Raw genomic sequence first — 144179 nt, 5'->3', positions numbered from 1 at the left:
CATTTTTTAGGGAAACAGGCATGTATTGTTTTATGAATATTTTTTGAACATTTTGTGATTTGTCCTATTATTATTTGTTCCTTATTTTTTATTTTTGTTTTGTATTTTTATTTTTTAATAGGATTCTCATGGTACTGATGATAGTCGTCTCAATGAGATAAGAACCAAGAAACGACATGAAGAAAATATTGTTGAGTTGAACACTGTTGAAGAAAATGATATTGAGGAGGAGGGCAATACCAACATTGTTGATGATGAAATAGTTGAAAATAATTTGAAAGAAGAAGATGAAAAAGAGGAGGATGAGTTTGAAGAATAAGAGGAAGAAGAGGTCAATCTGATGAAGATAAGGATGAAAGTGAGGGTGATGATGATGATGAAGACAATGAAAAGTGTGTTGGAGAAGACAATGATGGCAAAGAAGAAGTGAAAGATAATAATGGTGAAAAATATAGTGGAGGAAAGAAGGATAAAGATGCTAAGGTTGAGTTTATTTTATTTTGCAAAAACTAAAATACTTATAAATATATCTATATCATTTATATGTTTTTTCTTGCTTATTTATATGTTTATTTTGTAGGTTGATGATTGTCATGATATTTGTAAAGTTCTATCTCAAGTTTCCCAGATTGGTGAAGTTGATGGAGTTGCAACTCAGGTTGTTGATGTTGCGTTAAAGGTTGTTAAAGTTGCAGCCGCAGTTGCTGAGGTTTCTGAAGTTGCTTTTCAAGTTGCTGGAGTTGCAACTCAGGTTGCTGGTGAGGTTGCTGGTAAGGTTGCTGAGGTTGCATCGGCAATAGCTGAAGATCCAAAAGTGTCTATTTTGGTTTTTTTATCAGACATCGAATTGGAGGAGACTATGAAAAATGCCTATAAAGTTGTAGAACCGATAAAGGCAACTGGGGTATAGTTTTAGTCATTGTTTTCTTATTTATTTGTTTTTATTTAAAGTTATTTTGTATTACACAATTTATGGTCTTTTGGGTTATGTAAATAGATTTTGTTGTTATGGCTTATGGTTGTTGTAGTTATTTATATGGTTGTTTTGGTTGCTGTAATGATGCATTTTTATGGAATTTTGTTCAATCTACACTTTTTTTTATTCAATTTTATTTTTTGTTTCTTATGTTTACTTTATCTACAATTATATCTTTTTATAGGTATCTCCTATTCCTTGAACAACTATTGTCCCTTATGTTGGTAGTAGCGAGAGTAACTAGGGATATGTTACTCCTGCTCTACCAAAAAGGACAATTAAGCTTCTACCATGCTTGTAATCACCTTTTTTGCAAACCTTTTGTTCTTCTTTTGGGCAAAGTAGTGTGATTCAATCTACTGGAGGGTCAAGGTTGTCAAAGGACTTTGCCCATTAGATGACAAAATTGGTGAATTGCTTGACTTTGTCGCCGTTCAAGAATTCTACGTATGACTTCATAAAGGAATGAAAAGTAATAACAAGCAAGTGATGTTTTTTATTTAGTTTCTTCTTATCTTTGTTTTGGTTATTTCTTTAAGTTTTCTAATCGTATCTTATTTATTTGATTTTTAGTAGATTGAGATTCTACTCTAAAGATGACAACCTTATCATTCCTGAGTTGCAACTTGGAGTTGATGTTATTACTAAAATGATGTGGTTTCATGCACTCCAATATAGTGGACAACCTATTTTAAAATCAGTATGTGTTCTTATTTGTTTTTATATTGTGCTATTTAATTTAAATTTTTTTAGTTTACTTTCTTTATTTAGTTGCTAAAATGTATTATAAATTTGATTTTCTTTGTAGCATGTTGATGTAGTCTTTTATTATTTGAGGATGAAAGGCATGTATTATGACTTGACTATTTTGAAGTTAACTACAACTGATACTACCTTTCAAAAAAGGATTGAAGCCATTTATGATTTTTTTTAAAGAAGAATCGCGATCATGGGGTAATGAATCGCAACCACGAAGGTTATGATGGGCTTTGCATTGAGTTGCAACAATTCTTGGCTACAAGTAGATCATGTTATTTTTCCTATTCTAGTTAAGGATGAAAAGCATTGGCTCCTTGCTATATTGTCTTTTAAAGATAGGTTGATTCATGTTTATAATACTTTGAGCTGTGATCGTAAGGATCATGTTGCCTCGCTAGCTATAGAACCATTTCGTGTGTTGCTGCCTAATCATTTGTCTATAACCTCAAGTTGCTTCTTTTAAAGTAGTTATGGATGATGACATTCCTTGTGGCTCGTCAATGTGAGTTTTTCTTTCTTTCTAATTTTTAGAAATATTAAATATTATATTATATTATATTTTAATATGTTGTTTTTAGGATATAACTTATGTTAATTTTTTTGTGCATGTGCATAGATAGTGCGATATATATGTTCTCTTTTGCTGAGTATTTCATTGGCGGAAAAGAGATTCCAAGATCTGATTTTGATGTTGAATGTCATAGACCTAGGCTTGCTTATTTACTATACTCATATGCAATGAGAAATCAAGAATGTGGATGAGAGTGCACGAGAATATGCTTGTCGTGATTAGGCAGCTAGCAAGGCACAACCAATAAGACAATGTGAAAGCTTTATTAAAGTAGTTGTTGTTGTTGCTGCCAAGACAAAATGATTATTGGTTGTACATAAGAGTTACTTTTCATAACCAATTTATTAAGCTTGTTGTTGACCATGTTAGTTTTCATATAGTTATTCATTTTGCTCATTTTTTTTATTTATTATCATAAATTTTTTGTTATCATTTAATGCCTTTCTTTGATAATTTCCAAATGAAAATTTAAAAGCAACTCTTAATCAAGTTGATAATTGTTATGATATTTGTAAAGTTCCATCTCAAGTTACCCATGCTGCTGAAGTTGATCGAGTTGCAACTCAGGTTGCTGGTGAGGTTGTTGATGTTGCCTAGCCCGTAGAGAGTGAAGCCTATCTCAGCGGGCTCCAACAGGTCTATCGAGATTGCCTCTATCTCGGTGGGCTAGGCCCATCGAGATTGCTCCACAAATGGTCAAAATATGACTAATCTCGATGGGCTAAAACCGTCGAGATAAACCCCCATTTTTAATCTTGGCATTCAAATTTACAATGGGTCCGACCTGTTGAGAAATTGATTTTTTTAGTAGTGGCTGTTGATGATAAGTTTAAAGAATTTGGTTAATTTATGATAGTAATTTATATGATTTATATATTCTTTAGGAAGAAAATAAAGCCTATATATATAAAACTTGTTTTTGTAGATACAAAAAATTTATAATCATAATAATTATAGATATTATATACAACGCATGTATTTACTTATTTATTTATAAGTACATTTGTGAATTGTATGTGTTTGTTTTGCTAACTCTTTATAGATATTACTAGAGAACTTTACAAAAATATAGTAAAATTAAACGTAGTTTTTATAAATATGGAGAAAAAATTGCCACATAAATATGGATAATTGACCAAAAATAAAATTTAAATATGAAATATCTATTAATTATATGTATAAAAAATACTATAAAAAAAATACATTCTTTCATTCTCACTCTCATTTTTCTCCCTCATGTCTTATCTAGATCTTCTATCTCTATTTTCTCTCACAACAATGATAGTCATCTCACGCCGACATCGTACCTCTAGTCACCCCTGATATTTTGCTCTTCTTCTTCCTCTTTTTAGATCTATATGAATTTTTTTAGATCTGGCTAGGTAACCAGTTACCATCACAGTCATTTTTTTTTCCAAATCTGGCTAAGTAATCACTTACCACCATGACCATTTTTATCTACATAGATTTGACTAAGTAACTAGTTACCATCACGATCAATTTTAAGTAACCTGTTTTTTATTTAAGTTTTAGATTTGATTGTTACTACCATAACCAATTATTTTGATAGTGATAACTAGTTACCACCACATCACTAAAAAAGTAAAAATTATTTTGACAATGGTAACCGGCTATCGTAACATCACTAAAAGTATAAAAACTAATTTCATAGTGGTAAGCGGTTATAACTACATCACTAAAAAAAAGTGGCCGTTGTTGACTGGATATTTCGTTATCTACACAGAGTAATAAATGAGCGAGTTGTTTGTGCATAGATTTCTAAATCAAATATTTTGGATGAATAAATAATCAAAGGTGGAGAATTTAATATGATAATAAATAAAAAGACACGAAATTTACAGTGGTACAACCCGAAAAAGATGACCTACGTCCACTTTATGCAATTATATTGATGAGGAGTTATGAACACTCAAGAACAATTACATAATAATTAATGTTTGTTCTTGAGGTAGCTGGAATTACAAATATGAGTAAATTCTCTATAGGATTGCTTAAATTTAGAACTATTTACATTATAGCTTTTATAGTGATGGAGATGGCTGGAGCTGACGGTGGCACTTCGTTTCCCGATCAGGTTAATTCCTGTGAGATACGGGGTTATTTTAGGCTTTAGTGTTCCTTCGAAATGGTCATCCAGTTGGCTGCTTCAATAAGTCGTTCGCACTTGATTTTTGGCCAAGTGTACTAAAAGTTGCGACACCCTTGAGACCTCGGGGTGTCGACGACCCTCATCCGATGAATTTTTTGAGAGCTTCGTGGACGAGGATTGCCATGGAGTGAAGTTGTTATTGTCGAAGTGGTCGAGGTGCCTTGTCATCTTGAAATCGGTGAGGTACCTCGCTGACTTGAAGCATGACAGGTACCTTGTTGAGGCGGAGAGCCTCGCTGAGGTTGAGCGAATGAGGTACCTTGATGAGGTGGTGAGCCTCACTAAGTGAAGCAGCTAGGTGCTCCGTTTTCTTGAAGTGGGCGAGGTTCCTTGCTGAGGCGAGTTTCCTCGTTGAGTTGAAGTTGGTCAGGACTCCTTGCTAAGGTAAGGTGCCTTGATGAGGTTGGTGGGCGGGGTGCCTCACTGGCTTGAAATGGGCGAGGCTCCCGCTGAGTGAGGTGCCTCGTTGAGTTAAGATATCTTCACCGAGGCAACGACTTGCCGAGATAAAGTAGGTGAGGGCGTCAACTTCGTCCAACTAGTGAGGATCTCTTCAAAAATGGCGAGGCCCTCTTCCATTGGAATTTGGCGACGTGAGTATGGTTAGCGAGGTGAGCCTACTTTATACTTCTGTCACTTGCCATATCATTGTATAAACAATGGGTATAATAGTTGCAACTGGTTACTACCATATAAAAAAACTACTTTTATAGTGGTAATTGGTTCACATCAATTTTTAAAATATTAAATTCGACACTAGTAACTGATTACTAAAAAATATGGTAAAACAAAATTAATATTACAAAAATATGGGGAAAAAACCCATAAATATGTAAAAAAAAAATTAAGAGTAAAAAATAAAAACCCATAAAAATGCACAAAGTTGAACACCCCATATTTATCAAACTTCAAAAAAAAAAATCATATTTCATGTAATTTTCACTTACTAGATCGTCTATCCATATTTATATACGAATTTTCCATTTCTCATTGTCTTTATATCTAAAAAGCTGACTTTTATATAATTTAATTATTCTTTACATATTAGACTACATTCTAAATATATATCATCCTGTTCTTGGATTACATAGAAATTTTTTAGACATAACCCGTTGCCAGGCTAGTTTTTGGCCTAAATTGTTCATGCAGTTTTCTGTTAATAATTTTATTGTAGACTAGTAACTCATTACCACTCTAAAAAAAATTGAAATAAATTAGCAATCAATTACTGTGTCATACTTTTGTCTTCATATTTTGGCGCACTAGTAACAATTTACCAATATAAAAACTGAAAAAAAAATGATAACTAGTTCTTGTGTCATATTTTTTTCATCTTCAGATTTTAGATTAGTAGTAGCTAATTAAAATTCTACAAACTGAAAAAAAAAAAAGTAACCAGTTATTGTGCTTTGTTTTCAAAGATTTCAACAAGTTAATAATGGTTAGCACTTAGAAAACTTTAAAGCTAGCAATCAGTTACAATGTATTGCCTTTTAGGTTATGTCGTGTTTTCATATTTTTGTGAACTAGTAATTGATTACCATTATGGAACTGGAAAAATTATTAACTAGTTACTGTGTAGTATCTTTTAGATTTTTAGTGAACTAGTACCTAGTTGCCCTCTGAAAACTAAGGAAAAAAACTAGTAACTACTTACTAAATAGTATTTTATAAATTTTGGCAAACTAATAACCTACTACCACTAAGAAATCAAAATCAATAATTTGAACAAAATATATTTTTATTGAGTTGAACAATAACGAGTAATTGATTAAATGTTGTTGAAGTACCCAAGATTTCACGAGCCCCCAAATATATTACATCTAATCTCACTAATCAATTTAATATAATAGCATCTTCAATAAGTGCTAAAAATGTAATGCATTGCTATATTTAGCACATTTTAGCAAAAATATCACTCTCATAGTATTTTAAAAAATATGTCAAATTTGACATATGCTTTGGCACAACAATAAATACCACTCTTTTGGTTCTAAAAATTTTACATTTTCTTTTCTCCCTCATTCTCACCACTCTACAAACTCACTCTCACATTCTCACGACTCTACAAACTCACTCTCACACTCTCTTCAAAAGTCCACTTTTCACACACACAAATAATGCATATTTATAGAGTCAAAACTTAGGCAACAAGACAACTTGTTCAACAAGACATTCATTTTACACAAATTAGTAACTGCCAATTATTAAAAAAACTATAAATAAAAACCATAATTAATTTGAGTCAATACTCAACAATCTCCACCTTAACCCAAATTCTCTAAACTCACAACTCATGCCATCAGTAAGAGTAAACATGCATCGGGTTCATACTCTCATTGAACTTCGCATGAGCACTTGTCTTCACATTCTTCAACGACTCACTCCCCTTATGAGTGTTGATGTCTTCTTTATTTAAACAACCTTTGACAGTAGTTGGATTCTTCACCAATTTGTTGCATTCTTTTACTCTTACAACACTAGATGATGACATTTTATGACTTGGCTCCACCATCATAGCTCCACCTAAAGTAGTCTTCCAATCTAGTTTGTACAAATTCTGCTCATTTTGACCCTTCATAACTATCAAGTCACCTTTCTTGATAGTCATTACACCATCTTTTACAGAATAGTCACAACCTAGAGTGTCCAAGGCTCCCAGAGAGATTAAGCTCCTCCTCAATTTAGGAACATGTCTAACATCAGTCAATGTTCTCACAACACCATCAAACATCTTCACCTTAACAGTTTCTATTCCAACAACTTTAGAGCTAGAATCATTATCCATCAAAACAGTACAACCATCATATGCCTTATAAGTATCAAAACACTCCTTATTTGGGCACATGTGGAACGAACAACCAAAATCTAAAATCCAAGAGTCGGAAAAAATTTCATCAGTAATAACAGAAAGAACATCAGTATTACTTTCAAAACCTGCACCAACAACATTAGTGGAATTTGAAGTCTCTTTGCATTCTTGATTTCTCATTGCCTTAAGATGCTTAGTCAGTTCTTCACAATTCCGCTTCGCATGTCCCTTTTTGTGACAATAATAACATTCCATTTCTCTCCAAATGCGTGATTGGCTATGATTATCTCTTCTGTCATCATACCTTCCTCTTGACTTACTCCTACCATGATTTGATTCTGACCTTGACATAAGAGCTTGATTAGTATAAGACGAGCTACTTGGTTTCTTTATACTCTCTCTCTCTCTAAAAGAGAGTTGATACCTTATCTATAGTTAAAGTGCTATATCCAACTAAAAGTGTAGTCACCAACGTCTCATATGATTTTGGTAGTGAGTCCAACAAAATAATAGCTTTATCTTCTTCATCAATTTTGACCTCTACGCTTAACAATTGAGCTATGCACTTATTAAATATATTTATATGATCCCTGACATCATCCCCTTCAATCATCTTTAACTCATATAATTGATTATTCAAATATAACCTATTTGTTAGGGATTTCGACATATAAAGTTTCTCTAACTTTTTCCATGACTCATAAAGACAAGTTTCATTCAAGACTATACTTTAATTCATGAGCCAAACTTAAGCGAATAGTGCATACCGCTTTTGCCTATAGCTCTTCCTAATCTTCATCATCCATACTCTCATGCTTCTTTCCCTGCAGAGCCTTCATAAGCCCTTGTTGTACCCAAACATCCTTCACTATGCTCTGCCATATACTAAAATTATGCTTTCCATCAAAAAGCTCAGTCTCAAATTTTGTGGAAGACATCCTCTTTGACATATTCGGCGAAGATCTGAACATTGACTCTGGTACCACTTGTTGGGAAAGAAGACAAACTTTTCAAGTGTAGCATAAACAATAAAAAGCAAAGAAATTTATTTGATTTAGTAAATTCACCAAACCCACAAAAAGAGATCTATTTCACTCCAAAAAAATATATTATATAAACTCAATCTATCCACCCAAAACTCAATACACCCTTTGCTTCTCACTATTCAAAATCACTCTCACAACTCTACAAACTCACTCTCACCATCTTCATAAGCCCACTTTTCATACACAAATAATGCATATTTATAGAGTTACAAAATTTGGGCAGCAAGAAAACTTGTCCAATAAGACACTTCTTTTATACAAATTAGTAATTACCCAAAATTAAAATCCATAATTAAATTGAGTCAATACTCAACAATACCAAACCTTTTACATTACGTGATCCACGTTATGGATCTGATTGACTATGTCCATGAATCTATGTAAAGATTATTAAGGTCTATGTAACTATTGTTAAAGAGACTCATATTATTTGGCTGATCTATTCGATATAGATCATTTCTATAGTTTTTGCATCTACCATGTGTTAGGATTAATGCCCTAAAAGAAAGTAAAGACATTTTATTAATTTAAATAAAAGTACACTTCTATTATATTTGAATGTTATAATTATTGTTTGAATTAATTATATAATAATATCAAGAAAATTCCTTATTTATTCATGAGAATATGATCTTATAGTAGTACATGAGAATTAAGATCATATATAATGAATAAAATAGTCAGTAACCTATTAAAGTATGTAATCTTTAATGAATGGTTACTAGTGCAGTTTACTAAGCATACAAGATGCAAGTGATCTAGATTCAGATTACTGAAGTGGATAGACATCTTAGTAAAGATGTTATATATAATAGAGATTATATAGGACAAGACCGATGAGAATTAATTATCTTTATAAACTTTCCGTTTGATATGAATATTTAATTCTTATCATAATAGATGTTCATTTGTAGATCTGTCTAAATCCTGAGTATTCATGAACTCCTGTTTGTGTTTATTAGATCTTTTGTTTCACTCGTTAATGAATCTTAGTATAATGAGGCTAATGAATTTTGTTTTGGAGATTCAATATCATGCGTGACTGGGAACATGATTTACAATAATGGAATCCATACTTTCCTAACGGATCGAATATTGGTCCTCTTAAGGGTTAATTCTGGAACTGAATAGTTATTGAGCTCAAATCTATAATATAATTGTAGAATAATTATTCGCTAGTGAATTAATTGTACTTAAGGATCAAGAGATAAATAGAAGGGTAAAACGGTAATCTTGACCAGATCTAATTAACTAACCAATAAATGGAGGACAAAACTACATTTATTGATTATATCAATGGACTACAAGAGAAAACTCTGTAAATATAATTCTATAAATACTTAGACTGCAATTCCATATTTATAGTGGAGTAATCATGGAATTAACAAATAAGATTATTAGATTAAAGAGTTTAATTAATAATCTGGTTTATTGGAGCTTCGAATTTTAGGTCCATGGTCCCCAGATCATACCTGTCCTACACTATCAAGGGTAAGGATGTCAAAATAAATATTTGTAGCAAGAAAGACTTAATTGTAAGGGAATTAATTTTCCAGGGCAAGAAAATAATTATGTGATAGTTATGGATAATTGATTAAGTATAAATTAATTAATTATTTAACTATATAGTTTTTATTTTGAAAAACTATATGTTAAAATAAATAAATTTTAATAAATATTAATCATGTTTGGATTAATATAGAGAGATTAATAATTATCTTATTTATACATTAAAACTGACATTTTAAGATAAAATATTTATTTTTGGATAAGTATATTGTCTTAATATTAATTAAACAAACAAATGAGAAAATTAAGAAAAACCCTAATGTGGCTCATGCCACTCATTGTATTGCATAGTGAGTGGCACCACACAGAGATGTTTCCTATCCATGTGATTTGAATTTCGGATTTCAAATAATTTATTTATTTGATTATATATATATTTAATTATTCTTTTTAAATATGATTTAAATTAAATAATAAAATAGGTTATAACTGATCAGTTTTATTTTAAATAGAATATAGATTAATTAAATTAGCTAATTATCTTTATAAGCTTGAAAAGAAGCGATACTTTTCAATAAGTTGTTTTTCCAGAAGTTTTGAGTGTCAGAATCTCTCTCAGAAAAAGAAAGCGATAACTTTTTTAAACTTGAAAATCTATTCACAACAATCTCTCTCTATCAAACCTCACTAGTTCTCATGTGTTGAGTACATCTAGTGAGTTCTAAATCAACCTTTTTAATCCTACGTGCCCACACACATCCTTGTGTGTTTGATGATTGGTCTGGAAGATCAATGTGTGAGCTTTCAGAATAAGGATATGAAGATCATTGATTTATACAAAAAGATTCGTGGACTTGATAGGCTACAAGAGGTAATCTCTAATCCATTTGTATTTGATTTAATATATCTATATATGTATGATCCTGGCTAGTATTAATAATTTTTTTAAAAGAACACATTTTGCTGCATAATTTGATTTTCATATTTAATATCAACACCATACTACTGTATTTTCATATGAATGTTTCTAAAAAATCTTCAATCTTGTTGATTAATTTTTTTTAAAAATTTCCTAAACCACAATACAATAGGTTCGAATAAGGTGGTTAAAAAGACTTCATAATGGCCTCATTCTTAGTTTTAAAGCCATACATTGTTGGACGGTAGATATGATTAATTGAATCTGTACTTCTTTCGTATGGAATCAATATTGATGTAGTAAATTTTTTTTGGTTTAGTTATTATACTATCCAATCGCTAAAGGGTGATTGACTTATGTATTTGATCCCCATTCACCATAAAAAGTGTAGTTTTTCACCGGCAAAGGTCGTTTGTCTTTTGTCGACGCATTTTTGTGTCGGTAAAGGGTGACAATGAAGCTCCGTCGGTACTAGGAATTTTTCCAGCGCAAAATGAACTACGCTGGCAAAAGAAGGGCATGTTGAGAAAAAATATTTTCCACAGAATAGTGGAAAAAGTTTTTGCCAGCACAACATCACGCCCGCAAAAGTATACCTTTTGTTGGCGTAAAAAAGCGCCAGCAATGGACATCATTTTTGCTCGCGTAAAATTGTGCCGAAAAAAGTCTACCTTTTGCCGGAATTACAATGCGTTGGAAAAAGTTTTATGATTGCGTCGGCAAATGTTGGTTATTTTTACCGACTCAGTATTTTGATTGTGCAATTTTGTGCCGGGAAAAAGGATATATAGTTTTATAATTTATTAAAATTAACATAAATTATAAATATTAAATTATTTTGTATTTAATAATTTTAATGTTATTATATAATTTATATTAAATTAATTAATTATTTAATTTTAATTAAAATAAATTTGTTGTCCGTGATTTCATCATTGGACACGTAGCAATCATTAGATAGGTAATTAAGCTCATCAGGAGATGATAAAGCTCTGGAGCTCGCCAGAGCTCCTCAGAGTGTAGGCTTCCCCTAGTAAATCGTGATCCGTTTTTAGGCATGGATGTCTCCAAGTGAGCCCACGTCCCGAGGTCTATCCTAGTAGTCTTTCCGTCTTTTTGACTTGATAGTCCTCCAGGTTTAGGAATTTGTCCTCGAGGCTTGGAGAGAGTGCCAGGTGACAGTCACTGTAGCCTTGGGACACCACAAGATTTTCAGAAAACTTTTTGGGTGTCTCGAGTAGTGGTGTCGAGTTCATACATTCGAAAATTGGTATTTATCACTACGTCGCTTGACACAGGAAAACATGCAACTGTATTATGACAGTGTCAAGGACATGCCTACCCTGAAAGAGTGGGCTGCAACCTGCGAATTGGGCCCCGTGCGATTTGTATGGGTTCGCTGCCACCTTTGTCATAGAAATGTGTTTTAATTAGGCATTTAATCCCACATATGTGGGAATATTCTTGTAATAACTCCTCATTAAGAGAGTTAATGGCCCTCAGCCTTTATAAATAAGGCTAGGGAACCATTGTAAAAAGGTTCACAATTTCTTGTACTCAGAGCACTCTGTACGCTGCCTGAGAAAACCTCCATTGAAGATTGCCCTCTCAAGTTTCAAGAACACGAATACTAAAGACTCGTGTTCTAGGGTTATTTTATAACCTGAACCAAGTAAAATCTTGGTATTAATGTTCTTTATTTTCTTTTAGTTCTGTTATTAGGTTGATAGCCAAAAAGGTAGTTAAAATTTGGGTGCTTTCATTGAGAGCTTGAAGAAAGCTTGAAGAAAAAGTCATGGTGACCATGGGTAGAAACGCCCCAGATGACGTTGTTCCTCCTGCCGGAGCTGAAGGGGGAGAATCCAGCCGACCACCTCCACACCACCTCCTGAAGAGGCCCCAAGAGGATTACGCCAAGAACTATGAATATGACGGCAAAGGTGACGAGTTCTACGAGGAGGAAAATCCTTAGCCCATGGACGTGGAGGATCCACCAGAAGTGGTGGCGCTCTGCGACCAAGTGGCCTCCCAGCAGTGAAAAATTGATGCCCAGGAGGGGAATATCGCCACCTTACAGGAGATAGTTAAACACCATAAGGGCTACTCTGGCGGCCCAAGGGTTGTGAGTGGACCCCCATGGAGAAGTATCACCAAGGAAGCCAGTCGGAGTGCCACCTGTCAATGCAGGGGGCATGCCTCTCAAGCACCCCGCTGGTGTGGCGCAAGATCTGCCAGCTGGCGTGCCACCTGCGCACCCAGCTGGAGGTGGAGCCCCACATGCGCCACAAGACCATGGAAAAGGAAAAGTAGACAAAGACCCTACTCAGGGGCGGAGGAGAATTCTTCGAGCTTCCGAGCCCATTCAGGCCAATGATGATCAGGGGCGTGGTGCTCGAGGACAATGCCAGGTTGCTAGCGTCCGCGGAGCCTAGGGCGTCCGCCCAGGTGCACTGCGACAGATCATGCCAAGCCTGGAGGTGGTGTCCTGCTGGCACCTCACTAGCCTCACAGAAACCTTGTCCAAGGGGCCAACAGGAGAAGTGTCTTCACCCACTGAGGAAAAAGAATCAGTGTCTCGATCAATAACGAATACGATGATTTCAAAGGCGAAACATATGTAGGATACCCTAATGATGGCGGTCGCAACCAAGCACAACCTGACCTGGGAGATGACTTACACACTCGCAAGAGCAGGGCAGCTCCCGACGAAAAATCGTGGGAGACAACAGCAACAACCAATTCTCAGAGATGACCATAATGCTCGGAGGAGAGAACACCCAACATAGAGTTACAATTAAAATCGCGACGCTCTCTGTGTAGAATTGGAGAGTTTTAAAATGATAATGCAGAAGATGGCCCGTAGATAATGTCATGACTCAGACTCGAAAGATGAGGATGGGGAGCCTTGTGCTCCCCACATTGTCGAAGCCCCACTACCTCGAGGCTTCAAAATGCAAAAAATTGGTTCGTAAAGTGGAGGCAGGAATCCCACCGAACATCTCTCAAAGTTTAATAGATTGATGTCGGTCCACCGCGTCTCCGAGGATATCTTCCCGTTGACTTTGATGATTGAGTAGATGAATGGTTCAAGAAGCACAAACCAGGATTAAACCAGGATTTATTCACTCCTGGCACCAACTCTCCTCCTCCTTCCGAAGACAATTCATAGCTTAGCAAAAGGTGAATTTTGAGGTCAATGCTTTGGCCAACATAAAGCAGGGATCGCTTGAAACCCTTAAAGCCTACATCGAACGCTTTAAGGAAGAAGTAGCCAGGACCAAGAGGGTCGATGATGGCCCTACAAGCTGGCATCTGAGAAGGTTCCCCACTATGGGATGACCTCCAGCGGAGAGGATGCCACAAGATCGATGACTTTGTACGTCAAGCCCAATAGTACATCAACTAGGAAGACACCTAGATTGGAGCATTCGGAGGACCAGTTCCTTTCCCCACTCTGTTGTTCCCAAATGTCGTGGCTCCAGGAACCCAGTACTCACCATACACTTCAGCCTAAACGAGTGTCATGAGCACTCCACAACTCTGCTAATCAATCACCTGGTTTCAGCACCATACCAAATGCTGGTTTTAGTGCCGACTCGAAAGGCTATGGAGCAGCTCCCACTAGATACAGTGCTTTTCAGTCTGCATTAAGTGCTGTAACCTCAGCTCTGGCCCAGTTCGCAGCCCCCAGTGAGACCCCCAGTGGAAGAAAACATGGGAGAGAAGGCAAGAGAAAGAAGCCCAAAAGAACTGGAGCAGCTCCCAACGAGAAGTACGTTCAACAATACTCTGAGTACACGAACCTAGTGGATACTTGAGAGAATATTTTCCTGGCCATCGAGTAGCATGTCCACTATCAGAAATCGCCACCGATGTGGAGGGATTGGGAGAAAAGAGATTCCACTAAGTTTTTTCAGTTCCACAATGATGTGGGACACCACACCAATGAGTGTAGGTAACTTAGACAAGAGATTGAAAGTCTCATCAAACTAAGGCATCTCCACCAATATGCTAGGGTTGGCGTGCACCCAGCCCAGGCTCCTGCCTCAGAATTGACTCCTCAGTAGGTGGTTCCTCAAACCTTGGTCCAGGTGCCTGCGAACCCACCGCAACAGATAGCCCTTGGACCCCCTAGGTGAACGAGATGGTATAGACTATCTCTGGAGGACCCCACTTGGGGGGCACGTCGAGGGGCTTGCATAATTGATATGCATGAGCCCTAAACCATGACGATGAAGTGCTGGCCTTAACCCAGTTACTAGCACAGATGCCCCAAATAACTGACCAAGTCATCACTTTCTCCGAGGATGATGCTCGAAGGGTGCATTTTCCCCACCACGATCCTTTGGTGGTCAAAAGCCAGATTTCCAACAAGATGATGGCTGGGATCCTGGTGGACAATGGAAGTTCAGTGAACATCCTGTTCAAGACAACCTACAAGAAGATTGGGCTGACCACTGGTGACCTATCCCCGTGCACCTCCATTCTTTACGAGTTCTTGGGGGAAGGTCTCATTTCGATGGGGCAAATCAAAGTGCTAGTGACACTTGGAGAAGTGCCTCACTAGGCCTTCAAGTATTGCACTTTTGTGGTCATGGACCACTCCTCCACACCATCCAGGGGTGTTCGAGCCTAGTAGAATTTGGAGCTAATACCTCTATACGCCACCTGTGCATGAAGTTCCTTATTGAGGCAGGAATAGGCACAGTTCGTGGAGACCAAAAGGAGTTCAGACAGTGTTACAATGTGTCCCTCAAGCATCCAGTAATGGTAATTAAGGCAGCAACCCTCGAATAGCCTCCTCCCGAGGAGATGGAAGTCTAAGCTTTTTAAGAAGAAAGGGAGTCCAATGAGCTGGACCCCAGAGTTCAGGAAGAGAGGGCTATCGAGCTCATGGAAGAGACAAATGATAACTCTACAAAATAGAGTTATTTTACCACTATTTATAAGCTAATTAGTGTTAAGTTCTTAAGTTTTTGATTAATTTATTAAGTTTTAAAGTAATTTTGAATTTATTTGCCTTATCACGTTTTTATAGATTTTTGTGTGTTTTTATAGTTATTGTGCTGTAATATGTTGTAGTTTAATCATTTGAATTATTGTTGTGTGTTTAGTGGTAAAAATAAATGCATATTTATTTAACTTAAGTGTCAAAACAAATTAAGTTTAAATTAATATTTTCTTTCAATTGACGAGATATATTTTTATATTGAAAATATTTTATTTGAAGTTAATTTATATTATTTTATAGAAATTAATTTGCATTTTTTGTTTAAAGGAAATCAAAAGAATGAAGTTGGCATTTTTGAAGAAAGAAAAGAGAAAATTGAAGCTCCAAAGCCCACATTCCAGAGGCCCAAGCCTCTCCTTCCTCCTGCAGCCCAGCCCAAGCTACAGAGCGCGCTACAGTACCACGAGTACTATTCCCGCTACAGTACGCAGGTACTATTCCCGCTACAGTATCAAGCCCAGCCGTCTGCCAAAAGCCCAATTCGGCCCAGAAGCCACCAGCCACCTGTTTTGGCTCTGTTGAGCCCAACAAATGTTTCATTGTCCCCTTGTCCCCTTATGTCCAAAAATTCCACATTTTTACCCAACTTTTCTACACATTTTAATACAAAATTCATCATTACACCCTAAAATTTACCCCTACATGCCATATTATTCTTCATTTAAAATTTAATTTAATCAATCTAATTAATTTAAATTGATTATTTTAAACACTTTTTTGGCTATAAATAAGGGATTTGAAGACCATTTTTTAGAGGGAGGTTACACTACACAATTGCTACACTTTCAAGACCACTCCATTCTCTTCATCTTTTCCTTCTTTTTGGTCATATTTCTATGAGTTTTTAGAGGAAAAATTTGGGGGTTCCTCGAAATTTTCTTATTTATGTTTGTAATTTTTGATTTGTAATTTATATTCTAGTTATGAGTTTCTAACAATTTTTAGATTATTAAGGTGATGATGAAACAATATGTAACTAGATAGTATTTATTTTGTATGTTGATTTCCCATTTGTGCAACAAAGTTTACAGATTTTTCTTCTTCAAATATCTTCTTTCATCTTAAATATCATGTATTTTTTATTGTTAGCATATATTTACACTTTTTCTTTCATTTGTGCAAAATCATAATATTCATTGATTAAGGTGTTGTGCCATTAAATTGTGCACATCAAATGCTTATAACAAAAATATTATGTTTTGCCTTATAAATAATATTCATTGATTTATTTGTTGTTTCTTTAAATTGGTTCACACTAAATACTTTGAAATTATATCTTAAAAAGTGAAGATAAATCCTATATTTGTTAATAACTTGTGCGGAATTAGAATATCTAATTTGCATAAGTGATGGTTTGATTAATTTCTACTATTACTAAAACTTGGGAATCAATGTACTTATAAATATTATTGAACTTATATTTTGTGGATTCAATTGCCTTAATAATCTTTCTTCTACCATCTTGTTTATAATTATTAATTTAGTTATATATATATTGTCTTTAATTTCTTTATTATTGCCTTTATTTGATTTTCTTGTCACAATATCCCATCATCAATTTTGGAGCTAGGTTATAGTTTATTAATGTTGGTTTAAAGTAGTTTTATTTTTGATTTAAGTCAACTCCTTTGGGTTCGACCTCATGCTTACACGAACACTGTACTCCATATTCGATTCGTGTGCTTGCGAGTTATAAATATTTTACAACATACCTATTTTGGGTCCATCAATAGATGAGGTGATCCTTGACACCTCCTTCCCAGATAGAAAAACAAAGGTCGGGAAAGATCTCAAGGTGGATGTCCGAGAAGCCTTAATGAGCTTTCTCAAAGATAATCAAGACGTCTTTACCTGGTCTTACTCCCACATGGAAGAAATTGAACATCATATGCCACATCTTGAGCATTGATCCTACAATAGCTTCAATACAACAAAAATAAAGAACGATTGGCCTAACTTGAGCACTGGCTTTAAAGGTGGAGGTGGATAGGCTCCCTGCGAATGGGTTCATCCGAGAGGCTCAATACTCAAGGTGGTTGTCTAACCCAATCCTAGTGCCAGAGCCAAACGACACGTGGATGACCTTTATATATTTTTCTCATCTCAACAAAGCTTGCCCAAAGGACTGTTTTCCTTGGCCCAAGATTGATCAGATGGTCGATGCTACCTCCAGATACGAGCTCTTGTCTTTTATGGACGCGTACTTAGGATATAACCAGATTTCCATGCATGTTGCAAATCTAGAACACACCAACTTCTGAACCGACAAAGGGGTATATTACTACAAAGTGATGCCCTTCAGGCTCAAGAATGCTAGTGCCACATATCAAAGATTGGTAAACCAGATGTTCAAGAACCACCTGGGCTGGAACATGGAGGTTTACGTATATGACATGCTGTTAAAATCTAGAACAGCCCCCGACCACGTGAGAGATCTGGTAGAAATGTTCTCTATCCTCCACATATTCAGGATGAAATTGAATCCCCAGAAGTGCACTTTTGAGGTTGCCACCAGGTAGTTCCCCGGCTTCATAGTTAGCGCTAGTAAAAGAAAGGAAAATCCTAAAAAGATCAGAGCTTTGACCAAATTGCCATCCCCCTGAAAGCATAAAGACGTACAAAGCCTCACCGGGATGATAGCAACGCTGAGTCACTTTGTCTCCAAGGCAACTAATAAGTGCATCCGGTTCTTCAACATCCTCCAAGGAGGTCAAAGATTCGAGTGGATGGAGGAATGCAAGCAGGCATTCCAGCAATTGAAGGTGCATATGGCTAATCTGAAGATCATGTCAAAGCCCGTAGATGGAGAACCCCTGCTCCTCTACATGGCTATCTCGGAGAATGCCATCAGTGCCACCTTAGTACGTGAGGAACGCCGTGTTCAACACCCGGTGTACTACGTAAGTAAGAGACTCATTGGGGACGGAATCCAGATGTCCAATTATAGAAAAGCTAACCTTTTTCTTAATGGTTGATTCTTGGAAGCTAAGGCCCTACTTCCAAGCACATCCCATCAAGGTCCTCACTAGCCAGCCCTTGCGACAAGTCCTCCAGAAGCCAGAGTCCTCAGGGAGACTCCTCAAGTGGGCCATCGAACTAAGTCAGTTTGACATCACTTATTACTTGAGGACTGCCATCAAGGGACTAGCACTAGTGGATTTCATTGCCGAGTGCACGAGAGCGCATGAGCAACCTGGGAATGCCTCAGTGGTTGGGCCCGCATGGAGGCTGTATGTAGATGGGTCCTCTAATGAGAATGGAGCAAGAACGGGCCTAATCTTGGTATCCCTTGGAGGGAACAGGGTTCACAGTGCCCTAAGGTTTGGGTTTGACACCTCAAACAATGAGGCTGAGTACGAGGCTCTCATTGGTGGACTCTGAGAGGCCCTAGAGCTCAAGGCCGATGGCCTTGAATCTTCAGTGATTCTTAGCTCATAGTGAATCAGGTCATCGAGGAGTACCATGCCCGGGGAACAAAGATGGGCACTTACTTAGCCAAGGCCCAGGATATGCTACACAACTACAAAAAGTTTTCCATCCGACAAGTGCCAAGGGAACAAAATTCTAACGCTGATGCCCTGGCCAAGCTTGCTACCACCAAGGACGCCGAGTTGATCAATGTGGTCCCAATTGACTACTTGGATTTTTCAAGCATCTCAGCCCCCAAGGAGGTAGAAGCAGTCCAGCCTCAGGACGGTTGGATGAAGCCTATTGTGAAGTACCTAGTCTCCGGAGAATTTTCGTTGGACATGAAAGTAGCTCGGAAGATGCTTTACCAAGTCCCCCGGTACGTTATAATGGACACCAAGCTGTACAGGTGGGGATATTTGTTGCCCCTTCACCATTGTGTGTCTAAGCAAGAAGCTAGCCTTATACTCCGAGAAGTACATGAAGGCTTTTGCGGGGACCAAGCTAGGGGGCAGAGCCTCGCCAAGAAAATCTTAAGACAATGTTACTTCTGGCCCAATGTGAATAGTCATCTGATGGGCTATGTCAAGAAGTGCGACAAGTGCCTACGCTTTCCCAACATACTCCGAGGTCCTCCAAATGAGCTCACTGAGATGACAAGTCCTTGGTCCTTCGTAGTCTAAGGGATTGACCTTATCAGGTCCTTGCGCACTAGAATGAGGGGGGGGGGGGTGGGGAGGGGGATGAAGTATGCTATTGTGGCGGTCGACTACTTCACAAAGTGGGTCAAAACTGAACCTCTCGCTACAATCACTTCCAAGAAGGTGGTAGACTTTGCCATTAAGAACATTGTTTGCCACTACGGGCTCCCGAGAAAGATAGTCTCCGAAAACAACCTGAAATTTGATAGTGAGTTGTTCACAAACTTCTATCAGAGGCATAAAGTTATGCAGAGCGTTTCCTCCGTAGCCCACTCGCAAGCAAACAGACAGGTGGAAGCTGTCAACATGACGCTTAAAGCCACCCTAAAGAAGAGGCTGGAACAAACGAAAGACACTTGGCCCGAGGAGTTGCCTAAGGAATTGTGGATTTATCGCACCGCTGCTAGGACCTCTACTGGCCACTCACCATTCTCCTTTGCCTATGGATATGAAGCCATGCTCCTAGTTGAGGCGACAATCTCCATGCACTCACGAGATACGTTTGATCCGACCAAAAACCACGCTTTACTCCAAGAGTCTCTAGACCTTGTGGAGGAGCTCTGTGAAGCTTCACAGCTTTGAGTAACGTCTTACTAGCAAAAGGTGGCCAGATATTTCAACTTTAAAGTGAAGGAAAGGAAGTTCAGGGTCAGAGACTTGGTGTTGCAAAGAATCTTCTTAGCCATCTGAGATCCTGGTGCTGGAGTATTGGGCCCTAACTGGGAAGGTCCATATCAAGTCGAGAGCATCGTGTGTCTAGGGACATGCAAACTGGCCCAAATAGGTTGGGAGTTAGTGCCCCATGCCTGGAATTCAGAGCACCTTCGCTGGTATTACCAGTAATATAAGAAATGTATTTTCTAAGTTTTGTAGTCATTTCATAGCCTCCAGGCACAATTAATTGAAATCGTGTATACAAAACACGATAGATGAAATTAAGAGTAATTGCTTGTATTTTAAATTTTAATTTAGTAGTTTCGCTTCCCGAGGTGTACTCGATCACTAGCTAGGACAAGTGAACGTAGACTAGTCTTCGATCACTTGGGGGCATAGCTGGGTCTCCTCGCAAGATAGCCGCTTGCGGAGCGTGACCTAGGAAGCTAAGCTTATCATGAGCGGATCAAGCCTAGTGTCAAAGCTGGTGTAAGCAGACTCACGAAGCGTGACCTAGGAAGCTAAGCTTATCGTGAATGGACCAAGCCTAGTGTTGAAGCTGACGTAAATAGGCTCACAGAGTGTGACCTAGGAAGCTACGTTTATCATGAGCAGAGCAAGACTAGTGTCAAAGTTGGCGTAAGAAGGCTACAAAAACAAATAACCCATGGACAAGGAACTTGAGTTGTGTACCGAGGACCAACTTCAAGTTCCCGACATCCAGTAGGCGAACAGACCCCTGAGTCATATATACTCGGGCGCAACCTCCGAGTCATCCGTACTCGGGGGGAAACTTTGTTCAGTGTAACCTCTCGATGACCATGTGCCCCAAGAGTAGCACTGAAAGTAACCTAGGAAGCTAAGCTTGTCATGAGTGGAGTATGCCTAGTGTCACAACCTAGGGAACTGACCCTAGTATTGGAAGATCCATGACCTAGGAAACTGTGCTTGTTATGACTGGAGTAGGCCATGTGTCACATTATCCCTGGCGTGATATTTTTCGATCAATTATGTGCAAGTGTACACAGTCACAAAACAAGTAATAAAGTGATAAGTTGAGTATTGTCTCCACATGGATTGCAAATTAAAACTAAATGCATAAATTAATTACCAAACAATTGCAAAAGTAACCAAATTAAATTGTTTTGATTTTGTAAACTAACATTACTTGGAATAAATTAAAAATGCTCAAAAATAAACTGCGATGCTAATATAAAAGTGAGATAAAATCAATTGGTTGAAATAGGCTTGAATTATTAAATCCCTCTATGTCAAATGACCTGTACGCTTTGCTGCAGTGAAAATCTCAACAAAATTACCTAGAGTTAACAAGAATTGAAAATAAGTTCATGAAACTTTTCCAAGACTCATCGTATTAATTCCTTCACCTAATTTAACATATTCCTATGTCAATCAAGTTTAAGAACCAAGAATTAAGTATCAATTCATAATGGTTACACAAGAAAAATAACACATTCCTATGCTATTCACAAACATAACCTAACAAGATTATTCACTTGTGTCATTCAAATTTATCCATTATAATCAAACTTTCCAGCACAAATATAACTCAATATCTTGCCATTGGTGGCCAAACAATAACAAGAATTTATCAATAAGCACATTTGAATGAACAATTGGTAAATTGCTAAAATAAAGTGCTAGAAATTTAGAATTAATACATAGAGTTCATTAATAATCCAAGCCTCAAAACATCTAGTTCATAGCTAAAACAAGAAACACAAATACAAAATTAAATCTGTCCATGATAGTTTAAACACCAATTACAAAGAGAAAATAGGAAAGAAATGAAAAATAAAGTAAAAGAAAAGCCCAAAAAAGAAGATGAAATCAATGCTCCTCTTTTCCTCTTCTTATTTCTTCTCCTTCATTCTTTGTACTGCTGAAACTTTCTGTACTTGGTGGTTCTCTTTCTCTCTCTCTCCCCCCCAAAGATGGCTTAATTCGGTAAATGGAGGCTGTCCTTTCTTTTTCTCCAGCTAGGGTACAAAACCCTTTTTCCTCATGTGCCAAAAATACCCTCCAAGCCTCCCACGTGAGTTCCTCCACTCTTCCAGAATTTTCCTTCTAAAATGCATCCCATAAAACTCTGATTTTTGCCACCTCACCACCCTTTGACAAGTCAATTAATGACATGCCACATGTTGCTCCCTTATATGCTGAATTCTCCTATTTCAATCCTGCTAAAAATGCTCCAACAAAACTTATTTTGCTCCAGCAAAACCTGATATTTCAGCACAAAATAAATAATTAAGAGCCATTTCACTTTTCATTGTTTTCTTTGGAAAATTTCATGCATACACTCTTATTTGCTACTTTCAGCTCTAAAACACCAAAAGGACACAAGAACACAAAAAGGAAAGAAAATAACAAAAATACACAAACATCACTCAACCTAATTCTACATTAATAAGCTTAAAAGTATGAAAAATAAATCTTTATTCAAGAGCTATCAATCCCAAAGATACAAAACCTGGGGAACAAATCCTAGCGTTGAAAAAATACAAGTAACCTAAGGAGCACTAACCAGTTCCTAAATCTCGAAAAGTAAATGGAGGTTTGAGTCAGCAGTACTCGAGCGCGAGCCTCAAGTAACCAAAAACTTGACCACCCGTACTCGCAGAGCATGACTTAGGAAACAAAGCTTGTCATGAGTGGAGTAGGCCTAGTGTCAAGACTTGCAAGAACAGAGCGACCTAGGAAAACTAATAAAACCTAGCATTGGTAAAACTTAAAATACCTACTTAAGGGGTGTAATTGAGTTACCTCCCGAGGACTGCGCTCCCGAGGAGTAGTAACTAGTTCTCTAGCACTGAGTCTCTCATACTCAAGCGCAAGCGTCAAGTCGTCAAAAACTTGATCACAAGGCTTGGCCTAGAAGGGCGGAGAACTTGGCCCACGTCCTGGGGACTATGAGCCCGAGGACTGGCAACGAGTTTTTGATTTCCAAAAACAGAGTAATCTCTACTTGGGGGCGAAGCCAAAGAAATGACCTAGTGTAACCTTCTGAGGACTACACACCTAAGGAATAACACTCCGCCTTCGAACCCTAAGTAAAATTGACCTCCCAAGACCTGAGTTGTTGGAACTCGTGGGTGTAGGGACACGTCGAGTACTCTCACTTGACACCGCACTAATGTTACTCCCGAGGACTGCGAGCCTGGGAAGCAACACTAAGTTCTTAAAAGCGTCATAATACTAGGTGAATTGACGAGACTCGAGTCGCTAGAACTCGAGCACAAGTTCCTAGTCGAAATGACTAGGGCAATTAAGACCTAAGGCTCAAAGACTAAAGCCCATGAGTAGTGGACATATTAAGGTTTAAAATTCTCATGGCGTTAAGTTACATCGAATTAGATGTTAAAACCTTGTCAAATTTGTAAGACCACCTTGCATAATTACTGAATATTAAACATGTTAGTAATAAAGCAATAAAGGCAAGGAAATGGTGCAAGCCAAATCCATTAAGTAACACCCTGGATAGCCAAGACTGTTACACTGTGTGTACACGCTGAGCAGCCAGCCATTCAAGCAGTCGAGACTGTTACACTATGTAGCCAAGACCGGGCCCCTGGATAGCCAAGACCGTTACACTGTGTAGCCAGCCATTCGAGAAGCCGCATATGTACATGTCGCCACCGAAGCTCTCCTACTCATGGCTGGTCTAGCTTTCCTTTCCCCTTACCTGCACCACATAACACTCGTGAGCCAAGGCTCAGAAAGAAAACTTAAACATGCTCATAAGCAATTAATAATATATCATTGAATCATATTAAGCATGCCTAGCAGTAATAACCCTACTCATGCATGCACTTTAAGCATATAAGTGACTATACTGTCACACAGGGGCTCGCTGCCCTATCTAGATGAATAATAAATCATACCACGCCATGTGCCCTAGGATATGGGACTAATAAGTCACCCTGGGGCCCACCGCCCTTTCCTCTGTATAACCAGCCTTAAAGCTGGCCTAGCGTACTTGGCGCTTTGATTTTCTACGACCATTGGGTCAGACAAGAGTATAATGCGCTACTGATTAGGCCTAACCATATTGACCAGCACTCAACACGCTATTCCTCCCTTGACTTATAAGTCAAGCCTTTGACCAGCGCTCAACGCTATTGTCGTCCTTAACTTATAAGTCAAGCCTTTCTAAATCAGATAATGCACACAAGCATACATTATATAATAGTTATTCAGATAGAGAGCATTCAACATGCTTAATCAAACACTAAACGTCATAACCATAATCATGCTCATTTACAAGGGTCCAAGCTCTAATCAAATCTATATTTAACAACTGAGCCAAGACCTAATCACATACATCACATATTGGGTGCAGTTTTCTTACCTTAGGCCCAAACGTAAGGTAAATATAAACAACCATCGGGCACGATCCTTTACCAAGACCTAGCTGTAATGCCTTACTTCCTTAGAGTCATTACCATGTGATTTACAAATGTGCCATTAGCTCGCTAATCGAGGGTTTATGTTAAAAAGTGTGTTATATCAACTAAAGACTCATTTAATGAACAGTAGATAAAAGAGTTGGCCATTCATTAAAATTTGTACAAATGTTACATTGGGATCCCAAAATACTTTTTTAAAATGCATTAACAATCCAAAGGTTTAGCACAGTCGACCTAAGCGACAAAAGCGAATATTTACCACGTGTTCCTTAAAACAATACCAGTCGTGGTGGCTATGTAGGCCAAACATGTACACACTGCTCCATGCCCTCCGAGCACGACTCCTAATCCCAAGCCTGAGCAGTAAGACCTAGTCACAATGTATCAATAAATATCCATCTTGGTCCAAATCAATTAAAAGCCTTTGGAATAACATACTAGCCTCTGGGACATCAAATTCTACTAAACCGGGTAGTAGATACCTTCCCAAGCCTTAACATTTGGGTTCCCGAACATAAAACCTTCATTTCCCCTCTTTTCCCTTTTCTTTCCATTTTGGGTCACGACATTCCCCTTAGGCCAGTACAACCCATATTTTCATAATTAAGCCCAGAATCCATTTCAAGGAAACTTAATTAGTAAAAGCATCTGAAAACCCATCTCCTAACCTCACTCAAACATCAAAATAAAACTAAACTTGAACCTAAGCAAACTTACCATAAATCACAGCAGAAACTTAGAGAATTAAGTACCCAGATCCTTACCTCTGTGATAATTTCGGCCTGAGCTAGTTTCAATCTCCACAAGATTTAAGTTCCCTAAGCCTGAACCTCAAATTCAGAGCCTCACCACCAGAATTTTTTTTCCGAAATTGCCTAAGTCACCAAGAGAGAGAGAAAGAGCCAAGAGAGAGAGAGAGAGAGTGTGGCAAAGCTGAGGAGAGTTCTATTTTTTTTCTTTTTCTTAGTGTTTCCCTTAAGTTCTACAATATTCAAGTTGGCTGAGTCAAGGGTTGGTTCTATCCCTTAGCCAAAGGACCAAAACACCCCTTAAGCTTACTCTTATCCTTTGATGGCCCCAAGGGCAAAATTGTCATTTGCCACATCTCTCGCTAATCCTAAAATTTTCTTATAAATCCACATTTAATCCCGAATTACCCAAATAATTATTAATAATTACCAGTTACCCGGTAAACCCTAGGCACATGCCAAGTTTTCAAAATACCCCTAGGCTCACCCCGAGCCGAGTATTAAACCCCGTTGTGAATATTCTGTTAAACTGCTCCCTAGGATCGTCTCGGACCACACATCTCAAATATATCATCACAGTATTGTGGTTTCAAACATAACATATATATAATTCACATTTATGCCCTCAACAAGCCAAAATTACAAATATGCCCCCATTAACCAAAATAGGCTCACATGCATATTTAATACACACAAACATGCATGTCTAATCACATTACCACACAATTAATTTATATCACAAAATCACACATATAATCCATTACTCACTCATATAATCCCAATCAGGCCCTCCAAGCACTGTAGTCAAGGCACTCTGCCTTAATATCAAATTCAGGACGTTACAACTATCCCATCCTTATCAAAATTTCATCCTCGAAATTCGGTCAAACATCTCGGGATACTAATTCCGCAAACCTGAACATATCTCCAGAGTCAGGGCCTTTCTCTCGTCACTCCTTACAACACTTTCGCAAGAACGATAGTCTTAATCTGTAGGTATTTATCTCTTTTATCCAGAGTTTCCACTGGCTTTTCCTTACACGATAAGGTTCACTGAATTTCCAGGATCTCCTCACTCGATCAGGGGTTGTACTCGTCACCCCCTTTCTTCAACACTGGCACCAGTAACACCTTGTGGGCCTCTCCCATGCTGGGGTAAGGCCAATCTGTAGGTCCCTGGCCTAATCCCTATTAGGATCTCACAAACACATATCAATTCTAGAGTCAAACTCCTATTTTCTTTCCAAACCATCATATCCTTGTTAGTACATATTACACGGAGAACACAAAGCCATTAGTCTTGGAATTCCACGTTCCCATATCTAGACTTGCAAACTCTTATGTCCTTGTAATAACACAGGCACTCCTGCCCTTGACATTTCTTAATAATTTCACTGGTCCTTTGAGCCATTTCTGAACCAGGACACCTCCTGTCCCTGGGGTTCATTTTCCAGAATAAGCATTTCTTGTTCCCTATCTCACAATATCCTACTCAGAGTCACTCTATGCCCCTCTTTTTTTTTTCTTCCAGAACCTGGGAGTCCATGGGTCCCAATCTGACACTATCACCTCAGTGTCTAATGGAGACGTACGATCTCTTTTCATACCCACTCCTTCTTCTGATATCTCACTCACACTAACCATGGTGTGTCAACCCAATAAGTCAAATCACAACTTTCACACCCACTCACCTCATCTGTCATCCATGGTGGTCCACCCCTGGGGTCCATAAACATATCCCTCTATACTAAATTCAGAATACACTTGAGTCACAATATCCCTTCTGGCCTCTAATTATCATCTCTTGTTTACTAAACGATTAGGTCGTGCGCCTCCCGATATAACAACTTGTAGTCTTAACACATTCAAACTTCCTATATACCATAATTGTAAGGGATGATTTAAGGTTTATCCCGCATCTCCCCCTCAATGCCAACATCCTTCGGATTACTCATCCGACCTACATATATTAACCCACCTATTCAAAAGTGGTAGGATCCGTAACCATTCCTACAAGATCTTCTTTTTGTGTTTCACTGTTTATTCGTAGAAACATACTTGCCGATTATCAATTACAAGTTCCAAATAAATCTCAGTCACTATTTCAGTTTAACTGTGACTAATTGGCATTACTGTCAACTTGACATCCTAGGTAGAACATCCAAATCTTGTCCCTTCATCCACTGTGGGGTGCAAATGGTCACTCTTTCAGTTACAAACAGGCGCACCCTAACTCATAGCATACTACACCGTAATTCCACACTCTAAGAAGGGACGATGTCTTTCGTATCGTTCTCCTGTACCAGTTCATACGTACCAACTATAATACCATAACATGTGAATCAATCTTCATTCCAACTTTTGAAAACCCGGTACGCAACCATCCACTCTAACAAACTTTATGTTTTCATGATACTTCAGCAAAAGTGTGGCTGTCCTTGAAGATGCCTCAAGTAGTAATCGATGTGTTCCACTGGTTTCATTGTGCTTTTCGCCCCTAAGGTGTTCCTTTAGTAATTTCCTTACGGTTTTTATCTTAATTTCCTCATACACGATCCCATTACTTCCCATAGCATAACCTTGAATGTCTTCTGGAGAAATCGGAACTTGTCCCTCTTGGAACCTTACCTGTAACCCTGCTTTCTTAGCCTTGGTACTATCAATGAAGTTACTATTCATGTTCTACTTCTAACTGGGAGCACTCTGAAACATCCTTGATCAATCTAAATGCGACGTGTCTATACCATCCATGTACTCTCTTCTTGTCAAACTTACCTAGGCCACTGCAACATTGGTCAGTTTAAAAGTCTTCACTGATAATCCATCACATCCTACTTAGCGCAAGAAGTAATTCCTGGAATGTCTCTTGCCTTGATCCTCAACTAGTTAATTCTTGAGAGCATTATCCCACCCTCGCAACCGGGTAATAAAACCTATATTATAGGCAATGGGTACCTATCCTTAACAATCACTTCCTTGACTATCCATATGCGATACATATCCTTGTAGACTTGGCCCTTTTCTTGACAAACGGTGTTGACGTGTCCCATGATAAGATGCTCCATCTGATCAACCCTCAAGTCGAACACTTCTTCAATTGAACCTTAATTCTTCCTGCTGAGCTAGTGCCATTCTTTATAATGTCCGAGATATCGATTCTATCTCCGCTTTAATTCAGTAGCACACTCAATTCCCTAGATGAGACAATAATCCTAACGAATCCTCGTGAACTCATATGAAACCTTACCGGTCGATCCAATGTTTATTTGGTCTAGCTGATATAACCTCAGTGGTATCCTCCTCACTAACCAGGAATCCCGTAACTGCAACCAAGTCCTTTCCTTTTAACCTCAGAAATCACCATATTACTTTACAGTCTGTGGTTGTCCCTTATTTGTCAGGAAAATCCACACTCAGGATCACCTCGAATACCTCATAAAGCCAGCTCAATCAATCACTACCAATTTCCCTAGACAGATGCTAAAATCTCAAGCCCATGGCATGAAAACCATATAGCATGTGACACATGTTAACGTCTCTCCCTAGAAGTACGTAGCACCAAATTCAGTCAGCTTAATTTATAAACAGGGACAAGAACTAGAAAGCCAACTGGTCGCCTCCGGGGGCTAGCCTCAGGCTCTAACTATATTGAGGTGGTCACTCGAACTGGGGTAAAGTTATCTGTATTCTTTAGTTCTTCTGTCTTTGTCTTCGGGAAATTCCCCTTGATGTGCCCTACCATTCTTCATCGATAACATGCCTTTTCTTGGCATTCACCCACATGATGTCTCCTATGCCTAGTGCATACTAAGTAACCCCTCCCGACCTCATCGCCGTCCTAGCGGCCACCCTGAATACCATGAACCCTCCTGTCAGGACTAGGAGTTTTTCTCTCCTAGTTACTGGGCCTCCGCCCCTACTTGATCACACATCTCAAATATATCATCACAATCTTGTGGTTTCAAACATAACATACATATAATTCACTTTTATGCCCTCAACGGGCCAAAATTACAATTATACCCCTATCAACCAAAATGGGCACACATGCATATTTAATACACACAAACATGCATGTCTAAGCACATTACCACACAATTCATTTATATCACACAATCACACATATAATCCATTACTCACTCATATAATCCCAATCAGACCCTCCAGGCACTGTAGTTAAGGCACTCAACCTTAATTTCAAATTCGAGACGTTACATTAGCGGTATCCTAGTCATAACCATAATAAATGATATTCATCAATATCGAGTAAATAAAGGCTTCTAGATCGAGTCCTAGCCTCTGGGGCTTTGAATTCTACTAACCTGGGTAGGAGACTCCTTCCCAAGCCCTTTGGTTTGCATTCCTTTCACTCAAAACCCAACTTGGCCATTTCTCCCTATGGGCGCCGCGACACACCTCAAGTTAGAGTCCCCTAGCCCTTACATTCCTAGGGACGTGCGCCGCACGGTAGCCCTTAAGGGTCGCAGCGCGCCTATGCAAAACATGAGACCCCTGGGCCCTAGGTTCACGCGGGTCACGGCGCCCCAAGAACAGGATCGCGATGTGACCCTACAAACCCAGTTTTTCCAGCTTTTTCCTCAAGCCTATTCTTTCCAAAATCCATCCCAAACCAATCCCAAAATCACAATAGAGTCTCAGGACATCATTAACATATTGACACCATCAAAACCCAACCTTAAACTTTATCAAAACCCCACCAAAACTCAAAATCAATACCTTGGGCCCGAAAGCTCAAGAACACTTGAAAACCAATGCAGAATTAAATCAAAATAGAGATTTACTGCTTACCTCAATTGTTAATTATGTCTCTCTAGATGCAGCTAATCAACTTCTAGCCTCAAGAACATCAAACCACCCAAATTCAAGCTTCCAAGCCTAAAATTCCCTTAGATTTTCTCAAAAAAAAAAAAAAACCAACCTATGTGAGAGAGAGGAGATAACGTAGAGGAGAGAGAGAGAGATAGCGAGCTGAGAGTGTTTGTGAATGTTCTGGTTGGGTTCCCATTGCCGAAGGAACTAGTGACTAAGTCACTACTAGGAGGGAAATGACCAATTTGCCCCTATGCCTATGCCTTGTTGTAATGTCCCAATTTTCTTAATAAGGTTGTGTGCCTTGATTAGAGGGCTAGGAGGGCAATAATTGAATATTCTGTGCATATTTGTGATTTTATGCATGATTATATGAATTATGTGAGTTATAATATAATATGACTATATTGACATGTTTTGGTGTATTAAGCATGCGTGTGGGCTCGTTTCTTATTAATGGCATTTTTTCGTAATTTGGAGGGCATATTTGAAGATATGTGTGTTATATGATTGAGACCACATTATTATGTGGACATATTTGGGTTATTTGACACAAGGCGATCCTAGGGAGCAAGTTAGCGGTTTAGTCATAACAGGGTCAAATACCCGACTCAGGGCGAGCCTTCGGGTATTTTAGTAATTTATTACATTACCGAGACTTTTCAGGTAATGGAAAATTGTTTGGTGATTATCTGAGGATATTGGAAGTAACATGAATTATGAGGTGTTAATTATGATTAACAGGATACGTGACAAAAGACTAATTTGCCCTTGGGGGCATAAGAAGGCAATGCTTAGGAAAAGGGGCATTTTGGTCTTTAGTGAGCTAAAGTAGTGACTTAGTCACTAGTACCTTCAACAGTAGGAAACCCAAACAGAACAACAATCAACTCTCTTTCTCTCTCTAGATTGGTTTGGTTTTGTGAGAAAAAACTAAGGGAATTCAAGGCTTGAGAGCTTGAATTTGGAGTGGTTTGAAGGCTTGAATTTGGGGTTGGATTAGTTGCAGCTAGGAGGACATAAATCACAACTGAGGTAAGGCTACAACTTCTGTTTTGATTAAATTCTGCCCTGGTTTTCTAGTGTTCTTGAGCTTTGAGGCTCAAGGTGTTAATTTTGAGTTTTTGTGGGATTGAGTGAGTTTAGGGCTGAGTTTTGTTGGTGTTAATGTGCTGATGATTTTTGGGGGATTGAATTATGGCTTAGAGATTTATTTGCGATGAATTTTGGTAAGAATTGGCTGGGGAAAACGTTTGAAAAACTGGGTTCGCGGGGTTGCGTTGCGGCATTGTTCTTGGGGCATTTAGAGGACATTATAATATAATTTAAAATTCATTTAAATGATTAAATTCGAAATTTAAATCAGTTATAATAAGATCACCATATATTTTATTTAATTTTAAAAGAAATTCCTTAACCATAGGCTTAGAATCGGTCAACAACAACAAAATGGTTAAGCCTTCTTTTCTTTTGTTTAAGCACGATTTAGAGGGCCTCTCAAAAGTTCAAAATCATAGGAAGAGAGGGAGAGTCGCACTAGTGGTAGAAAGAGACGTTCTTGAATTTTCAAGAGAGAGAAAAAGAAAGATTTCAAGTTTAAGAGCTCTAGAAAATTTCTGGATGGTTTTGAATGTTTTGAATGTCTTTCCTATGATCTAAGAAGGGTGTTTGACGTAATCAAATGAGCTATAATGTTACTTTTTGAAAATCACCATTTTCACCATTAAAGTGGGTGTTCTTGAATGATTTTAGATCTAAGGGAACATGAGAGGTTCCAAGTTTGTTTGAAGTGTTTAGAAAGCTTAGAGGGACCCTAAGAAGTGTTTTGGATGTGAAGAAACAAATTAAAAAGCTCTAAATTTTTTTTTTCATTTTGACCACCATTTTGGCGGTACACCGACGACGGGAAAGACAACCACGATCTGACCACCATGGGTCGATTTTATTGTTCTTCAAAAGTTTTTTGAGGTGCTGGGATATTTTGAGAAAAAATTCCAACTAGTTTGGAGTGTAAAATACAAGCAGAAATAGGAGTTAGAATCTCGTTGGCAACAGAGAAGAAGAAGAAGAAGAAGATTTCAGCGAGGCTTCGGCGAAGCCGATTTGGTTATTTCTGAAGGTATTTTCTCAAATATTTTTTGTTGTTGTATATTCTACATGATTTTTAGGGATGATTAGTGAAGTTTCAGAATTTTTTGAACTTTTTTTTGAATTATTGTGAATAATTTGGTGTTTTTCAATGAATAATTATGAAAATTATTTAGACTAGTGTAAAATTCTTGAAATAATTTGTGATGGGTTATTATGTGTTAGGAAACAATTCTAGGCATTTGGTTTGAGTTTTTGATTGATTATGTATTTATTTAAAATTATTTTATTTAATTCCTAGATTAATTATGAAAATTACCTAGAACATGCTTGAGTCATTGTTTTATATTTTTGTGATGCTAAATACTGATTATGAAGTGATTTGAAATTGAGTTTTAAGCATAGTTACTATTGTAAAGATTTTTAGAATTTAATTGTTGATAATTATAACATAAATGAGTTTAAATTAAAAGAAATGATATAAATTGTTATTTACTATTTGGGCACTATGCTTATGATGTTAATATGCTATTATAGTGTCCGGAAGTGATTTAGAAATATGTTAGGATGTTGGGTAATTATTTGATAATTTCTTGGTATTTTTACATAATTTTAAAGGGAAAATTTGTATAATAATTATGGTAATTATTATGTATGTTCACCATAATTTTCCAAGATGACTAATCTGATTATAAATAGTTAGGAAGCATGTTGGGAGCTGACTTTGGTAATTATGTTGAATTTTGATTATTTGTTGAATTATTATGAAAAATGGGTAAATAAGCAAGTACTAGTGAATAATTAATTTGATTGGAAGTTATGACTCAAATATGAGTTATTAGTGATAATTAAACTCAGGGGCTATTTATTTGAATTAAGTTGCTTGTGTGAATTTAATTTGTTATAAAATGCTTGTTTTGACTATAAGGGCATTTTTGTAATTTTCCACAGAAAAAGTGTTTGTATGAATGCATGCATTACATGAATTATGTTTATATGTGGGTATACAAATTAATGGTATGCAGTTTTAATTAAAAATAAATAGGGTTAGTGTGCCATGCAAAGTGGACTTTATTTTGCATTGTATATTTTGGTGTAGAGTTCTCAAAATAGGTTTCTTGTAAATTCTTGATTTGTGTGCTCAAATGTAATTTGAATATGTCGATGTATTATTGAATGTTTAGGGTTTTGTCCTTAACAAGGAAACTTAGCGAGGGGTTCTAGAGAGAACAAGGCGATTCGTATCAACAGAGGTAAGAAGAGTGGACATCTACGCACAGGGTGTATGTTATGCGTACAACTTTGTTTTTTTTATTTGTTTAATTATGTAATTATATTTGTGACCTGAGTTGTTGCATTGGATTGAGTAGCATGAGGATAGTGCTAGGAATTTTAGTTAGTAGACATGATTCGATGATAGAGCAGGCGTGCTACTAGATTATAGCTGCTTGTGTGAGTATAGCACTTCCAGGAATTATCTTGAGTGTGTGTAATGCAGGCAGGGCAACGATGTCTTGAGGGAATGGCCGAGTGTGAGTACATCGCACGCTAGACTAGGTGCCACCGTGGGAATGCCGAGTGAGAGTACAACACAGGTTGGGTAGATTGCATTTCATGTCTAATCAACATGACTTGTTAGTATTTATGTGTGTGAGTATAACACACATTATGTTAGTGTGATATTGTGTTTATATATCGCATGATGATTATTAATTTTATGATGTTTATTTATGTTTAGTTGAAAGTTTATGTTATCTGGTTGGGGGGGGGGGGGTTATGTCCTACACAACTCTTCTTACTGGGTGTTAGCTTACAGGTACTCTGTGTGCAGGTAAAGGCAAGACAAATCAGTGAATGGTGTGGGATCAAGGCATGGATCTTACATGTTAGTGGTGAGCGATGTTTTAGAGTTTGAAAATGTTTTTGGATTGGAACGTTTTAGTTTAGATTTTGGACTTGAAATGGTTTATTAATATCATTATGGTTTTTAGTTAAGTGTTAAAATTTTATTTTAAATAATGAGATCTCATGCCTAGTTTTATTTCAATAAATAAGTTTTTTCGTCATAAATGTTTATCGATTTAAAATGGACTTTTATAAGTAATGTCTTGGGAAATCGGGGCATTGCACTCTATATTATATTCATGAGAAAATAAGGGCGTTACAGTGACAATGTCCATATAAGGCAGGAACTCAGTGTCGACATGATCGCCGACATTGGAAGTAGCAGATGATGCATGGGCATACTCTGCGATGCTCGGTGCTCGATCATCTCAGTCTGCACAATAAAAAGTATATATATTAGATTCCAATATAACATTAAAAGAAAACCTAAATTAGAAAGAAAATAACTAAACAATATGAACATTTCTAAAGCAAAGTTATCGATTATTTCGTTTCAAAGTAGAACTTTATTATCTATCTGCAAACACCCCATCATTAATTATTGTAGACCAGTAATTGGAAAAGCATGTAAGTAATTTTGTTCCCGTATATGGGAGCAAATGAGCTGAGATAATTTGGTTGTAGAAATCCATATCTAAATAAAAAGTATGCAGATATTGCTGACATATATGCTAAGAGAAATTAATTCATAGGAGAATTTACATCTCGTAGCATATATATCAACAATATCTGCATATTTTGATTGAGATATGGATTTTCACGACCAAATTAACTTAGCCCATAAGCTCCCATATACGGAGACAACATTAGTTACATTCTTTTTCTATCTGGGTCCACAATATCATTAATCATAAAGATATGGGCACATAGATCATAAAGTTTTAATTGTTATTAATTTAATTAATAAGTAATTACTAATTGACACCAACCAATTAGTAATTACTATTTATTACTTATTTACTAAACTTTTAGTTTTTTTTAAAATAAACTTTAATTAAATGATAATAAAATTTTAAATTAATACACACTTTAAATTAGTTAAGGTTACACAACTTACATATTTCGCTGCATCTTCGTTGTTAATCCACTTATCATTCTTCCTGTGGAGCTGCTCGAATGTGTCGATCATGCTAGGAAACTGACCAGTTGACAAGTCAATATAAGAAAAACAAATTATTAGAACACTGTAATCCCTATAATGTTTTTCGTTACTATAAAGATGTTAGTTATTATAACTTACGTGATCCCAAACATGTCCAACGATGGATTTGGAATCGTGTCCTCCTGGTATGGGCACTTTTGCCCGAGCCTCTTTATTTCTCTTCGATATACGATTCAAATAGAAAATATTACTCATTAATTAAGATTGTAAAATTATAATGAAACATTAATTTAAAAACTAAACTATACCTACTGAGCATCAGAAGCCCAATAATCACATAGAATTACCCAATCAGGAGGAGTAACACCAGTATAAGGTTTCACCTTCGCTCCTTAGTTGTCCACCTGTCCCCTAACCTTACACCAGTTCTTCTTCATCGTATGGCGCATGTCACTCAGATGCTTTTGCATCAGCCTCACCATGGCATCATTGATTACATGATTGTCTTGTTGATAAATGAATTTTTCTTAAAATCACAAATTTATAATTTGTTAAAATATTATGAAGAAAGAAAAAATAATAAATTAAATTTCTTTAAAATTTATTAAAATACTTATAGATAACCTTCGCTGAATAACTTCTCGATTAGCTGCCATTACTTGTTCCCAAGTTAGTGTTAGTTGGGGGTATGGTCTCACGTAGATAACGAGCCATGGAGTTGTTGAACCACTTGCTGTATGCTTGAACGACTTTACTAGTTTGTTCATCAAACTCTACTTTTAGGTGGCTCAACTGTTTGGAGGCGAGCTCCTTCTCAATATTGCCACCATAATAAGCTCCCCGACCCCTCTTGGAAGCACCACCGATGTCATTACTTGTTTCGGCCATGTTAAATTAAAATATTCACTAATTAATTAAATTTACAAAGATTTTATTTCAATAATTCTTTTTGTGAATATATATAGTAATTAAAATTGTGCAATGAAATGATAATAAATAGAGTAATTTGTTGAATTCGATAAAAAGTTACAAATATTCATTCTGTTGGACCAAAAATTGGTATGTTTTAAAATGTAAATCGCAAGCACATGAATCGTGTATATATAATAGTGTTCATGTAAGAAAAGATATTGAACCCAAAGGAATTGACTAAAATAAAAAAGAAACTTTTTTAAACCAAAATTAATTAAACTCTAACCTAGCTCCAAAGATTGATAAGATTTTGTGTCAATAAAATAAAAGATATAAAATGAAGATATATAAGCAAGAAAAATAAAAAAATTATGATTTGTAAACAAGTTTTAAGAGAAAGATTATTAAGATACTATAATCCACAAAGTGTAAGTTTAATAATATTTATTAGTATATTGATTCCCAAGTTTTATGGATAGTTAAAATAAATCAAACTATCATTTTCAAAATAGAATTATACTCTAAGCACAAATTATTTCCAAAAAAGATAGGAATTTTCTTCACTTTTCAAAAATATAATTTTAAAGTATTTAATGTGAATCAGCTTGATGAAAAAAAAAAATTAATAACATTATTTATAAGGAAAAACATAATATTTTTGTTCTAAGCATTGGAAGTATACAATTTATGACACATCTTAATCAAAGAATATTATGTTTTGCAAGATGAAGAACAAAGTGTAATATTATCTAACAATCCAAAATACAAGATATTAAAGATGGACATATATGAAGAAGAAAAATGACATAAAATTTGGTTTATTACAAGAGAAATCAACATACACACAATAAATACTATCTAGGGGTGTTCATAAAACCGCTCACACCGCACCACAATTTACAGTTAGAATCCTTCGCGGTGCGGTTGCAGTTTGTATTTTTGCCAAACCGCGCGATGCAGTGCGGTTTGTGGTTTTAAATTTTATAAATGCAGTTCAAACCATACTGCACCACATCATTATATATATTAATTTTTTTTTATATATTTTTTTCTTTTTCACCACATTTAAAATTAATGCATAAATATTTATATAGTAAAATATACACAATATCTAGAAAAAATATATAATATTTTACAAGATGTTAACACATATTCTACTTCAATCTAAAAATATTCCTCAATAACTAAAATTTTTACTTCTATATTACATTTTTTATTTGTTATTAGTTTGATATATTTTTATTTTTTTGCTAAAAATTTATTAGTTTGTTGTACATTTAATTATTTTGTTAAACACTCTATGGCTATGTGATTTATTATGAATATTTATTAATTATAATGTTTAATTGTTAAATTATTTGGCGATAGGTATAAACCGCCCACACCGCACCGCACCACACCACAATTTTGCGGTGCAGTTTATGCAGTTTGAGGTCTATGCGGTGCATATTGCGGTTTGGAAAATTACTCAAATCGCATATGCGGTGCAATCTAAAAAATTAGAAAAAACTGCACCACCCTCACCACAAACACCCCTAATACAAGTTGCTTCATTATGATCTTAATAATCTTATGAAGAAGATTAGAAGAACATAACTAGAATCCAAAACATATTACAAAAGAAATACATACTTGACACAAAATGGTCTTCGAAAAGAAAGAGAGATGATGTAGACAGAAAGTGTAGAAAAGATGATAGTAACCAAAATGTCAAATCCCCCCAAAATGCTCTTGAAATTACCTATTTATAGCCAAAATAAAGTGTTTAAATAATCAATTTAATTAATTTAAATTGATTAAATTAAATTTTTAAATGAAGAATAATATGATATAATTAGAGTAAAAAGATGTCTTGAGCCATGTGAAGGTAAATTTTGGGGTATAATGATGGATTTGGTGGTAAAATATATACAAAAGTTGGGTAAAAATGTGACATTTTTGGGCATTTATGGTAGGTGGGACAAGGAGACCATTGTTGGGCTCAAGAAAATTTTCTCCCAAGGAGACTAGAGTGTGGCAGTTGCTCGCAAGCCACTGGGCCGTGGGGCTGGCTGGGAAGAAGGAAGGAGGGACGTGGCGGATTGGTGCTGGTGAGGCAGCTTGGGTTGGGAAGGGCAGGCGGACCCATGTTTGGCGTGATGCTAGTGGAGTCAGCCCAGGCCGAGATGGGAGTAGCTAGGAAGCGTGGGCCATGGGGCTGTGGGCCGAATGGAGCTTAAGGGCCTCACTCCTTAATTTGTAACAAAGTTACTTTTTTATTTCTTCTATATGAAAATGCCATTTTTCTTTTCAAACACTCAAAATACCAAAAATACAACATATTCCCAACAAGCTTTTGTAAGCTTTTCAAACACCGAAAATACAATGTATTCCTTACAAAATAAACATAAATTAAATTATAATAAAATATTTTTAATTATAAAATAAATCATATTACTTCTTTAAAAATACTAATTAAAACTTAATTTAATTTAACATTTAAGATCAATAAAAATGCATATTTTTCTTTTAACTAAACAACAATAATTCAAATAATTAAACAACAATATTTTTCAACAAAATAACTATAAAACACACAAAAATCTATAAAATTAAAATAAACCTAATAAATTAAAAATTACTTAAACACTTAACAAATCAATTAAAAACTCAAGAACTAAGCAACAATTAACATATAAAATATGGTAAAATAACTCTATTTTGTAGACTTATCACATTCAAATTACATATCACCGTCCTCATCATCACTAACTACAACATTATTACGGATACCACTATCACTATCACTATCACTATCGACTAGTACATTGTTGTCATCTTCATCATTATCACTTCAGATGCGTCAACTTCACCAAGAAGTTCAGTGTTGAATACTTTCTACAACCAGGGTATAACTCACTTGACATCTCCTTAAATAAATTGTGATACTTGCTACGATGGTTAAAATCATCTTGGGGAGGATCATTAAAGCTTCCAGCGGGAGTGTTATCTTCTGCGTAAACATCCTCAAGGATATTCGCCATCTCATCTCTATCCTTAACTCGAACTACATATGGTAGTGGGGCCAGCAACTCTCCAAGGTAATGCCATAATTTGTAGGAATGTATTATGCCACTGTTGAATAAATGCATCGAAATTGCATTTAGAGACTGGAACTTAACATTCCCATTTCTTTCACGGACAACGAGTCAAACTCCGATCGTTCGCCACATGTTGAGCAACTTCAATGAACTCCTTAACACCATTTCTATACTCCGGTGACCAACGATTCCTAGCACTCATCCAACTTCTGTCGCTTGACATTTTCAACCAAAATAATTAAGAAAACATTAAACATCGTCTAAGACAATTCAAATTAAGGGAAATTATAGTCATAATTTCATGACTGTCTTTCTCCCTAATTATCACCAAGTGATAGTAATATCCTATCTTTGGAAAAAATAAAAATTTATAATCACCAAAGAAATGTTGTTTGTTGATTTCATTTTTCGCTGCTTAATTTTAGAGATTAAAGGACAAACAAGGAAAGAACACAAGGTTTTACATGGTTCAGTCTATAAAAGAGCCATAGTCCACGAGTCTCTATTATTTAGTGAGCTTGAAGCTTGTAGTAGCATGCTTCAATGGTGATTCTTTGGCAACATGTATATTGCATTGAGTACAGAGTTTCTTTCTCTAAAAAACTGAATCCTTTACAAGGAGATATCCCAGCCCTATTTGTATAGGTTGGGGTCATTAATCTTTATCATCTCTCATTAATATCAGGGTATTAGTGTTAAGTTAATACATAAAGGGCTGTGTTAAAATAAAGACTATGGCCCACGTCGATTCTACTGGGCCCATTGCAGAAAGTTACACACCAACTTTATAGGGAACATATCTGTGACTGTCAGGTTGCGGCGCACGTTTGCCCATGTTAGGTGGCATCGTGGGAAATGCCGATTGTCTAGTGTACGAACTTGACACCACTAATCAAGGATTAGCAAATTTTTTGAGATGATCCTCATGAGGCCCACACCTGTAGTGATTGACGCCTAGCATCAATTTCGAGCCCGAGGATCGGAGTCCTGGACTTGGAGAATGTCCGAGTGAGAAGGGCCCCTCAGTGACCTCACCTAAAGACATCCTCTCCCCGAGGGAAGATCAGGGCATGGTCTCACATGGAGGTATCCATGCTTCAGAAGTTGCCTCGGAATGTGGTTTCACTTGGGGACATCCTTGCCTAAGATAAGACCTCGGGGTGAGGCCTCACCTAGAGAAATCCCCGACTTGACCAGACTGGACTACATCGAGAAACTCGAGCCTCAAGGACCTCATGGTCTGTCACTAATTACTCCTAATTTCCACGTGTCAGACAATCGAAACACAGACAACATTTGCCACCCAAGTCTTCACTCGTTCTCGGACAATGGAGACTTAGATTGAGGAGTAATCCATAAAGGTCTTCGGGGGGTGACTCTTGGGCTTCCTCTGACTTCTCTGAAAAGTCTATGCCACGTGTGCACCCCCTATTGCTGGGCCCATCAATCTGTGTAATTAATGAGAAGTCCATTCCACAACTCAAAACGTCTACTCCGTACCCTAGGTGTCCTTTCGCTTCATACCCAAGACTTCGTTTCCCAAGGCCAATGATCACGATCCTTGCCTTTTAGAATCTGACCATTTGATTACCCTTAAGTGCCTACGTTGTGGGTAATCCGACGATCAGGGTGTAGTTGCTTCCCCTCCAAGTTCTGACTATAAAACTAAAAAATCGCCTTTAAGAAAACACTCTTACCATTCGAAATTCGAAACCCCCAACACACTCTTTTCTTCCTTAAATTTCCTAGTCCCTCAACCATTCCAGAGTTTCTTCTGCAAGTTTTGATGATTGGCGAGAGTTTTCTTACTTCTGGGCGAACAACAAACGATTCTTCAGCGTCCGAACTCATTTTAGCACTTACCAACACTACATCTTGAGTAAGTACTTACTTGTTTTGTGTTTGAGTTGGATTTAATTTGGTAGTTCAGATTCATGCTTAGGAACAAGATTTTCGTGGTATTTTGAGGGGAAGCTTTGATCTTTGACAAGTACTTTTAGGCACATTTTGGTGTTAGGAGTGGCCAAAATGGCCTATTTCCCACCTTGGGTAACTTTTTCCTTTCTGGACACTCGACCGAAATCTGGATAGTTCCCAAATTTTGGTAGTGTTCATGAGTTTCGGTGGTGTTCTTTGGAGCTTATTTTTTAGCCCTGAGGACATCCCAAGCCTTTAGAAATTATTTCCTCTCATCCCCAAGCAGTTGTAACGACCCACTAATCTAGACTACTTGGACCATTAACGAATCTATACATAAATCTTACATTTTTGCAGAAATACCATAATTTTATTGAAAACTTATGGAAACAAAGGTTACTTTCATAAAATAAGTAGGATATGGGTACCCATTGTCTTTAAAACAAAAATAACTTAAAAACTAAAAAGGGTTACATAGAAAATGCGGAAAATACTTCTAAAACCATAAAAACATAAACAAGACTACATCCTCGAATCGAATAACGCTCGGCCCCTTGACTCCATTCACCATCGATACACATCCTCTAAGCGTCACGAATCTTTCCGCCTCTATAGCTTATTTCCTGCACATAAACAGAAAGAAATGAGCCTAATGCCCAGCAAGGAAAATCTAACACATAGTCATAAACATAAACATAATGTCATAATAACGTAAAGACATATCATAACACATAATACACTTATTATAATGGCCATTATTACTTGGGGTCCCATAGACTAAACAAGCATATGCCCATGGGATTAATGGGGTCCTACTAGCTAAGTAGGTCATATGCCCATAACCCATTTGGGGTCTTGTTAGTCATATGGGTCATATGCCCAAGCCTACAAACATACACATATACATATCATAACACTTTTAATAACATAAAACATATAGATAACATAAGCACATAACATATTAATTCTAGCCTATTTTCCTTACCAAAGTTACCGGGATTATGGACTGAGTTGGGACTTTTGGAACACTCCTAAAACCATAAGAAAGAGTGAGTCTAAAGAAAGGAGATGAAATGAAAGAGATGGAAAGACTAAACCATACTTACCAACTTATATGCTTAAGAGCTTGGATTCCCTAACCAAAATAAGAATAAGGTTAGGGGACTGAGTAGAAGGTTTTGAGAAAGGAAATAACATAAAATACAGAAAGGAACTAGAGTTTTGGGTTTACCTCAAATATTGCAAGATCAATCTAACCTTCACCGAAATACTATAGAACTCACTTCCCAAAGTGTTTGATAAGCTTATGATGTTTAAGCTTATAGTTTTTCCCCAAACCAAGTGTTTACACTCTCACACTCACTTAACACTAGCAGCTTCTGAACTTAGAGCAAATGGTGAATAATGGCTGGGTACTAGGTCCTATTTATAGAGTTTGGGAATGAAAATATCTTGATTTTACTTGAATAAAAATAATGGCTTTTTAGGTGAAAATCATTTGAGTAATCGTTCAGCAGAGGCTGAAGACTCGTTCACAAGATGCTGGACTGTTGAAGGAGTTTGAATGGCTGAAAGGAAATGAATTCAAAAGAGTTTGAATCCATGCTGAAGGAGGCGATATATCGCCCCCTGTAGGCGATATATCGCCTGGGCCAGTATGCCCGAGGCGACCGTGCATCGTTTCGTGTTTTCCGTATCTACGTGCTGCGACATATCGCCCCCTATAGCTGCGATATATCGGCATACGCTGAATATTTAAACACGAAATTACACATTTTTAGCTAGGTTTGAATGGAGTAAACAGCCTTGACTAAGCCCTCAACGTACTCAAAGCTACTGACTGACCCTATAACATTCAAACTTTACTCCTTATTATATTTAATCCTCAAAAATCTTAATCCTTAATTACCATTCAAAACATGTGCTTAAAATCCTATTGGTTGATGTCTAAACCTTATAATATAATAATATAATCCTTAATATCAGTCACTTTAATCAAACCTTAGGTTAACTTAATATTCTTAAACTATAGATTAAACTTAGAAAATCTATAAGTACTACTATGAGTGTCCAAATAATTCCCGGTCTGAACCAAAAATTCATAGTAACAAAGATAATGCTGTTGATGCTCATAATCTCATCAAGAGAAAATATAAGGCCGTCTAAGGCGTCCCATGCGCGAGGCCAAGAGGGGCCGCGAGGCCGACTACGGCGCCCCATGCGCGAGGCCAAGAGGGGCCGCGAGGCCGTCTACGGCGCCCCATGCGCGAGGCCAAGAAGGGTCGCGAGGCCGTCTACGGCATCCCATGCGCGAGGCCAAGGAAGGAATCGCGAGGCCGTCTAAGGCGTCCCATGCGCGAGGCCATGAGGGGTCGCGAGGCCGTCTACGGCGCCCCATGCGCGAGGCCAAGAGGGGGTCGCGAGGCCGTCTAAGGCGCCCCATGCGCGAGGCCATGAGGGGATCGCGAGGCCGTCTAAGGCGTCCCATGCGCGAGGCCATAGGGGGGTCGCGAGGCCGTCTAAGGCGTCCCATGCGCGAGGCCATGAGGGGCCGCGAGGCCGTCTACGGCGCCCCATGCGCGAGGCCAAGAGGGGGTCGCGAGGCCGTCTAAGGCGCCCCATGCGCAAGGCCATGAGGGGGTCGCGAGGCTGTCTAAGGTGTCCCATGCGCGAGGCCATGAGGGGCCGCGAGGCCGTCTACGGCGCCCCATGCGCGAGGCCAAGAGGGGGTCACGAGGCCGTCTAAGGCGCCCCATGCGCGAGGCCATGAGGGGGTCGCGAGGCTGTCTAAGGTGTCCCAGGCGCGAGGCCATGAGGGGCCGCGAGGCCGTCTACAGCGCCCCATGCGCGAGGCCAAGAGGGGGTCGCGAGGCCGTCTAAGGCGCCCCATGCGCGAGGCCATGAGGGGGTCGCGAGGCCGTCTAAGGTGTCCCATGTGCGGGGCCATGAGGGGCCGCGAGGCCGTCTATGGCGCCCCATGCGCGAGGCCAAGAGGGGGTCGCGAGGCCGTCTACGGCGTCCCAGGCGCAAGGCCAATAGGGGCCACGGGGCCGTCTACGGCGCCCCATGCGCGAGGCCGTGCAAGGTCCCGCGCGCGCACGCCCCGGGAGGTCCATCAGCCCATAATCTTCTCAGGAGGCCGACGCCCCATGACTTAACGTGTATGGGCCCAAGACCCCTATTCAACGCCACGGCCAATACGGACACCGAAGATCCCCTTTTTCACACTTCAAAGTCCCTATGCTTAGTGTGAGTCAAAGGAGACATGTTTGTACGACCAGGTACCAGGTACGGATGCCAGTACCAGTGAGGATCGTGGTCCGTACGTCTACGGCCATAGGTCAGAGCCGACACCACTACCTCCTGCGCCAACACGCCTGCTACCACGCCTCAGGAAGGGGTACAGACAAGTAGTGGAGACATCCTCCTGACACCTGCTCCTGTACGGGATGTACAGCCACAACCTCTGAAGCCACTTCCCTGGTACAGTACGTTTGTACCTCTTGGTCCCCTGGACCACTATGTACCTAAGGCCGTTAGAGCCTACTATAAATGGAATTCCAAGGCCACCTGAGAGGGGGTTGGAAAATTTTACTGTAACAGAGACATTAGTGTGAATGAGATACTGAATTCTCCATTGTTGTTACTCCATTATTCTTGAGTCATCGTTCAAGTTTTCATAGCTTTCGAATTAGCAATTTCAATTCGATAATTTTTCCAACTTAACTTCGTTGACGAGTTCTCACCGTCAACAGTTTGGCGCCGTCTGTGGGAACGTTAGTTTTAAGCTACTGTTCCACCATTATTTCCGACAAGAAGAAGATGCCGAGACGCTCGAAGCGACTAAGGGAGACGCAGGAGGTCGAAGTTCACTTAAACGGAGTCCAGCTGAAGGCCTCCATGAAGGATGCTCCTCCACCCAGGGACGTGGAGCCCCCGAAAGACCCTGAGGTTCAAGGAGGAGACAGGGTGGCCTCGTCACCGGCTGCTCCACCTGGGGGGAGTCCTCCCAGAGCACCACCGGTGCACGCTGATGAGTTCCCTCCTCCGAAACCACCGCGGGCACCGAACTCCGGCCGGCAAGACCCGGGCCCTTCTACTCATAGGCCAGACAAACACCCCCGGGTCCACTCCGTGAGCTCGAGTTCAAAGTCCCGATTTTACGAAGAGGAGATACGTGAGCTCCACCGTAAAAACCAAAGGTTAGAAACTACCTTGGAGAACATGCAAGAGGTCCTTAACGGCCTACTGCAGGGTAAATCCAGCATAACCTTGCCCAAGAGAAAGGAGAAGGGCAAGGGTGGGGTGGAGACCACTGTGCCAGTAGATGATGGAAGAACCCGACACTCGACTAGCAACACCCCCCGCACGAAGCAACGTGATCACCCCGAACCACCTAAGCAGGCCCAAAAGCCAACGCCGAGAACCACGGCTGCCCCTCGACGCGAGGATGAGGTCACCTCCAAAAGAACGCCCCCAGACTTGCGGGAGGAGATCAATAGGAAAAGGGCAGGCAAAGGGACCACACCCCCTGAGGCGCCTCGAGAAGGCAAGGGAAAGGCGGGTCTTAGCCCGTCCACTCTAAGAGACTCCCTCAGCAAAAGGAGGCAAGACTTAGACACAGAGATGCGGAGTTTGCGGAGCAAGATTGTCACCGCGTCGGGTGGCCAGGCCTTTGAGGAAGAATTCGACCACGAGTCACCCTTCGTGCGAGAAATTCAGGCAATCCGGCTCCCTGCCAATTTTAAGGAGCCCAACATGACCCCTTACGAAGGGAGCACGGATCCAAAGTACCACCTAGATGCGTTTAACGATCTCATGAAATTGAGGGGGATTGGAAGTGGTGCCAGGTGCCATTGCTTCGCTGTTACTCTGAAAGGACCCGCCTACAAATGGTTCAAAAGGCTAAGGCCGGGGTCCATCAGGTCCTGGCAGCAGTTCTCTGATGAGTTCCTCCAGCAGCACCATGCCGTGCGGGACTACACGATGCCAGGCACCAGCTTAGCCAACGTGAAGCAAGGGGAAAAGGAGAGCCTAAAAAGCTACATTCACCGGTTCAATATGGAGGCCGCGAAAGTGGGGAGCCTGACGCGCCGGGAGTTAAAAATGGCCATTACTGCTGGGGTACTCCCAGGGAGCAAGTTGTGGGACAACATGCTGAAGAGGGAAGTCACCGACTTGGACGACTTCTATGAAAGAGCACAGAAGTACATCCGTGTGGAGGATGGCCATGCAAACCTGAAGGCCGGAAAGGAGGAGTCCCATGCAAAGCCCCCAATTAACGACGGGCCGAATATAGCTAAGAAGAAGAGGACGTATGAGGGGTCGAGAGATGACCAGCAGAGAAAAACCAAACGAGGGGGTGATCATAGGCCAGCGACCTATACTTACTATACGAACCTCACTGACACCAGGGAGCATATTTACGTCACCAACGAAGATCGAGTGCCCTTCAAGAAGCCCCCACCAATGAGAAAGGATCGGTCCAAGAGGGACCCCAGTAAATACTGCCAATACCACAAAGACATTGGACACACCACGGCAGAGTGCATCCACTTGAAAGAGGAAATTGAGGAGCTCATCCGCCGGGGGCACTTAGGCCGTTATGTCAAGAAAGAAAGGCAAAGGCCAGAAAACGAGCCCAGAACATCCCAGGCACAGGAGCGAGCCCCAGAAATACAAGGGGAGGTCCGCACCATTTTTGGAGGCCCAGGATTTGGAGGAGATTCTCGGAAGGGACGAGATAAATATGCAAGGGAGGCTCGACGAAGTCCGCCCCCCTGTGTCATGAGTTTAGAACAGCGACCCCCGAAGAGTTTCAAGGGGGAAAACGACTCAATAACGTTCACTGAGGAAGATGCACGGGGGGTACACTTCCCCCACAATGATCCACTGGTGCTGACAGTTCAGTTGGCAAATATGCGTGTGCATCGAGTCCTGGTGGACAACGGGAGCTCAGTGGACATCCTATATCGCCCAGCTTTGGAAAAAATGGGACTGGGCATTCGTCACCTAAAGCCTTGCCAGTCGTCACTATACGGATTCACAGGGGATTCAGTGCAACCCCTTGGAATGATTGAGTTGACACTTACCATGGGGGAGCAGCCCCGCCAAACCACAATTATGTCTAACTTTGTTGTGGTAGATTGCGCATCAGCTTTCAACGCGGTATTAGGGAGGCCATCCCTGAGAGAATTGAAAGCCATAACTTCAATATATCACTTAGTTGTCAAGTTCCCGACCCCAGGAGGGATCGCGAGTATGAAAGGAGAACAGAAGGAAGCAAGGGAGTGTTACAACACCTCACTCCGCACGCCTGCAAAGCCACGCGAGCCGATGGCCATGGTGGTACACGAGGCGATAAGCATGCCCACAGGGGGTCCGCAGGAGCTGGACCCTCGGGTCGTGGATGAGGCAAGAGCAGAACTGGAAGAAGAAGTAGAGGAGGCTACGGTGACGGAGGAGCCTTTAAGGAAATTGAAGATAGGGAGAAGCCTACAAGGTGGCGTGAAGGAAGAATTGATAAGATTTTTGAAGGATAATCTGGACGTGTTCGCATGGAGTCATGAGGACATGGTGGGCATAGACCCCAGCGTAATGTGCCACCACCTGAACATCTCCCCAGGAGCAAGGCCCGTCAGGCAGAAGAGGCGGGCGCTCGATCCAACAAGGTACGCAGCGTTAAAGGAAGAGGTTGACAAATTGAAGGCCAACGGGTTCATCCGTGAGTCTTTCTATCCTGTGTGGGTATCAAACCCAGTACTCGTGCCGAAGCCAAACGGGAAGTGGAGGACTTGCGTCGATTTCACGAATTTGAATAAAGCTTGTCCTAAGGACAGCTTCCCACTCCCCAGGATAGATCAGTTAGTAGACGCAACAGCGGGGCATGAGTTACTAAGTTTTATGGACGCCTACTCGGGATACAACCAAATCCCAATGAACCCTGCAGATGAGGAACACACGTCATTCATTACAGACAAAGGGCTCTACTGTTATAAGGTGATGCCCTTCGGGCTCAAAAACGCGGGAGCCACCTATCAAAGGCTGGTGAATAAAATGTTCGCAAATCAGATAGGGAGGAATATGGAAGTGTATGTGGATGACATGCTGGTGAAGACCAAAGTAGCTGCAGAACTCAACAAAGACCTTGGTGAGATGTTTGACACGCTCAGGAAATATCGGATGAAACTGAACCCAGCCAAATGCACCTTCGGGGTATCCTCGGGAAAATTCTTGGGCTTCATGGTCAACTCCAGAGGAATCGAGGCCAACCCCGACAAGATAAAGGCGCTCATAGAAATGAGCCCGCCGAAGAATAAGAAGGAGGTACAATGCCTAACAGGAAGGGTGGCGGCCCTTAACAGGTTCATCTCAAGGTCCACCGACAAGTGCCTCCCATTCTTTGACATCCTCAAAGGGAGCAAAAAGTTCGCTTGGGATGAAAGATGTGGGGAAGCCTTTGTCAGGTTGAAAGAGCACCTGGGGAAGCCGCCCCTGTTAGCAAAGCCAGAGAAGGGCGAGAAGCTGTACCTATACTTGGCGGTGTCGGAGCATGCCATCAGCGCAGCCTTAGTTAAGGGAGAGAAGAAGCAACAACAGCCCGTATACTATATCAGCAAGCGTCTGGTGGACGCAGAGAGCCGGTATCCAGAGATCGAAAAACTGGCCTATGCGCTAGTAGTGGCGTCGAGGAAGTTGAAGCCTTACTTCCATGCGCATACGATTGATGTCTTAACGGATAGTCCTTTGAGACAAGTCTTACATAAGCCAGAGACCTCAGGGAGGCTAATGAAATGGTCGATTGAGCTAAGTCAGTTTGATATTGTCTACACCCCAAGGGCCTCCATCAATGGGCAGGTGCTGGCAGATTTCATAGTAGAATTCACCCATCAGCCGAATGAAGGACAGAGTGAAGGAGGGGCGCAGCCTGTTGTGGAGGATGAACTGGGAAATGTAGAGAAGTGGAGTTTGCATGTTGATGGGGCGTCAAATGAAGGAGGATCAGGAGCGGGCATCATGATGACTGGGCCCGAGGGACACAGAATGTACTGCGCAATCCGGTTTGGGTTCGAGGCCTCCAATAATGAGGCGGAGTACGAGGCGCTCTTAGCTGGCCTGCGCCTAGCCCAGGAATTGAAAGTAACGCGCCTCCATATTTTCAGTGACTCACAATTGGTGGTATGCCAAATAAAGGGGGAGTACCAGGCAAGGGGGCCCAAGATGGCAGCATATTTAGAGAAGGTGAAGGGCTACTTGGGGCGAATGGTGGCATATACTATAGAACAAATCCCCAGAGAAAAGAACACCCATGCCGATGCACTTGCAAAGCTGGCATCCACCAAGGATGGTGACGTCTTGGAATCAATACCCGTGGAGTACTTGCCAAAGCCCAGCATCGGAGGCGTAGATGTGCACATGATCAGCGTCCCAAAGAAATCATGGACCGAGCCAATCAAGAAGTACCTGGAGGAAGGAGTCTTGCCTGCGGATAAAAACGAATCTCGGAGGTTGGTGTACAAGGCCGCGAGGTACGCCTTGGTATATGGGGTCCTTTACAAAAGAGGATTCTCCATGCCTCTCCTGCGGTGTGTAGAAGGAGAGGAGGCGTTGAAGGTGTTACAAGAGATCCATGAGGGAGAGTGCGGCAACCACGAAAGTGGACCCTCCACGGCTAGGAAGGTCGTAAGACAAGGATACTACTGGCCTTCCATGGAGAAAGACGCGCAGGACTTTGCCACGAAATGTGACAAGTGCCAGAGGCACTCTAATTACTCTCGAAGACCCCCGAGCGAACTGACCAGCATGCCCAGCCCCTGGCCCTTCGCCATCTGGGGGATAGACCTGATCGGCGCTCTGCCTACAGGTAGAGGTGGAGCAAAGTACGCGGTGGTGGCAGTAGATTATTTCACCAAATGGGTAGAAGCGGAACCCCTTGTGAAAATAACCGCTAGGCACATCACCTCTTTTGTCAACAAATTCATTGTGTGCCGGTATGGGGTACCCTACAAAATTATTTCCGACAATGGTACCCAATTTGAAGGAGGAGCCTTCGATGAATATTGTAAGAAAAGAGGTATAAGGAGGAGCTTCTCCGCAGTGGTACACCCCCAGGCCAATGGGCAAGTGGAGGCCATCAACAGGGTCCTAAAGAAGAACCTAAAGACAAAGCTAGAGAAGATGAAAGGAGCCTGGGCAGATGAGCTACCAAATGTGCTGTGGGCTTACAGAACCACCCCACGCACGACGACTGGGGAGTCCCCATTCTCCTTGGCCTATGGATGCGAGGCTGTGCTCCCAGTCGAAATGAGAGTCATATCCCACAGGGTGCAGGCGTATGAAGATGAAGCCAACCACACAGCCCTGACCGAAAGCTTAGACCTCCTGGAGGAAAAGAGAGAAAAAGCCCAGATGAGGGTGGCAGTATACCAGCAACGCGCCGCAAGGTACTACAATTCGAGGGTCCGAGAGAGAACTTTCAGAGTCGGCGACCTAGTGCTGAGGAAGGTGCTCCCAAACACACGAGACCCGAGTGCAGGAGTGCTGGGGGCAAATTGGGAGGGACCCTACCAAGTCGCTCAGTGCATCCCCCCAAACACTTACAAGCTGGCGCGCATGGACGACACCATCGTGCCCCGGGCATGGAACGCGGAACACCTGAGGAAGTACTACCAGTAAGACGCCGGTGCCCACGGATAAAAGCACAAGTGTGGCACGCTGCCTTGATATGGTAGGAAGAAATCAAAGAGGTTACCTAGATAACCTCCTAAGTAGGCGTGAGCCATTTTATTTCGTTTTATGTGAAAATCACCTATGTACCGTTGCAACTACGTGTATGAAACCATTATGTTACGAATATAATGAATGAAACCACGTATTATAAGTAAGACTGTTAGCCTCTTCGTGTGTTATTTTTTCTTCAATACCAGGGCATCAGCCAAAGTGTCCGCCGAAATAAATTTCACCAAACACTTGGGGGGCAGGACAGGGGGCGATAACGCAGCTAGCAAGGGAGACCTGAAAAGGACCCTCTAACGGAGGGTCTTGAAAAGGACCCCTCGCCCTCCTAAAAAAGAGGCTCCTAAAAAAGACCCTCTGATAAGGGATCTTGAAAAGGGCCCTCGATTAGGAGTAGCCCAAAAGCGACCCCCTATGCATCAGGAGGACCCGAGAAGGACCGTAGCCCTAAAAAGGACCGTTCAATGGGAGTTCCTAGAAGGACCCCTTATATCGGGGCCCTAGACGAAGTTCCTAAACATAGAAAGTAGTAAAAAGACCTTGCAAGGCCTCCCCTGAGTTTACAAGGATTAGCTACCCTCGTGAACATCAAGGAGGCCAAAAGGCCTTACGAAAGAAAAATATATATATAGTGACAACACTAATAAGTCTGGAGCGGCCACCAAGCCGCCCAGCCAAAAAGGGTCCCAAAAAAGACCCTTGCCGAAATAGTACTATGCAAAAGGACGAGAGGGACGCCTCTCGCAAAGAAATAATAAGCGCGCGCAAGAAAAACCCAAAAGGATAGCTAAGACCCAAGGGGTCAAAATATCCTTACAAAAACCGCCAAGGGGCACCAAAAGAGGTCCCAGTGAACCCTCTCACATGGGATCCAAAGGACCTCCAGCCTGACAAATAAAAGAGGGGAACCAACCAAACCGCGTCATACAGGCATAAAAGGGCCTCAAGTGCAGTAGAACAAGAAATAAACAACAACATCACATGTATTCATACATAAAAAAGAAAGGAGTTCTCAAGACAATACAAGGGTTACTAACAGAAAAGTAGCACTAGTAATGACGTTACAAAAAAAAAAAAAAAAAAAAGGAGCGAAACTAGTTCAAGGCCTCCTGTAGTGGGCACTCCACCAGGCCGCTCGGGCAACAGCTTGCTCGCCAAAAGAGGAGAAGTCGAAGTTGGGATCCTGCTTCCACACATTGTAAAGAGCCCGGTCTATAGACTTGCGCTCGATTACAGCCTTCTCCGCCTCCAAGGAAGCGACTTTCTCCTGAGCCGACTGTAGTTCAGTCCTAAGGGCCTCAACTTCAGTCCCCTGTCGAACAACCATCTCATGCGACCCGGATGCAGCGATCTTGGCCTCCTTGAGCTCGCGCTCCAAACATTTAGCCTTGCCCTTCAGCACCTTGATCTTAGCTTTCAGCTGCTCATTCTTCAAGTCCGACTTGGTGTACTTAGTCCGGGCTTTTGACAATTGGACCTTGGTTGCGCTAAGCTCATTTTCGAGCTCCTGGACCTGGACTATGAGGCCGTCCCTCTCAGTGGTAGATGCGGAAAGGATGCCAGTTGAGTCAGCATGTCGAAGAGACACGATATAGACCTGCACAAGAAAACCAATGGCATCAGCAATAAGTAACAAAAAGAAGAACACAGGTGCATCTATGCATAATACTAATCAACGCAAAGTGAAAAGCCTCACCCAGGCCGCAGCACGCCTTAGCATCTCCCCGAGGTCTGATTGAGTCACGTTCCCTAGGCCCCTCCAGTCGGAGACAGGGAGACTCTCAGCTATTGGAACGAAACGCTGCCCATAAACTGAGGCCATCCTGGTCACCCAAGCCTCTGCCCCCACGCTAGGAGCATCTGGTTGGACTGGGACAGACGACCCACTCGCCGAGGCAGGAGGAGGCGCAGCAGAAGAGAAAAATTGAGACTCTGGTGCATCGGCAGGGGGCTCCGCGAGCCCGACGAAATCAGCAGCCGGTATGCCGAGATCATGATGAATTGGAGGGAAGGCATCGCCACCACCGCAACCAGGAGAGGCGTAGCATCCTGCCGCGGCCTGCGGACCTAGAGGGTGAAAGGCCGTGTCCTGGTCATGGGAGTCATGAGGAGGATGTCCCCTGGGGGACAGGGGGGCATCCTCCATCTCCACCTCAGCCTCATCTTCGTGCAGTGATGGCCCAGCCGGCATAGCCACAACCTTCTTAGACCCGGTGATTGACCATAGGAACTTGGGGTTAGAGACCGGAGACAATTGGTGGCGATTGAGATTCGTCATGGTAAATAGGACTGCTGCTTTCTTCAAGGCGGGGTCTGCTGCAATGAGTCTGTTTATCGCCTCCGCCTCCGACCCGATGACCGAGGGATCAGCAAATTGCCCTGCAAGAACCGCACCAATATCAGTACAAGCGAGAGTGCAAAATGGTGAGTTCTAATAAGAAAAAGAAAAAGACTGGATACTTACTAGGTTCAGCGCGAAAGCCTTCACGAACTGAAAGAGGCCCCTGTACCCAGAAAAAATCCTGTTTCCAGGACCCTGGGTTAGACACTGAGCCATCTATCAAGGGTAGCTCACTATTGGCCTTCTGCAAGTAATAGAAGCCCTTGGAATTGTGCACCCCAATAAGGTTGTACAAGGAATGCACCTCTTGCGCCGTCGGGGCGCGTTGCTCATTATTCTTGAACCAAAGAAAGAGGCAACTTAAAGTCAACCAACTGTTGGGTGACAGTTGGAGAGGGGCCAAATCAAAATAGTTGAGAACCGCCACAAAGAACGGGTGTAGAGGAACGGTGCCACCCGCCTTCATAATCTGCTCACTCAAAGCCACAAAGCCCTTCTCAGGGCGGTCGGCCCGGCAGGTCTCCTGAGGAACATGCAAGGCGTATTCTGGAGGAGTTCGGTAGCGCTTCACGATGGTCTTCAGTTTGTTCGAAGACATATTGGACACTAGGCTGGACGCCAGTAGGGGGGCGTCGTCTTCTTCCTGGACGGACACCTGTCTGCGTACCTTCGACATATCTGCAAAATCAAAAGAAACATGTGAGGAAGAGGCAGAGCACTTAACCCTCCATTTTCTCTTCCTAGCAAGGGTTTTCCATCGAGGGAGCGATGGCGGAAGCGCTAAGCCAGGATCAACGGAGACTAGGGGCTGAGGAGAGGAGTTGATAGCCCCGTGATCGTCATCAGGCGAAGGGGGAGTGGGAGGTTCTGGCGGAATGTGTCCCTCCATAAACTCTAACTCCCACCGCAATTCAAAAAGAGCCGTCCTAAGACGCGCTATATGGTCGCTAAGGCCCGGGGGTGAAGGTCCTCCGTCTCCCCTCGACACCGAGTCAATTTCGCTCTCTACCACCCAAATTTTATGCCTAAGATCAGCCATGCACTCGAGGTGGCGAATGCGGGCTTGCCTCAAAGACTCATAGTCCTGGTAAGGGCTGCCCTCAGGGGACTCAGGATCTGAAGACAGGTCGATAAACTCAGCCCTCGAGGGTATGTCGGACGGGCCCTCACTGGCCATGAAACCGCGTCCCAACAGCAAAAAGGGGGTCACGTTTAAACAAGGGGAAGACTACAAAACACAAAGGAACAGGCTTAATACCCCTAGGTGCAAACGCCCTAAATGGACTACTACAAGGGACATGTATAAAAAGAAAGAGGAGGGGCGCGCGTGTGGTCAAAACAAGCTCGGGCTAACGTACCCCACCCCAAGTATTGTTGGTCTGAATCCGATAAAATAAGTAAATAAACAGGAGAAGAAAAGAAAATATACCTCAAGCAATTGAAAGAACGAAGTCGGAGTCCAAGGAAAGTTGGGAGGCAAAAAGTACCAAAGCGTTGAAAATGCGCGTCTGCAAGAGTTAATCAGAAAAGTGTGTTAGCCCAAAAATGTACACACCAAGAAATTAGCTAAAAATAAAAAAAAAATAAAAAATAAAAAAATAAAAAAAAATAAAAATGAATGGAAAAGTGATGAAATTGTAGAGAAAGTGTAGTTGTGGGGGGTTGAACCCTTTACCTTTTGGGAGGAGCAAGGGTCTAACTACCACTAAGCCAAGGAGGTAAGATGTGAAATATTAAGCCATGCATGACGGCCTATTTATAGGAACCAAGATGAATAGTCTACAAGAGCACCTAAAGGCCCTCTCCTAGACTAGGGGGGGCAAGTGTTGATGCTCATAATCTCATCAAGAGAAAATATAAGGCCGTCTAAGGCGTCCCATGCGCGAGGCCAAGAGGGGCCGCGAGGCCGACTACGGCGCCCCATGCGCGAGGCCAAGAGGGGCCGCGAGGCCGTCTACGGCGCCCCATGCGCGAGGCCAAGAAGGGTCGCGAGGCCGTCTACGGCATCCCATGCGCGAGGCCAAGGAAGGAATCGCGAGGCCGTCTAAGGCGTCCCATGCGCGAGGCCATGAGGGGTCGCGAGGCCGTCTACGGCGCCCCATGCGCGAGGCCAAGAGGGGGTCGCGAGGCCGTCTAAGGCGCCCCATGCGCGAGGCCATGAGGGGATCGCGAGGCCGTCTAAGGCGTCCCATGCGCGAGGCCATAGGGGGGTCGCGAGGCCGTCTAAGGCGTCCCATGCGCGAGGCCATGAGGGACCGCGAGGCCGTCTACGGCGCCCCATGCGCGAGGCCAAGAGGGGGTCGCGAGGCCGTCTAAGGCGCCCCATGCGCAAGGCCATGAGGGGGTCGCGAGGCTGTCTAAGGTGTCCCATGCGCGAGGCCATGAGGGGCCGCGAGGCCGTCTACGGCGCCCCATGCGCGAGGCCAAGAGGGGGTCGCGAGGCCGTCTAAGGCGCCCCATGCGCGAGGCCATGAGGGGGTCGCGAGGCTGTCTAAGGTGTCCCATGCGCGAGGCCATGAGGGGCCGCGAGGCCGTCTACGGCGCCCCATGCGCGAGGCCAAGAGGGGGTCGCGAGGCCGTCTAAGGCGCCCCATGCGCGAGGCCATGAGGGGGTCGCGAGGCCGTCTAAGGTGTCCCATGTGCGGGGCCATGAGGGGCCGCGAGGCCGTCTATGGCGCCCCATGCGCGAGGCCAAGAGGGGGTCGCGAGGCCGTCTACGGCGTCCCAGGCGCAAGGCCAATAGGGGCCACGGGGCCGTCTACGGCGCCCCATGCGCGAGGCCGTGCAAGGTCCCGCGCGCGCACGCCCCGGGAGGTCCATCAGCCCATAATCTTCTCAGGAGGCCGACGCCCCATGACTTAACGTGTATGGGCCCAAGACCCCTATTCAACGCCACGGCCAATACGGACACCGAAGATCCCCTTTTTCACACTTCAAAGTCCCTATGCTTAGTGTGAGTCAAAGGAGACATGTTTGTACGACCAGGTACCAGGTACGGATGCCAGTACCAGTGAGGATCGTGGTCCGTACGTCTACGGCCATAGGTCAGAGCCGACACCACTACCTCCTGCGCCAACACGCCTGCTACCACGCCTCAGGAAGGGGTACAGACAAGTAGTGGAGACATCCTCCTGACACCTGCTCCTGTACGGGATGTACAGCCACAACCTCTGAAGCCACTTCCCTGGTACAGTACGTTTGTACCTCTTGGTCCCCTGGACCACTATGTACCTAAGGCCGTTAGAGCCTACTATAAATGGAATTCCAAGGCCACCTGAGAGGGGGTTGGAAAATTTTACTGTAACAGAGACATTAGTGTGAATGAGATACTGAATTCTCCATTGTTGTTACTCCATTATTCTTGAGTCATCGTTCAAGTTTTCATAGCTTTCGAATTAGCAATTTCAATTCGATAATTTTTCCAACTTAACTTCGTTGACGAGTTCTCACCGTCAACAAATGCTATAAATACTATCATACTATTATCTATCTTAGCTAAGTAAAGTTCTTGGACTCTACAGCAGTATTCTTAGATTCTCGCTTTGATCCATCTTTCTTCGGGACAAGGCGCTAGCTGCTTGGTTTGTTATTTCAGATGTCTGATGAGCTTCACAAATTACATAAATAAGGATTCTACGCCTTCGATGCCGAGATCCTCCAAAAGGCCCAAGAATTCGAGCAATATCTCGAGAAGGGGAAATAAGTGGCTGGTAGCAGTCAAGCCCTCGTAGTACGAGAGAGCTCCGGCCTGGTGGCGACAAGACCCCTTCGAGCCGGCCTCTCGAAGGAAGAAGGTAATGCAAGCCAGTGCCATCGGACAACACCTACGCTGCTGTGGGGTTCGAGGCAAAGGACATCCTCAGCAAGCCCCGACACCTGGGTGCCTTGGAGAAGATTCTCGACCACTACGGGGTGGACGCCCATGAGATGCTAGTGCGCCTGTCTCGGGAGGACGAGAGAGCGCATGAGAGCATTCATGGGCTCTGGCCTTAGAGTGCCTCTCATTTCCAAGCTGGTGCAACCCTACCACTGCACAAATACTATGTCAACTTCCCCAAGTTCATTGACATAATTCCCTTCCGGTTTTCCCCGAATGGATATTGGGTACTGGCTGGACTTTACATTTTGTACAAGAGGTAGAACTAGCCCACACCGTCCCTCGCTGAAATATGTCTACATCTTTCGGCAGTGCTCAAAGAAGGGGAAAAGGATGGGTACTACACCCTGATGAAGCACATGATTCCAGGGAGAAGCTACAAAACCCCAAGCGACAATGAGAATCACGCTCGGAACTACAAAGATCAATTTTTCTAGGCAAATGGGTTCCCGACGAGGACCAATCCCACCCTACTCCTAGACTTTGCTAGAGTTGGTAAGCATGTTCATCCTCACATAATTTCATCTAATAGTATTCCGCTCGTAACTGATCCTTGATCTTAAAAACATCTCTTTTCAGGTCCCTATTGCTGCACACCTTTCGTTGACTCCTTTGAGAAAAGACTTAGGGCGATGAACACCCTTCATGAAGAGGAGCTGGAACTCCCCTTCCTCGTCACCGATACCCATCTTCGGATGTATGGGCTATTGCAGGTGGAGCAAAGAAAAAGCTCGTCGGGCCTTACCAAATTCCAGGACTCGAAGCAATCTCGGCAGGAGGCGAGGCTCCTCACAGACTATGTGGCAGCCAAGTAATAATTTCAATTGTAATGCCCCGACTAATTCTAAGACCTCAGACCATTAAAACTTGTAAGCACAACTATTATTTTGGAATATAGGCATAAAATAATAAAACTTTATTATAAAAATCTAAAATACGGGATCCCATTGTTATTACATAAAATCATAAGAAAAAAAAAACCTTTAATTAATTGTTCAAATACTAAATGTGGAAAAATAAATTAAAAAATATAAACTTCATCCTCGATCTTTTCCAGCAGTCCATCCATTCAGTCCTCTCCCAATACACATGCCAAAGCTGCAATGAATCCATCCCGTCTTCCAAGCTTATTTTCCTGCACCATCTAAAATAAAAAGGAATGAGCCTAATGCCCAGCAAGGAAAATCTACTAAAACATACTATAAAATATAGGACTAAAAACATATATCATAAAACATATGACGTAAAAATGTAAATCATAAAAACATAGGACTATAATATTAATGGTCATTAACTCATTACAGTAGTATGTGATAAAACCATCTAGGTCCTCTATCTACTAATCGAGGTAGGTTAAATCACAAAATAGTATATGATAAACCATCTAGGTCCTCTTGCTACTATTCGAGGTAGGTTTAATCATAACACTAATCTACAAAAATGATAAAAATATTGGGATTTGCTTATTTACTATCTAAGCAACTATATTTCCCAAGTGACTACAACATAAAACATATACATATATACCCATAAACATAACATATAAAGATAATCATAGCACATAAAATTTAACCTATTTTCCTTACCAAAAATTGGGATATTGGAGACAAGAACGAGATGGAAACTCCTAAAATCAAACAGTAAGATCTTTAAGTTTTCTAAAGAAAAGGAGATGAAAAGAAGATCTAAACCATCAAGATAGTAACTTACTAAAAACCTTAAGTGTCAAGAAACTCAAACACCTAACAAAATGCCATAATAACAAGTTAGGATCTGGAAGAAAATGAAAGAATAAAAAGAACTATAATGAACTAAACTTAAGGATAAGATTACCTTGGATAGACTAGAACCTTGATCTACACCTAAATACTAAATTGTCACTCTATCTTACTTCCCAAATGTTTAGAAAAGCTTAGATTGGAAAGCTTTTAATCCCAAAACCCCAGTGTTTTCTCTCTAGAATAAACTTAGCAACTTCGAGGCTCTGAAGAATGCATGAATGATGAATGAAATGGCTGAGTGAAAGGTCTTATTTATAGTGTTCAAGGGGTGAAACTAACTCCTTTTTAAAATGAATATTAATAGAATAAATTTGAATTATCTGTTCAACAGATGCCCATAACTCGGTGAAAAACGTTCAATAGCAAGTCCAAGTTGTTGAGGCTGTTTTAAGCTTGGATTCCATAGATTTTCAAAACTATGCTGAAGGAGCCGATATATCACCCCTTATAGGCGACATATCGCCTCCCCCTTAGTTCCGAGTCTCTATGGTTTCGTTTGTGCGAAGTCAACCTGTTTTCCGTATCACCCATAGGCGATATATCAGCCCCTATAGCTGCGATATATCGACATACGCTGATATTTTAAACATGTTGTTGCACACATTTAACACACTTGAAGTTTGTTAAATCAACTTTGACTGAATAAAACGTGATCCTAACAGCTTCTGGAAGGTTCTAGACCTTCTAGATCTATCCTTTATGAATTTATTCATCTAAAATGCTTAAATCCTTAATAATCATGCATGTGACAAGTGTCACATTTTTAATTATTCTATCTTAACCTTAGGTTATAATAAATATCATTCTAGGACCAGCTATATTAATCAACCCTTATGTTAAAATTAATATTTATAAACTATAGGTTAAACTTATAAAATCCATAACTATTTCTATGAGTTTCCAACTAAATACCGGCTTGAACCAATAATCACAAAAAATAAAATACTACAATCTACTACTAGTACTACTATCTAGCTAAGTAAAATTCCTAGACGCTACATCAATACACGCAGCGCCTTCGCGAGGAGCGTGCGGAAAGCGTCCTCGCCATCAAGGTAGTCGCAGATGCGAAGAAAGATGAAATGCTTGAGGCAGAGCTTGAGGCGGGGATCGAGTCTTCCTCCACGCCTCAAGGTAACTCCCCAATTTTCCTTCATTATGCTAAGAATGTAGGGGAGGTAACTAGTCCTGACCATTCGTCATTTTCACCCCCGCTTCTTGAGTCTGGCCAAGTTTCGGGGCATCGTTGGTTCGAGTAAGAGTATTAAGATTACTAGGACCTCACTGACGTGTTCCTCCGCAATCTAAGGAGGAAGAGACACCCCAAGGTTCCGTGCCTCTTGGAAAGATGGCGACCATGTATGCCATGCGGTTTTGTCAGTACGAGACCAATCTTACGCAGGAGATGGGTCGGCTCATTCGCGAATACACCCATTCTACCCTTCACTCTGAGGAGCCTAATCACAGTGGGGCTCTCGAGGAGATGTATACTTAGTATCGCACACAATTTTACTTGTTTTTGGTTTTCATTCCCTTTCGAGGGACTAATCAGTTTGTTTCCCTTGTACAGAAAGCAAGGGCTTGTCCGAACTGGTCAGGTCGAAGCGTCAGAGGGTGTTGAGACCCTCTCAGATATATTTTCTGAAGGCATCAACCGCGGTGCCCACACCCCTAGCCACTGTAGCTCCAACCCCAGTTGCCCAAGCATCCCCTCAAGATGGTGGATTTCCTCCCCCAAAGGGTAAGGAAATCCCTTCTAATGTGCCTGACTCCCCTTCAATTAAGGTACCTCGATTGATAGTCTTCCTGGAACACTATGACATGGAAGACTTGGAGATGCACCAACGGATTGTCGAGTACTACAACGCCCGCATCGATGAGGGCAACGAGGACTTTAAACTCCGTGCTGAGTTTCTGTGCGAGGGCTGGCCGATGGATCTCGTTCTTCCTCCTAGAGCGAGGAGTTGGAGCCTCTCTTTGCTGAGAGAATAGAAGATATGGTTGTTCCGCTTGGCGTGGAGCTTCTTCAAGGGTTAGCGGTGTCCCTATGTGAGATACCCTCTAGCAGCTTCGCCCGTTGTGGTAGCGATAACAAGGTTTCGTTGATAGCCACCATCCACCATTCTTTCTTAAAGGTAAGTCTCCTAATTTTTACCTTAATTCAATGTTTATTTCTCCATCCTTTTGCTGATTTGACAAACTACGGCCCTCAACCAACGACTCGGAGACATCATGCTGACGTGGTCCTTTGAGTTGAAGGGAGCTCGGGAGGAGCTGGCCCGGGCTCAGGAAGAGTTGGCTCGGCTCCAGGAAACTACGGTCCCCTTGGAGGAACACTTGTTACTCTAGAAGGAAGTGGATGACACGAGGTCCGGTGTCCGTGAGGTGGAGGATTTACTATCCATTGAGCGGTCGAAGCTATCCACTTTGGAGGAAACTTCCTCTAAGTTGTTGGAGAATGCTGCAGACCACACCTAGCTTGTGTAGGAGGAGCTGAACAAAGCTCGTGAAGAGCTCCGGTTGAGCCAGGCAGAGTCTTTGGCCCATGCCGAGGAGCTGAAGAAAACCAGGGAGGATGCTGCACGGGCCACCAAAGAGGCCGAAGACCTACATCGCCAGGCCGAAGAACTGGAGAAGGAACTCGATGTGATAGCTCATGATACACTCTTTATTTAGTGGCAGAGTAGCAGAGATATGGACGTCTCATTCATCGAGAAGTATAACATGAAGAGAATGCTTGAGGCGCGTCTTGAGGCAGAAGAGGCCAGGGAAGACCAGAAAAGGGAAGCCTTGGCAGCGGGTCGCATTCCTGAAGCTGACCCTGTGATCAAGATGGTGGCAGAGGTGCCCTCAGGCCAAGGGCCCTAGTAAGTTTATCCTATATTATATTTTATCTAAGTAGGTCTGCGTGTCATAGTTTATTTGGGTATAGACAATCAACGCTCGAGCCCCCAAGTACTGTTGTAACTAATTTTCCTTTTAAACTTATGCAGCCTGCACTACCTTACTACCATAATTGCATTATTATCGAATTTGACCTTTAATAAATAGGCAACATGGAGTTGGCTAACTCAATTTACTGTACTCGTGAGAGTCCCAAGTCATCGAATCGGGTCTTGTGCTTGAGTAGACTCGAGTTTTTATCGAATTCTCTTAATACATAGACAATTTTTATGCGCTTAGTGTTACTATGTAGGCTCACAATCTTTGAGAGTAACTTTGACACCAGGTTAAGCGATTAATCAACGTGGCTCTACATCCCCGAGTTCCAATGACTCAGGACGGGGCTTGCCTGTTGTACTTAGAGCTTGAGGATCTTCCTGCCAGTATTTAGATGGTTGTGCATCTAGCGTTTCATCTTAGGCTAAAGGTCATAAGAGTAACTTTGATGCGGTGTCAAGTGAGGGCACTCGACTATCCTACACCTCTGAGTTCCAACGACTCAGGCTTTAAGAGGTCTTATACTGTAGGGTTCTGACTTAGTGCTCGACACTTAAGACATTTAGTGTTGCCTTCCAGGCTTGGTATCCTTGAAAGTAAACTTAATTTCATCCATGCCCCCAAGTCCTGATGACTCAAAGGTTTAGGGGGTTGTTCACACTAAGATATCTTCCCCTGGGAACGTGGTCACCGGTGAGCAACCTTGGGATTCTTAATTTGCCCCCCGAGTACACAGCTCGAGACCCAATCATTTGGAAGTCGTGAACTCATTATCCCAAGCCTAGGAAGTTGATTTCCCTGCCCTTTTACTAGGTATATCGTGACACTCGATTTTAAGCTCTCCAGGTCTAGCCCCGAGTTCCAACAGTTCGGGCCTTTATTCGCATCTTGAGATCATAGGACTGAGTCACTGCTCCTTGCATCTCTTAGGGGAAATATCTTGCAGAGCACTCTTCTTAAGTCTAAGGCAACTTATTCTCATGCCGATGACTCGGGCTTCCGTTTAGATCTCGAGGATTGGTATTTGTTCATTACTCCTCGGGCGTGTGCTGTCCTTGGGAGAATGCACCACATCCAATCTCGCGTTACTTGAATCTTTTTGGCCCTATATTTTTCCAGACCATTTAGCTATGGGATCCCATGACACTAGAGGTGCTTCACTCGTCGACTAGCCAAGCTCCCCATGTCGTGGACTTCCCGTCGCTACTTGCTCGAGGCATATTGAGGACTTGGGTAGAACTCCTCAGGAGCAATGTCTATGGGAGGCCTCCTAAGTCTGCCCTAAGACCAAGTACAGAGTGCTAGGTCTTCTGTTCACATCTCGAGATTAAGGGACTTGATGATATCTCCTTGGGCACACTGTCCATGGGAGGTGATGCAGGTTCGTTCTCGCGCTACTAAGATCCATTGTCTAGTCTCTAGATGCTATGCCCTAATCCTCTTGGAACAAGCTTAGCCTCTTAGGTCGGACTCGACTAATTTCCTAGGATTTTCTATTCTCGGGGTAGTTACACTAGGCTTACTCTGCTTTTTACATGCTTAGTTTCCTAGGTCATTCCCCACCAGGCATGATGCTGCCCCAACTCCATGCCCCCTAAGTGATCGGAGACTAGTCTGCATTCACTTATCCAGGCCAGCGAGGGGGTGCTCTTTTCCATAGCATTAATAGGATAAAGGAAACCAAAAAAAAATATAAGCGGACACACAAATTTCTTCTTTACCATTTTTATATACACAATTTCCATTAAATGTGCCCGGAGGCTACAAAAGTTAATAATACTCATATTACTGGTAATACTGGCGACGATGATCGACATTCCAGGCATGGGGTATCAATTCCCCATTTAGTCGTGCCAATTTGTATGTCCCCGGACATACAACGCTCTAGTCTTGGTATGGGCCCTCCGAGTTAGGTCCCAACATTCTTACACCGGGGTCGTGGGTGGCTAAGAATACTCTTCGCAGCACCAGATCTTCGACCCCAAAATTTATATCCTTCACTTTAGAGTTGAAATACCTGGCCACCTTTTGCTGGTAGGACGCTACTCGAACCTAAGAAGCTTCACGAAGCTCCTCCACTAAGCCCAGGGATTCTCGGAGTAAAGCGTGGTTTGTGGTCATGTAATATGTGTCCCGTCGGTGCGTGGAGATTGATACTTCAGCTGGGAGCATGGCCTCACACCCATAGGCCATTGAGAATGGCAAGTGGCCGGTGGAGGTCTTGGCAGTGGCGCGGTAGCTCCATGTTGTGGTATTATTTAATCAAATATGTGCAAGTGTACACAGTCACAAAACAAGTAATAAAGTGATAAATATACAAGATTGTCTCCACAGGGATTGCAAATTAAAACTAAATACATCAATTAATTACCAAACAATTACACAAGAGTAACCAAATTAAATTGTTTTGATTTTGTAAGCTAACACTACTTGGAATCAATTAAAAATGCTAAAAAATAATCTGGAATGCTAATAAGAAAGTGAGATAAAATCGATTGGTTAAAATAGGCTTGAATTATTAAATCCCTCTCTATCAATTGACCAGTACATTTTGTTGTAGCAAAATCTCAACAAATTATCCTTAGTTAACAAGAATTCAAAACAAGTTCATGAAACTTTTCCAAGACCCATGATATTAATTATTCCACCTAATTTAACATATTCCTATGCCAATCAAGTTAAAGAACCCAGAATTAAGCATCAATTCATCATTGTTACACAAGGCAAATAACACATTCCTATGCTATTCACAAACATAATCTAACAAGATTATCCACTTGTGTCATTCAACTCTATCCATTATATTCAAACTTTCCAGCACAAATATAACTCAATATCTTGTAATTGATGAGCAAGCAATAACAAGAATTCATCATTAAGAACAATTGAATGAACAATGGGTAAATTACTAAAATTAAGTGCTAGAAATTTATAATTAAGACATAGAGTTCATCAACAATTCAAGCCACAAAAGATTAGTTCATGGCTAATTGAAAGAGCATAAATCCACTTTCAATTCTTCCCATGAGTATCAAAATTCACAAATCAAAAGAGGAAATACAAATTTAGAGAGAGAGAGTAAGAACAAAATTTTTTCAATGGTGATGTAAGATTCCTCTTCTTTTCTCTTCTTGGATTTCTTGTACTTTTCCTTCTTCCTTTCTCTATCTGTACTTGCAGCTCTCCCAATCTCCCCCAAAAATGGCTTCCCCCTCCCTTTTCACGTGATGCTCCCTTTTTACCCTAGGGCACAATTCCCTTCTAAAATTAGTAAGCCCAATCCACTACTTTTCCCTTTTTAGGCCCACCTTTCTTTAGTCCACCATAATTCTGACATAAGAGTGCCCATGTGGCTATATTTACACCTCACGCTAGCTGGAAAAGCCACTTAGCAGTGACTTTTTCCAGCCGGGCTATAGTTGATCACGCAACTCCAGAATGCTGCAGCAATCCTCTTAGCAAAACTGTATATTTCAACATGTTTCCACTATTTCTTGCCAACTGTTCCACTCCTTTTGCTTCCCTAAGTAGCTTGATCTCCTTTATCACAGAAAATAAAAGAAAAATAATTATTTAAGTCCAAATAGCTAAAACAAACTCAACTCTAAAATTATACTTCACAAGACACAAAGATCAAATTAACTAAAACATTAACGATTAAAGACTCAATTCAACACTCTTTTCTTATAAAATCAAGTGTAAAAGAAGACTAAATAACTCTATATCATAGAGTTATCACACCCCCAAACTTATGACATTGCTCGTCCTCGAGTGATGAATCTAAAAAAATAACAAAAGATACACAAATTGAACAACAAAAGAACAAGGAAAACAACAAAAACAAGACACAACAAGAGAGGATAACCTTGGCTTTGCCAATGTTAAAAAAGGGAAGGATCTCAGGAATTTTATTTTGAATAAGAGAAGCTAAATTTCAAACTTACACAAGCCTTAAACCAAAATCTTCAAGCATTAATGCTGCTGTTAAAATATGAGTCAAATTTTTCATCATTTAGTGCATGCATAACTTTTCCTAAACATTTTCAATCACCCAAAATCAAACTAGGCCTTGCTCCTAAAGCTTAAATAACCATAAGTTACTTAGTGATTCATTCTCCACTAATGTAGAAAAAAACCACACCAAAGATCAATAGGACTTTATCAAGCTTGTAATGATAGGCTAGGGTAAAGGTAAAATAAGAGAGATTAATTTTTGCTAAAATCCTAGGACCTAAATCAATGCGCACATTAAATTCCCCAAATAACACCCCACAACAAAATATAACTAGATGGCAAGAGAACAAGAAAAATGAGGAACACTCTCCCCCCAAACTTAAAATCAACATTGTCCCCAATGGTGAAAACAAGGAAAAGAAGAAAATGAAAACACTCACCCAATGCCTCTCACACTCTCCACTCCTCTCAACCCCCAAAAATACAACAACAAATAAATCCTATAAAGATCAAGGTGCTAAAGGGTGTAGTGAAAATATGTTATTATATATAGCTAGGCTAATAAGTGGCTAAACAAGAAAATGACACTTAAGCTCAACGGGGTGACTAGGGATAAAAATGCATGAAGGGTAGGCTTCAAAGGCTCAAACGATCCAAGGAGGGCCTAAATCATGTCATCGGTGTGGTGCTGCCTAGGATTTCACCTCAAGGAAAATCATATAGTAATTATAGAAACTTAAGCTCTCACAAGAAACTAGCTCTTTCTAGGCTCGGAAAAATGTTTAATCAAGCTATGCACACACTAAAAAGAGAAACACTCTCATAAATCAATTACTAGAAACATTTATACCCAAAGAATTGAAGTTTAAAAGTTAAGAAGAGAGACATTCAGCTTCAAGTAAAATTTATGATATTTTTGTAGTGTTTTCAAAATCGTCATCGAGCCCCCCTATGTAACACTAACAAAGACATAGAATAACCTCAAAAGAACGACCAAACAATAGGATGAAGACAACTACAAAAAACAAGACAAAGACAGGAACAAGAACTAATCAATAGACTACTAAAAGAAAACAACAGTACAAACCAAACCACAAAGTAATTAAAGAACAAAAGTTGGGTTAAGTATACTCCCCGTGCTTATTCCTTAGAATTGGCATCTGAAGGAATAGGGTCGGCTTGAACAACCGGAGCGGCCCACCTTTTTAAAATAGAGCTAGGGAATACAGGGAAGGCAGTAGTAGGCTTGATGGAGTTTTGCTGAAGGGACTTGATCAACGCAACATCCCGCTGCTTGGCATATTTCCAGTATTCTTGCTGCTGAATTTCAATAGATACCATCCCCCCAAGAATTTGTTACTGCTAATCAAGGATGTCTGTGAGTGTGGGAGCAAGTTGGGGTGCTGGCGGAGGTGCGGTGGATGGGCCACCTTTAGACACAGGCTCACAGCGCTAAACAAGAGTGAGGAAATCAATGTCACAGCGCTCAAAAAGTACATCCTCACCTGTATCATAAGGTTTTCCAGCTCTAAGGCACAACTGAGTGATGAGCGATGGAAAGAATAATTTTCCTTTCTTCTTTTTGGCACAACTAACAATCTTTCTAGTGATCATCTTGCCCGCATCGATACTAAGCCCGACCAACATACAATACAACAGAAGCACACACTCTTTGGACATCGTAGTGTCATGTGTGGTAGGCAACAAACGACATTTAAGGAAATGCAACCACATAGTAGCTTTAGGTAACACGAAGGTGTGCAATAATATACGAGCATCGCTAGAAGAAACACACCATTGAGCGCCGGTAAAGGCTACAAGCTGCAGTGCCTTATCAAAATTTTCTGGTGTAGGGGCCACTACCATATCATTATAAAGAGCACACTCAAAATTTTCAAGCCCAAAAGCAGAGTTAATAGCATCACCAGAAAATGAAACAGTCTCGCACCACCACTTCGGAATTCTCATAGGAAACAATGTTGGCGTAAAATTCACGCACTAAAGGAATGATGGTAGATTCCGTATTTTGACAAAAATATTCCCATTTGTGCTTTTCAATGACGTCACTGAGGTAAGGTGGCACCACATCAGTAGTAGGTAAAAAACCTTTTTCAGGGAGTAACTTCTTTTTCTTAATGGATTGATATTTCTCCTTGGCTTGATCAGAGGAAATTTTTTCAAATGGTACTGAAGGAATTGGATTTTTCTTGGTCTTAAGGGTCGGTACAGTAGTAGGTTTCAGATTGGGAAAAACTTTCGTGGTAGTGGTGGTCTTTTGTGGCTTGGGTGGAAGTACGGGTGATGTGGGTTTGGTTGGCTTTTTGGACTTTTGGATGGTATTTTTCTTGGTTGATGGTTTGGTGGTGGGGTCATTGGCAGTGGCTAGTGAGGGTGACGGTGGTGGGGTAGGGTTTGAAATGGTGGATATCTCTTTGGATGGTGGTGGGGTAGAGGGCGGTTTGGATTTTCTCTTTTGAGCTGTTGCTTTGGTGGCCATTGATTTGTGGAGTTATGGAAGTATGTGGGGTAATATTGGTCAGACTCTCACAAAGGAAAAATAAACTAACAACAACACAAAATCAAACAGTACAATTGGAATTATAACCTGCTCAACACATCTAATAGCTGCCCCAATAAAATCAGAAACAGTTCACAAACAACAAGCCCCACCACCCAACAATATCCACTGTAGATGCACAAATGCAAAGTAGCAAGGTAAAATAAAGGAAAGCAGTTACCCAGGGATGATCTCAGAAAATAGAGGCGATGGGTCACGTGACTGTGTTGGTCGGAGCTGAGCACTCACGGTGTAGGCGGATAGTGAAACACACCTGGTGGTGGTGCGCACTAGGGACCCTCAGAGCTGGCTTGGAGGCAGCTGGGCTTAGTTTGGGTTGTGTAAAGGTACGAGTCATTGGGGCTAGGCTCGAGGCAGGGTGATAGGAAGGGTTGCATAGGCAAAATCGCGCCTCGGAGTGGCGCACGAACAGAGTCGCGTCTGGGTTCTGGGGTGTTGGGTCGGGTCTGGTCAAGTTTGGCGCCTGGGCTCTCAGAGTATAGGGGTTGACGAGGTTGAGAAGGCAGGATGTAAGGGGGCGAGGGTGGCTGAAGGTGATGAAGATGATGGTGGTGATGGTGGCTAGGGAAAATGACAAAGGCACGAAGGGAAAAAGGAAATAGAGCATTTGAGTTAGGCTATTGTCTTGAGTAGTTTGGGGTTATTATTATTTATTTATTTTTTATCTTTTTTGAGGGAGACCACGCCCCACTGTGGTGATGCATCACAAGTCTCGCTGACTTGTGCATGCTCCAAATTGCAAAATTTTTGCTTCACCAAATTTTTGACGAAACCCTTCTATTTTTCGAGAATGGGATCTAGTTTTGCTCCCTGTTTGTTGAAGAAAAAAGTTTGCAATACCATCAGACCCAAAAATTACTTCCAAAACACCAATTTCTCACCTTTGAACCCCTGAAACACAAGAGCAAACGTAACTCCACTTCCAAAAACAACACAATCACATAAAATTAAACTAACAAAAATAAAGAACTAAAAGTGCTTAGAAAAACAAATACCTATATGTCTTGTATTTTTTATATACATAGTATTTTACACTTCTGTCTTTGGGTTGTTCTGAAGATAGTGCCTGAATTACTGGACAACCCAAAACAACAACTACTTTAAGGATCCTCCAAAGTGATAGAGGTTTTCTCGTGCTTCAACTACTCCAAAGGGATAAACTCTCACCACGGTGAATGGGCATGACCAACGGGACTTCAATTTGCCAGGAAACAACTTCAAACGTGAGTTAAAGAGCAACACTTGCTGTCCCTTCTCAAAGACTCGAGATTGAATTTTCTGGTCATGCCACCTCTTGGTTTTCTCCTTATAAAGCTTAACATTTTCATAGGAGAACAACCTCATATCTTCTTGCTCATTTAATTGCAATTTACGAGCTTCTCCGGCAGCTTGGAGATCCATATTCAACTTCTTAGTGGCCCAATATACCTTATGCTCCAACTCAATGGGAAAATGGCAAGCTTTCCCAAAAACCAAATAATAAGGTGACATTCCCAAAAGGGTTTTGAAAGCCATTCTTTAGGCCCAAAGAGCATCATCCAATCTTTGAGACCAATCTTCTTCTCTACTAGGATTCACCACTTTCTCTAGAATTCCCTTGATCTCTAAATTGGATATTTCTGCTTGACCATTTATTTGAGGGTGGTAGGCTGTAGCAATCTTGTGTTGCACACTATATTTAACTAAGAGGGAAGCCAATTTTTTTTCGACAAAGTGGGTACCCTCATCACTAATAAGCGCTCTTGGTGTACCAAAGCGAGTAAACACATGCTTATGTAAGAATTTCATCACCTCCTTAGTATCATTGCTGGGATTTGGTATTGCTTCAACCCATTTTGATACATAATCTACAACCACCAAAATGTACAAGTTCCCAAAGGAAGGAGGGAAAGGTCCCATAAAGTCAATGCCCCAAAAATTGAACAACTCCACATCAAGGATGACATTCAATGGTATCTCATTTCGTGCTGAAATATTACCAACCTGTTGGCATCTATCACATCTTTTAGCAAATTTATGAGCCTCCTTGAAAATAGAAGGCCGATAATAACCCGATTGGAAAAATTTTGCGGCGGTCCTTTGCCCACCAAAATGCCCTCCATAGGGAGCTGAATGACAATGTTCAAGAATGCTATCAACCTCCTCTTCCGGAACACAACGCCTCATCACTTGATCGGAATATTATTTATAAAGAACTGGTTCATCCCAATAATAAGACTTGACATCATGAAAGAATTTCTTAAGTTGTTGACCCTTCAATTCCAGTGGATTCCTCCCACTCACCAAATAATTCGCAAAATCAGCATACCATGGAATTGAATCTTGTCTCACCACCAAGAGTTGCTCATCTGGAAATGTCTCTTTAATTGGCTGCTCAGAATCATCCATCTTATCGTCTTCATGTCTAAAAAGATGGTCAGCTACTTGATTCTCCATTCCTTTTCTATCACGAATTCCCAAACCAAATTCTTGAAGAATCAACACCTAATGAATGAGTCTTGGCTTGGCATCCTTCTTTGCAATGAGATACTTGATGGCGGAATGGTCCGTGTACACCACAACCTTAGTCCCAAAAAGGTATGCTCTAAACTTATCAAATGAAAATACCACAGCCAAAAGTTCTTTCTCAGTGGTAGTGTAGTTCAATTGAGCATCGACCAGTGTCTTGCTTGCATACTAGATGGAATGAAACACCTTCTCTTTTCTTTGGCCAAGTACAACTCCTACAGTAAAATCACTAGCATCGCACATAAGCTCAAAAGGAAAAGACTAATCAGGCGCCACAGTAATAGGGGCAGATATAAAAGCTTTCTTCAAAGTTACAAAGGCCTCTTGACACTCATTAGTAAACTCAAAAGCTAGATTTTTCTCAAGTAGAGAATAAATATGCTTAGAGATTTCTGAGAAATCTTTGATAAACCTCCTATAGAATCCTGCATGCCCCAAGAAACTTTGAATTCCCTTGACTGAAGTAGGTGGTGGCAACTTCTCAATGACTTCAATCTTGGCTCTATCTACCTCAATGCCTTTGTTAGAAATCCGATGACCCAATACAATGTCTTCTTGCACCATAAAATGACACTTTTCCCAATTAAGCACCTAGTTTGTTTCTTCACATCATAAGATTCACCAAACACCGAAAAATCATCCATAAACACTTCAAGGGTTTTCTCCACCATATCTGAAAAAATAGCCGTCATGCAACGTTGAAATGTAGCGGGTGCGTTACATAACCCAAAGGTATCCTCATGAAAGAAAATGTACCATATGGGCAAGTAAATGTAGTTTTTCCTTGATCTTCAGGAGCAATAGAAATTTTATTGTAGCTTGAATACCCATCCCAAAAGCAATAATACTCCTTCCCTGCTAGTCTAAAGCATTTGATAAATAAAAGTCAGCGGGAAATGATCTTTTCTTGTTGCTTTATTTAGCTTCCGATAATCCATACAAACACGCCAACCCATCACCGTCCTTGTGGGAATCAACTCATTTTTATCATTAGCTACCACGGTGACTCCCCCTTACTTGGGAACACATTGAACTGGGCTGACCCACGAGCTATCTGAGATTGGGTAAATAATACCAGCAATAAGCCACTTAATCACCTCCTTTTTTACCACTTTCTTCATAATGGGGTTAAGCCTTTGTTGTTGTTCAACAGAATTGCTACAGGAACCTCCAGCAAAATCTTATGCATACAAAGTGACGGACTTATACCCTTTATATCTGCCATAGTCCAACCAATAGCCTTCTTGTATTTCTTCAACACATCAAGCAACATATTCTCTTTTTCAACCCCCAACAACGCAGAAATAATCACCAGTTAAGTCTCTTCACAACCCAAATAAGCATATTTCAAATGATTAGGCAAAGGCTTCAATTCCAACTTTGGTGGTTCTTGAATAGATGACTTGGAAGGCTTGAAATTTCTTTCCGATAACTCTAAGGACTTAAAATTCCTTCCAACTTTAGTAAAAGACTGCTTGGATTCTACCCATGTAACTTGGGTTTCTTCATCTTTACTCATTTCTTCAAGCTCTTCAAGTGAAATCACTCCCAATCCATCTTTACAAGTTTCTTTTAGTAGTTTTTTAGACACAATAGTATCAATCACACTCAAAGAAGAACATTCCTCAATCTCATCCAGAAAGTTCATAGAATTGAACACATTAAAGGTCACTTGTTGGTCATTCATTCTCATAGTAAGCTCTCCATTTTGAACATCAATCAAAGTCCATCCGGGGGCAAGAAATGGTCTTCCCAAAATTATTGGAACATCTCTATCCACTTCATAATCAAGAATAATGAAATCCACCAAAAAAATAAATTTATCAACTTGCTAAAGTACATCTTCAATCTTGCCTTCCGGGTGTGCCATAGATCGACCCGCTAATTGTAAAGTGACAGTGGTTGGCCTTGCTTCTCCAATTCCCAAATTCTTGAAAATCGACATGGGCATCAAATTAATACTATCCCCTAAGTCACCAAGTGCTCTACCGACATCTATACCACCAATAGAACAAGGAATTGCAAAACTGCCTAGATCTTTCAATTTAGGAGGAATTTTATTCTTCAATATAGCACTACAACCTTCAGTAAAAGCCACCATTTAAAATACTCTAAGTCTCATATTCTTGGTTAAAATATCCTTCAAAAACTTCACATAGTTAGGCATTTGTTCCAAAGCTTCCACCAACGGTATATTGATTTGAAGCTATTTCAAAACATCTAAAAATCTTCAGAATTGACCATCTTGTTGCTGCTTTTAAAATTGTTGAGGAAAAGGTGGAGGTGGTTTGCTCATTGGATTCTCTGATGAATTTTGCAGCGGAATTACTGCAACATTTGCTTCAGGATCAACATTTAACATATTCGAACTCCCAACTCTTACTTCCTTTTCCACACTACTTTGGATTGAAGTGGGATCGTTTTTTTCTCTAAGGATTATCCTCATTAAACTCCAGATTTCTACCACTCCTCAAGGTAACTGCCTTGCAATGCTCCTTACCATCTCTCCTTGAATTTTCAGTATCACTAGGCAAGGTGCCTTGTGGTCTATTACTTAACTCCTTAGCTAACTGTCCCATTTGAATCTCTAGGTTCCTCAAAGATGCTGCTTGACTTTGAATCACTGCATCATTCTTTGCCATATATTCTTTCATCAAATTCTCCAAAGAGCTCATTTGAGATACTTGTGGAGGAGGAGGTTGAGCCCTTGGTTGTTGTTAGGAAAAAACCCGATGGATAAGTAGGCTTGTTTGGAATGGCTACACCACTTGAACTAGATCCTTGACCTCCCCAAGAAAAATTTAGATGATTCCTCCAACCCAGATGATAAGAGTTAGAATAAGGATTGTTGCAATTGGTATTTTGATTCCCCACATAACAAACCGAAGCGGGATTAGATGGACAACTATCAAATGTATGCCCATATCCACAATAAACACAAGAGACTTTTGCTACTTGATCCATAGGAGCTGAATGTAAGTTACCCCCATACTCATGGTTTTCAAAAGGTTGTTCATATATGCAACTTGAGCGGTCAAAGCTGTTAAAGCGTCTACTTCATGAATGCCCGCTACTTTCCCTCCCGTTGAAGCTCTATCATTAGACCACTGGTAATTATTATTGGCTATCCGCTCCAAAATATCATATGCTTCATTGTAGGACTTAAAAATAATAACCCCATTCGCCGAAGCATCTAACACCATGCGTGTGGAAGCATTGAGACCATTATAAAAAGTCTCCATTTGAATGCAATGAGGGATGCCATGATGTGGAAACTTCCTCAATAACTCTTTGAACCTTTCCCAAGCATCATATACCGACTCATCCTCCAACTATTGAAAAGAAATAATCTCATTCCAAAACTTAGAATTTTTTGTTGGAGGGAAGTACTTCATCAAAAATTTCTCAGCTAGCTCATGCCACGTAGTCATTGAGTCGGAAGGAAGTGTATTGAGCCAAGCTCTAGCTCTGTCCCTTAGAGAAAAAGGAAACAACTTCAACCTCAAGGCCTCTTCAGTAACGCCTTGCAACTTGAATCAATCACTCACCTCCAAAAATGAACGAAGATGGAAATGAGGATCTTCTGTAGGCAGCCCACTAAATTGACCCACTGTTTGCAACATTTGGAACATCGCGGGCTTCAACTCAAACTGAGTAGCTTGAATTTCGGGCCTAACAATACCAGGATTCAGCTCTTTAAACATTGGGGTAGCGTACTCCCTTATGCCCCTTTCTCTTTCAATGACCATAACAATTGCATTAGCATCATTCAAAGCATTGGCTGCTACATTAACGGCTCCCATAGCCGCATTAAGCATGGGTGGAGCTCTAATTTCCTCATCCCCTTCACCTTCTTGAGCCATAGCAAGGTGAATTTGAACTCATTGCTCCCTTAGCCTTATTTGAAATGTACGTTCAATCTTAGGGTCAATAGGGGCTAGCTCAAGTCTTGATGCTCGTTCATGCAACCGAATCAATCTAGCGATGCACAAGAACAAGCAAACAAGATTAGTGCGAAATAAGGAAAACAAATTGCAAAGTAATTAATAATACACAAAATTCTAATTTCAATCCCCGAAAATGACACCAAAAACTTGTTGTGGTAATATTTAATCAAACATGTGCAAGTGTACACAATCACAAAACATGTAATAAAGTGATAAGTATACAAGATCGTCTCCCCAGAGATTGCAAATTAAAACTAAATGTGTCAATTAATTACCAAACAATTACACAAGAGTGACCAAATAAAATTGTTTTGATTTTTGTAAGCTAACACTACTTGAAATCAATTAAAAATGCTAAAAAATAAACTGCAATGCTAATATGAAAGTGAGATAAAATCGATTGGTTAAAATAGGCTTGAATTATTAAATCTCTCTCAGTTAATTGACTTGTACGTTTTGGTGCAACAAAATCTTAGCAAATTACCCAGAGTTAACAAGAATTCAAAACAAGTTCATAAAACTTTTCTGACACCCATGATATTAATTATTCCACCTAATTTAACATATTCCTATGCCAATCAAGTTAAAGAACCTAGAATCAAGCATCAATTCATCATTGTTACACAAGGCAAATAACACATTCCTGTGCTATTCACAAACATAATCTAACAAGATTATCCACCTGTGCCATTAAAATGTATCTATTATATTCAAACTTCCTAGCATAAATATAACTCAATATATTGTAATTGGTGATCAAGCAATAACAAGAATTCATCATTGAGCACAATTGAATGAACAATGAGTAAATTACTAAAATAAAGTGCTAGAAAGTTAGAATTAAGACATAGAGTTCATCAACAATTCAAGTCAAAAGATTAGTTCATGGCTTGTTGAAAGAGCATAAATCCACTTTCAATTCTGCCCATGAGTATCAAAATTCACAAATCAAAAGAGGAAATACAAATCGAGAGAGAGAGAGAGAGAGAGAGAGAGAGAGAGAGAGAGAGAGAGAGATAGAGTAAGAACAAATTTTTTTCAATGGTGATGGAAGATTCCTCTTCTTTTCTCTTCTTGGACTTCTTGTACTTCTCCTTATTCCTCTTTTTCTCTATACTTGCAGCTCTCCCAATCTCCCCAAAAAATGGCTTCCCCCTTCCTCTTTCACGTGATGCTCCCTTTTTACCCTAGGGTACAATTCCCTTCTAAAATTAGCAAGCCCAATCCACTACTTTTCCCCTTTTAGGCCCACCTTTCTTTAGTCCATCATAATTCTGACATAAGAGAGCCCCTGTGGCTATTTTTACACCTCACGCTAGCTGGAAAAGCCACTCAGCAGTGACTTTTTCCAGCTGGGCTATAGTTGACCACGCAGCTCCAGAATGCTACAGCAATCCTCTTAGCAAAATTGCATATTTAAGCATGTTTCCACTATTTCTTGCCAACTTTTCCACCCCTTTTGCTTCCCAAACTAGCTTTAGCCCCTTTATCATAGAAAATGAAAGCAAAATAATTATTTAAGTCTAAAATAGCTAAAACAAACTCAACTCTAAAATTATACTACACAAGACACAAAGATCAAACTATCTAAAACATTAACAATTAAAGACTCAATTCAACACTCTTTTCTAATAAAATCAAGTGTAAAAGAAGACTAGATAACTCTATATCATAGAGTTATCACTCCACATTAACCTAGGCAGCTCCTCAGTCTAGGCCCCTTTCGCTTGCTCATGCCTTTTCTTTAAGGTGGCTTTAAACGTCTTGTTGATTGCTTCCACCTACCCGTTTTCCTGCGGGTGGGCGATGGAAGAAAAGCTTTTCATGACTCTATGTCGCTGACAGAAATCTGCGAGCACCTCACTGTCGAACTGCAGACCGTTGTCAGAGACTATCTTCTGAGGAAGCCCGTAATAGCAAACGATATTCTTTATGACAAAATAAAACACCTTCTTGGACGTGATAGTAACGAGTGGCTCGGCCTCGACCCACTTCGTGAAGTAGTCAACCACCACTATCGCATACTTTACACCTCCCTTTCTTGTGGGTAGTGACCCGATAAGATCGATCCCCCAGGCCGCAAAGAGCCAAGGACTTGTAAGTTGAGTAACCTCATTCAAAGGAGCTTGAGGTATGTTGGCAAAGCGCTGGCTCTTGTTACATTTCTTAATATAGTTCATCGCATCTCTGTTCATGGTGGCCTAGAAGTATCCTTGTCTTAAGATCTTTTTGGCAAGACTCTGCCCCTTGTGTGGTCCTCGCAAAAACCTTCATGCACCTCTCAGAGTATCATATTGGCTTCCTGCCTGGACAAGCACCGTAGTAGGGGAAATGAATATCCTCGCCTGTACAACTTGTTGTCCATGATAATGTACTGAGGCGCCTGGTAGAGTAGCTTTTGAGCTACTTTCTTTTCCTACAGAAACTCCCATGAGATGAGATATTTAATTATGGGTTCAATCCACCCTTCCTGGGGCTGGATCGCCTCCACTTCCTCGGGCACTGAGATTAGGCCTGGCAATTCGTGTTATCGTGTCATAATCGTGTCGATGCGATTATGACACGACACGATTAGAGTAAACACGAACATGACACGATTATTGTTCGTGTCAGAAATCCAAACCCGTACACGACACGATTATCTTAGCAGGTGACACGACATGACACGATAACACGTTTAATAAATTTGTCATTTGACATAAATCTAAAACTGACACGATTAATACATAATTAAACGTGTAATGACACGACACGAAATTGACATGAAGTTGACACGATTAACATAATATAAATAAATTAAAATGTTTATATCATCTTAAACGTGTCTTAAGCGTGTCATTTTCGGGTTAAGCGTGTTGACCCGAAAATGACACGTTTAATAAACGTGTTAAACGTGTCGACATGATTATGACACGAAAATTAAATGTGTCACCCAAACCCATTTATTTTGTGTCGTTTTCGAGTCGTGTCATAGTGTCGTATCAAAAATTGCCAGCCCTAAATGAGATGCTCGGAGAAGACAAGTAGTCAATGGGGACTACAATGATCAGTTCAGTGTCCTTGGTGATTGCAAGCTTGGCCAGGGCGTCAACGTTCGAGTTATGTTCTTGTGGCACTTGTCGAATTGTGAATTTTATGAAGCCTTGTAGCATATCTTGGGTCTTTGCTAGGTAATCAACCATTTTTGTTCCTCGGGCCTGGTACTCCCCGAGTACATGATTAACTACTCGTTGCGAGTCATTGAAAATCTCGGGGCCCTCAGCTTTAAGCTCAAGCACAACTCGAAGCCCAACAATCAGCGCCTCATACTCTGCTTCATTGTTGGCGGGGTTGAACCCAAATCATAGGGCGCTGTGGACCTTGTGCCCTTTGGTGGATACTAAAATAAGACCTGCCCTGACCCTATTTTCATTTGACAACCCATCGACATACAACTTCCACATGGGCCCATCTATCGGGGTTCTCATAGGTCCTTCATGATTTCCCATCCACTCGGAGATGAAATTTGCTAGTGCATGCCCCTTTATGGCCATCCTTGGGAGATAAGCGATGTCGAGCTGACTAAGTTCGATAGCCCACTTCACAAGTCTCCCGGATGACTCCGATTTTTTCAGAACTTGCCGTAAGGGGTGGTTTGTGAGGACTTTGATGTGATGCGCCTGGAAGTAGGGCCTTGGATTCACAGAAGCTACCATCGGGCAAAAGGTCAAATTCTCCATGAACGGGTACCTAGTCTCCGCTCCGAGGAGCCTTTTGCTCACATAGTACACGGGGTATTGGATACGGCCCTCCTCGCGGACTAAGGTGACACTTTTTGAAGTCTCAGAGATAACCATGTAGAGTAAGATGGGTTCCTTATCCACAGGATTTGATAGGATATGAGGGTTTTCCATATGAGCCTTCAGTTGCTAGAACGCTTGCTCACATTCCTCCGCCCATTCAAACCTTTCTCCTCCTCGGAGGATGTCAAAGAACGGGATGCACTTGTCCGTCGCCTTGTCAATAAAATGACTCAGATAAACGATCCTCCCAGTGAGGTTTTGGATATCTTTTTTCCTTCGGGGAGATGGCATGTTGACCAGGGCTTTAATATTTTTCGGGGTTTGCCTCTATTCCTCTTGCACTGACGATGAAGCCCAGGAATTTTCCTGAGGCAACGCTAAAAGTGTACTTTTGGGAATTTAGCTTCATTCCAAACTTTTGAAGCACCAAAAACACCTCCACGAAGTCCCTCACGTGGTCGGGGGTCATTCGAGACTTCACCAGCATGTCATCCACATACATCTCCATATTCCTTCCTAACTACTCTTTGAACATTCGGTTCATGAGCCTTTGATAGGTGGCCCCAACATTCTTTAGTCTGAAGGGTATCACCTTATAGATGTAAAATCCCTTGTCCCTTTGGAAGCTAGTGTGCTCTTGGTCCATGAAATGCATGGAAATCTGGTTATACCCTTAGTATGCGTTCATGAAGGACAAAAGTTCATACTCGGAGGTCGTATCAACCATCTGATCGATCTTCTGCAGTGGGAAGCAATCCTTAGGACATGCCTTATTCAGGTCAGAGAAGTCTATGCAGGTCCTCCAGGTGTTGTTTGGCTTAGGCATGAGGACCGAATTGGATACCCACTTGGGTTGTTGTGTGCCCCGGATGAAACCATTCGCAAGCAATTTGTCCACTTTCGCCTTTAGGGCTTTTGCTCTATTTTGATCAAACGTCCTCCATTTCTGTTGGATTGGACTGACATTTGGATCGACATTCAAGGCATGAAAAATGATATTTGGGTCAATTCATGTCATGTTGGAGTGAGATCAGGCGAAGACATCCTGGTTTTCCCAGAGGAAGGCTAAGAGCGAGTTTTAGACTTTCTCCTCCAGATTTTTCCTAATCTTGCTCTCCTATAAGGAGTGGCTGCATCAAGAGTCAAATCATCGACTTCCTCCACTAGCACGACCACCCTCTCTTCTTGAACCTGCAGGTCCAGCTCATCTGCCTCTTCAGCCAGTACCGCTAGCACATCCACATTCTTGGGAAGAGAATGTTCGTGGTCGCTTGCCTCAAATACCATTATTGGTTGCCAGAGGGAGACGTTATAGCATTACCTTGCCTTTTCCTGGTCTCCTCAGACTGTACCAATTCCTGACTTCGTGGGAAATTTCATGCACGAATGCCGAACTAAGGTGACAACACCGAACTTCACCAAGGTCAGATGCCCTAAAATGGCATTATACGCAGAGGGACAATATACCACCACGAAATTGTAATATTTGAAGGCCTGGAGAGGCTCTTCCCCTAGTGTCACAAGTAACTTGATTTGGCCCATTGGTATGAAACCTTCTCTCGAGAATCCGTAAAGAGTCGAGGTGCACGGGGACAGGTCGCTTGTGGTTAGCTTGATATTCTCGAAAGTGGACTTAAACAGGAGGTTCACTGAACTCCCATTGTCCACCAGGATCCTAGCCATCATCTTGTTGGATACCTGGCTCTCGATCACTAAAGGATCGTGGTGCGGGAAGTGAACTCTCCGCGCATCATCCTTAGAGAATGTGATGACTTGGTCAGTCATCCGTGACATCTGGGCTGGCAATTGATTCAAGGCCAATGTTGCATAAATTTAAGAAATTAAAAGTGTGCAAGTGTACACAATCGACAAACAAGTAATAAAGTGATAAGTTGAGTATCGTCTCCACATGGATTGAATTAGCAAATAATTGTGCAAAAATCAATCACCAAAAAATTTAATAGTGTTGAAAAATAAATTGAAAATGCTTCAAAATAAACTAGGATGACAATCTAAAAGCAAGAAAAATTCAATTTGGTGAAATGGACTTGAATTATTAAATTCATCTATGTCAATTGACCTGTACGTTTTGCTGCAGCAAAATCTCAGCAAAATTACCCAGAGTTAACAAGAATTCCAAATTAATTCATAGAACTTTTCCAAATCCTATGGTATTAATTCTTTCAGCTAATTTAACATATTCATATGCCAATCAAGTTTAAGAACCCAGAATTTAAGCATCAATTCATAATGGTTACACAAGGTAAATAGCACATTCTTATGCTATTCACAAACATAACCTAACAAGATTATTCACTTGTGTCATTCAAATCTATCAATTATATTCAAACTTCCCAGCACAAATATAACTCAATATCTTTCCATTAGTGGCCAATAAATAACAAGAACTCATCAACAAGCACATTTGAATGAAAAATGGGTAAATTACAAAAATAAAATGCTAGAAAATTAGAATTACGACACATCGTTAATTAATAATTCAAGCCTAAAAAATTTTAGTTCATGGCTGAATTCAAGAGCACAAATCCAAAATCAAAACAACCCATAACAAAATAAATCATAGTTTAGAAAATAAAAGAAAAAAAATATTAAGAAGAAGGGTTGGAGAATCAAGCCAAAAAGATGTTCCCAAAATGGTCCTCCTCTCTTGAATCATTCTCTTTCTTCTTCTTTTTCTTTTTCTTCCTTCTCCACTTTTCATCTCTAATGGCTACTAGTTGTGTCCCTTGCTGCTACTGTACGTGTGTTACAAAAGCGAGGATGATCATATATGATATTAGGGCACCCATTTTCTTTATTTTCCTTAAGCCCACGTGGGCCTTTTTCTTCCCATTTGTTGTCTTTTTGCTAAACATGCACTAACACAATTAAATGCCCAAATCTCTTCATTTAATCTTCACCCTAAGTCAAGTTAATTTAAAAAACTTGATATATACTGCTGAGGTGACAACTTCTCACGTTGACCCAAGAAATGCTTGCTATCTGGAAAGAATGCTTCAGCAACCTAAGAATTCCTGCACCAAAACTTGTTAGAAAGGAGCATAAGGCGGATACTGGAACCCTGAAGTGACAGGGCTAGGCGCTATCGGAGCAGGAAAGGTGACAGGCCCCCCAAATGCTCCAATCTGGGCATCCTCCCAGCTGATATATTCTTGTGCTCAACGGATGAAGTCATCGAGCTGTCAGCACCTTCTCTGCTGGAGGTCATCACACAACGGGGAACCCACGCGGATGCCACCTGCAATGCCATCAGTTTTTGGCCATCGTTAACCATCTTGGTCCTCGTAGCTTCCTCTTTAAAGCGTTTGATATACTCATTGAGGGTCTTTGATTTATATTGGCCAAAGTATTGACCTCGAAGCTCACCATCCGAGATGCTATAAGCTGTCTCCAGAAGGAAGCTGAGAGTTGGTGCCACGACTGAATGGATCTTGGCCTGTGTTTCTTGAACCACTCGTCTCGTTGTCTCGTGCCACCATCATAAGACATGATGGCAGACATCTTGAAGCCTTGCGGCAAAGGGGCTTCCACTATATGAGGAGCACATAGCTCCCCATCTTCGTCATCCAAGTCATGATCCTTTTCAAGCTCTCTAATTTCGTGTGGAGCGGGTCGCGGTCTTGGTTGGCGCTTTGTGCCGGGTAATCTCTCCTTCGGGCGTTGAGATTGTCCCTGAGGTCTGATGAACCTTTCTTTGTGGGCTCATGCCCGTGGGTCTTATTGCATCGATGAGCATTAAGGTCGACCCGCAGGTTAGCCTGACCTCAGAATACACCATTGTCCTCGGGATGAGCCTCCGTTTCCCCATCAGACTCAACCTTCTGATTATTAACCGAGATGTTGATGTCGCGCTTTATGCTGAAAGGGAAATTTTGCATGCTGGCCCCTTGGCCCTTGTTCCTGTTGTGATGATGAGGTTCCTGGGGGACACCACCTCTGGGCCTCGCGCGATCCGTATTGGCATGCCTGGACAGAATGCTCCGGGCACCACAGACACTGGCGCCCTGATGGTGTCTTCGAGCTCCTAGGCCTTCACTTATGCTAGATGGCCTCAGGACATGGTTGTCTTTGGGTTTTTGATCAGCCTGCTTTGATTTGGGAGCAGGGTTATCATGAACCTTACCTTTGCCACGATCTTGTGGCAAAAATGGGGTTCCATCTCCAGCTGGGGATAGAGAGGCACGCCAGCTGGAGGATCTCGCGCCAACTCAGCTAGGTAGTCGGGAGGCACACCGGCTAGAGTGACAGGTGGCATTCTAGCTGAGGGCACAGGGGGCATACCAGTTGGCTGCCCAGACAATACTTCTCCATGGGGGTCCACTCACAAACCTTGGGCCGCCAAAGTAGCCCTCATGGCATTAAACATCTCCTGCAGAGCAGCGATATTACCCTCTTTGGTGTCGATCTTCTGCTGTTGAGTGGGCACCTAGTCACAGAGCGCCACCACTTTTGGTGTCTCCGCGTCCATGGAATGAGGATATTCCTCCTCATAGTACTCATCGTTGCCCCCGACACAATTGTCGTCGTACTTAGTATTTTCGTTGTAGTCCTCCACTGCATTAGGGTGGTCTTGCGGCGGCATGTGACTGGTTTCCCCTCCCTCAGCTGTGATGTGAGGGGTGATATCGTCTGGTGCATTCTTTCGAGTGGTCACCATGACTGTTTTCCAAGGTTTCTTCAAGCTCTCAATGAAAGCACCAAAATGTTGACTGTCTTTTCGCTGCCAACATAATCTGAGAGATTAAAGGACAAACAAGGGAAGAACACAAGGTTTTACGTGGTTCAGGCTATAAAAGAGGCCTAGTCCATGAGTATCTATTATTTAGTGAGCTTGAAGCTTGTAGTAGCAAGCTTCAATGGTGATTCTCAAGCAGCATATATATTGCACTGAGTACAGAGTTTCTTTCTTTAAAAAACCGAACCCTTTACAAGGAGATATACTAACCCTATTTATAGAGGCTGGGGTCATTAATCTTTATCATCTCTCATTAATATAAGGGTATTAATGTTAAGTTAATACATAAAGGGTTGTGTTAAAATAAGGACCATGGCCCACGCGGATTCTATAGGGCCCATTGCGGAAAGTCACACACCAACTTTATGGGAAACATATCTGTGACTGTCAGGGTGCGGCGCACGTTTGCCCATGTCAGGCGGCGATGTGGTAAATCTCGATTTTCTAGTGTACAAACTCGACGCCACTAATTGAGGATCACCAAAAGTTGTCAGATTATCTTCTCGAGGCCCACACTTGCAGTGAATGACACCTGACATCAATTCCGGGCCTGAGGATCGGAGTCCTAGACTTGGAGATTGGCCAAGTGAGAAGGGCTCCTCGGGGTGTGAACTCACTTGAAGGCACCTTCTCCCCGAGGGAAGACCTCGGGCATGGCTTCACTTGGAGGTATCCATACTTCGGAAACTCGCTCGGAACGTGGTCTCACTTGGAGACATCCTCGCCTGAGATAAGACCTCGGGGGGGGGGGGGGGGGGGCTCACCTGGAGACATCCCCAACTCATGCCCCGAGGACTTCATGGCCTGTCACTAATTACTCCTAATTGCCACGTGTCGGAAGACCAAATCACGGACAACATAGGTAATTATGATATCTTATTTTCAAAATATCAAATTATGATGTGTTAAGAAAGAATAAATTATTATGTCTTATGCAATTTTATTTTTGGGCTTATGAGTAAATTAGTAATATAATTTTATTTATTAATCTTATTTATAATTTTTTTAATTAATTAGTAATTTATTACAATATATTTTTAAGATTATTTAATTATTTATTAGTTATATTTTGTTAACTATAATTATTTAGTGAATTATTAATTGTTTTTTAATTATACTTAAACTTTTATTTACTTAATTAATTATTAATACCAATTTTATTTTTAAATGATTTATTTTTAAATAATAATTAAACTTTTATTAAATAATTTAGTTAATAATTAATTAATTTTAAAAAAATATTTAATAATTAAATTATTTATCAGTTTACTAGCTTTAATTATAATTATACTTTTACTTATTTATTTAATTAAATAATAATTATTATTTTCAATGAAAATTTATTAATGAATTTTCATATATATTATAAATTACTTAATTTATCAAATTAATTATTTTTTCAACATTACCTAAAAGTGATGATTAATTTCCTAATTAATGTTAATTTTCTTAAGTCTAATAAAATTTGGGCACCATAATGTCTATATTTTAATCTATCCCAAAATTTTAAAACCTATAAACTACACTAAAATATATCCAGAATACCCGAATATGCACAACATAAACATATATTATAACATGTACCATTTTTTTCAATACCACCAAAAATATTTATTTAATCAGTTTTTTTAAATATACGTATAAAGCATTAAAAAAAAATACATATTCAAATCTGTTTTGTATTAATATTACAAAAACAATTTTTTAATAAATATTAAAAAACATATATTATAAAAGTAACTTAAAAATAGAAAATAAAAAAATAAAAGTATTATAGTGACTCGGCAAGAGCTTTGGGAGAGGCTCGGGGACTCCACTGAAACAAAAAAATAATGAAACTAAATCCAATACATAAAAAATAGGGTTTATACCTTTTTAGACCCTGTATTTTTTTCTATTACCTGTTTGGACCCTGTGTTTTGACAAATTACTTTTTGGACCCTATGTTTTGTAAAATGGTTAAAATAGAACCCTAAACCTGATTTTGGTCAATGTTTCCTCAACTAAAATTACAAATAATTTACCAAACTAACAATTCAAAACAAAAATAAAATGATTCTGCTTAAAAATTGTGTTGTTATATTCAATTTTTTTCTTCATCAAAATTGAGTTTAGGGTTCTATTTTAACAATTTTACAAAACATAGGGTCCAAAAAGTAATTTGTCAAAACACAGGGTCTAAACAGGTAATGGGAAAAAACACAAGGTCCAAAAAGGTATAAACCCTAAAAAATATTATAGAAACAATAGTGGATTTGAGGAGGCGGCAGGGCTGGCTCAAAGGAGGAGGAGGCAGCAATGGCTCGCACTCAGGCTCGAGACTCCACAAAAACAATAAAAAACAAATTAAAGTTACAAAAAATACTTAAATTAAATTCATTAAAAAAAAACCTAAAACAACAAAAAAAATCCTAAAACTAAATTAAACTTACATAGCGATGGTGGGGTAGTGGGGTGGGGTAGTGGGGTGGGGTTTTGGAGAAGCTTAGAGAGAGAGAGAGAGCGAGAGTTAGGGTAGAAGAAATGCGAAAGAAGGGGGCGACTGCTCAGTAATATCGTTACACTTTTGTGACGCATTCTGTTGCTTCAGCAAAATGTCAAATCTATGCCGAAAAAAGCCCCATCTGAAACCCTAATACAAAACGACGTCGTTTATTTAAATAGGACTTTTGTCGGCCACATCTACAAAAGTCCATGTATTTACTACCGTTGGGACTTTTGTCGACGCGTTAGGTGAAAAGCATCGACAACTAGGAATTGCGCCTGAAAAAGTTCTTACACCAGCGTAAATATGCATCAGCAAAAGTCTTTTAGCACCGACAAAAGCATGAAATTTCTAATAAATTATTTTTTTATTTTTTAAAAAAGAAAACTAATAATCGGGCGTCGGGGAGAATAATCGAATCATTAAATATTTTTAAATAAAAATAAAAGTATTCGGGTATCATCGATCAGAAACTATTTAAATACAGGTGATCACACTATATCAATGAACAATATTATTTCTTATTACTACAATTGATTATGGATATTTAACACTTGAAGTTTAAGTCTAAAATAACTAATAAATACTCAATGTTGCAAAAATTTGTAAATAATTTTGATATGTCAAGTCAAATCGCAGAAGAAGAAAATATGTTAAATCAGGTAGAGTACATAGCATACTTACTAACTTGTTCTCAAGAGTTTGTTAAAGAATAATCTTGAAAAATGGGAAGCAATTGGAGAAAACTTTATTTGAACCTCGACTCGTTGCCTATAAAAAGCCATGGTTGAACAAATTTTTCTCCTTTGAAACAAAGAATCTTATAATTTTTCTCCTTTGAAACAAATAATCTTATAGTTAGAGCTGTCTCAAGCACTTTCTTGGGTACGTCGATCCTATCAATGTGACTATAATTACTTCTATATTACATTTTTTACAACGTGTCCTCTTTTGATATTCACTCATGCATGATCATCACAATAAACATAAAATGTTATTGGAACTTAGTTTTTCATATTCTCTAGTCAAAAGTGTACAAATTATATACCTCTGAACCGTTTTTTCACAACTTTACATGTTATTGTTCGATAGGAATTTTAATTTTCTTTATTTGATGTTGTAGCTTATTTCAAAAACATTGTTATCGGAAATATAGTGAAACTTTATTGAATTTGGTGCTCATTAAACTTCCATGTCATTTGAAATGAAATTGGATAAACTTTAGATATGAGATGAATTATGAATTTAGTGTTGTTATATATATATGTGATTTGAGTATAGTTGACATAGACTACCCCTCTACTTCTACCAATTTAGGTCTTAAAAGTTCTAAAATATTCATTAACTAGAAAGAGATTCGTGAAATAATAAAACGTTTCAAAAAATAAAATAATTTTTTTTATTGTTTCATACTTTTGCTGACACATTTTTCATACTTTTGTCGGCGGAATTCGGAGATATGCCTGCAAAAGTGCTAATGGTATAAGTCTTGGACTTTTGCCGACGCATATGACTTGACTTTTATTGACGCATTTATGACATGTGCGGGCGAAAGTGGTGCAAGAAAAAGTTCATGAATTTTTTCGACGCACTTAAGCGATGCGCCGGTAAAAGTGCATTTTTTTGGGGGTAGTTACAAATTGCGCAGGTATAGATCAACAATTGTCGGCGAGAAAACACGCTGCTGAAAGAATATACCTTTGCCGGCTCCTTTCAGAAACGCGACGACAAAATCTCCTTTTCTTGTATTGATTGCTACCAAATCAACTAGAGTTTGTGTACTATAACCAGTCACTTTCATCATCATCTCCTACATCATTTGTTTTTTTTTTCTTTCAAATATTCTGGCATCTCCACCTTAGGGCTTTCTCCTTGAACTGTTTGGGGCCCTTTGGATACAGATCTTTCAAGGGCGTTTCCCTTCTCTTCGTGGGCCCCAAACAGTTCATCACTAGTGTGGTTTACTGAAAAATACAACTAATAAGAATTCACTTTTCCCAAAAGAATGATATCTTTAGTAATTAGAATGTAGGATTGTTTAAATTGAACATGAGAAACTGGTTTACTGTAAATTACTCAATAAAATCAATTAGAATATGAATATACATTAAAAATGGATATATATATATATATTTATAGCATTTGTCATGACACTAACATGCATAATTAATAATTGACAATATTCGCTAATAATCATCACATGATATTGTTAAGTCATAAAAAATAGTTTTATAAAAATGCAAATAATACAAATATTAGTAATTTCATTCTCATGAAAAAGGAATTTTTAATTTATATATATATATATATAACATATTTTAAATGTTATATGGATGTAAGAATATTTTTGTAAATGCATGTAGTGAGCACGAAACTATAATATGGAGTTTAAAGTCGTATACGCAATTGAAGTGTCGACTGTCCAAGTTTCCCAATTAGCTGTCTCTAGAGAATTAAGTAATAAACTTTCAAGGCTATCCAAATAGAAGAAATTAAACCTATATATATATGTATATATATATATTTATATATATAGTTGGAATGAGGAGAACAAGGCTGCCAAGTATTTATAAGTCCAACAGGTGAAAATAACTGTCCCTCTTGAACATTAAATCCCATGTGAAACGTAGCATTATTGATTGAGTAAGAGAAACTTGTATAGGACCCAAAATTGCTTTCTATTAATAAATGTCTAGATCTATTGGTCCAAGATCGAAAACTCATCAAAAAAAAAATATAAGCCTTATTAATATGTATATTTTACTACCAAATGGTCTCTACCATAAGCATTTTGTTTGGTGGATAGGTTATTGAAATCGGTTAAAACAATGAGGTAAATTCTTACCAAATAATAAATTATGAGAAAATGAAATAACCAGACGATAGAAAAAATATGTCTTGCCAATATTACATACTGTTATACCCATATTTCGAGAATAAAATAGATAGCCTCGTAATGTCGGCTTGAATTATCATGCCCGCGTATATGAATACTAGTAAAATATTTGTATGAATTATCAAATGGTTCTAGTGTTAGATTAAATGAAATATATGCATATGAACAATCCTATACATGTAGGCGGAATTAATATATAGAATGAACATATACAAATAGAGGATCGAATATTGTATACTTCCAGTCATTGCAATTGATAACCTCGATCTAGCTTTAGATCTACAAAAGAAAAAGAAAATAATTAGAATGAGTACTCGGGCTTCCAAGCTCTCACAAACTCTTTTATATGGACTTACTGAAAGTCATAATGAGTAGTGAGCTTGGAGATCGGTACTCTATATTTATAGATTGAGACCTACCATCAGAGTTTCTGCCACAGATTGAGATATTTTCTCAATCAGTTGGGATATGCAAAATCGGGTAACAACAAAATCAGGTAACAAATAATGTTGACCATTAATTAGAATATTTTGTCAATAAATAAAATATTGACTCTAATATATTAACTCGATTAGTTCTAACAAATTGATTTTATATACCATTTAAATAAATATTCTAACATCTAGATCTGCTACCAGCATTTTAGTCTACTTATAGATTAATCATTAGCGATCGAACAAGAGTCGCATCGTTCGAGCCTGAGTTGCAGACTCGAAGGCACCGACCTTCTCCGAGGAACGTACTCGTAGAAATTACTAGATGAGGATGAGGTTATAACTGGAACAATGAGCTCGAAGTCTGGCCTGGTCTCGAAAGCACGTCAGCAATATGATCGAGCTCAGCAACACGTTTTACACGTGGGAATGCTGTTAGGAAATTCCTATCTCATAGGGATTCACTATTATTAGATATAAAATCCCTATTGTTATGGGATATTATGTAATCAATGTATTTATTATATTTATTTCAAATTAATATTATTGATTGTAACTTCCCTTAATCAAAGGAAGATATTCTCATAACCAGGTCTATAAATAAACTAGTCTGATTCTATTGTATTCACACACAAATTGTACTGCGGAATACTCTGTCAAATTTCTTTCTAAAAAAGCGTTGAGAGAATAGTGAGTAATAATAGTGACTCGTGGACTAGGCAAATTTTAACTATGTGAACCACGTAAAAAGCTTGTGGATCCTTCTATTTTTTTTTTTTTTTTTGTATTTGTGCTTAGTGCTCTTCATATCTAAGTTGACGAAAAACGGCAGAAACAGTTTGATTCTTTCGTTGAGAGCATTAAACAAATCTATGTATTGTTTAATAAAAATCCTCCTACATATCATCAATGGTCGTTACGAACAATCCAGGAACTGGTGGGCGACCATTGCTGCCATAAATCTCTGGGGAAAAAACTCCTAAAACTGAGAACTACCCGCGAAGGCCTAGGAAGCAGCCCATGGCAGATCAGAGCCCGGATGAAGGAAGAACATCATTCGAATCTAGTGGGCAACTTTCTCCAAGCCCCAGGCCCAACAAGGATTTGTTCTATAATCCCAAAAGATACATACCCATTGTGGAATAGGAGAATCACAGATTGCGAGAATAGCTGGCTGAAGCTACGCGACAGAATGAGGAGTGGGCTAGGAAGGCTGCCAAAGCACAAGTACCGCCTTGAAGGACTAGGGGACGACCTCGTGGGAGTACGACTGCCAGAATGGCTGAACAATGGGCCCAGCAGGCCCAGCCGAGGTCCAGGAAAAATACCGGCAATGGTCGTCCTGGGAGAAATGCTCAAAATTCTGCAAGTGGCAACCCTACGTCGAGCGTAACTGCTGGAAATAACCAAGCTCCTCCCGTAGCTCGGAGTAATAACCCCGAGCATGCCAGGAACAACGCGGAGCTTGTCCGAGCCAATTCCGGACCTTCCAGATCCAATAATGGAAGGTCCCTGTCATCACCGATGAGGCATCCTCCATCGCCAATAAGATATCCCTCTCCAGCTCGAGAGGCACCCTAGCCTGCTCCCAATGGGAACCAAGCAGGGGAATAGGCACGCCAAAGGCCCTCTCGAAGTGGTAGCCGAGACAGAAACCATAGGGCTCGACGTTGACATGGAGGTGAGTGAGAGGCTCCCCGAGGACATAAGGCATCTCAGCCAGTGGAAAGCCATATGTCGAGGTTAGAAACAACTGGAGCGAGGGGGCCAGTGGAAAACCCACCTCGCAACCATCGAGCCACACAACAACCTGAGAGAAATGTTAGCTTCATAAGTGGAAGTTTGGCCCTCAGCAAATCGGTGAGCGTATGCAACACCAAACCCAGGAAAACTGGGAATTATGAGAACAATCCTGATCTTCTAGATCACTTGAATCGAAACTGGGGACAGGCTAACCCTTCAAACCTGGATTTACGAACACATCTAATTAGCCGAAAAGAGCCCATGCAACCAGTATACGGGAATCAATATAACCTTGTACCTGGGTAGGGAGTTGGAGTTTTCACAAACAATAACCAGCCGCCCCAAGTACAAGCTCAACCTACGGTGGACTTGGTCAAGGAAAGAATTAACCAGCTTGAAAGAGCGTTCAAACTCCTTCTAGAGGAGAGAAATAAGGACATGGCTGACGACTCGGAATGTTGATGACAGTGGTCATCTTATGGAAGTACGAGCTGGGGTATTGCCAGGAAGTCCCCTTTGGAACGATATGCAAAGGAAACCTATAAGGACAATAACCAAGTTCAACAATAGGGCTCAGAGATTCGTCAATGTAGAAGAAGCGAGGTCAGCATTAAAACTAACCCCTCAACCTGTTATAACTAGAACGATGAGCGTCAACTCAGCCTCGACCTTAACTGCCCCCGCAACGTCGTGAGCCTCAAGAGACACCCCTTCGAAAAGGAAGAAAAAAGAAGGGAATAACTCGGAGGCGGAGAGGGGGGGAAAGAAAAAAGGATACAAATACTTCTCCATTTACATAGTTTATACCGAGCTTATAGAAACTCAAGAGAACATTTTTATTGCGAACGAGAATCAAGTCCCATTTAGATGACCTAACCCAATGCGAAATCAAAAGTCGAAGAGGGATTCCAATAAATTCTACAGGTTCCATAGGGACATCGGTCATACAACCGATGAATGCAGACAACTGAAGGACGAGATCAAAAGTCTGATCTCGAGAGGATATTTTGAGCAGTACATAAGAAACATAAATCTAGCCCAAGCGTTGGCTGGACAGAGGGCAGCTCCTACGCAGCCTGTCCAACAAAACATGACCCCGTGCACAAGGGAGGATGACCGACCTCCTTTGATAGATGGGGAGGATGTGGTAACCATTGCTGGGGGCCCCACATCCCAAAAAAAGATATGTCAATGAACTCAAGATGGGGGTCGGATCTCCCTACGAACCTGAACCTCGAGCTCCAAAACAACAGAGGGTTGAAACTCAACTCATTACTTTCACAGAAGAAGACGCCTCACACGTCCAGTTTCCCCACAATGACACTTTGGTCATCACACTTCAACTCGCCAATAAAAGGGTGAGCCGGGTCCTGATAGATAACAGGAGCTCGGTTAACATCCTTTATAAGGCCACTTTGGAAAAGATTGGACTCACAATTCGAGACTTGAAAGCCTATGCGACGACGTTGTACAGATTTTTTCAGGAAAAGGAATAGCCAGCACGGGTTCCATCGAGCTCCCGATAATGTTGGGAGACTATCCCATCTCAGTAACTAAGAATATGGAGTTCATAATGGTGGACACTCCATCAGCCTACAATGTACTGCTCAGGAGACCAACCCTAATTGGGCTGGGGGCAGTGTCATCTGTGAGGCACTTGTCCATCAAGTTCCCAACATCTAGTGGCATTGGGACGCTGAAGGGAGACCAGCTATCCGCCTGAGAATGCTATAGCATTTCCATGAGAGGGAAGAGTCAGACAAGCGCACAAGTACTTGTTGTCATTCGGGAAATAAGCGGGACAGTCTTCGAAGTCGGAGAAGAGATCGATCCGAGAATAGAAGAGGATAGGGTCGATCTCAGACCAATCGAGGAGCTCGAGGATATAGAGCTCGAAGAGAAGGATACCACTAGGGTGGTAAAGATAGGGAAGACCTCGTCAAGGATGCGAGATAGCAATTAATTCACTTCTTGAGGGAAAATCAAGATGTGTTTGCATGGTCACACTCGAACATGGATTGGATCAGCCCAAACATTATAAGCCATGCACTCAACATAGACAAAAGCTTCCCTCCAAAGAAACAAAAAGATGGCTCATGTACGATGAAAGGAAGAAAGCCCTAAAAAAAGATGTTGAAAGGTTGAAGGCAAACTGGTTTATCCGAGATGCTTTCTATCCCGATTGGATAGCCAATCCTGTGCTAGTTCTGAAATCCAATGGCAAGTGGTGAACTTGCACTGATTATTTGGATCTCAATAAAGCATTCCCAAAGGATTGCTTTCCTTTACCTCGAATTGATCAACTCATAGATGCTACCACAGGGCACGACATCATGCTCTAGATATAACCAGATAACCATGCATGCACCCGACCAGGAACATACTAGTTTTATGACCAATAAGGTTTTGTATTGCTATAACGTTATGTCGTTAAAACTCGAGAACGTCGGGGCCACATACCAATAATTAGTGAATAGGATGTTTGTTGAGCAAATAAGGAATATCATGGATGTTTAAGCAAACGACGTGCTAGTTAAGTCTAAGCATAACTTTAACCATGTGGATGATCTCGCTGAATGCTTCGTTTTACTCTGGAAGTACATTATGAGACTTAACCCGCATAAATGCTCATTCGGGGTATCCTTAGGAAAGTTTCTCGGATTCATAGTAAATGCTCGTGGCATAGAGGCGAACCCGGATAAGATTAAGGAATTAGTCGATATGACCTCGCCTCGAAAATATAAAGATGTCTAGAGCCTAATTGGACGAATGGAGGCCTTAAGTAGGTTCATCTCAAAATATACAGATAGATGCCTCCCATTCTTTAATCGTTTGAGAGGGGGCAAGAAATTTGAATTGTTGGACGAGTGTGAGCTCAATATTCGATACCTTAGGAAGCACCTCGCCTAACCACCGATCTTATCCAAGCCAATCACAGGGGAAGTATTGTACTTGTACCTCGCCACAAACGAGCATGCAATCAGTGAGGTACTTGTTTGGGAGGATAAGAAAGTGAAAAAACATGTTTACTATGTTAGTAAAAGGTTACTAAGGGCAGAATCGAGATATCTGCTAATGGAAAAGCTGGCTTTGTGCTTGATACATGAATCTCGGAAGCTCTGACCTTACTTCCAAGCACATCATGTACATGTATTGACCGATCAACCATTAAGGCAAGTACTATCGAAGCTTGAGGCCTCCGAAAGATTGTTAAAATGGGCTGTCAAACTTGGGCAGTTCAAGATCACCTATCATCCAAGAACAACGATCAAAGGGCATGCCTTAGCTGATTTCATAGTTAAATGTACGAGAATCACCAACAAGGAAGTCATAACCCCAGCCCACGAGCTGTGGAGACTTTACGTCGATGGATCTTCTAATGAGAACGGGTTGGGAGCAGGAATCATTTTGATCACCCCGACGGGAAATTGTTTTCATCTAGCCTTACGGTTTGGCTTCGAAGCATCAAATAACGATGCCGAATAAGAAGCACTATTAGTGGGACTTCAGATAGCTTCTGAGCTTAAAGCCAAAGATATTCAATGCTACAGTGATTCCCAATTAGTCGTTAACCAGGTTCTAGGAGAATATCAAGCCTATGGCATTAAAATTGCAGCCTATTTGGAAAAATTTAAGACGACGTTCGGGAAATTTGGGTTCTATGCCATAGAACAAGTTCCGTAGGAGAAAAACTCAAATGCGGACACTCTAGCTAGGCTCACCACAACCAAAGAGGTTGACACACTCAATGTGGTGCTGGTCAAATTCCTACCGGTCCTAAGTATAACCGAGCCCGAGGAAGAAGATGTCAACATGATTGATTCGCAACCTACCTGAATGACCCCCATAATTGACTACCTCAAAACCGGGAGCCTTCCAGCAGACTGGAATGAGGCTAGGAAACTCATGTACAAAATGCAAAGATACACCATTTTGGAAGGGAAGTTATACAGAAGAGGGTATTCCATGTCGCTGCTAAGGTGTGTAACTCCGCCCGAAGCCATAAATTTTTTAGAAGAAATCCATGAAGGATTTTGCGGAGACCACACAGGGGGCATAGTGTGTCAAAAAAGGTTATTAGGCAAGGATACCTCCGGCCTACAGTTAAAGCAGACTAGTTCGAATACGTCAAGCATTGTGACAAGTGTCAACGGTTTGCTTTAATAATGCGAGCTCCACCCACCGAGCTCACTATGATCATTCACTGTATGGGAAATCGACCTCATAGGTTCCCTACCAACTAGAAAAGGAGGAGTAAAATATGTCGTAGTCGTTGTTGATTATTTTACAAAGTGGACCAAGGTTGAACCTCTACTTACTATCACCTCAAAGAAAGTTTTGGATTTCGTGGTGAAGAATATAATCTATAGATACGGGGTCAGATAACGAGACCTAGTTCGGCAGTGATTTGTTCACACAATTCTATGAAAAGAATGGGATAATCAAAAGTTTTTCCTTTGTGGCCCGCCCACATGTAAATGACCAGGTCGAGGCAGTGAATAAAACTTTGAAGAGTTCTATTAAGAAAATGCTCGAAGAGGCTAAAGGGAAATGGCCAGAGGAATTACCACATGTCCTGTGGGCATACAGAACGACAGGCCGAACCTCAACGGGACATACTCCCTTCTCCTTGGCTTATGGTTGCGAGGCTATGTTACCTATTGAGGTCGAAATCCCAACAATAAGACGCGAGGCATACGAACAAACCTCAAACCAATCTCAGCTCAAAGAAACTCTAGACTTAATTGACGAAAGATGAGACGAAGCCCAACTAAGGAACGGTGTATATTAGCAGAGGGTGTACAAGATATTTCAGCAAGAGAGTTCGAGACAGAAAAGTTGGATTAGGAGATTCGGTTATTAGATGCTTGTTTTTGGCCACACGAGACCCATCTGCGGGTGTGCTCAGGACTAATTGGGAAGGAGCATACCAAATCGAGTCCATCATTCGACCTGTTGTTTATAAACTAGCAAGATTGAATGGAGAATTGGTGTAATGCCCCAAATTTCCTAATAAGGTTTAGGACCTTGATTAGGAGGCCGGGAGGGCCATAATTGATTTATTGTAGTATTTAATGATTATATGCATGTTTACGTGAATTATATTATTATATGATGGTGAATGCATGCATATGGGAGTATTTATTATTATAAGGGTATTTTGGTAATTTGGCCGCTGTGGGCGTAATTGTGTATTTTGGGTGCATGATTAAGATTAATTAATATAGCCACATTATAAGGTGGATTGGTTCGAGCTATTCGACATGAGACGATCATGAGATGTAAGTGTTCGGTCTAGTCATAACGGGTTTAAGTTCGGGGCTCGGGGTGAGTCTCGGGGTGAATTTAATGATTAGAGCATTACCGGGAATTAAAGGGTAATGGGGTATGATTTATTGGTATTTGGGAATATTGAGAATAGCGGGAATTGGGAAGTGTTAATTATGATTAACGGGATAAGTGAAAAGTTCCAATTCTACCCTTGAAATGGTTATAGAGACTTTAAGTGACTTAAGGGCAGTTTGTTCATTTGGATTTTGGATATATATAACATAGGAGGGTTGTAGAAGGACAGAACAAAACAGAGGCTATCCTCTTCCCTTCCCTTACACTATCTTCCCTTCATTCTTCTTTGGTGTTCTTGAGGTTTTGAGCTAGGAAATCAAAGGTGGCAGCTAGGGGACTTGTTTCAACCATTAAAGGGGATTCAAAACCGTGTTAGAGGTGAGTTTTAGTCATTGAAGTCAGATGGTACTCTGTTTTCTTCTTTAGTTTTTCAGTTTTGATTTCTTGTTGGAAGTTTGGATTTAAAGGGGTTTTGATGGATGATAAGATTGGGTTTTGGTGAGGGGAGGTTATGGGTGATGTCTAGGGGTTTGAATGAGTGTTTGGAAGAGGTTCTGGGCTGATTTGAAGGACTGGTTTGGGAGGAAAAACACAGGGGGAAAACTAGGTTCGTGCGTGGGCGTTTTGCTGATCTGGGCTGGGTGCCCGGCGCAGCTGTGGTGCGCCGCGGCCCTTGGAGTCTGGCAGGGGGAAGCCCTCTCTGTTTGAGGGCAAGCCGCGGCGCAGCAGGGGAGGGTCGCGGCTCTTAAGGCCATTTTGACCAAAAACATGTTTTTAGCTTGGGGATTCAAGCCATAGGCCTCGGGGTTGAACCTAGCACCCGGTTAAGGGGGGATTGATGTCCCGGAGGCTAGATATTGGTTTGGGAGTTTATGTTGATCATTTTTATTGATGATACCTTGTATTTGGTTATGACTAGGTGACCGCTAAAGGACTGAAATTTGATCGTTCTCAAAGGTCGTTCTTTTAATCGTACTAGCTCGAATCTGAGGTAAGAAAATTGCACCCTGTGTATATGTGACATGCATGACTATTATCGATGCATGTTGGTTGATTATTGAGGATGACATGCGTGGTTATTATTGATGCATGTCGGTTGATTATTATGTATGACATGCATGGCTATTCCTGATGCATGCTGGTTGACTATTAAACGTGACATGCGTGGTTGTCATTGGTGCATGTTGGATTGTTGGATATTGCATAGGATGCATGAGAAACATGTGATTAGGACATGCTTTATATACTGAGTATGATATTGTTCAGAGCTTGAGCCTCTATGTTTATGCATGGCCCTAATAGTACTAATACATGTTAGTAAGCATGCTAAATGCCTCGTTTATGGATATGGAACATGTGATATATGATTGGTGGCATGACTTACTTGTGTATGACACTGACTAGTCAGGGACCGACTCTAAAGTCGAGAATCATGCTTTGAGTGGCTCTATGGCACTAATGCTAGACCGACCCTAAGGTCGATGATCACGCATTGAATAGCTCCATGGCATTAATGCAGGACCGACCCTAAGGTCGAAGAACATATAAGCGCTTGCCTGGTCTATGACCAGATGTTTATAGCCAAGGTATATGACCCCAGTGACTGTTTGTCACATGGCTAGGGGACGCTGTCCATAGCATGACTCTAGAGTTGGGAGGAAGGTTATGTTGGTAACCATTCACCATGCACCTGTCTTGATCAAACTTATGAACAAATCACTTATCAATTAAGCCCTGGTGACCCTATCGTCACATGGCTAGAGGGAGCTATGCTCATTATTGTGACTTTTGGCTATTGTCACCTATTTGCTTGGACTGAAAGTCTTGAATGGTTATTATGATCGTTGTTGATATTATATCATGCTTTATTGTGTTTTCTTGCTGGGCTTTGGCTCACGGGTGCTACGTGGTGCAGGTAAAGGCAAGAGGAAGTTGGACCATCCTTAAGTTGGAGAGCTTAGGTGATGACGTGTACATATGCAGCTGCTCGTCCGTCACGGACGAGGTTTAAAGTGGAACTAGGGTTGAACCCTGTTTTGCCGCTTAGAACGGCATGTTGTAAATATTTTCTGTAATAAACTCTGAAACTTTATTTTCGGGATCCCAATGTATATATTAAACGTTCTAGTGAAACGTTACATATTAACCAAAATGTTTAATCCCTAAACCGCTAATCATACTTAGTTACACGTTTTTGGCCAAATGACTCGATTATCGAGTTTAGCACTGTTTACAAGGCACACTGTAGCGGTCCCTGGAGTTGGGGCATTACAATTGGTCCCACGAACTTGGAATAGTGAACATCTACGACCTTATTATCAGTAATGTGGGAATTATGTTTATTCATATGTAACCTAGCTTGTATTTGATTTTTTTCTTTCATCAATAAAGTATGAATTTTTATTCAAAATTTTGTGTATTTTTATTGTTATATTTTTGCAAGCTCCCAAAATTCAATAACCTAAGATTTCAATCATAGGATATTAAGGGGGCATAAGTGGTATACAATAATACCATAAGCTCGAGAATATAGCATCAATAAAAATTAAATAAAATCAATCAAAATTTAAACAACAAAAGTGTATGGATTATTAACCAAACACGAAGTAAACAATAATAGTGTATGGATCATTAACCTAACACGAATTAAACAAGTATGGAACAAACTAGCAAACTCTAATCAACACGATCACAAGTTGGAATTCTAGATAATAAGATAAAAGTCTACAAGTTGAGACAAAGAGCTAGTTATTTTTTGCAAATAAGTTTCGACCTCGCAACCCCAAGACCATACTAGAGGATGAGGAAAAGTTACTGTCAATAAGCAATAAATACTTAGACTAACGAGGTTACATACCTAATAAGTATTTCATAACAAAGATACGAGGTAAAAGGAATATTTGATTTTGAAAATACCGAAGTAAAAAAATGTGCAATTGAATGACTTTTACATTTTTTTGTTCGACAAGTAATATTCAAGCGCGACAAGTATTTGTGTAGATAAATAAATATAATACTTTTTGCATGTGCTCGGAATGTTTTGAGGCTAGAAATGTGAAGCGTGTAATAAAGGAAAAAACATTCAAGGTGGACAATACACATAAATATTTCGAGCAAGAAATGTAAACTATCATCAAAATATAAACAACTCAAACCTTGAGTTTTAATTGTCTTGGCCCAAAAGGGCATAAAAAAGAAATCCTTAATTACAAAAAATAAATATTAAGGAGCATAGCCCTTTAAAAATCATTTTTGGCCAGCAGGGGCAGACTCCGCCTCTTCGCCTCTTTCTTCTTCACCTCGTCGTCCAAGGTGGTGACAGTAACCTCCTCCTCGGCCAACCGAGCCTTACACTTGGAGACGAACTCATCTTCCTTATCCAGGAGGAATGAGGTGTCCATCTCGGAGTTCAGAGACCACATTTTATACATGGCACTGTCAGTAACCCAATCCATATTGGCCTTGAATTCCTCGAGCATGCGTTTCTTCTCATCCTCGAGGATCACGAAGGCGGCACTCTTTTCCTCCTTTAGGCATTCGGTCTCAGCCTTGGCAGCACTCGTTTCTGCCTTCAGAAAATTGATCTCAGCCCTAGCGGCATCAAAATCAACCGTCTTAGTGTTGAGCTCAATCTTAAAGTTGTTGACGTTGGTCTCAGAAGAAGCGAGTTTGGCCTAGGAGGCTTTGAGGGCATCCTCGACCTTGGCTTGGGCCTCCTTTACCTCTTGGTTTGATGTTTCAGCATGGGCTTAGGCCTCTGAGGCTTCATTGAGCAGACTCTCACCTTTGTTCTGGGCTTCCTTGGCTCCCTTCAAGTCGTCCTTGACACAGATTCGAGCCTGGTGGGCGTCGTGAACCAAGGTCTCAGCAGCCGCCAATTTTGAGGAGAAAAGGGAGCTCTGGCTTATGACAACAAGAAGGGTCTGAAGCAAAAGATTATAATAGTTTGAAAAAATGTGTAGCAAGTAACCAAGAAAGTAAAAGTCAAACGATGCAGACTTACCAAAACCCCGAGCTCCATAGTCTAATAAAAAAGGAGTGTGGTGTTATCTCCCCTCAGAAATCACTACACATTGGCATCGAGGTTGCTGCACAATTAGCCTACCCAGGATAGCAGGTCCTAGTATTGGTCGACCCTTAGGGTCCCAGCCACATTTGCAAGGGGGTACTTGGGCATATGTGGTATGGCCATGAACTATCGAGCCACAGTCGGGGTCGGGGCACCCACAAACTTTGGGACTGAAGAATCTGCAACCTTTTTTCCTTTGTCCCCAATAGGGACTAGGCGGGGAGGAGGAGGAGGAGTCTTTTTTCTCTGAGGAGATGGCATAGTGGCCAGAGGCTCATTTGTGATGGTCTTCAAGGTCGTGGGAGATGGCATATCCGTAGCACCAGGAGTCTGGATCTTGGGCTCATTGAAGACAACTTTTGAGGTCTCCAGGACAGGGTCCTCAGCCACCTTCGCGACTTTCGGTGGCGGGTCGCCTTTCTTCGAGGTGGCGCGTCCCTGTTTACTTCCTCGAGCCTTAGTAGGAATCCCCTAGATGTTGTCCAAGTCAGAATCCATCTCACCTTAAAATAATAAATAAGATCAGTTAAGCGAAGAAAAGAAAAGTTATACACATTTCATTAATAAAGATGACTATGTATAACTGGATGACTCATTTGAGCTCAAGCTCGGGGACCAGGAAATTCCTGTATCTTCTGACGAGGCTAATGGAGTCCCCTCTCAAAATGTAGGGGACATCCTTGAAAGGTCCCTATTGTAACTCCCCACGTCACTATGACTGCTTCCTGGAATGACGACTGGCCCTACAAACCAACACGAGTCTTTCCAGCGTGCTTTGTCCTCACTCGCACGCTTCATGGGAAAACTTCCCAGGAGGTCACCCATCTTGAGATTACTCCAGGTCAAGCACGCTTAACTTTGGAGTTCTCAAGTGATGGGCTACTGAAAAGAAGATGCATCTTGTTGATATAGGTAGTACCCATCAATCTATTTAAGCCATCTTCAACTGTGTAGTCCAATACCTACACAGTCTTAGAATCATCACACTTGACCTTCCCTAGGCAGTGTGGGATTGCATAGCCGTCCCCGTTAGCCACACTTCCGGCTAGGTCAAGGCTCTGATACCATTTGTAACGCCCCACGTCACTATGGTTGCTTCCTGGAATGACGACTGACCCTACAAACCAACACGAGTCTTTCCAGCGTGCTTTGTCCTCACTCGCACGCTTCCTGGGAAAACTTCTTAGGAGGTCACCCATCTTGAGATTACTCCAGGTCAAGCATGCTTAACATGGAGTTCTGAAGTGATGGGCTACTGAAAAGAATATGCATCTTGTTGATATACGTAGTATCCATCAATCCACTTAAGCCCTCTTCAACTGTGTAGTCCCATACCTACACAGTCTTAGAATCATCACACTTGACCTTCCTCAGGCAGTGTAGGATTGCACAACTTTACCAGGTCTTTCCCCTTATGGATCACGGGATACTGACTATCACAATCATTACTGGATCTACCTTAATCCCCTCCTTACTGACAATGTGCCCAAGAAAAGATACCTGATAACCATAACTCACATTTCTTGAACTTTGCAAACAATCTGTGTGGGATTGCACAACTTTTTACCCGTTCTTTCCCTCTGCAGATCACGGTATTCTGACTGTCACAATCACCCCTCCTTATAGGCCCGACGTCCCCGTCGGCCACACTTCTGGCTAGGTCAAGGCTCTGATACCATTTGTAATGCCCCACGTCACTATGGCTACTTCCTGGAATGACAACTGGCCCTACAAACTAACACGACTCTTTCCAGCGTGCTTTGTCCTCACTCGTACGCTTCCTGGGAAAACTTCCCAGGAGGTCACCCCTCTTGAGATTACTCCAGGTCAAGCATGCTTAACATTGGAGTTCTCAAGTGATGGGCTACCGAAAAGAAGACGCATCTTGTCGATATACGTAGTACCCATCAATTCATTTAAGCCCTCTTAAACTGTGTAGTGCCATACCTACACAGTCTTAGAATCATCACAGTTGACCTTCCCCAGGCAGTGTGGGATTGCACAGCTTTACCTAGTCTTTCCCCCTATGGATCACGGGATACTCACTGTCACACCTATAGTCATTGGTTCCATATTGTACGACTATCCCATCCTAATCCTTGTTTAAACTATACATCGTTTGGTATTTTCCCAACCAGCTATTGAACCTATGAACCTTAAGGTCTACCCCCGACCAAACCATAAACTTGTTTTGAGGATTGTTAAATAAAACTATGGTAGTGGCTCTTGTCTAAGTAAGGTAGGGGACCATTTGGACAAGTCGAGCACGAATTTGCCTCCTTCAATGGAGCTCATTGAGGCCTCATCTTGAGCTTTGTTATCCGAGTACGAGGGCTCAACTGGCCGAGGTCTAGGGATGCGTGAGCTTGATCTCGCATGTTTTCCCCTGGAAGGGAGTTTGGTTGTTGGCACGGGGACTTCCTCCCACCTCGCATACTTGCATATTCCCAAGTCATCTATAGACTTGCCTTTTCAAGGAGGCAGTAGAGTCGGAGCTTGTCCTTGTGAAGAAGGTAGCTAAGGGATCATTGACCGTAGGGGAGCTTGAGGATTGCTTCCCTATGGTCCCTCATGGCCTTGGTGGGCTGTGGGCGATGGTAATTGGCTACAAGAAATGATTGGATGAGTATTTCAAATTCAAAATAAAAGAATATACCAAAGAATTATGGTAGGGTAGTTACGAATCCGCTGGAATGAGTAAAAGTAAGAGGGAGCGAGACCGTCCATCTAGAGAAAGATGGTCTTGAAGTTAGGAGAATGGTTGGGGATATCCTTGAACAACCGTTTCTCCTTGGGATAGCTTGAGAGGTAGTAAAACCCATCTCCGCCATGAGCTCGGGAAGGGTTACTTTTGAGGCAGAAGAGATAGAAAATCTCATGCGCCGAGGGTCCCTCCCACTTCATCTCATGGTACACCAACCTCAAAGTGATCAGGACTCTGAACGAGTTTGTTTGGAGTTAGAATGGGGCTATACCGACGTAATCCAAGAAGCTTTGGAAATAGTCCTTTAGAGGCAATAAGGCCCCAGCTCGCAGGTGCTCGCGACTCCAAGTCGCGAGCTTAATCTTCCTCTCGAGATCATCTTCACTAGGAGCGAAGCAGCTCTTTTCGTTGGAAATGGCGGGCCGACACACTAGCTTTCCAGACATCTTTATCCCGTGGCAGGATAGTAACTCTGAATTTGCCGAGTCGAGGTGACCAAACTTTGGTAATGTTTGGCCTCGAAGAAGGATTCGTTCGAGGCCGGAATGGAAAGAGATTTGGGAGCTGTGGACGATTGAACCGAGGAACCCTCCATTAGGCCGAATGAAAGAGTGCCACGATAGCAGGCTACGATGACTTTAAGCTTGGGGTTTAGTGGAATGGGCTAGATCTCAGGGTCCGGATCAGGATACGCCGCAACTCGAAGCTTCTTTCTCTTCCTCTCTTCGATCTCGTCAATTTGACATCGAAAATGGGCTCGTATATCCTCTTGTTCGAGTTGTTCCATATTCTCGCGCCCCCACTGATTCTCTGAAGACTGCGACATCTAACAAGAAAGAAAAGGGGCCAATTATTGAAAAAGAATGGAAAAGATTAAATCTCGATAACTCGAGTTTACAAGCTCGAGATAACGAGATTGTCTTAATTGAGCTTGAAGGATCGAAATGGCGAGATTGACTCAATGCCAACACTGAACTATTGCAAAGTTCGGGGCATCGAGGGTGTCCCCACACGAGAGTGGGGTTGTTATTGTCATTTTAAAAGAATCCCAAATTTATAGGGAAAAAGTGGGAAATTACCTGAAAAGGTGATATTATCAGGATACGAGCGTTAAAACACTAATCAGAACCCTATTTCTTAAGGTACACGAAACCTATAACCTATTACCCCATAACCTAAAGAAAGGCACCATTTTTATCTGTTTTCACCGAACCTTTTTTCCTAAACACATTTTTAATCACTACAAAGTTACCCAAATCAGAAACTGCCTAGTGAAAAAGAGATTTCAAGAATCTGGTAGAAACCATAAAAACTTTTTTATGCACAGAGGAAACATACGTAAAAAAAAATACATATAGGAAGATCAGAGAGCTTACACAATGTGGACTGTGGGTATGAAGATATCATCGACTGTAGAAGAGGTAGCAGGAACGATCCTATGAAGCCCAAGGTGGAAAGAGTGCTTTGCTTCTTTGGTTTGGAGAACATGCAAGGAGAGCTCTAGTTAGTGTTAGTTTTTCTTCTGAAAGTTATAAAGCAAAAGTGAAAAGGTAGAAGATGGTGAATGGGTTTAAATAGGAAAAAATGTGGTGCTAAAAGGGGGAATTTGAGCCCTTGATCTGGGTTAAGGTATGATCTAAGAGACCACGTTCGATTTAGAGAATTGGCAGCAAAAAGGGAATAGGAAGGGGCGTGCACAGAGAAAAGAGTACTCGAGTACTCTCGGTATGCAATCACTTAATGACACATGTTCACACTTGAGTGTGGTAGATAAGCACGCTTTTAGAAAGTGAAGTTCAAAAGTTCCCTTCTCAAAGGATTCAAACCAACACTTTTGAGGGGGCAAAATATTACACCCAAATTGCGAGAATAAAATAGATAGGCTCGAAATGTCAGGTCGCGTATACGAATACTAGCAACACACTTGTAAGAATTATCAAATGGTTCCAGATCTGCTATCAGCATTTTAGTCTACTTATAGATTAATCACTAGCGATCAAAGTTGAAATGCATCGTTTGAGCCTGAGTTGCGGGCTCGAAGGCACCAACCATCTCCAAGGAACGTACTCGAAGAAATTACTAGATGAAGAGGAGGTTATAACTGGAACGGTGAGCTCGAACTCTGGACTGGTCTCAAAAGCACGTCAGCAATACGGTCGAGCTTAGCAACGCGTTTCACATGCGGGAATGCTGTTAGGAAATCCCTATTTCATAGGGATTCGTTATTATCAGATATAAAATCCCTATTGTTATGAGATATTATGTAACAAATGCATTTATGATATTTATTTCAAATTAATATTATTGATTATAACTTCTCTGAATCAAAGGAAGATATTCTCATGACCAAGTCTATAAATAGTCTGGTCTGATTCAATTGTATTCACGCACAAATTGTACTGAGGAATTACTCTCTCAAATTAAGAACCGAAGTAAAAGGGTTGTAATACCCTTCAGGGCCGTGTTTTCTTTGTTCCACTTTTCACTTCGATTTTTTCATAAAAACTGAAGTGGAAAGTCCCAATATAGTGTGCAAACCAAACATGTCCATTGTCTATTTTCTATTTTAACTTCATTTTTTTAAGAAACCAAAGTAGTAGCATCTTTTTATGTACTACCATTCCTAAAATCGAAGTAAAAACTCATTGAAAGACTTTTACTTCAGTTTTTTTATATTCTATGTGTAAAAAACGAAGTAAAAGCCTATATTTCTAGTAGTGAATGATGAGTAATAATAGTGACTCGTGGACTAGGCATATTTTAACTGTTGAACCACGTAAAAAACTTGTGGATTCTTCTATTTTTTCTGTATCTGTGTTTAGTGCTCTTCATTTCTAAGTTAACGAAAAACGACGTCAACACATACATGGAAATTAAATATGATAAAATTATTTCAGGTGGAATATTAATCTTTCCAATATGTTATCTTATTACATAATTAAAATATGTCCACTATAAAAATTATTTAATCCAATTTATCTTTCCAAACATGATCTAAAAATTATTGTAATAACTTCCAATAAACAATTAAAGTTATTAAGAGTTGATCAATCTATCATAGATATAATAGTCCTGCATGCCATTAGTTAGTTTGGAACTTTGCTGTTATCTTATATCTACAATGGATATTGAGGAGAAAAACAATATGGTGTAGCTCCACAAAAGAGAGAAACTCCCAAATAAATAAAAAAATCCAATGTAAGTACTTATTATTGATTTTATTGGGTGTGAGCATAAAATCTCATATTGATAAATGAAATATAATATAATATATAAGAATGAATTTATAAAGTACATTATCTGTTTCAAATAATAATAAAAAAATCCTCGAAATTAAATTTCTAAAAATTATTGGGATTGATAATTATACATGTTATGTTCCAGCTTAGCACAAGTTCTCTTATTATTGCTAAAAAAATAGTAATATGGTCAAAGACACAAGTTTTAAGGTTGAAAAGGGAGAATCATTATTTTGTTGTGTGGGTTTGGTCAAATACTTGAGAGTTCATATCAGATTTTCCCCTAGCTATATAGGCTCATACAGTTTGATTGTGAGTGCATTCATTTTAGGCTTTTTATTAGATGGTGGGCAGGAGAAAGAAAGCAATTAATTCCTAAGGCAAATATAACTTTGAAAGAGTGAGTCAGCAAAAGTAATAATAGTACCAATATCTAATTATAATAAATACTTCATAATAACCTAACCACTCTTTACCTGTATTGCATATTTTGTTGAATCGTATTGTCCTTATTTCATTAATACCGTATTTATTATGCATCTGCTGGCTAGTGAAGACAGTCAGTAACATTGTTCAATTTGGTTCGGAGAATAATTGCAGCTTTGAATACTTTTATTTTACGAATGGAGTTGATCGAATGTTGAGATGATTATATATATATATATATATATATATATATTTATATAAAAGTGTTATTATCATACGTTCAAATATAGTATGGAAAAGACATGCATGGTGTGGTCCGAAATAATTATTATATCTACATGCATGGTGTGGTCAAAATAATTTATTTCAATATCTACATGCATATTGTGACTATTATAATCAACAACCTTAAAAAAATATATAAATAAATATCGGTTAAAAATCAAAATAATGATAATAATAATAATAATAATAATAATATAATAAAGTAAATCATATTAAAAACATAATTAAAATAATACTAGTTAAAAGTTATCCTTCAATGACGGACTTTAATTATATTATAACAAACCATAATCATTTTTTAAGTAAGATTTTTTTTCTTTTGTGACGAAACATTTCCTCGTCAAGGTATTTAAAAAACTTTAAGTAACATTCGCTGGCTTCCTGTCCACTTGAGTCTTTGGAATTATTGGTGAGCTATATATATATATATATATATATATATATACATACATAGTTACGTCCTATATTATGAGTTAGACTCATATTCGGTAAGTTCTACGATTTTTCATATTTGTTACATAGTATGTTGTAGTACGTAGCACATATATGGTCATCATGAGAGTATACCACTTTTTACATTTATTATATACACAAGTTTACAAATATTATTTTTACACGATATATGATTAATTAATCAAATAACGAAAATTAATTTAAATATACATTTGAAAGTTTTTAAGTATCAAATTACTCATTAATAAAAAAAAATATTTCCTCATGTCATCCTTTATATATACTTCATTATTAATTAGATTTCGGATTTATTATTATAATATTTTTAAATATGAGAATATATATGTTGAGGCCGATATATATAAAGTATATAGATAAAATATAGGGGAATTCTCTTATAGGAGTTTCACTTTAAGCCCTATCGGTGATGCTCTTAATGTTCTCGACCCATGAATAGTTTTCGACGCGATTTTTTTTATGACTGTGTATATTGTAGCTATTTAGGGCATCCTGCAAATTTTCGGAAAATTCCGAATAATTTACCGTACCGAAAACTAGGTTTAAACATGTTGTTGCACGCGTGAATAATTTTTTTTATGCGCGTGGAAAGCAACATGTTTGAACCTAGTTTTCGGTGCTATAAACTATTCGGAATTTTATGAAAATTTGCAGGATGTTCTAAATAGCTACAATATACATGGTCATAAAAAAAACCGCACAGAAAACTGTTCAGGGGTCGAGAAACAGTGAGAGCTCTACCGTTAGTGCTTAAAGTGAAGCCCCTATAGAAAAATTGTCCTAAAAATATATATAAATATCTCTTCTATATAAAAAATGTGTAGATAAAAGAAATTTATATATATATATATATATATCTCTTCTATATAAAAAAATGTGTAGGTAAAGGAAATTTTTAGTTTTAACTATTTATTTTGTGAACTTTAACGAAATATTCTAAATATTTAACTAAATATACTTTTAAAATTAACTAAAAATAAATATTTAATAATTATATTAATATAAATTCAAATATTATAAAATAGTATTATTATAATAATATTTAATATAAGACTACATATATAATAATTCTATTAATATAAATTTAAATTCAAAGTTATAAATAAGTATCATTATTATAATAATATATAATACAAATCTAGATATTTAATAATTATATTAATATAAATTTAAATATTATAAAATATAATTATAATAATATATAGTACATAATCTTAATTTTTATTAGAAATTATCATTTAAGTTTAAAAGAGTTATCATATTATATATATTTTAAAAAATTATAAACAATGTTTTAGTTTAATTTTTCATTTAATATGTTTATGTCATTCATTTATATATAATATTGTTTATTTACTGAAATTTATATTACAATGATACAAATTTAATAAAAATAATTAATAAATTCTATAAATAAAACTAAATAAACGTGCATTATAAGTTGTTTGTATCTAGTAAATATATATATATTCACATATAAAGCAATGAGTATTTCTATTTGACATAATGTACCCACAACACTACAAAAAATGTCACTCTTTAATTGGTTATCGATACCCAATAATAATTATTAAATTAAATTATACGAAAACGGATATTAGATTTCACCAATTACACCAAATATGGCATTTGTAATATTGGGCACCATGCTCCTTACCAATTCTCCAAAATAGTTATATAACATGATAAATTAAATACATATAAAAAGAGCTGGGAATAGATACTAGAGTAGTAGTAGTAGGCTATCATCATGCATGATAGCATTTATTCATTTCAATATAAATGGTTAGAAAGAGCTCAAATGACCCTGCAGGTTATATAGTATTGGCAACATCCAAGTCATAGCCTGATAGATCGACCGTCATTAATTGCCTGAATGAAATTAATCTGTCTTCAACTTGCATTCTTCCAATTCTTCCTCCTCACATATAATTATTGTATAACAATTAATTGGTCAATTTTTTTTTCTTCTAATTAAACTACTACACAATAGGATTTTCTTCTCGATTTTTTTCCTTAATACACTATAGTTTTTTTACAGTGAAAACTGTATTATATTCGACTGCAGAGAAAAATACTATTTTTCACTGTGATCCTTTTTTAAAAAAAAAGCAGTAAAAATAGTATTTTTCTCTATAATTTTTTTAAAAAATTAAACGGCAGAGAAATATTTTTTTAATATATAATTAAATTTATTTTATTTTCGTATATAATTTGATTTCGGATTAATTTTTTTTAATACTAATAAAATTATATTAATAATAATATATTAAATACAAAATTATATTTAAAATTTTTAATATAAATACCATATTTTATATAAATAAATTTATATAATAATATAACATATAAAATATTCTTATATACGTAATTTTATAAATAATTATCTAAATAAACATAATGTATAAATTAAAATTAAGAAAAACATTCATATATCATTACTAATTAAAAAAATGTCATTTATATATATATACATAAGTAGTTCAATATATATGCATAAAAAAATTAATAAGAACATACGAATCAAGTTAGTAAGTTATACATAAGAAAAATTAAATTTCATAAATAAATGATATCAATCTTTTTAACCAGTCGGTTTGTAGTGGGATTAGATCATCATTGACACTGAATATATTTTTGTCAAACCACTACAAAATTAACAAGTAAATACAGATGATTAAGTAATATATATATATATATAGTTCTTCTTAAACAAAAAAATATATAAAATATAATATACTTTCTTCTTGATAACTTCTGTCGGATTTGGTGCATTTACAATATCATAAATGTATCTTAATACATAAAAACCATATTCATGACCTTTTTTTCCTTTAACGATGATTTAGGGGCAAGTATCGTCTATGACCCATATAACACATTTTGTGCCCATTCGGCAGACAACGAGCCCATGTATTAGTGAAACATATTGGACATCCTTGGTAACTTTTTGTGCTTAATCCTGACACATTACCATATGCCAGGAAATCATTACACTACAAAAATCAGGGCCTATACCGAGAACAAATGTCCTCGGTATAAGCCGAAATGTCCTCGGTATATCTTCTACCGAGACAATGTCGTCGGTATAAAATTGTCGGTACAGCCGCGTCGGTAAAACAAAACTTCTACCGACGACATTAAAAATGTTCTCGGTATAAGTTTTACCGAGGATAATGTCCTCGGTAGAAAGTGACAAATGTCCTCGGTACAACAAACCCCAATTTCTCATCGTACTGGTATATACCGACATCTTGGTGGTATATACCGAGGACATTGTCCTCGGTATAGACTTGTCCCCAATTTTTTTTTATATTTGTTATTCCCTTATTTATTTATTTATTTATTTTGAATTAAATATAAGAAAATAGAATAAAATTAAAACACTTATATTAAAAATATAAATAAAAACATAAGAGTGTATTCGTTGAATTAAAATAAAGACTTGTCTTAAACATGATAATGTAATAGTCAATTGTAATAAAATTCATACATAAGTCCTACTGAGTCGGTGCTCCAACATCAAGATCATCGGGTGGTGGTGGTGGGGCAGATTGAGATCCCGGGGTGATACAATGAGTCCGGACATGCTCCTCTAACTGTCGAAGACGCTCTCTCATCTCAGACAACTCTTCATCTCTAGTTTGTGAAGGACGAAAATCAAATGGAGTTCGGTCCCTTATGTTAAGGATACGTCCATATCCTTTCTGGTGGCCCCGGCGTTTTCCGAAGACATTTTGTACCAAAGATATGTCTTCATCTTCAGGCGCACTCGAAACTGGTGTGGAACTCTCAGTATCAGTTGCCTGTGTCTGCTGTGTGTCGCGGTATGCACGCAATTCCTCCTGTGATACAATGTATAATGTAATTAAAATTTTGAAACAATTAAAATTTTGAAAAATGTTTAAAAAAACTTAACGTACCCAAGTATTTTTTGCTGTCTCTGTCACCCACCCTGTGCCTGATTTATGGTGAGTATCCATCCAGCTATCCGGGATGGACTCAAGTTGCCCAGTCTCTAAATTGCGCTGTCACGTACATATATTTTTATAAAATTAAAAATTAAACGTAAATAAGAAAAATAAACTAAAAAATAATTAATTAACTAACCTTTTTATAGCGTAAGGCTGGGATTGACTGAGAACCTCCATAGCTAAGCTCTTTCAGTTTCTTTCTATTTTCCTTGTTGACCACAGAACGTTTCTGCAAAAAGTTATCGTTAGTAATATATTTAATTAAGATAGTTAAGTTTAGCAAGAAATTAATACCGTAATTTCTGGGCGACGGAAAAAATCAATTGCTTTTTGCCACTGCGTATCCGTGCAACTACCATAACGATTTTGTGGCCCATTAATCGTTAAGTGCTCTTTAATATCGTACTTCCAGTCAGAATACTTTTTAGCACACGAAGTATCAATGCCTCTCAAGATCCCAGGCATATGCCCTTCTCCATATCTAGTACGCCCAATATCAAACAAATCATCCTAATTTACAACACATTTATTAGTAAATATCATATATAACATAAAATGAGAATTAACATAAAAATACATAAACTACTTACTTCCAAATGTGCAAGTATTCTTTCTTTCGAGGCATTTGGTACTTTTGACCATTGAGGACAATCCGGATCTGTGTACTGTCGAACAAGTAATCCGAGCTCTCTTGAGAAATTTGAGCTGTACTCTCCGATCTCTTTATATGTTCTCCCCCGCACATCCCACTCGAGAGGGAGAGGACGCCCCAACTGTTCCCTCTTTTCCCGCGTGTTCAATCCCTTATGGCGTCCACGTTTAACTCATCAATCAATGGTCTTAAGAAAACATCAAAATCTTTTCCTGGCGAATGAGGTCCCGGAATTAATAAACTCAACATGAAATTAGTTTCTCTCATGGACAACCATGGTGGCAAGTTATATGTCGTCAACACTACTGGCCACATACTATAAGACAGACTCATATTACCAAAGGGATTGAATCCATCTGCAGCCAATCCAAGCCGCACATTCCTGGGTTCCATTGCAAATGTTGGATTATTTCGGTCAAAGTCCTTCCAAGCTTTCCCATCAGCAGGATGACGCAATACACCATCTTCTTTTATACGTTGCTCGTGATGCCATCTCATATGTTGAGCAATGTGCCTCGATGCATATTTTCGCATTAACCTAGGGGTTAAAGGAAAATAACACATCACTTTATGAGGCACTTTCTTTCCCTTGGTGTTCTTGTCCACCCATCGATCCTCTCCACAAACAGGACATTTGCTTTTTCCAGCATGTTCTTTCCAAAACAGTGCGCAATCATGCTTGCAGACATGGATTGACTCGTAGCCCAATCCAAGTTTCCGCAACAACCTTTTCGCTGCATAGTGCGATTTTGGAAGCTTATTTGGGGCTGGAAATGCATCATGTAACAACTCCAGCATTCCATCAAATATTTTGTTGGGAATTTTTCCCAACACTTTGAAATGCATTAACTTCACTAGGAAATTCAATGAAGTGTAATTTTGACACCCGGGGAATAATGGAGCCTCGATCTCAGCAAACAAATCGTTATAATGTTGCCCACTCCTGTAGTCAGTTGTAGGTATCTCTTGACCGCGCTCATTCTCCGCTTGTTCGTCATTGTCATTTTGCATAAGATCAGTGAGAACATCCATCATTTCATCTTCATCATTTTGATCTATCCGAGCTCTCATTGGTATTATTTCATCCTCTCCATGCCAATGCCAATTGGTATATTTCCGTAGAAAACCATTTACAAAAAGATGATTTTCTAATACATCAATCGTCTGAAATTCAACGTTGACACACCTCCTACACGGACATTTCACCAATCCCCTTGAGTCAACGCACTGCCGGGCTCTCTGGAGAAAATCCATCACACCAGCCTCATACTCATCGGATAATCGATCTGTCAAATTAATCCAACTCTTGTCGATCGACATTGTATGAATGTAGCACTGCACGGAACACTAATCATCAAACTTACAATCAATTTGTGTGTGTCCTAATTCAGAGAGAGGCAAATGTAAGAGTCTTCAATGACTCACCCTCTCTAAACGGGTCTAAGGCTTCTTGTGATGAACACTAAAAAAATATAATATTATCACTATGTGATAATAACACTATTATATCTTTGGTAATAATTTCTTATTACCAAAGAAAAAAGCAAATATAATTAAATATGTTTTTTTTAATGTCTTATGCTTTTTGAAGTTAATTATGTTGTTTTATGATATCTAACTATAATATATTTCAGTGTAAATATTATTAAACTTATTTAAATTTGACATATTAATTTAGTATTTATTAAATTACATATTTTACTTATGCTTTATTGAATAGTTTGATTAATTTAAACAAAATTTCTAAAATTTGTTTAAAATTTATTTAACTACTTTAGGATTAATTTTTATTTTTATTAAAATTTAGTTGCATAATGTTAATGTTAATTTTTTTTAATCTTAATTTTAAAATATATTATTTATATAAAAAAAATAAATTATTCAAAAATTGAAAAAAATATATTAAAAAAAATATAGAAAAATTAAAAACAACTAACAAATAATATTAAAAACATATTTTTAAAATTTTAATTTTAATAATGATTAAAACTAACAAATATTAAATTTAATTTTTTTAATTTTAATTTTAATTTTAATAATGGTTTTCTAATAATATATTTGTTAATTTTATTTAATCAGAACTAACACATATTATTTTTTTACATATTAATTTAGTATTTATTAAATTACATATTTTACTTATGCTTTATTGAATAGTTTGATTAATTTAAACAAAATTTCTAAGATTTATTAAAATTTAGTTGCATAATGTTAATGTTAATTTTTTTAATCTTAATTTTAAAATATATTATTTTACTTATCAATTCACTATTTATTAAATTAGAAATTTTATTGAGTACTTCTACTAATATTCACAATATCTCTAAATTTTACAATTCTAAAAAAATATTAAATATGTTTACTAATATGTTTAATACACATAAAATTCACCAAAACAACATAGAATTTATTTAAAAAAAAATACTAATCAATCATATAACAATTTTCCAATTCCTAATATCATTTTTACTAATACATATTTTGAAAACCTAAAAATAAATACATTCTATCTAATATAATAATTTCATATTTTTATTAAAATTAATATTATATTATTTATATAAAAAAACATAGATTATTCAAAAATTGAAAAAAAAAATTTTAAAAATACAGAAAAATTAAAAAAAACTTACCAATGCCTTCAATATCTTGTTAGCAATCTCTTTAGTCCAACAAAAACCGAATACCCAACCTTCAAACAAAAATTACAAAATATCATTATACAATTTCATAAATATATATATATATATAAAATGAATAAATCGTTAGAATTACTTTAAGATTTATTACTTATTTAAATAAAATTTCAGGATTAATGTTTATTTTTATTAAAATTTGGTTGCATAATGTTATTGTTAATTTGATTTAATCATGATTAAAAATATGTTATACAACTTATCAATTCACTATTTCTTAAATTATAAATTTTATTGAATATTTTTCATTCTAAAAAAAATTGGGCAGCATAACGGCTGTATTTTCATATATCCCAAAATTTAAAAACCTGCAAATAATACATAAAAAAATATCCAGTCGCAGAACATACACAAAGCAATACAAATACATTGTAAATGACTATATAATTTATAATTATTACTCTAAATTTTATTAATTATTCAATTTTCTATTTAAAATATCATAATTCTACTAGAAATTAACAACAAAAACAAAGCATCAATATTCATCAACACTAAGAATAAAAAAATTAACAACAACAACAAAATTCAAATTAAATAAACAAAACTCACTCTAATAATCAAAATTTATTAACCAAATCTAATAATCTAAAACTAAAATTATTTAACTCAATCTAAAAAACAAACAATCAAATATTAAATTTTCATATAAACATATATTTATAACTAAAAGTCAAATTATATACCTAAAAAATAAATTATTAAATTAATAAATTTTCATACTAATAAATTAATTATTTATCATAGGATTAAACTAACTAAATCTTAAAACTATATATGTATTTTACAAAAATACTACACAATATATTATTTCCTCTAAATTGGATATCACTAAATTTTTAACTAATTTTCATCACAAATTATTATTTTTACCTATTTTAATTACATAACCAGAAATTATATATATAATATAACAAATAACAATATATTAACAATATTAAACAAATTATAAATAAAACCCTAAATATATTTATGCAAAAAATATAAATAAAACCAAAAAATTACAAAGAAAATGTGAAATACCTCTAAAACCGCTGATATACAATGCAAAACCTGAAAAAAATACCATGAAAAACTCATTATAAAAAATCAAAACTGAAAAAAAATTTAACAATTTATACAAAAAAAAAAACTGAAATATTTGTAAATCATTACCTCAATAAGCCTTATAGCCACTTAAATCACCTTTGGAAGGGAAACTTTGACCAAAAACAAAGTTTGTGGGGGCCGAAATCCAGGAAAACAGAAATGGGGGGGGGCGGAGAAATTGGGGTTTGGTGTTTTTCCGTTTCAGAGAAATGAGCTCTCTGTTTGGGGAAGATGAAGATTATAAAGACCCTATACCGAGAACATGTTCTCGGTATAGGGTCCTCGGTACACAAACTAAAATGAAATAACCGCGTAAAAAAGGCGGGAGTCTGAATTAACTATACCGAGTACACGTTCTCGGTAAAGACCTCGGTAAAGACCCTATACCGAGAATCTGTTCTCGGTATAGGGTCATTGGTACACAAACTAGGATAAAAAACCGCGTAAATGAGGCGGGTGTGTAAAAGATCTATACCGAGAACTTGTACTCGGTACGATGTTCTCGGTATAGGACGTTTTTTTTGTAGTGTTAACAATCAACAACAACAAACCTTTTAAGTTAAAGACTTCTTTCTTAAAAGCATCATGCATAATTTCAATTAATATATTAATCTTAAGAAAATTGTGCAAAGTTTCCTCTGTTTCTATAGCATATCCAAATTATTACAACTTATAAATTCAATTCAAATAAACACAACAATCAATATGCATAATTTTTTCCATAAACCACCGCAGCACACAGAATTCGCATAACCTACTTCACTAAGACACGTGTTCTCAATCTTCGGTTATCTTCGCAACACACAATTTTATCTCGGAACCTACTTCTCTACGGATGAATATCTAATATATATTAACACTCCTCTAACAATAGTTTGTATGATATCAAAAAGAAAAATAAAACATTAAGTAGTAATTATTACTCACCTTCAAAAGTAATCTTCAACAATTTTAACACATACACTTCAAATTCAAACAAGGATTTCCTACAATAAAAGTTTAAACAATGGTTAGTAAATATGATAATTGGTATGATTTAAAGTATTCAAAATTATTTATTAAATTAAAACAAGTAAAATCAAATTTTAACTAGTAACTTTCTGATAAATTAGTTAAACCACTAAAATTAAATTTACTAAACCATAATTTTAAAATTAGTGATATATTAATAATAAATTTGGATTCCTAAAATAATTAACAAAAATTAACTTAAAAAATTCATTATGTAAATAATATAAAAATTTATGTAAAAGACAATATTATAATATAAAAAATTATGTAAAAAACAATATATTGTAAATAGTTAACATAATTAATATTAACATTATGAAAAAATAAATACATTAGGTATTAATATCCCATAATCCGAAATATTAAAAAAAAATCACGTTTAAGAGATCAATACATGTTGTTGAGGCATGACAATTTCTTCTAATCCTCCACAAACATTCAAAATGTCCAAAAATTGCAAAAAAAATGAACATATAAACATATATTAAAACTCCATTAGACTCCCTCGAAATTTCTTCATTTTTGCCCTAAAACTTCAAAATAAATCATTTTTATGAATATATACATGATTTGAAGCATTAATGTGTAAAACAATTAAAAAAAACACATAAAAATGGTGAAAATGGTGAATACTGTGGCTGAGGATGATAGATTTTCCATTCTCACACGCGACTCGAATGAGAGAAATGAGGAGAGTGAAGGGTCGGGGTCGAGTATGGGGAATGGGGCTTTTCTTTGTGGTTATTTTGAAAAGAAAAAAAAACCGAAGAGAAAAGTCTTCGCCTCCCTATTCAAGGATTTTCTCTGCGCTTTTTTATTTATGGTTGAAAAAAAACGTAAAGAAAGTCTATAGTTGTAGTAATGTTATTAGTTTAAATGATTATGTAAATACACTTTGAGTTAAATAATTACAATTAATAATTAATGATTATTAAGTCTTTTTATACAACACTCAAAACATGTATATCTCTTCTATATATAAAAAGTGTGTAAATAACGGAAATTCTTGGTTTTAGCGGTTTTTTATTTTTTTCTGATAACTTTAACAGAATATTCTTATATTTAACAGAATATTCTTTATATTTAACAGTAGATTTAGGGATACACATTTTTTCCATGCGGACAGGGCTCTAAGGGGACTCGCCCCTAATGGGGCGGGGAATCCCCGTCTAAATGGGGAACGGGGTGGGGATGGAGATAATTTTCAATCCCCGAATGTTAAATGGGGTGGGGAAGTACGAGGATATCACTCCCTACCCCGACGGGACCCCGTTTATATTTTTATATATTTTTGTAATATTTTATATCTTTCTTTATGTGTTATTGTAGTATAGAGTAACTTTTTTAATATTTTAAATTTTATTTAGGATCATGTTTACTATTTTAAATAATAAATATTGTAAAATATTTTAATTTACATATAATTTATGACTTTTATTTTAAAATTTATTTTTTTAAATAAATAAGTTCCCTGTGGGGATTCCCCACTCCAATAGGGGATTCCTCACCCCGCCCGCGACGGGGAATAAGCGGGGATGAGGATTAAAAATATAAATGGGGAAGGGGATAGGGGAAACACTTCCCGCCAATTCCCCGTCCCGTGTGCATCACTAAGTAAATTATAAATATGACTTAAATTTAAATAAGTTTAAATAAATAAATAATTAAACAAATTAAAATAGGTTATTTTCGAGATATTTTACAAGATAATTATTTAAAAATAGTAATACCATGCATTTTATAACTTAATTAAAATTTAATTAAACTTAATATTATATTAAACATATAATATATAATCTTTTGTTGTGATTGCCAAATTAAAAAACTATAACAAATATAAACTTAAACATAAATAAATAAAGTAATTAATTAAAATAGAATATTTTAAAGATATTTTATGATAATTTAAATAATTATATCATATTTATTTAAAAATAATAAATGTACACATATTAATTTTTTTTATCTTATAAATATGTGTGATAGTTTGTTTTTTCTTAAGTGATTGAAGTTTTTTTCTTCATCAAATTGACTAAAGGACATTGCGATATATATTATAAACTAAAAATAATTGATGCATATTTACTAATGTCTATGTGTATTATATATGTATTATATGTATAGTTTTCCCAGTAACGGAATTCATTAGTTTCAGTTGAGTAACTACTCATATTTGGTTGCCACTTAAACAACATGCATATAATCATGTGTTTAGCTAGCCTGCCTAAATTAATGAGCATAAACGTACGTATTTGATTTGAAAGCCTCCCTCCTCCAAAAGAGGAATAAAGAAATGAAAAACTAATCAGAGAGAGAGAGAGAAACGATTATTTATACAAATCTATATATATATATATGTATATATGTTTCCATCGTTACGTATGAGAAAACTAGTTAAACAAATAGTTTGTTAATAATATTGAAAAAAAAAAAATAGAGATAGTATATACTAGTACCGTCTAGATCTAAATATATGAGAGCAAAGAAAGTACTCTACTGACTACTGCTACTTAAACTCTCTCTCTTACTATTCCTTTATCTCTTATTCTCCTCGGCAAGCGCCGAATTCTCTCCTCCACAACTTCCACGATACTCTCGATCCCCATCTCTCAAAACGGCTACCGCCATGGCCAATCTCCAATACTGGCTCTCCAAGCACCCCATTATAGTCGAATTCTCTTGGAGCCCAGGCAAAACCCTAGGCTCCACACCACTCTTCGCCGTCACTGCCGTCCTCTCTTACCTAACCCTAATCCTCCTCCTCTCCCGCCTCCCCCTACCAGCCGCCAACCCCGGCTTCCTTCGGCCAATAAAGATCGTCCACAGCGGCTTCCTCCTCGCCCTCTCTTTCGCCATGGCAGCCGGCTCCTTACTCTCCGTCGCCTCCCACACTCCTCTCGACCGGCTGCACTGGGTCTTCTGCTACCCGCCAGGCACCCCGCCGCGCGGGCCCTTTTTCTTCTGGACCTATGTCTTCTACCTCTCCAAAATCGTCGAATTCGGGGACACACTCCTGATCATCCTCGGCGGAGCCACTGCCCGCCACCGTCGGCTGACGTTCCTCCACGTGTACCACCACTGCATGGTGGTGCCCATGTGCTACAACGCGCTCCGGACGTCCCAGTCGCTGTTCCCAGTGGTGATCGTGGTGAACGCGTCGGTGCATGTGTTGATGTACTGTTACTATATGCTGTGCGCGATGGGGATTAGGCCGGCGTGGAAGAGGGCCGTGACGGAGTGTCAGATCGTTCAGTTCAAGTTCACCTTTCTTGCTGTGGTTTAGTGTTTTACTACCATCTTTTCGATGGCGGTTGCTCTGGGACGTGGAGCTGGTGCTTCAATGTTCTTCTCAATTCTTCGCTTCTCTTTCTCTTTCTTGATTTTCATGGTAGGAATTATGGGGGAGCTAACAAAGATCTCAATAAAAAGGGGTCATGATGATCAAACATGGATAACTTACATATATATCTTTTTATATATGTACGCTTGTGAGTTGTTATTATGTTTGCATGTATACACACGTTGCATGTAATTGTTTAATTTCTCATTGATTTGGCACATTTATTTTGTTTCCACCGATTAATCATGCCAATATTTTCTTCGTGGTCTTGATGAGCCATTATTACTTTTTTCTGCTTAGGAGCATGCATCTGATTGTTAAGAGTAAAAAAAAAATAGTGTAATTATTTATAGCTAATTCGATTTAAATTTACTTCCAAAATACTATATATCTTGGAATATTCGTAATTGTCTAGTGGGATATAACTTGATTTATTTTTTTAATCATAAGTGGACTATTTTTTTAGGCGAAATTATATATTTGAATGAAAATAAATTTATTCAAAAACCAAATCACAAAGACAAAGATATAGGTCAAAGCACTCGGATCGGTTTTGTTTTCTACTTGTATGTTCTTTGTTTTTTTCCCTTCCTTTTTTGAAGATTATGTTCTTTGTTTTATTATCATAAAAAAGTTTTTTAAAACTCAGACATTTGACTTAATTCGGCTTTCTTATACTTTTATATGTCGCTTGAAAAGCTGTCAGTTATGTCTTCCGAGCAAAAAATTAATATTGTCTTTCCAACATAAAAGTTGATGACCTGAGAGAACTATTTTTTCTAGTGGAGCCACGTCTTTTTAGATTATTATAGCTTGTTAGAAGTCAACATACACCACCTCGCATAATACAGCATAAATTGGTGTAATTTAATATTAAGTACACATATTCTCTATTTAAAATTCGAATTATAGTATCTTATATTAAATTACAAGTAATGTTTGTCATATAATAACACTCTTAATAGGTACGTATAGGTACCCAACATTACATATCATATATATTTATATACCCAATATGACGTCACAATAGCTTTATGTGGCTTTTGGGTTTTGTAGAGAAAGAAAAAGTCTTTTATTTCTAAGAAACAATATTGACATTTTTTAAGAGGGATATTTACCGTATAAATAGCCAATGTTTTATATTTGTTATAATTAAATACCTAATTTTTTATTTTTACGGAAAAAATACTCAATGTTCAATATATGTTAAAGATAAATACATAATCATTTGCAGCAAAAATATCACTACTACAAAAACACATTTTTATGACATTTTTTTAGAGCACTCACCTAGATGCGAGTCCTACACTACAAAAATCAGGGCCTATACCGAGAACAAATGTCCTCGGTATAAGCCGAAATGTCCTCGGTATATCTTATACCGAGACAATGTCGTCGGTATAAAGTTGTCGGTACAGCCGCGTCGATAAAACAAAACGTCTACCGACGACATTCAAAATGTTCTCGGTATACGTTTTACCGAGGATAATGTCCTCGATAGAAAGTGACAAATGTCCTCGGTACAACAAACCTCAATTTCTCATCGTACTGGTATATACCGACATCTTGGTGGTATATACCGAGGACAATGTCCTCGGTACAGACTTGTCCCCAATTTTTTTTTATATTTGTTATTCCCTTATTTATTTATTTATTTTGAATTAAATATAAGAAAATAGAATAAAATTAAAACACTTATATTAAAGATATAAAAAAAAACATAAGAGTGTATTCGTTGAATTAAAATAAAGACTTGTCTTAAACATGATAATGTAATAGTCAATTGTAATAAAATTCATACATAAGTCCTACTGAGTCGGTGCTCCAACATCAGGATCATCGGGTGGTGGTGGTGGGGCAGATTGAGATCCCGGGGTGATACAATGAGTCCGGACATGCTCCTCTAACTGTCGAAGACGCTCTCTCATCTCAGACAACTCTTCATCTCTAGTTTGTGAAGGACGAAAATCAAATGGAGTTCGGTCCCTTATGTTAAGGATACGTCCATATCCTTTCTGGTGGCCCCGTCGTTTTCCGAAGACATTTTGTACCAAAGATATGTCTTCATCTTCAGGCGCACTCGAAACTGGTGTGGAACTCTCAGTATCAGTTGCCTGTGTCTGCTGTGTGTCGCGGTATGCACGCAATTCCTCCTGTGATACAATGTATAATGTAATTAAAATTTTGAAACAATTAAAAATTTGAAAAATGTTTAAAAAAACTTAACGTACCCAAGTATTTTTTGCTGTCTCTGTCACCCACCCTGTGCTTGATTTATGGTGAGTATCCATCCAGCTATCCGGGATGGACTCAAGTTGCCCAGTCTCTAAATTGCGCTGTCACGTACATATATTTTTATAAAATTAATAATTAAACGTAAATAAGAAAAATAAACTAAAAAATAATTAATTAACTAACCTTTTTATAGCGTAAGGCTGGGATTGACTGAGAACCTAGGGGTTAAAGGAAAATAACGCATCACTTTATGAGGCACTTTCTTTCCCTTGGTGTTCTTGTCCACCCATCGATCCTCTCCACAAACAGGACATTTGCTTTTTCCAGCATGTTCTTTCCAAAACAGTGCGCAATCATGCTTGCAGACATGGATTGACTCGTAGCCCAATCCAAGTTTCCGCAACAACCTTTTCGCTGCATAGTGCGATTTTGGAAGCTTATTTGGGGCTGGAAATGCATCATGTAACAACTCCAGCATTCCATCAAATATTTTGTTGGGAATTTTTCCCAACACTTTGAAATGCATTAACTTCACTAGGAAATTCAATGAAGTGTAATTTTGACACCCGGGGAATAATGGAGCCTCGATCTCAGCAAACAAATCGTTATAATGTTGCCCACTCCTGTAGTCAGTTGTAGGTATCTCTTGACCGCGCTCATTCTCCGCTTGTTCGTCATTGTCATTTTGCATAAGATCAGTGAGAACATCCATCATCTCATCTTCATCATTTTGATCTATCCGAGCTCTCATTGGTATTATTTCATCCTCTCCATGCCAATGCCAATTGGTATATTTCCGTAGAAAACCATTTACAAAAAGATGATTTTCTAATACATCAATCGTCTGAAATTCAACGTTGACACACCTCCTACACGGACATTTCACCAATCCCCTTGAGTCAACGCACTGCCGGGCTCTCTGGAGAAAATCCATCACACCAGCCTCATACTCATCGGATAATCGATCTGTCAAATTAATCCAACTCTTGTCGATCGACATTGTATGAATGTAGCACTGCACGGAACACTAATCATCAAACTTACAATCAATTTGTGTGTGTCCTAATTCAGAGAGAGGCAAATGTAAGAGTCTTCAATGACTCACCCTCTCTAAACGGGTCTAAGGCTTCTTGTGATGAACACTAAAAAAATATAATATTATCACTATGTGATAATAACACTATTATATCTTTGGTAATAATTTCTTATTACCAAAGAAAAAAGCAAATATAATTAAATATGTTTTCTTAATGTCTTATGCTTTTTGAAGTTAATTATGTTGTTTTATGATATCTAACTATAATATATTTCAGTGTAAATATTATTAAACTTATTTAAATTTGACATATTAATTTAGTATTTATTAAATTACATATTTTACTTATGCTTTATTGAATAGTTTGATTAATTTAAACAAAATTTCTAAAATTTGTTTAAAATTTATTTAACTACTTTAGGATTAATTTTTATTTTTATTAAAATTTTGTTGCATAATGTTAATGTTAATTTTTTTTATTCTTAATTTTAAAATATATTATTTATATAAAAAACATAAATTATTCAAAAATTGAAAAAAAAATATTAAAAAAAATACAGAAAAATTAAAAACAACTAACAAATAATATTAAAAACATATTTTTTTAATTTTAATTTTAATAATGATTAAAACTAACAAATATTAAATTTAATTTTTTTAATTTTAATTTTAATTTTAATTTTAATTTTAATAATGGTTTTCTAATAATATATTTGTTAATTTTATTTAATCAGAACTAACACATATTATTTTTTTACATATTAATTTAGTATTTATTAAATTACATATTTTACTTATGCTTTATTGAATAGTTTGATTAATTTAAAAAAAAATTCTAAGATTTGTTTAAAATTTATTTAACTACTTTAGGATTTAATTATTACTTAAATTATTTAATTAATGTTTATTTTTATTAAAATTTAGTTGCATAATGTTAATGTTAATTTTTTTAATCTTAATTTTAAAATAAATGATTTTACTTATCAATTCACTATTTATTAAATTAGAAATTTTATTGAGTACTTCTACTAATATTCACAATATCTCTAAATTTTACAATTCTATAAAAAATTCGGCAGCATAACGACTATATTTTCATCTATCCCAAAATTTAAAATCCTGCAAATAACACATAAAAAATATCCAGACCCAGATCATGCAGAGAGCATTACAAATTCATTTTAAATGACTATATAATTTATAATTATTAGTCTAAATTTTATTAATTATTCAATTTTCTAACCAAAATATTAAAATTCTACTAAAAAATAACAACAACAAATTAATCATCAATATTCATAAAATCTGAATTTTTACTACTAACATAAGCAAAAAAATTAAAATTGACAACAACAACATACTAACATTACCACCAAAATTTTCAAATTAACACTCAAATATTTAATATGTTTACTAATATGTTTAATACACATAAAATTCACCAAACACAACATAGAATTTATTTAAAAAAAATACTAATTAATCATTTAACAATTTTCTAATTCCTAATATCATTTTTACTAATACTTATTTTGAAAACCTAAAAATAAATACATTCTATCTAATATAATTATTTCAGATTTTTATTAAAATTAATATTATATTATTTATATAAAAAAACATAAATTATTCAAAAATTGAAAAAAAAATTAAAAAAATACAAAAAAATTAAAAAAAACTTACCAATGCCTTCAATATCTTGCTAGCAATCCCTATAGTCCAACAAAAACCGAATACCCAACCTTCAAACAAAAATTAGAAAATATCATTATACAATTTCATAAATATATATATATATATATAAAATGAATAAATAAACCATACCTTCAACAAATACACAGAAATTCCTTCACCCTTGGCAATTTTGGGGCTTAAAACCGAGCTTTTATGGAGGAAAACGACTATAATCGGCGGAGGGAGGCGGAGGTTTCGGAGAAAACCCAGAGAAACCAGAGAGGAAGGAGAAGGGGCTTCGCGGCTGAGTGTGATATTTATAAACCCTATACCGAGAACATGTTCTCGGTATAGGTCCTCGGTATAGCAACTAAACCTATTCAGAACCGCGAAAATGTCCCGCGCATATGAAATGTCTATACCGAGGACATGTTGTCGGTATAATGTTCTCGGTATTGAACCTTTTTTTTGTAGTGCTACAAACGAGTCCTTAAAGAATTTATTTTAGGGCTCACGAAACGAGTCCTAAAAACTATGTGTGTCCTAAAAGTTTGACTTTTTAGGACACTCATTGCGACTCCTAAAACTTATGTGTGCCCTAAAAGCTTGAATTTTAAAAAATCACAAATTCCCTCCAATCTCCTGGACTTTTTAGGACTCGCGTTGAGAGTCATTAAAGAATTTATTTTAGGACACACAGTGCGAGTCCTAAAAACTTATGTGTGTCCTAATGAATAATTTTTTTTTAAAAAAAATTTATTAATAATTTTATAAATAAAGAAATAAGTAAATAAAAATAAATTTAGAAACCCTAATATAACTTTTTTTTTAACCACTCGGTTTCTCTCTCCTCTCTCTACTCGATCCCCTCTCTTCCCTTCACTCTTTGTCGTTGCATCCGCCAGGCCCAAACGGTGGACCTTCGGCCACCAGGAGGCAACACGCTCCACACCACTGAGTTCCCGAACCCCCGAAACCCAAAACCCCAGAACCTTGCCTCCCCACTCGCCGTCCTCTACCTCGACAGGATATGTGAAGCTCCGCCGCCGTCGTGGCTTCCCAAGAAATTTTTCGGCGATTTCGACGTCGGTTGGGCCCACTACTACAAAAATACTCTTTTATGACACTTTTTTAAGACACTCACCTAGATGCGAGTCCTAAAAACAACTCCTGGACTTTTTAGGACTCGTGTTATGAGTCCTTAAAGAATTTCTTTTAGGGCTCGTAGAGCAAGTCCTAAAAACTATGTGTGTCCTAAAAAAGTTTGAATTTTTATTTTAACAAACACATCTTGGACTTTTTAGGACACTTATTGCGAGTCATTAAATAATATTTTTAGAACACTCATTGCAAGTCCTAAAAACTTATGTGTGTCCTAAAACTTTGAATTTTAAAAAGTCACAAATTCCCTCCAATCTCTTGGACTTTTTAGGACTAGTGTTGAGAGTCCTTAAAGAATTTCTTTTAGGCCTCGCAACGTGAGTCCTAAAAACCAATGTGTGTCCTAAAAACAAATTAAGGTTTTATAAATAACTAAATTAAAACAAAAAAAACAAACCCAACTCAACCCCCTTTTCTTTCTCTCTCCTCTCTCTATTCCCTCTCTCTCGCCTGAAAGTTTGCCGAGCTCGACTGCTGCTTTCCCCGCTGCCACCAGCTACACACGCCGGCCAGGGAGCTTCGGAGGCCACCGAAGCTTCGACCCTCGCCGTAACGCCCTAAACTCCAAGGACCGTTACAGTGTGCCTTTTAAACAGTGCTAAACTCGCTAATCGAGTCATTTGGCCATAAACGTGTAACTAAGTATGATTAGCAGTTTAGGGATTAAATTTTTTGGTTAAGATATAATGTTTCATTAGAGCATTTATTGTATACATTGAGATCCCAAAAATATAATTTAAAGGTTCATTACAAGAAAATATTTACAACCAGCCGATCTAAGCGGCAAAACAAGATTTAACCATAGTTCCTCTTTCAACCCTAGGCCATGGCGGTCGAGCTGCCGCATATGTACACATCATGACCTAAGCTTTCCAACTCAAGGACGGTCCAGCTTTCTTTTGCCTTTACCTGCACCACATAGCATCCGTGAGCCGAAGCCCAGCAAGAAAACTCAATATGCTCATGAACAGTCATATCATGACATCAAATCATAAGGCGCATGCCTATAAATAAGTTCAAACAATGAATGAGTGACTGATCAACAAGTCACTAACAGGGGGTCTGTACCTTTAGACGAGTGACTAATCATCAAGTCACTATCAGGGGGTCTGTACCTTTAGACGAGTGACTAATCATCAAGTCACTATGAGGGGGTCTGTACCTTTAAATGAGTGACTAATCATCAAGTCACTATCAGGGGGTCTGTACCTTTAAACAAGTGACTACAAAGTCACTAACATGGGATTCCGCTCCCTCAGCCATGTGACAAAACAGTCACCTAGGCCTTTGGCCCTGGCTCTGAGTAACTAGTCTTAGACTAGACAAGCGCTTATAATTTTCATCGACCTTCGGATCAGTCCAGCATTACTGCTCATTGAGTCATTCAACGTTGATATCGATTAGATCTAATCTTTTATCAGCTCTGCGTTCATGACGCTGATGCCGTTTCTAACTCTTAGATCAGTAATACGCGACCAGTGCCGATTCTGACTAGTTAGTCAGTGCCACACACAAGTAAGAAATGCTACCAGACATATATCATATGTCAAATATCCAAATACAGGACATTCATCATGCATACTTAACAATTGCTAGCATAATTAAGATCATACATAAACACAGAGACTCAAGTTCTGATCAATCCCATACTCAATATTCATGGCATGCCCTAATCACATGTTTCTCGTGCATCACATGCATCACATTTAAACACTCGACATGCCTCAATAATAACCATGCATGTCACATATGGGGTGTCGTTTTCTTACCTTTGGTCCAAGCACAGGTTACCAATAAATGAGCCACACGTACGATCCTGATTCCAAGCCCCTAGTGATAACCTAGTCACAAAAATAATAGAAAACCTCATCAAAATAAGTAAATAAATACTTCTGAACCCAACCTAAACCTCCGGGACGTCGAATCCCACTCAACTAGGTAGAAGGATCGATCCCAGACCCTTAGAGTTAAGTTCCCATGACAAAAACACAAATCTGGGCAACTTTTGCCTTAAGGGTTGTGGCCCTCCATGCACCATGCCGCGGCCCGTCCCCCTGGCAGAGCCTCCTCCTCCTTCTTTAAGTTTGGGCCGCGACCCAACCGCGAACCAGCCCAAAAACCCAGTTTCTACCATTTTAAAACCATCCAAAATCCTATTCAAACATTTCCAAACTCAAAAATCAAAGTTCCCAAACATCCCCATGATCCAAAATCATTAAAACCTAAGTCTCAATTCAATCAAAAACTCATCAAAACACAAAGTCCAATTCAAGCTTAAAAACTTTAAAAACTTATAACTTAAAACTTGCATTACCTTCGATTGAGTTGTTTCCCAACTAAATCCTTTGGCAAATAAGCTTCTAATCTTTCCTAGGATCGTTATGTCTTGATCCTCGCTTGAATCCGAGTCCTAGAACTCAAGTTTTCTTCAAAAATGCGATCGGGAGACGAAAATGGAACTTAGAGGGAGAGAGAACGTTCCGAACGTTCTTTTTATTTCTTAAAAGGTTACTTCAAGCTTAAGTAGCCTCAAACAAATCCTAACGCTCGGGGTCTCGAAATCATCCCCGGGGACAAAATAGTCAAAACCTCCGTAATTTCCCCCTAATCTTACTAACTCCCAATTTATCATCAAATACTTATTCCCATTACCCAATAACCCGGTAATGCACTAAATACCTCTTGACTCACTCCGAGTCAAGAATAAGTCCCGTTGTGACTTTCCCACTAGCTTACCTCCTAAGATCGTCTCGTGCTGGGTAACCCTGACATAACAAAATAATAATAAAGCACCACACACATCACATACATGCCAAATATGCCTGAAATGATCAAAATTTGAAAATCACCCAATTAATCAGAAATGGGTTCACATGCATATTTAATACACCTAACACATGCATATAATCATTTAATAACATAATAAATCAATTATGGCTCTCCTGGCCTCCTAATCAAGGTCCTAAACCTTATTAGGAAATTTGGGGTATTACAACTATCCCATCCTTACAGAAATTGCGTCCTCGAAATTTATCTGAACTACTTGAAATAAGAATTCTGCACAACTGATTCCAGTTTCCCAAGTCATTCCCTCGACCTCACTGTTTTTGTAACCTTACCTTAACTCAAGGTACACTTTGTTCCTCTGGACCTTATTCTTTTTGTCTCATATCTGGTCTGGCTATTCCTTACAGGATAACTTAGCCTCAAATCTCCTGATTCTCATAACTCAACTCGTGAGTTTCTTTCAACCCATGTCCTCAGCACGGAAATACATAACACACTATATAAAACTGACAGTGCCAAAGATAAGGCCGATCCAAAGTCAACCTGACCAGTCCTATCCAGGACTCAAACTATCAAAATAATCCAGGATTCAAACTGTAATACTACTCTAGGGTTCAACTTGCCCTTATATCCTCACCCCTTTCCATGGTGATACTTTTAAGGAAGATACAATCTTCTACTTGGAACTCCATGTTCCTACTTTTCAATTCAGTAAAACTTTTCCATTTATTATGAGAAGTGAGCAACCAAGCTCTAACCTTTAATAATCTCAATGGTCCCCTGAACTACCTCAGGAACCAGATATAACATCTCACCCATCTCATTCCAATGAATTGGTGCTAAGCATTCTCAACATACCTTATCTCATAAGGTACCTTTCCAATACTGGATAACTCTCTTTCTCTCTCCAATTGACCATTAGTCTGAGAAAAATGAACTGTAATGAATTCCATCTATATACTTATCGCCTTCCTTAACCTCTCCAAGACCTGGAGATAACAATAGAGTCTTCATCTGATAAGGTAGACCTTGAATTCCATAAAGACGCACTATCTCTCTCACAAAGAGATCTGAATACTGATCAGCTATGTTACTTGTTCTCACTGATAGAAATAAACTCACTTGGAATACTGGTCCATAATGACCCAATGCTAACTCATACTGACCCACTATCCTGGGCAGCCTCACCGCGAAACCCATCGCGATGCTTTCTTATTTCCATTATAAAATACTCAAAGGCTACAATGGCCCCACTGATTTCTGATACCCTGTCTTGACCTGCTAACAGGTTAAGAACTTTATCACGTATTCCATTATGTCCCTCTCCATCCCAGGCCACCACTATAAATCTTTCATATCCTGTTACATTTCCATGATACCTAGATGAAGAAAATAAAAGAGTAGCATGAGATTCATCCAGAATCTCCCATTTAATCTCAGTGTCTATCAGATTCCAAATCCAATCCTTATACCTCAATAAATTCACACCTGACACTGCAAAACCCTTAGCTAATCCAGCTAAGACTTTCTACTCAATCTTTCTTATCTGTGGTTCACTTAATTGTCTTTCCTTTTGATCCTCTCTGAGATAATAATCTCAAGCATAGAACTGATCACCTGGCCTACCAGAAACTCTACTCTAGTTCTGGTCAGATCCTTTAACCAACATGATGCATAAGCAATCACTTCTCCTATCACCGAGGTGTCATAACCACCTACTAACTGATTCTGATCGGCAAGAAGTCTCAGAACCCCTTTCCCAAGGAAACTCCTGCCCCTAAGGCGTTCCTTGACCTTGGCAAATCTCCAACTGAGAATATACTATAATACCATCGATCAAGACATTCACAAATCCAACTCAAATAATCCTTGACTACTCTGGTCATCTAATCCATCCAAACAACTCAACATTAATTCAAACTCTCAAATCATAACTCAACACTCCCAGTGCCCTTATTTGATATAAAAACAGTCTTCTACATATCTTTCTCCCTGATCTCTACCTGGTAATAAACAGATCAAAGATCCACCTTGGAGAATGCCATCTTACTCACTAGCTGAACCATTCAACACAATGCCTTAAATCTGATCCCATCCCTGGCACTAATCAAATCATCATTTTATTCTCTTGTGTAAACATAATTCTGACAAATCCCCTGGAAGCACATCCAGAAACTCACAGACTACTCCAGTCTGTCCTGATCCCGCTGGCACAATCTAAGTGGTATCCACCACACTAGCTAAGAGTTCTATGCATCTCCTTGCAATAAAACTCTAGCTCTCAATACAGATGCCATCAGCATACAAAATCCATGCACAGTGCCAACTGCCACAAGGCTTTCCACTCTCAAGCCCAAGAGTTATTATCTTTTCCTTGCCATTTAGCATTGCCCCATAATTACTTAACCAATCCATACCCCGGATCATACCAAAGCCAGTCATAACCAGCTTTATCAAAACCACTGATGAGTCCTTTTCATCATAATCCAACTCATCTCTTAAGTCACCAATACAGTATTGCATTCCCATCACAACATGACCATGTGATATGCATATCATATCTATGCCTCTCAATATGCAACAAGCAAAGAAATAGCATGGCACCAAAACCAGTAAGCACAATACCAAATCAGAACTAAAAAGCTGACCTGCCATCCCTGAGGAACTAGTCTCAGTCTCAAATTCTGACTACATCGGAACGAACACTCAAGCTGGAGTCGAGATGTCCATCCCCTTCTGCTCATCCTTCCTTAGCCTTGAGCAATCCTTCTTACGATGTCCAAACATTCTACATGAGAAACATGCCCTTGCTCGGCATTCTCCTAGATGATGCCTCTTGCACCGAGCGCATTCTGGGTAAGTCTTCCAACTTTCCTTTTTGCTTGCTCCAAGAAGTGGAGGTACCACTATCTGAGCTCCGTGCTCCCTAGCACTCTTCTTCTTGTTTCTTATGCTCTCAACAACAAGAGCCTTCCCTACCACCTAAGCATAGGTAGAGATTTCATGCACTGGGGAAACTCTAATGCCCTGAGCTACTCTGGGATCCAATCCCTGAATAAACCTTTCTTCCCGAGCTACATCTGTGGGTACCATGTCAAAAGCAAACTTGGCCAACCCATCAAATTTGTTAACTTACTCGGTTACTGTTGCATTTCCCTGAATGAGATTTAGAAACTCATTCACCTTAGCAGTCTTGGCTACATCACAATAGTATCTTTCATTGAACAGCTGCCTAAATTCTTTCCAATCCATCACAGCTATGTCTCGTGTCTAGGATATCACTTCCCACCACGTCCGGGCATCACTCTGCCCCATAATGTAGCACAGATCACCCTATCGTGATGTACCAGCCCCATACTGTCAAGAATGGAACTGACCATGCCCATCCATTGCTCAGTTCTGAATGGATCTAGGCCTCCCTCAAAAACTGGAGGGTAATACTCCTGGAATCTTCCATAGAGGAATTCCCACCTACTCTCAACCCTAGGCTGAGCCAAAGTTGATGCTACTCCTGGCATAACCAAGGAAGAAGTGTTTCCCGATAGGTTCCCCTGTTGCTTCAGACACCTGATCTCTTTCTCATGCCTCTGCAATCTTGATTGCAAATCTGAGAACATCCACTGAAAATTTAAAGGAGAAGATGAAGAACTGAAACCCTGGCTGTAACTCCCAGCCTCTGTATAACCACCACCAGGCCTCAGTATCTGCCTTGGATATAAACTTGTTGATTGAATCTGCAGTCAATAACTTGACCCATTAAACATGATGACCATATCAAGAGCTTTCCCCATGGGAACAATCTTACCACACCACATTCACAAATCACTGCAAGCTAAAAACACATGCCCATGGAATTCATACATCAATCATAATCCTTGCTCTTCCAACATTCACACCATGCCTCCAACTCCAGCATGCAAATACCACAATTATATATGTTCATGGAGCAGGTAATCATATAATCATATAGTTAAGAGTCAGGATCTATCAGAATCTCATGCTCCCTAATACAATGTGCAGGTAAAGCATTTACATTCTATTTAAGTAGTTAAGCACATAACTACAGAAATAGTAACCACTCCCTGAGTGAAGCTATCTTCAGTGATGAGTGTACATGCCCAGCTTGTCTTCGGGAACCATAAACCTTGGCTCGCTTCGATACCAAGTTGTAACGCCCTAAACTCTAGGGACCGTTACAGTGTGCATTTTAAACAGTGCTAAACTCGCTAATCAAGTCATTTTCCCATAAACGTGTAACTAAGTATGATTAGAAGTTTAGGGATTAAAATTTTTTGTTAAGATATATAGTTTCATTTATACATTTACTGTATACATTGCGATCCCAAAAATATAATTTAAAGGTTCATTACAATAAAATATTTACAACCAGCCGATCTAAGTGGCAAAACAGGGTTTAACCCTAGTTCCTCTTTCAACCCTCGTCTGTGGCAGTTGAGCAGCGGCATATGTACACATCGTCACCTAAGCTCTCCAACTCAAGGATGGTCTAGCTTTCTTTTGCCTTTACCTGCACTACATAGCACCCGTGAGCCGAAGCCCAGCAAGAAAACTCAATATGCTCATGAACAGTCATATCATGACATCAAATCATAAGGCGCATGCCTAGAAAATATAGCCCTATTCAAGCAGGCAAATAAGTTCAAATAATGAACGAGTGACTGATCAACAAGTCACTAACAGGGGGTCTGTACCATTAAACGAGTGACTAATCATCAAGACACTATCAGGGGGTCTGTACCTTTAAACGAGTGACTAATCATCAAGCACTATCAGGGGGTCTGTACCTTAAACAAGTGACTAATCATCAAGTCACTATCAAGGGGTCTGTACCTTTAAACAAGTGACTACAGAGTCATTAACATGGGATTCCGCTCCCTCAGCCATGTGACAAAACAGTCACCTAGGCCTTTGGCACTGACTTTGAGTAACTAGTCTTAGACTAGACAACCGCTTATAATTTTCATTGATCTTCGGGTCAGTCCAACATTAATGCTCATTGAGTCATTCAGCGCTGATATGGATTAGATCTAATATTTTATCGGCTCTGCGTTCATGACGCTTATGCCGTTTCTAACTCTTAGATCAGTAATACGCGACCAGTGCCGATTCTGACTAGTTAGCCAGTGCCACACACAAGTAAGCAATGCTACCAGGCATATATCATATGTTAAATATCCAAATACAGGGCATTCAACATACTTACTTAACAATTGCTAGCATAATTAAGATCATACATAAACACAGAGACTCAAGTTCTGATCAATCCCATATTCAATATTCATGGCATGCCCTAATCACATGTTTCTCGTGCATCGCATGCATCACATTTAAACACTCGACATGCCTCAATAATAACCATGCATGTCACATATGGGGTGTAGTTTTCTTACTAATTATCCAACCACAGGGTACCAATAAATGAGCCACGAGCACGATCCTGATTCCAAGCCCCTAGTGATAACCTAGTCACAACAATAATAGAAAACCTCATCAAAATGAGTAAATAAATACTTTCGAACCCAACCTAAACCTCCGAGACGTAGAATCCTACTCAACTAGGTAGTAGGATCGATCCCAGGCCCTTAGAGTTAAGTTCCCATGAAACAAACACAAATATGGGCAACTTTTGCCTTAAGGGTCACGGCCCTCCATGCACCATGTCGCAGCCCGTCCCCCTGGCAAAGCCTCCTCCTCCTTCTTCAAGAATGGGCCGCGATGCCGTAGAACAAGGCCGCGGCCCAACCGCGAACCAGCCCAAAAACCCTGTTTCTACCATTTTAAAACCTTCCAAAAACCTATCCAAACATCTCCAAACTCAAAAATCGAAATTCCCAAACATCCCCATGATAAAAAATCATTAAAACCCAAGTCTCAATTCAATCATAAACTCATCAAAACACAAACTCCAATTCAAGCTTAAAAACTTTAAAAACTTAGAACTTAAAACTTGCATTACCTTCGATTGAGTTGTTTCCCAACTAAATCCTCCAGCTAATACGCTTCTAATCTTTCCTAGGATTGCTATGCCTTGATCCTTGCTTGAATCCGAGTCCTAGAACTCAAGTTTCCTTCGAAAATGCGATCAGGAGACGAAAATGGAACTTAGAGGGAGAGAGAACGCTCTGAACGTTCTTTTTATTTCTTAAAAGGTTACTTCAAGCTTAAGTAGCCTCAAACAAATCCTAAAGCTCGGGGTCCCGAAAACACCCCCGAGGAAAAAATAGTCAAAACCTCTAGAATTTCCCCCTAATCTTACTAACTCCCAATTTATCATCAAATACTTATTCCCATTACCCAATAACTCGGTAATGCACTAAATACCCCTTGACTCACTTCGAGTCAAGAATAAATCCTGTTGTGACTTTCCCACTAGCTTACCTCTTAGGATCATCTCGTGTTGGGTAACCCTGGCATAACCAAATAATAATAAAGCACCACACACATATCACATATATGCCAAATATGCCCGAAATGACCAAAATATGAGAATCACCCAATAGATCAAAAATGGGTTCACATGCATATTTAATACACTTAAACATGCATATAATGATTTAATAACATAATAAATCAATTATGGCCCTCTCGGCCTCCTAATCAAGGTCCTAAACTATATTAGGAAATTTGGGGCATTACAACTATAATGACCCAAAATTACTAATAAGGCTTAAGGGGCTTGATTAGTGTGCCGGGAGGGCATAATTGGAGGTTATGGGAATTAATGGTGAGAAAGCATGTTTATGAGTATCGGATAAGCATGCGGGCCCCGTTTGGTTGGTAAAGGCATAATTGTAATTTTGGCCCGTTAGGGCATAAATGTGGTTATTTGTGATAAACTGCTGAGACCACATTATTCTATGGATATATGTGTTTTTAGCTTTCGGCACTAGGCAATCCTAGGGAGCAAGTAATGGGAAAGTCACAACGAGACCCGATACTTGACTTGAGATGAGTCAAGGGGGACTTCGGGTGTTAGGTGGTTATTTGGGTTATCGGGTTATGGAAATAAATAATTGGAGATATATTTGAGATTAGGAAGACTAGGTGGGAATATCGGGGAATTTTACCATTATGCCCTCGGGGACGTTTTTGGTACCCCGAGCCTTGGGTTTAACTTAAGTAACTTAAGTAAAATAAAACAAAGGAGAGGAAATAGCTAGAACTTTGCCAACCGACCCTGTCCCTCCACACTCAGCTCTACTCTCATTTTCTCTCTCAAGGAAACCATGGAACAAGGGGAATACATGGTTGGAAACTCAAGAATTTGAGTTGGAGTTATGGGGAGGATTTCTGTTGAAATCTGAAGGTTCAGACCAGGAGTTTAGATTGAACTGGGGCTAAGGCCTTGGAATTAACTCAGCAACTAGTTGGTGGACTTGCTCTTCAGCAAAGGTAAGCTTTTCATAATAGTTTAGCATCTAAATTATGGTATTTCTGGTCATTCTAAAAGGTTTTGAGTTTTTGGGTTTCAAAGATTGAGATGTTGTTTTGATCAGTTTCTAGAGTAGGTTTCTATTGGGTTATGTTGTTGAAATCATGTTAGAATGTTGGGATAATTGGGTGATGTTATTGGGATGATTATGGGTGGTTTTGAGAGAGATTTGAGTGTCAAAAATGGTGTTTTTTCTGGGTACGAAGGGTCGGGCCGCGACATAGTTCTTGATGAGCCGCAGCCCTTTGAAGCTGAGGGATGCTAGAGAAAGAGAGCAGGCTGCGGCATGCGGCATGTAGGGCCGCGACCCGTGTCTATTTATGGGCGAGGTTGGGCTTTGTTTGGGGCCATGCCACGACATGGGGAGGTTTGAGCCGCAACCCTTAAGGATATTTGCGTTTTTGGGTTTCAAGGCATGGGAACTTAACCTAGGGTGCTCGAGATCGATCCCACTACCGTGTTTGGTGGAATTCGAGGTCCCGGAGGCTAGAACTTTATCTAGAAACCCTTATACAATTATTAATGGAATCCTTTACTATGGTTGTGACTAGGTGTACGCTTGGAATTAGAGGTAAGAAATCTGCACCTGTATATGTGGATAGGATGGGACTAAGTGTTCCTTACATTTGTATGCATTGTTATACGATTGTGATAAACCATGTGAATATGTTGGGACTAAGAGTTCCCTATAATTGTATGGATGTCATGGGGTGGTATTATGCCGCTGGGACATGTTATAAACGACCTAAGGGCACTGTAATCAATACCTGCGCACAGGGCGCAGCTCGGCCACTGGTAGTTGAAGACAACTTAATAATCACTGAGCTCGGTTAAGCTAGCCAGAGTCAGTGGGTATAACATTGGGCTTGGCCTAAGTGAGCCATAGATAGTGGATTAAATAGAGGGTGCGGCCTACGGGCGTTAACCCTAGTTGTTGCTTGACATGTATTCTGTTGTTAATTGATGTGTATGATGTACTGAGTATCTGGAACTAGATCATTGGTTATTGACCGATGTGTTGCCTTGACTGTATGCTATGGTTTGTTGGGTAATTGATTAATGTCTTGTAAATCATTTGATTATGCTCTGTGAGTTACTTAGCTGTTAATACTGGTTGTGTTATGATGTTATGTTTTCTTTGCTGGGCCTCGGCTCACGGGTGCTACGTGGTATAGGTAAAGGCAAGGGTCAAATGAGTTAACCATGAGTTGGAAAGCTCTGGGGTGAGGTGTACATTGTCATCTGCTCGGCTGCCACGGTCGAGGGATTGTACAGGATCGGGAACCTAAAATGTGTATTTTGCCATTCGAGTGGCTTGGTCATTTATAAGATTTGGAAATTATGTAATTATGTTATTTAAACCTTGATTTGGGATCCCATGTACCAAACATGTATTTTAATGAGAATTATTCGTTTATAACCAAAATCTTTAAAACCTAACCTATTTGTGTCGTTAGATTCACATTTTTATTTAAATGACTTGATTAGCAAGTCTTGCACTATTTCAAACCCACAGTATAACGGTCTTGGTTATCCAGGGTGTTACAACTTGGTATCAGAGCGTCCTATGTTTAAGGTTTCTTAGAGATAAGTTGGACATGTACACTCGCCGCTAAAGATAAGCTCGACTCAGGGTTCTGTAATTGAATATATGAGACTATATGTTTAAGTTATGATTGAAATATGAATGTATTTTGTTGTATGACTATAGGGAGCATGAGAACTGATAGGGCCTGGCCCTTGACTATTGTGTGATGATATTAAGGCGTGCTTATTAGCATTGCTATTGCATGTGAATGAATATTTGGATAATGGTTTGCATATCGATTGTATGTGGTTGACTGCTTGAATTGAATTTATATGTTATGCTTGTTTATTGGATTGTAGGAAGCATGATAGAGTGTGAATATATATGGTAGTAATAAATTTGGTAGCTAAGTGTGTAGAATTGTGGATTATGCTTTGTGTGTGCATGAATATTGTGGTTATTTGGACCTGGATGTGGTTTGGTTCGGAGTGTGAACCTCAGGGCTGAGGAGTTTAGTCAGCAGTGGCGAATGAACTCAGATTTTTTGCATCCAAAATGGTTAAGTAGACCTGGCATTGTATTACAGGAGGGTTGCAGATGATAGTTGGGGTTGGAAACCTCCATCTGCCCCTAAAAGTCGTAGAGATGTTTGCTAGAATGTGAGTAAATGGTGTTGGTTTAATATAAGGATACAGACAGATAAAGAGTATTAAATGGAAGGCCTAAAAGGCGTTGTCCTCTGGTTTGATGAGGAAAGTTTGGGTTTGTCTAAGAATTGGTTAGTGGATGGGCAAAGCTTCCTTGGGTATATGAAGATGAGAGGTCATAAATAAGGAGTTGCGCTAAGTACTTGTGGCAGAAGGATGCTAGGAAATGGTATTCAGACTGAGATACTGGCATGATGGGTTGGAAAGAACTCATATGGTGATTTGATAAAAGACGTTATAAAGGCATAGTCTGAGCTGCGGAGACTATTAGGCTTCTAAGCTTGATTTAGAATGATAAGATAACGACAGTGTATGTCAGTAAGTTTTGTGAGTTGGGTAACTCAGTTTGGAAATTGATATAGATGGGTGTAGCTAGAGAGGATGACCCAAATAAGGATTGAACTCTGGAATGATCCAGGGTGTAGGGCTGCTCCAATGTATGAGATCTTCGTCTGTATTTTGACATCAGAGAGGGCCATGTTATTTGAGATCTGGGAAATGAGGTATAGAGCATGAATGTCGTAGGGCAAAAGATGCAAAAGACGGTACTTCTAGTGGTAGAATGTAGTAAGGATAGATTCTCGGTTATCGAGGTAAAAGAACCCCAAGCAGTGCTATGGCACCTAGTTTTTTATAGGAAGGGGTCTGATTGTAAAGGTAGTCGTCAGGATGGTGACAGGAGCCAGTGAGGTTGTTTGGCATGCACCTGAGGCAGAGGACGTCACCTGGAAGGATGTCAGGTGAGGGCACGACTTCTACATGAATGATTTCATATGTTAGGATGGATTTTCCATGGTTAGGGAAACGGAAGAGTGAAATGCCTTGTCACATTCAAAGCTCAAGGATGGTTCCTCGAAGATGATTAGTTAACTGGATAGTTCATGTTTCTTGTTATGTAAAGAGCTGGAAGAGTTCAGTGTTGAGAATGTCCCAAGAGAGATTCAGACATAGAGAATATGCCTCAAGGGTACTATGCGAGAGGCTGTAGAAATTAGTATTTGTTGGGGGAGGAATTAGAAACCTCTGGCAGAGGAATTGGGATACAAGTAATCGAGAGGTTCGTGGTGAGAGCAATAGAGCTCATCATATGGAAGCCTTGACATGAGTCAGAGTGAGAGTGAATCTGTTAAGAGACAACCATGGGTTGTAGGGGATATCATTTGGAGTACTTCAATTGGACTGAATGGAAACCAAGCTGACCAGTAGGGAATTTAGATGGGTATACAAGGAAAGATTGGGTGTGCCTCAGGGTCGGGCTACAAGTAGGTTCGGTATCAGGAACATTGTGGAAGATGGTACTGGTTTGACAGAAAGAATTACTGAAGCAGTAGAAGAAGTTTGACTTCGAATCTGAAAGAGCATCTTATCGTGGGAATGGTCGGCATCGTCTGTTAAGGATGAAGAGTTTTAAATGCCTATATATTACCGGCCGGATGGTTTTTATGCAAAAAAGACAAAATGGGATTTGATTTCCACTCATAAGGAAGGAAGGTTAGATACCCCCGGTTATAAGATAGGACCATGTCTCAAGGAATTGATCTATGATCTGGTTATTACCAGCTGGAGATCAAAGAAAGAGACGTTTTAGGAATTGCTACTTGTACCAAGTAGGGTGTGATGAATTGGTAACAAAGGTTCTTAACTGGTTCAAGCTTCAGCAACACAGGTAAGTTCTTCAAACAGAAAATATAAGAACGGTATGGACAAGTCTCCTTCAGGTTTACGGGCGGTATGTCGGATTACTCTCTAGTCAGAAGTGGGAAGCGAGTAATTATTACGCTGATGATGTTAGTACTAAGGAAACAGGGTCATAAGTAAGGCTCCATGAAGTGTCAGTTTGGTCTCGCCAGGGGTATTCAGAATAATGCTACGAGAAGGGAAGTTACAAGAAGAGGCGACAGGTATGAAGAGATTTGATTTGAAGCTACAAAGAAGCTATTGAAGAACGTTCGAAGGACAGGAAGCACAACAAGACTGGCAAGCGCGTCATCTACCAAATAAGTATCTTTGCAGATAGCTACACCAGAGATTAGAGGAACAATAAAACTTGAAGTTAGAGTGAATGGATTGTGTCAGATCAGAAGTTCAGAAGACAGGGTAATAATTGATTAGCACTTGGTGATGCAGGGATATGCGTGTTACGGTTGGATGTGAAAGGGTAGCACAAAAGACCTAACTTTTGATAAAGATATGAAACTGTGAGGTGTACATCACAGAATTGGGGCACGCCCAGACTCAGGCTGACGTGAGGATGAATCAAGCCTCGCAAGAGGTAAGATGGGAACATGATCGATATACCTGAAGTGATAGGTAGGTAGTATATGCATAGAGTAAGGTGATGAGCATTTGTTCATTTGTAAGAAAGATAACGTTGAGACCAAGATTTAGTGAAATGTAATGGATGGGTGGTTGATGTTGGAAATCCTCGGCTGTACGAGGGGAAGATTTGATTGGAGGAGGATCTCTTACTTGGGAGGTCTGTGTCAATTAAAAAGAACATCATGGATCATAATGGACTGGACAAGGTAATGATTGAGTTAATATAGCCTTAGTGTGTGGTGATGGACGAGTACGTATTCCTTTGGGCAATGGAATCCAAAGTGAGGGTTAGGTGGAAACAGGGAAGAATCTTGTCAAGGTATTATAAGTTAGGGTACCAGGATCTGATGAACGATCCGATGAAAATTTGACGTGGAGATGGGAATCCTAAATGGATATCATTCTACCTCCTAGGGTATGTTGTACCGGGAAGTTTGAACGGGTGACAGAGTCTAGTAAGCTTGAGTGTTGAAAGGTAAATTGATATGATGGTGGATCATAGGAATGGACCACATTAGAGTTGAAGTAAGGTGATTGGACAGAGAAAATTGTAACTCAGCTGAATGAGTTAGCATAATTTGGTTCGTATGAACTGGTAATGGGGTAGAGCATTGCTGACGCTAAATTGAGACCCTATAGTTTTCCAAGTTTTGGAAAGGGACCAGAGAGCAAAGAGAACAGAGTGGGGATCTAGAATTACTGATTGATTGCAAATAGGATAGCAATCTGAGGGCTTAACAGTTATGTTAAGGGATTAGGGGTTGAGTATGTAAACATTTGGGATATTAATGAAAGTGTACTCTTTGTTGAGACAGTCAAGGTAGTGGATGCTGGAGTACAGCTAAGGTGACACGACATAGGATATGGTAAGATAAAAAGAAAAAAGAGTACTACAAGGTAGAGAAGTGGAAGATAGTGGATACTGCGATGTAGTATTAGTTCAGGGGAAAAACCAAGAGGTTGTTGGAATTCTTAAGGCAGGAGTGCATGCCTATCTAAAAGGACATAGGAACTTGTAAATTTTTAACTTTGGAATACAAAGTTCTAGGATGAGAGATTGGTATCTCTCCAAGAAAGTGCAAGCAAGGAAAAGTATGTTATTCTGGGAAAGAAATGGGAGTTCTGACTCTCGATTCAACAAGAATTCTGAGGTTGTACCAAAGGTTAGGCTAAGGGCCTATAAGCTGATTCCACCCTGGTAGGGGTGATGACTCATAAGTATTTATGGTATTGAGAATAAATTAATGAAGCGATCATTGTGAACTAAACAGACTCTGGAGTTTCTGCAGGTCGAATGTGCAAGTAGAAGTTAAAGATAGTATAGTTATCAGACAAGATCTTATGGAACAAGATTGTTACTCACGTTGAGTGTTATCAGAGATCAAGAGTAAAGGCGTTGGACCTTGGGAATTATAGTCAGAGGTGTGAGGTTTACTGTCTGATGTGTTCGAGTAAATTTCAAGGACGAAATTATTATAAGGAGGGGATAGTTGTAACGACCCAAAATTACTAATAAGGCTTAAGGGCCTTGATTAGTGTGCCGGGAGGGCATAATTGGAGTTTGTGGGAATTAATGGTGAGAAAGCATGTTTATGAGTATCCGATAGGCATGCGAGCCCTGTTTGGTTGGTAAGGGCATAATTGTAATTTTGGCCCGTTAGGGCATAAATGTTGAGACCACATTATTATGTAGATATATGTGTTTGCAGCTTTCGGCATGAGGCGATCCTAGGGAGCAAGTAGCGGGAAAGTCACAACGGGACTCGATACTTGACTTAGGATGAGTCAAGGGGGACTTCAGGTGTTAGGTGGTTATTTGGGTTATCGGGTATGGAAATAAATAATTGGAGATATATTTGAGATTAGGAAGCCTAGGTGAGAATACAGGGGAATTTTACCATTTTGCCCTCAGGGACGTGTTTGGTACCCGGAGCCTTGGGTTTAACTTAAGTAACTTAAGTAAAATAAAACAAAAGGAGAGGAAACAGCTAGAACTTTGCCAACCAGCCCTTCCCTCCACACTCAGCTCAACTCTCCTTTTCTCTCTCAAGGAAACCATGGAACCAAGGGAAGACTTGGTTGGAAACTCAAGAATTTGAGATGGAGTTGTGGGGAGGATTTTTGTAGCAATCTGAAGGTTCAGGCCAGGAGTTTAGATTGAACTGGGGCTAAGGCCTGGGAATGAACTCGGCAACTAATTGGTGGGCTTGCTCTTCAGCAAAGGTAAGCTTTTCATAATAGTTTAGCATCTGAATTCTCGGATTTCTGGTTGTTCTAAGAGGTTTTGAGTTTTTGGGTTTCAAAGATTGAGATGTTGTTTTGATGAGTTTCTAGACTAGGTTTATGTTAGATTATGTTGTTGAAATCATGTTAGAATGTTGGGATAATTGGGTTATGTTATTAGGATGATTTTGGGTGGTTTTGAGAGAGATTTGAGTGTAAAAAATGGTGGTTTTTCTGGGTTTGAAGGGGTCAGGCCACGGCATAGTTCTTGATGAGCCGCGGCCCTTTGTGTTGACCCAAACTCTTAAGCCTCCTTGTTTTGATGATTAACAAATATTTGATTATTATTTGTTACTAATGATTTGTTGATTTTGTAGCAAAAACCAAAGTGAATTAGCACTCCAAAGTCAAACTTATGACCAAGGGCAAAATGGTCATTTTACCAAAT

The 144179-nt window shown here is 39.1% G+C and overlaps 3 protein-coding genes, 1 non-coding gene and 1 pseudogene across 4 annotated transcripts; 2 read left to right on the top strand and 3 right to left on the bottom strand.

The window, feature by feature from the left end:
* Positions 1–69850: 69850 nt before the first annotated feature.
* On the bottom strand, positions 69851–70270 carry LOC133785012 (uncharacterized). The gene has a single exon (XM_062224271.1). The coding sequence runs from the start codon at positions 70268–70270 to the stop codon at positions 69851–69853; it is 420 nt and encodes a 139-aa protein (XP_062080255.1).
* A 2308-nt stretch (positions 70271–72578) lies between these two features.
* On the bottom strand, positions 72579–73364 carry LOC133785011 (uncharacterized). Its single transcript, XM_062224270.1, has 2 exons — positions 73118–73364; positions 72579–73042 (listed from the first exon to the last, which is right to left on the bottom strand). The coding sequence occupies exons 1-2, from the start codon at positions 73362–73364 to the stop codon at positions 72579–72581; spliced, it is 711 nt and encodes a 236-aa protein (XP_062080254.1).
* A 1157-nt stretch (positions 73365–74521) lies between these two features.
* Positions 74522–74628, top strand: LOC133787622 (small nucleolar RNA R71). The gene has a single exon (XR_009872631.1). It is a non-coding gene; the product is annotated as a small nucleolar RNA R71 (small nucleolar RNA).
* A 36718-nt stretch (positions 74629–111346) lies between these two features.
* On the bottom strand, positions 111347–112614 carry LOC133783984 (uncharacterized). Its single transcript, XM_062223548.1, has 4 exons — positions 112411–112614; positions 112115–112330; positions 111957–112049; positions 111347–111691 (listed from the first exon to the last, which is right to left on the bottom strand). The coding sequence occupies exons 2-4, from the start codon at positions 112283–112285 to the stop codon at positions 111347–111349; spliced, it is 609 nt and encodes a 202-aa protein (XP_062079532.1). The 5' UTR covers positions 112286–112330; positions 112411–112614.
* Positions 112615–119767: 7153 nt separating this feature from the next.
* Positions 119768–120858, top strand: LOC133783983 (elongation of fatty acids protein 3-like; annotated as a pseudogene).
* The last annotated feature ends 23321 nt before the right edge of the window (positions 120859–144179 follow it).

The sequence above is a fragment of the Humulus lupulus genome, chromosome 6, assembly GCF_963169125.1.
Source record: "Humulus lupulus chromosome 6, drHumLupu1.1, whole genome shotgun sequence".
Classification (NCBI taxonomy): Eukaryota; Viridiplantae; Streptophyta; class Magnoliopsida; order Rosales; family Cannabaceae; genus Humulus; species Humulus lupulus.
The sequence above is the reverse complement of the archived record's forward strand: the minus strand, read 5'-3'. Positions and strand labels throughout refer to the sequence as shown.

What these genes read in the sequence shown, in the direction of transcription:
- LOC133783984 (XM_062223548.1), bottom strand. Translation starts at nt 112,285, where the DNA reads ATGCCTGGGATCTTGAGAGGCATTGATACTTCGTGTGCTAAAAAGTAT. An exon ending in TCCGTCGCCCAGAAATTACG is followed by an intron (nt 112,050 to 112,114) that starts GTATTAATTTCT and finishes AACTTTTTGCAG; the next exon opens with AAACGTTCTGTGGTCAACAA. An exon ending in CAGCCTTACGCTATAAAAAG is followed by an intron (nt 111,692 to 111,956) that starts GTTAGTTAATTA and finishes ATTGTATCACAG; the next exon opens with GAGGAATTGCGTGCATACCG.
- LOC133785011 (XM_062224270.1), bottom strand. Translation starts at nt 73,364, where the DNA reads ATGGTGGCTTTTACTGAAGGTTGTAGTGCTATATTGAAGAATAAAATT. An exon ending in ATCTATGGCACACCCGGAAG is followed by an intron (nt 73,043 to 73,117) that starts GCAAGATTGAAG and finishes TTGATTATGAAG; the next exon opens with TGGATAGAGATGTTCCAATA.
- LOC133785012 (XM_062224271.1), bottom strand. Translation starts at nt 70,270, where the DNA reads ATGGCTTTCAAAACCCTTTTGGGAATGTCACCTTATTATTTGGTTTTT.